Here is a 130,661-nt window from a genome sequence, read left to right as displayed (position 1 = left end):
AGACATTTAGTACATCAATCCAAGACAGGCCGGTGAGGCTTGAGATAAATTAAAGTGAGCAGACTTCAAAAGCTAAACAACATGGGCAAGGACATCTAGCTAAACACAAGTACAGACAGACCTATACAGACATGCATAGAGGCAGACACTAACACTTGCATACTTAGTTATGTGATCCATGGCACAGTTAGGGTGGAATGGTGGTGCAGTAGCTAGCACTGCTGCCTCACACCCTTGGGGATCACGGTTCAATCCTGACCTCATGTGCTGCCCGTATGGAGTTTGCACGTTCTCTCTTTGATGGTGCAGGTTACACTGAGCGCTTTGGTTTTTGCCTGCGTCTCATGGCCTTGGCCCACTGTCATAACATGTATGTAGGCGTTTCAATGAGAATCAGAAGATTGTGCATTCAAGTCGTACTCCAAAGACCTATGCACAAACATCTGGACAGGCGTTCTAGTGCAGTAGTGAGGGATTGCTGCACTCTTCCAGATGTTGTCACTGGATGAAGTGTTAAATGGAGGTAAGACTTGGTCTCTCCTGGCACAATTCTGAGACTCGATAGCAACTCAAGCTAGTGATAACAATACATAAACACAAGATTGACTTTCTTTATCACAAAGACCCGAAATAGTCAGATGCCACCTTAAGTATTGCATGAGTGACAACAGAATGATCAAGTTCAATGTGAACCAGATGTAAAATCAAAAGGCTGAAAAAAATCTGCTGAAGAAATAGATTGGAGATCCCACTTAATGTTTAACAAATTGCCTACTAATATATAATGCTGAATAGCCAGGATAAATGTCTTTTGTACATCAGTGTAGTCTTAAATGGATGAACAAATTTAAGAGAAAATAAAGAGCAAAAGTGAAGTGATTGGAAACAGCAAAGACTTAACAACTGAATGTTTCCTGAAGTATACAGAAAGACATTAAAATTGTGATCAGAAGAGCAATGCAAAATCTGGAAAAAAATAGAAGAGAAAAGAATATTAACATATCCTCTCAGCACCATTAAAAGTGAGAAAAAGAAATCAAAATCCTCACACTGAGAATGAGCACAAAATAGATAATATTCTGAAAGTTTGTACTTTCCTGCTAACAGAGCTAATCCAAGGAGATTGGGTGTCACTCACCTTAGGATTTCCAACTCCTTCTGCAAAAAGTCATCTGAAGCACTTGCTTAAAAGCAATCCATGCAACTTAAATGCTTATGTAATACGTGACACATTCTGGTTTGACAGGATGAGTAAATTTCAAGAACATATTGCAAAATATATTAATAGGGGTCTTAGAATGAGGATATTCATAATTGGGCAGGTATAATTTTAAGTGATAATTATAGTAGAGGAAATGAATTATGATCACAATGCATTTTGCATGTTTTGAGATTGAGATTGAGAGTTAAGCTTTCCACCCTGATATGGCAGCAAGGAATCTCAGGGAAGTGGTGAGACCTGGATGAGTGCCTGACAATTTTCCAAGTGGTCTGTTGAACTCCTGATGTTACAGGGTCAAACTGCAGAACCATATCATCCCACAAATGAGTTTCTTTCCCATTTCTTTATTATTGTGTAAAGAAGGGTGTCCCCAAATGACCAGTTTATAGTACTGTCACCAGAAGGTTGTATGTTCACATCTGCCAAAATTGCTTGCTGCTGACTTCTTGCATGTACATAGCAACGTTCAGAACCATAAAATGACCAAACAGCTTTGTATGTAATGAAGTGTTTTTTGAGATGTAGTCATTGCTTACATTTCTTGCTTCTGGCTGAGGTTTGTGTAAGTTGCTGTGAGAATACTGCTTATTTGAAATCTCTATCAGCCTGATGACTTATTTAATGAGCACCCCTCAAAAGTACATAGAAAAATATATATTAAATTATTATCTTTTAATGTGTCATGTTATTCCTGGTATTGGGCCAATATTTATCTGCCACCTCACTAGAAAAGATTGAAACTATTTCTTATAAAACCACTTCATTACATGGAAAGCTGTTTGGTCATATGGTGACGAAAGTTGGTATATAATTGCAAATTCTTTATTTTATTTTGCATGAAGGTTGCAAATTTTTTTTTGTTGATAGGTGTTTAATTTTGGTGTAGTGTGGAGGAGTAAATTCTCCCATTTTCTCTCCTATCTCTCCATCTCAAACTACTTCATTGACATCACTTGGTTATTATCTTCCATCCACAGGATAGGCACATCAGGGATAACACCACAGTGGTGTACCCTTGGAGCCAACAATTACCCTGAACCATGAGATCTCGTGGCATCCATTCAAACATGGGGTAAGGAATTCTAACTTAGCTTTCTCTTGGCCAAGGAATTATGGCTTCTCCATTTTGAACACTAGCTGAGTGGATGTAGAATAGACCTTGACTAAAGGTTCTCTGTATCCAAGACCAAAAATGGCTTTGTATGCCACTCTGACTAGGCTGACTAATATGTGAAGCACAGCTGCCTGACTGAGCTTCCAGCAGATGTTCAGAGAACCAATATGAGGGAAAAGTCTACTTTGCCCTCATAATTTACCTGTTGCAGATGCACCTGTCCCTAGGACTGACAACTGTAACATTCATTTGGAGGCTAAATCCTATCTTCGCAGAAGAGAACATCCGCCACATTGTGTGGCACCATTGCCTTGCTACATGGTACTAATACAGAACAAATCTAGTAGGTCATCTATGAGCCCAAATGCTCAGGGGCCCACCACCATGGGGAGAGCCAAATTTGAAGCAAAACTTATTAAGGACAGAGAGGCAGTTGGTGCCCACTGGATAATGTGCTGAAGAACCCCTCAGTTGCTGAAGAAATATTTGCTGAATCACAGTGTGAAGTCCATCAGCTAGAGGCACACTGGATATGATCCTTGCCATGTGGAAACTCCATCAGAAATGCGGGGAGCTGTACATGGTCTTTCTGACAAAGGTTCTTCAACCTGAAACATTAATTCTGTTTCTCTTGCCAAAGCTGTTAAGTGCTTCCAGCATTTTAGGTTTTGATTTTAGATTTCCAGCATCTGCAGTTTTTGATTTTGATGCCCAGCTGCAGCTCTTGACTGACTGCATCAAGGAACTGGAACTGGAGCTGGAATTGGATGAATTCAGGATCATCTGGAAGGGTAAGCAACCAGAAGTTGTGTACACTGGTACCAACGGCATAGGTAGAAAAGGGGATGAGGTCCTGTGGAGTTAATATAGGGAATTAGGAAAGAAGTTGTAGGAAAGAATCCTGGAAATTATAGACCAGTGAGTCTCACATCAGTGGTTAGGGAAACTAATGGAGAGGATTCTTAGGTATGGAATTTATGAGCATTTGGAGAAGCATGGTCTAATTAGGGACTGTCAGCACAGTTTTGTGCAGGGAAGGTCATGTCTGATTAATCTGAGTCTTTCGAGGAGGTGACCAGGGCAATAGAGCAGTGGATATATCCATGGATTTTAGCAAAGTACCGTGTGGTAGGGTCATCCAGAAAATTGGGATGCAAGGGATTCACAGTGACTTGGCTGATTGGATCCAAAATTTGCTTGCCCATAGAAGACAGGGTAGTGGTGGATGGGACTTATTCTGGCTGGAGATCTGTGACTAGTGGTGTTCTGCAGGGATCTGTACTGGGAACTCTGCTGTTTGTGATGTGTATAAATAACCTGGATGAAAAGGTAGATGGGTGGGTGAGTAAGTTTGCAGATGATACAAAGATTGGTGGTGTTGTGGATTACATAGAAGATTGCCAAAGGATACAGCAGGATGTAGATCAGTTGTAGATATGGGTGGAGAAGGGGCAGATAGTTTAATCTGGGTAAGTGTAAGGTGCTGCACTTTGGGAGATCTATCATAAAGGAAGAGCACACAGTTAATGACAGTATCCTTAACAGTGTTGATAAACAGAGGGATTTTTGGGTCCAGGAACATGGCTCCCTAAAAGTGGCCGCTCTGGTTGCTAAGGTGGTAAAAGAGGCATATGGCATGCTTGCCTTCATTAGTGTGGGAATGGGAAGTGGAATTAAAATGGCTGGCCACCGGGAGATCCTGGCTGTTGCGGCAGACGGAGTGAAACTGCTCGACGAAGCGGTCACCCAATCTGCATCGGGTCTCACCGATGTAGAGGAAACTGCAGTAGGTGCTGTAAGTGACACTGACAGATTTGCAGGTGAAGCGCCACCTCACCTGGAAGGGCTGTTTGGGGCCCTGAATGGTGGTGAGGGAGGAGGTGTAAGGGTAGATGTGACACGTAGCATGGTTGCAGGGATAAGTGCCGGGAGGGTGATCGGTGGGGAGGGACGAGCGGACAAGGGAGTTGCAGAGAGAGTGATCCCTGTGAGGAGGGGAGGGGAAGATGTGTTTCCTGGTGGGATTCCGTTGGAGATGGAGGAAGTTGCGGAGAATGATATGTTGGATGCGGAGGCTAGAAGGGTGGTAGGTGAGGACAAGGGGAACCCAATTATGTCGGGGGAGGGGGTGATGGGGTGAGGGCAGATGTACGGGAAATAGAGAAGATATGGGTGAGGGCTGCATTGATAGCAGTGGAGGGGAAACCCCATTTTCTGGGGGAAAAAAAGAGGACATCTGTCCTGGAATGGAAAGCCTCATTATGAGAACAGATGCAGCGGAGGCTGAGGAACTGAGAGAAGGGAAGAATGTATCTCACCTGAATCAGTCTGCTTGGCCCACATTGGCACATCAGCCACCCTGGAACCTCCAGAACTGGAGTAGAAGCAAGTCATCCATAATCTTGAGGGACTAAGAAAGAAGACGTGGCATAGTTACAGGAGACATCCACCCGCTTAAAAACTGGACAGCCATGAGGTAGGGTGAGCCATCAATGACAGCAAAATTATATTACAACACAAGCTGTAATCTCACAGCCTGCTATATGTTTCACTTTATAGTGGAAAAATGTGCAAGGGTATGCCAGCAACACCTTAAACGGCAATTTGTTGAACTACAATGTGTTACTATGTTGATGTTTGCCATCAGAAGGGAGAGGCAGAGGGTATCCCATAACTATATGGTCAATTTAAAGCTCTGGACATGTGCCACATTTTGTCAGGAAGGAAATTATTCAAGGGGAATTCAGGGAAATACATGTGAGTCACTTCAATATTGCCAGTGGGTAAGGTGCCGGGAACAAAACTAACAGGCCTTTGAACGGAGAGCCAGCACCAATTTATAAAAGATTTGTCTTGTCTGACCGATCCAATTAACTTGTTTCATATAGTGACAGGCAAGGCTGAAGAAGTGAAGGCAATAGATATCGTCTCTATGGATTTTAAGAAAGCATTTGACAAAATGCCAAAAGCAAGTGAGCAACATTGAGGTTTATGAAACAGGAGGGTTAAGTTCAGTTTGGATAATAAAAAAATTGCTCAATAGTTTTCTCACACTAGGGGATCGTAAATGGTGGTGTTCCTCAATAGTCAGTACTAGGACAACTGTCTGCATTGTGATATGAATAATGGAACACAGAGTAAAACGTCAAAGTTTGCCAATGATGACAAACAGGCGGGGGTCAGGACAGCAGCATTGATTGCAATCAACTACAACAAGACAGATGTTAGCAGAATGGGGGATGGGGAGGCAGCACCAAAAAATGCAACAGCTGGAAGTTAATACAAAGGAGGATGAAATGATGCATTTTGCTGGGCAAGGGTGGGGAATAGTTAAGATGGGCCTGACAGCACTGTTCTGAACAGAGAGACCTGGGGGCTCAATTGCACAGAATTTTGTTGGTGGCAGACATACTGAGAATGCTTATAACGAATGTGACCTTGGGCTTCATAAATAAAGGTAGGGAGTACAAACGTAAAGAAGGTTAGACCACAACTGGCGTATTGTGCTCAGTTTTGGCCACAGTGCTTTGAGAAGAATGTGAACGTTCTTAAAATGGTGCAGAAGAAATTTATCAGAGTGGTTCCAGGGCTGAAGGATTTTACCTACACAGTTAGGTTAGAGAAGCTGGGTTTTTCTCTTTGGAGAAAAGGAGACTAGGGAGAGATTTGACAGGGATGTAGAAGATTTTGAATAATCTAGTTAAGATAGACAAAAGAAATTGTTCCATTACCTAATGGTACAAGGTTGAAAGGGAAAGAGAAATGGGAGATTGCAAGAAAGAAGCTTTTTTACACAGTGAGCAGGAATGACCTGGAATCTGCTGCCTATGAGGAAATTGGATGTGAAGATCAATTCAAAAGAAAGTTGGATAGGAACAAAAGCAATAAGCTTCCATAGCTACAGGAATAGAGTGGGGACTGCTGCTCAGAGAGCTGACATGAATTCAATGGTCTGAATGGCCTTCTGTGGTGTAATGACTTTATGACTGCAACCAAACAATTTACCAATTTACTGAAGGCCAGTCCTCTCCCAAAGAGCAGAAGACCTCCCAGTCCAAAAGACCGAGCTGAAGCTTTCACAACCATCTCCAGCCAGAAGTACAGACTAGTGATCCATCTTTGCCTCCCCCTTAAGTCCCTATTCTCACAGAAACCAGTCTTCAGATAAATTAATTCAGTCCACGTGATATCAAGAATGCACTGGATGCAAAATTGCTATAAATCCCAAAAACATCCTGGTTGAAGACGAGACATTACTAGCTGTGCCAGCCAAGCTTTCCACTACAGCTACACTGTTAATATTTGTCCACAATGTTTCAAAAAAATAGCCACTATATTTTGAAAAAATAACAATATTTCCCATTAGCCCGCACTCAGTTATCAGCAAAGTGAAGAAAGGTCATAGTCATAGAGCCATAGAGCACAGATACTGGCCCTTCGGCCCAACCAATCCATGCCGACCACGGTGCCCACCCATCTAGTCCTAATTTCCTGTGTTCGGCCCATATCCCTCCGAGCCCTGCCCCTTCAGGTACCTATCCAAGTGCTTCTTAAATGATACTATTTTACCGGCCTCAACCATTGCCTCTGGCAGCTCATTCCATCTACTCACCACCCTCTGTGTTGAAAAAGTTGCCCGTCAGGTCTCTTTTAAATCTTTCCCCTCTCATGCTAAACCTATGGCCCCTAGTTTTGGACTCCCCTACCCTGGGGAATAGACGGTTATCATCCACCTTATCTGTGCCTCTCATAAGTTTAAATATTTCTTTTAGGTCACCCTTTTTCTATAAAGTGCCATCAAATGGCACTTCCCCATCAACAACCCACTTGTACATGGTCAGCTTGGTTTCACCAGGAACACTTGGCTCCATTAATCTTCACCAACCATAGAAAGGTGAATTAGAGGTGAGAAGCGAATGGCTGATCAAGCCATCAAGATGGCATTTAACCAAATGTGGCACCAAGAAACCCCAATAAAATTCAAGTCATTGGGGATAATAGAGTTAAGGCCTTTCCTGGTTGTAGTTGCCAAGACTAGTTAAAGCTAAATTGACAAAGCTCTATTCTGCTGCCAGAGGTGGCAAAATCCATGAGATGTCAGAATATTACACAAAAATTAGCTGCAGAAATCAACAACAAAACCCAGATCAAATAAGGCTCGTTCTGTTTTAAAAATGTGAATTGCATTGCCCTTTCACTATTAACTCCAGGGTACCTTTTTTATTTGTCATCTATTTTAGTTGTGCTTGTGATCTTTTAGTCCTCAGTTTCCAACATCCCTATCAGTCAAAATAAATTCTTGATTAATCCTGGTGACCTTTTTAATTCCCACTTACCCTTGCAATGGGAACCTGAATGTTAGGCCAAGCTGAAGTTGAGAAATAGGCTCTGGCAGTGTGAGGCTTTCATACTAACATCATCAGTACATGCAAAGGCCAGACACATGATGCCCTCCTTGTCCATACCTCAGGAACCAACGATGGGCAAGTGGTGCTGGGTTCCATGGAATCAGCTTACAAAATTCATTTGACAGACTCATTAATCCTTGTCAAGGAGCTCTCATTGTGGCTGCAATTGAGTGATGTGTGGATAACTCCCTAGATTATCTGGCCCAATGCCTAATGAAGAAGCAGAGTTCTGGGGACCACAAGTCATAATGTTCTGGCAGTGGTCTAGTGAGTAAATAGTACAGCACATAAATGATGGAAGTGCTGAATTTGACACTTGCACAACATATATCTGTGGTTATTAAATGTACTGAATGTGTGAAAAGCATATATGATGACTGCAGAGGTCTAGCCCATACAACAAATTTAATTAAAAATGCAATCTTTCATTTCTGAGAGGTCTGAAGTTCAGATCAACTGTATTCATTGGATGGAAGGAAAAGATTTGTATCTTTTCAACAGCTAGGAAAAATGTGAGTCAAAGAATAAAGTTGCAACAAGATATTTGAAAACCTCAGTATGCATAACATGCCCAAGTTTAGTTATCAGACCCACAGATGTTACAAACCCCAAGACAAGAACCTGGTCAGCTTGTTGCCAGTTTCCTTAAAGGACTTAGAAATACAGCTGGTAAATGCCAAGAAATGGAAGGAAGATTAGTGGGCCAGCTCATTTGAGGATCAGCATATTCAGACATGCAGAAAGCTTTGTTTGGGATGGAAGCTCATTATAGCTCAGGCTGTGGAAATAGTCAAAACACAGAAAACCGAAAGAAGATGGATAAGGATACTAAGTAATCAAACAGCCAATCCCCTGGTCAGCCTGAGAAAGTAACAAGGGTTGAAATGGACAACAGAAACTAAAGAACAAAGAGCAGACAGAAAGAAAGTTATGTGGGAGCTGTAGACTATCAAAAAAATTGCCCTGTGTATGGATAAACTGCAGATTATGTGGCAAGCTTGACCACTGGAAACACATGTTTAGCAATAGTAAAAACTTAGAGAAAATAGCAAAGGAAAAGGACCAGTAGAAAAGAAACAAAATAAGAGCCACACCAGGGAAGGCAACAGGGAGTTTGATGATTCATTAGATAGTGAACCATAGATTAATACCGCATGGAAACAGGTGCTTCAGCTCAACTTGTCCAGGGGTTTTTTGACCAAGGTGCCAATTGGAGCTAGTCCTATTTACCTGTGTTTGGCCTATGTCCCTCTTAAACATTTCCTGTCCATGCACCTGTCCAAATGTCTTTTAAATGCTTTAATTGTACCCACCTCTACCACTTACTCTGGCAGCTCATTCCACATACTGTATACACCACACTCTGTGGAAAATCTTATCCCTCAGCTCTCCTTTAAATCTTTCCCCTCTCACCTTAAACCTATGCCCTATACTTTTAGAGTTCCCTACACTGGGAAAAAGACTGACCATTCTATGCCTCTCATGATTTTATTAACCTCTGTAAGATCACCCCTCAACCTCCTTTGCTCCAGGGAAAATGGCCCCAACCTATCCAGTTTGTTTCTAATGCAAACCATCCAGTCCCAGCCACATCCTTATGAATCTTTTCTGCACCTTTTCCAGTTTTATGACATCCTTCCTATAGCTAGGTGACCAGAACGTACCAAATGCAATACTTCACACTTATCTGAGTTAAATTCCATCTGTCATTCCTTGGCCCACTTTCGCAGTTGATCTAGATCCTGCTGTAATCTTGGATAAACTTCTTCACTATCCACTATACCAACAATTTTGATGTCATCTGCAAACTTAATACCACACCACTTATGTTCTCATCCAAATTGTTAATATAGATGACAAACAACAGTGGAGCCAGCATGGATCCCTGTGGCACACCGCCGGTCACAGGCCTCCAATCTGACAAACGACCCTCCGCTATCAGCCTCTGGCTCCTACCACCAAGCTAATTTTGTATCCAATTGGCTAGCTCTCCCTGGATCCCATGAAATTGAACATTCTGGACCAGCGTACGATGCAGGACCTTATCAAAGACTTTGCTAAAGTTCATGTAGACGACGTGTATACCATCCTGCCCTTGTCAATCCTTTTGGTCACCTCTTCAAAAAAAACTTAATCAAATTTGTGACACAAGATTTTGTGCGCACACAAAGCCACACTAACTATCTCTAATCAGTCCTTGCCTTTCCAAATGCAGGTAGATCCTGTCTCTCAGAATCCCCTCCAATAGCTTTCCTGCCACTGACGTTAAACTCACCAATCTATAGTTCTCTGGCTTCTCCTTTTGTTAAGTTAAACCACATTCAAGGATGCAAAATAACATCATGTGATTCAGGAAATACTAAATCATATTCCCCAGAAGATGAGTACACAAAGGAAAATGGTTTAAAACACAGCAATGAGCTACTGATGTCATAGGTTGGTGATGAAATTCCACATCTTGGAATGATTCAAGTCAGAGGGCCACATGAGGGGAAAGCTATTAACTGCATGTTCATTGCCAAAGAAGCAGAAGGAACTGCAAACTTGGGTATGAGAAGTTCTGAGGAACCACAGTTAATTTTTATTACATAGCAAGATGGAGGAGAAAATATTGAGAAATTAAGGCAACATTACATTGAAAATCACCCTTAAATAAGAAACAAAACAGACTGAACCCAAGGTACCTTGAATGTTTTGAAATGGTTGAAGGATTTTGAATATCCTATCACAGTTGTTCCCTCAACTGAAGCCAAAGATCCAGTTATCAAGTTGGAGAGGGAGATTGAAAAGCTGTTCTAAGAGATGAAAGTGGATTATCGCTGAGGTTGCTGAACATACCAACTGGTGAACTCTGTGCTTGTGAGAGAGAAAGTAATGGTTAGGATATGCCCAGAGCAAAAGACTTGAATTAGGTGATCAACAGGGGCTGCTAGCTAACTCCCTATTGAGTTGGCAGTGGTGGTAGCAGAGGTGAACGTTTTCAACAAACTTGATGCCAAAATCTGTTACTGGAATGTGAAGATTGATGAGGAATTTTTACTGCCAATGTCATTTAACAAACCAGTTAGTGGAATTCAAATAAAAATGACAGATGCTAGAAATCTGAAATAAAAACAGAAAATGCTGGAAACACACAACAGGCCAGGCAACATCTATGAAAAGAGAAACACAGAGAACTTCAGACAAAGACCCCTTCCCAGCCCTCTATAGAGGTGTTCAACCTGAAACATTCTGTTTCTCTTTCCACAGATGTTAACCGACTTGCTGAGAATTTCTGGCATTTTCTCTCTTCATTTCATTCAGCACACCATTTGGATTGCAAAATCAAACTTTTCCTTAAGTGTAAACAAGGACATGTTTCACTGGAAAGTAGTTAAGACATAGAGGAGACAAGGGAACAGTAGGCATGGTGGATGACAGCAATAGAGTGGATGACAAAGCTAACATGAAGTGATGGGAAGAGCCAGGAAGACTGGCTTCAGCTTACATTCTGTAACATGTATTATAAAGGAAGAAGAATTCCAGTTCTTTGGAATGGTACATGTTGTTGGGCAAAAACCACCAAAAAACAAGAAAGAATTTAGCAGCAGCAATACTCAACATTGAGTAAGATCAGAAGAGAGTGACAAAGATGAGGAGTTACTTTGTTTGTCAGTAAGTACTTTCGGGTAAAACAAATGAAACAAACATAACAGCAATAAGATATTAGCCAATTAGACATGACATCCCACTGGAAGATTGTTTCTACTGGTTGGATCCTGAATTATCATATCCAAAATGAGCAGATTACTACGGGAGATTCATGAATCCACATGAATATAGGGAAATGCAAGCTGACAGCTAGATTGGTTGTGTACTGGATATGCATGTACAAAAGTAAAGACAGAATGGTGTTAATGTGCTAAGAATACAAAAATGCACAACAGAAAGATAACAGCGATTGAGATACTATTAAGGCCATTCCATGGGACCTGATTTGTTCACTGACAACCATGAATAGACCTCAAGATTGATGATGATTCCTCCATGTTCCCATTAATCAGAAGGATGAAAGATCCGAGAGCTGCAACAGCTATTACTAAAGTATGAGTTCTACTTGCAGAACAAAGGGTTCCTGAGAAACTGTGTCTGATGGAGGAACCCAATTTGCCTTTACAGAATTTAAAGAGCTTGCAGAATGATGCAGCTTCAGTGTTTAACCTTCATGAAGACACATGTCCAAATAATAAAGAGGACCCTTATCAAATGCAGGGAAGCAAATGCACTCTGGTCCATACCTCAAGTCCTGAATGGAAATCACTGGCTAAGTTGCTGAATGGTGTTAAGTATATGACAACTTTGGCAAATAAAATATATCCTTCACAAGGCCAAGACAATGACTGATGCACAAGTGAAAGGCAACCAACACTACAACAAACCAAGCTACATCACCACCTGCGTTGTTGAGGGGGTAAAAAGTGCAGGTACAGGATCCAGTTATGAAGACACTAGCCAGGATCCAAGTTATCATGAAGTTGATATGCCAGAGTGGCATTACATCAAGACCACGGCAGGCAGTGGATGCAAAGGGCCAGAACCTATCTCCATCCTACACCAGAACTGATAAAACACAGAACTAGCAGCAACCCAACAACATCATTCGTGAAATGGATAATATCAACTGCAATTCTACAGTAAGAGTAGCTGTCATCACACCACCACAGTACGCCAACTTGTGGCAGAGATCCATGACCACATCCAAGTCCACAAAATGGAGATGCAACATTTTACCAACTGAGCAACATCTTGAACGATGCTTTAAGAAGCATCCTAAGTAATGACAGAATTTGAAAGCCAAAAATACTGTAGATGCTGGAAATCTGAAATAAACACAGAAAATGCTGGAAATACTCAGCAGGTCAGGCAACATCTGCAGGATGATCAACAAAGTTAACATTTCAGGTCAAAGACCTCCATCAGAATTGACATGCTGGATAAAATTTATTGAGTTCTGACAAGAGGTCTTCAACCTAAAGCATTAACTGTTTCTCTGTCCATGTATGCTGACTGACCTGTTGAGTGCTTCCAGCATTTTATCATAAGAATAGTTTGCTTTAAAATAGATCATCCAAGAAAACAGACAAGAAATAAATCTTAGATCTTGTATCATTGAAAGAATGAACAGGGAACTATATTTTTATGGTCTTGTATATATTTGTACCTGCTATACTTCATCACACACTGTGTCATTATATTCTTTGTTGAAATCATATATTGTGTTGGTTGGCAGCATGTAGCCTGAGGACATTAACAATACTAACCACATCTATAACCACACTCCCCACCCCCACCAACATGAGGACTGATCCCTCAACCGTGGTATTCTCTTTCCTTCCTTTAACACAATAATACCACAAATGAACAATGGTGCAAACCACAACATGCAACAATTAGTTGCAGCAAATGGAGTTTATTTCCAAAAATAAACACAAGGATAGTTTATTGAAGTTTCAGGATTATTTTCGTTCTTTAAATTAATTATTCCAGGTTGAGTAAATTTCTTAATTAAGAACAGAAAATGCTCAGCAGTTCGGTCAGTATCTGAGGACAGAGAAACAGAGTTGTCATTTCAGGTCAAATGTCCTTCAGTTCTGCCAAATCTGGTTAAAATTTATTGAGCTCTGATGAAGGGTCTTCGACCTTAAATGTTAACTTGACTTTTATCTCCGCAGATGCTGCCTGACTAGCTGAGTGTTTCCAGCAATTTTAATTTTAATTTCAGATTTGCAGCACCTGCAGTTTTTTGATTTTCTTTTGTAGTTGATTTCTAGATTAGGCTGCAGTGCTTGAAAGTTTTGGAATATCACTGGAAAATAACAAGGAGCTTAACGAGATGAAATAAAAACTTGCAATCTAATTGCATCTTCCTCATCCACTCAGGCAACAGTGGCTACCTGGTATGTGCTGGTCCGCTCAGTGAGTGACAGCAGTTTTGAATTGCCTGACCACACTCTCCCTCCCCCACCAACGCAAGGACTGATCCTTCAACCACAGAATTCTCTTCCCTTTCTTTATCTATGAAGAACTGCTGAGTGATGCCAAGGGTGGATAAATGAGCCTTGAGTGGTGTGGCTTCATACTGTGACAGCTGAATAAAGGACAATTTCATATTTCCATACTACCTTATGATGTAGATTCAGTGAGTTGAATGACCTCCTTCAACACCAGCTCACAGAGCAGTCCTGTTCCCCCAGTAACTTTCCATGTAACCTATTCTTCCCAGATTCCCATCAATTCTCCTCCAATTCCCATCAACTCTCTGCTGATTCTACCATTCACTTACTCACTGGGGGATATTTACAGTGGCCATTTAATGTAACAACCTGCATGTTTTTGGGAGGAAACTGGAGCATCTGTCACAGGGAAAATCACGTGGTCACAGACAGAACTCCCACAGAAGTCACCGCAGATCAGAATTGAACCCAGATCACTGAAGCTGAGGCAGCAACTGTACTAACTGCGCCTCTGTGCTTCCCAATTTGTATTACAGTGATAATGTGCTGTTGGTTGCAACAATGTGGTGATCATGAGCAATGCCTTGTGGTGTGTTGGATGGGCATGAGTACAATTAGCTCAGGATAAAAGATGAACTCAGATGCGATGTGCCCACAGTGAAATAACTCTTCACCATTCACTGCATAGATTTAAGTTACCTAGGGTTGATCCTCATTTGTTGCCAATTCTGCTTAAAATTTATTGCAACAACAGATCCAAAGAAAAACAAGGAAGTTAAATTTAATGACAGAGACCGTCTTTAATTAAAACCTTTTTTTCAAAATGATCATTGAGAGTGATAAATGTCTTTACTTCACATAAAGGGCAGGGCAGTAGAATACCTTATCTCACGAATACGCAAATTAGGGCTTTGGCAGAAGGTTGTTGTCTTTCCACCAACATTATGGAAGAGAATAGTTACCTCTCCATCCAGTAGGAATTCAAGCCTGTGGAACAGGATTTAGTAGCTGCAGGCAGAGTTGTCTGGATGGTTGGGAAGAGCAGACACCTGTTGCTTCTCTGTCTTGTGCATTTTCCAGGATTAATTTCTCTCTTTAAAAAAAGTATTCCAAGTTGAGTTAATTTTTAATTTAACAACAGGAAATGCTGGAAATGTTCAACGGGTTGGGCAGTATCTGAGGACAGAGAAACAGAATTGTCATTTCAGGTCAAATGTCCTTCAGTTCTGCCAATTCTAGTTAAAATTTATTGAGCTCTGATGAAGAATCTTCAATCTTAAATGTTAACTGACTAGCTGAGTGTTTCTAGCAAATTTTGTTTTTATTTCAGGTTTTCAGCACCTGCAGTTTTTATTTTATTTTCCTTTGTGGTTGATTTCTAGATTAGGCTGTGGTGCCTGAGAGTTTTGGAATATCATTGGAAAATAACAAGGAGTTTAAAAAGATGAAATAAAAAACTTGCAGTTTAACTGCATCTTCCCCATCCACTCAGGCAACAGTGGTCGCCTGGTATGTACCAGTAAACTCAGTGAGTGCCAGCCTGCTTTGAATTGCCTGACCACACCCTCCCACCTCCACCAACACAAGGACTGATCCCTCAACCATGGTATTCTCTTCCTTTTCTTTGTGTGTATTTCTTTGTGCTTGAAGAACTGCTGAGTGATTCCAAATGTGAATAAGTGAGCCTTGAGTAGTGTGGCTTCATACTGTGACAGCTGAATTAAAGAACCATTTCATATTTCCATATTTCTTTATGGAGTAGACTCGATGAGTTGAATGACTTCCAATGCCAGCTCACAAAGCAATCCTGTTCCCCAGAAACTTCCCATGTAGCCTATTCTCCCCAGATTCCCACCACCACTCACTTACTCACTGGGGGAAATTTACTGTCGTCATTTAACGTACCAACCTGTATGTCTTTGGGTGGAACCTGGGGTATCTGTCACAGGGAAACTCACATGGTCAGAGAGAAAACACAAGGAAGTTAAATTTAATGATAGGTCCTGTTTACTTTTAACTTTCGAAATAATTATTGGCAGTGAACAATGTCTTGGTTTCAAGTAAAGGGCAGGGCAGTAAAATTCCTTCTGTCACATCAGGGCTTTGCCAGAAGGCTGCTGTCTTTCCACAAGCACTATCTTAGAGAATAGTAGCCACTCCATTTAGTAGGAATTCAAGCCAGTGGAACAGGATTTAGTGGCTGCACGCAGGAATGGGCTGGATGGTTGCGAATAGCAGATACTTGTTGCTTCACTGCCCTGTCCTCTGTTCTTTCTGTGCTGTGGAACCAGCTGATTCACTTTATCAAAAATTGCTTTCAGCATTGATTGTTTTTGCAAATGTATTCCTAACACGTAATGTTACAGTTATACATATCATTGATAAGGCCGCACTTGGAGTATTGTGTACAGTTCTGGTCTCCACACTACAGGAAAGATGTGATTAAGCTCGAGATGGTGCAGAAGAGGTTCACAAGGAATGTTGCCTGGACTGGAGGACCTGAGCTGTAAGGAGAGATTGCGTAGACTGGGATTGTTTTCCTTGGAGTGAGGATGCTAAAGGGTGACATTATTGAGGTTTATAAAATTAGAAGGAGCATAGATAGGACAGATAGTCATTTTTTTGCCCCAGGGTAGGGGAGTCTAACACTAGAGGGCATACAGTAGGTTTAAGGTGGGAGGAGAAAGATTTAAAGGGGATCCGAGGAGCAAGTTTTTCACATGGAGGGTGGTGGGTACATGGAATCAGCTGCCAGAGAAGGTGATAGCGGCAGGTGCAATTATGACGCTTAAAAGACATTTGGATGGGTACGTGTATAGGACAGGTTTAGAGGGAAATGGGCCAAACACATGCAGATAGGATTAGCATGGATAGGCAGCTTGCTCGGCATGAATGAGTTAGGCTATGGGCATGTTTCCATGCTGTATAACTCTACGGAGTTATGAATTGCAAAATTGGTTTGGGCTCTTCTGTTCAGAATCCTTGCCATTGCTTTGAAGGGGTTAGATAGTCTTAGGCGAGGTTTAAAGGTCAGCACAACATTGTGGGCCGAAGTGCCTGTATTATGCTGTACTGTTCTATGTTCTATGTTCTAATATTTCTCAGCATCAATGGTGCACCCGATGACATCACTGTCATGCAACACAAGTTTGAACCTGTCCTGATGTAAATTGAAACACCAATATCCAGAGTCACAAACATCAGAACAACTCAGTAAGTTTCACATTTAGTTGCCATTTGAAGAACCACTCAGCAGGTCACAACTTAACACATCTTTTTGGGTGGAAGCCACACTAGTATAGTTGTGCACTTGTTGTGATGATTTTGGGGAGGGCAAACCCAATTTGGCAATAGTGTTAAACAAAACAATCCTTTGGAGCATCATAAAAGGTGAATTCCACTTTTGGAAGCCACATAAAAGTGAAAGTGAATCACAAATCCTGAATCATAAGCACTGGAAACCTCAACATTATGCTGGTGTGCGCCTTTTATGATCTGTGTCAAGAACTAGGAATCCACTACTCAGCACCATGTAATATCTTGTCAAGAAATCAGATCTCACTTTAACCTAGAATGAACTGCGATTGTTAGTCACTCTCTGTGTAGTTTGGTATTTGCTTTGAAAGTCAGCCTCTAAGCATGTGCAAGTATGGGCATTGTCAATATATTGCAGATCAACTTCTACACCAAGTAGTCCCCGTTCTTAAGGACATTCAGTCCTTAGTCACTAAAACATACGAGAGGATGGGCCTTACACACAAGACCAATGTCCTCTATCAGTCTTTTTTTTATTCCAAAATAAACTTTATTCATAATGAAAGACAAACTATATACAATAATAAAACAGTGCAAACCTTTACATTCTTATACAGATCAATCATTAGTGTTACCTTTTCATATAAAAAAACGCAGCACCAATGCCACTCATGTGGCTCCCTGGGGTGCTACTCCAATCCTGTATTTACAATATTTAAGGGGCTTTCTTGCCTGACCCCACCCCACCCTCTCCAGTGGCAGAAGAACCCTAAACTGTAGTCCTTCCCCACCGAGCCCTTGCGTTGGCTGCACCCAGCTTCAGTGCGTCCCTCAGCACGTACTCCTGCAGCCTGGAATCTGCCAGTCGGCAGCATTCCCCTACGGACATCTCGCAGTGCTGGGAGACTAACAAGTTTCGGGCAGACCAAAGGGCGTCTTTCACCGAGCTGATGACCTTCCAGCAGCAGTTGATGTCCGTCTGTTTGTGTGTCCCCGGGAACAGCTCGTAGATCAGAGAATCCTCTGTTATGCAGCTGCTGGGGATGAACCGTGTCAAGGGCCCTTGCATCTTTCGCCACACCCTCCTTACAAACCCACAGCCCGGGAAGAGGTGGGCGACTGTCTCGTCCCCAGCGCAGTCCTCCTGGGGGCAGCGCGTGCTGGGACTGATGTTCTGACCATGCAGGAAGGATCTGACTGGGAGGGCCCCTCTCACCACCAGCCAAGCGAGGTCTTGGTGCTTGTTGGTGAGTTCTGGTGATGAGGCATTCTGCCAGATGGTCTGGACAGTCTGCTCAGGGAACCACCCCACAGTATCCATCAAGTCCTTCTCCTGCAGTGTCTGCAGGATGTTCCGTGCTGATCACTGCCTGACGGACTTGTGTCAAAGGTGTTGGTCTGGAAGAACTTTTCTACGAAGGACAGGTAGTGCGGCAACGTCCAGCTGACTGAGACGTTGCGCGGCAACGGGGCCAGGCCCATCCTTCCAACACCAGGGACAGGTAGAACCTCGGCACGTAGTGACACTTGGTGCCTACGTACTTTGGTTCCACACACAGCCTGACGCAGCCACAGACGAAGGTGGTCATCAGGATGAGGGCAACATTGGGGATGCTTTTGCCCCCATTGTCCAGGAACTTGTGCATGGCGACCCGTTGGAACCACTCCATCTTGGATCCCTAGATGAACCAGAAGATGGCACAGGTGAATTTTGAGCCAGAGGAGAGAGGAACAGGCCGCACCTGTGCCAAGTATAGCAGCCCTGAGAGCGCCTCACACCTGATGACCAAGTTCTTCCCAGTTATTGAGAGGGAGCGCTGTTCCCACAGTCCCAGTCTCTGCCTCACCTTCCCAATCCGCTCCCACCAATTTTTGTTGCACGCCCCAGCTCCTCCGAACCAGATCCCCAGCACCTTCAGGTAGTCAGGCCTGACGGTGAAGGGGATGTTGGATCGGTAGGGCCAGCTGCCGAAAAGCATGGCCTCTCTCTTCGTGCGGTTAACTCTGGCCCCTGATGCCAACTCAAACTGGTCGCAGATGTTGATCAATCTGCAAACTGACCTTGGGTCCGAGCAGAAGACGGCGACATCATCCATGTACAGGGAGGTTTTCACCTGGGTACTCTCACTGCCTGGCAACGTCACGCCTCTGATGCTCTCGTCCTTCCTGATGGATTCAGCAAAGGGTTTTATGCAGCACACGAACAAGACAGGAGAGAGAGGGCAGCCCTGCCTGACTCCAGACTTGATGGGGAATCTGTCTGTCTCCCACCCATTGATTTGGACTGCACTACAGATGTCTGTGTAGAGCAGTTGGATCCAATTCCTGATTCCCTCCCCAAAGCCCATCTTGGAGAGCACGTCCAACATGTATGTGTGTGATATCCTGTTGAAGGCCATCTCCTGGTCCAAGCTGACCAGGCAGGTGTCCACCCCTCTGTCCTGCACGTAGGCGATGGTGTCCCTTAGCAGCACGAGGCTGTCAAAGATCTTGCTGCCAGGTACACCACAGGTTTGGTCCGGGTGGATCACCTGTCCCAGAGCAGACTTGACCCTGTTGGCGATGGCCTTGGACAGGATCTTATAATCCACATTCAACAGTGAGGTGGGTCTCCAATTTCTGATGTCCGCTCTCACCCCCTTCTGCTTGTAGAGGAGGGTAATGGTGCCCTTCGTCATGGATTCTGACATGCTGCCAGACAGAAGCATAACATTGTACACTTCCAGCAGGTCCAGGCCCATCCAGTCCCACAGAGCTGAGTACAACTCCACTGGTAAGCCGTCGCTTCCGGGAGTTTTATTCGAATCAAAGGAATGGACGGAGCCAGTCAGCTCCTCCAGGGTCAGTGGTTGGTCCAGGCTCTCCCGCTTGCTGTCATCTAAGACCTCCGTGATAGAGGACAGGAAGTTCTGGGAGGTGGTACTATCTGTGGCCTTTTTGTCGTACAGACTGGCATAGAAGGATCTGCAGATCCTTAATATGTCCGTCCTCTTCTTTAAGGCTGTGAATCACAGAGCTCTCACTGTGCACCTTATGGAAGAAGAAACGCGTGCACGTCTCATCCTGCTCCACAGAGCGAACCCTGGATTGGAAGATAATCTTGGAGGATTCAGAGGCGTGGAGCTGAGCTTGCTGGATCTTTGCCTCTTGGAGTTCCTCCCTCATATCCACCCCCCTTGACTGCAGAAGGAGGAGTTGCTGCAGGTCTGTCTGGAGTTGGCGCAGTTCCCTCTGACTCTGTCTTGCTTTCTGGACCCCTCTGTGGGTGAAGAACCTCTTGATGTTCTCCTTTGTCACTTCCCACCAGTGCACAGGGGAGTCAAAGAGGGGTTTCATGGTTCTCCAACCTGCATAATCCCTCTTTAGTTCTTCAATGCTCTCTGGGGTCAGCAGCTTGACGTTCAACTTCCACATCCCCCTGCCTGCCTTCTGGTCCTCTTGTAAGTGACAGGAGGCCTGAAGGAGATGGTGGTCAGAGAAGAACACCGGCGTGACGTTGATGGATCTGACCATGATTGGCTCCGACATGAAAAGGAAGTCGATCCAGGACCAGGCTGAGCCGTCCGATCTCGACTAGGTGGGTTGTGGCTGTGCTCCGCCTGCAAGGGTGCTGAAGGCGTCGCGCAACTTGACATCATTTACCGTTTCCATCAGGAGCCTGGAGGTGCTATCCAGTCTGATGTTGGCATTGCCGGATCGTCCAGCCGCATCAATGATGCAGTTGAAGCCACCGGCCAGAATGACCAGCCGGGACGTCACCAGCAGTGGTGGGAGCTGCTGGAGGACGGCCAGCCGCTCAGTCCACACAGGCGAGGCGTACACATTAATTAACCGGAGCGGAGTGTTCCGGTACATCACATCTGCCATGAGGAGCTGCCCCCACCACAACCTCTCTGACCTCGGTGATTGAGAAGTTGCCTCCCCCCCGCATCAGAATCCCCAGGCCAGAAGCGTGAGAATCATTGCCCCCCAACCACACCGACAGTCCGTGGGACCACCATCGCAACCACCTCCGATAGTTACGGAGGTGCAGCAGACCGCACTCTTGCAAGAAAGTCACATCCGCCTTTACCTTGGTGAGGAACTGCAAGGCGTTAACACATCACGCAGTGCTCTTCACACTGCGCACGTTTAGAGGTGCCAGTTTTATCTCCATGGCTCTTTTGGAGTTTAGTACCACTCACACACTCCATTTTCATTTGTCCTGGGCCCTCATGCCCACAACTTTGGTGAACTGCCTCACCGATTCCAGGCTCAGATCTGGCCCTCTGCACCACACTGCCCTCTCACAATAAAGGTACGGGCTGAGACGCTGAAAAGCTGGGACCACTTCCCATATTTTGGGAGCCACCTCATGGTGAAGGTGGACATTAATGACCAAGTTCGCCATCACTTTCAATGCACCAGCACAGCCTTTGATTGATTGAGGTAAACGGTATTCAAACATCAGGACCTCAGACCTGGCACAAAATTCAATGTCTACTGGGTAACAGTGATGCCTGACTGAGACCTGGTCCACCTACAGCAGGCAATGGAATCATACCAACGATGCATTCTCCACGAAATCCTCCAAATTCACTGTAAGATGAAGGTCACCCAAGGCTTCCGTGGCTCAAGGAGGACCATTCCAGTCATTCATCCACCAATGAATTTCAAGGATGCCTGGTGCAGGATTGGTCAGCTGATAAGGTAGAAAGCACAAAAGATAGAGACATTATTGGAAAGTAATTGTACACTGTGATTGAAATTTTTGTTATTCTTTAGCTAATTGTACTTGAGCCCCTTTTAAGGTTAGAATTTTCTCCTCAGCTAATGCATTTTTGAATTTATTTTTAAGAAGTGCACTATTTGAATGATTCCACAATTCCGTCTGTACACCTTTCTCATACTGTGGCGACTGAGTAAGAGCTAAACATCCCAGCTGAAATTGTGAATTGCCACCAAAGCAATATTAACTTTCAATTGTAATGACAAAATGGCCGTCTCCAAGCAACATCCACTTCAAACAGTGTTGCTCTCAGACCTCCGCTTATATAACATCTGCAATTGTAAAAGAATTATGATTAATTCCAAGTTAAATGTGGTGGATCACACCCAGCTGTGTGACTTTGGACTTCTCCCCCTTTCATGGTCACAAGTGTTCAGTGGTATTTGTAATATTTATTGGATTTACATAAAAATATTATTTTTTATTTTTAAATAACCTCCAAAGATTTGATAAAGGATTTAAAAAAATACCAAAAGGTGCCTATTTTGGAATTAATTTTGATCTATTAATTACAAATCCCAAAGTCCACAATTTCAATTCTTGAGTTTTTCAAGAAAATTCTGTGTGCATGAGGCAAAATTCCCAAAATTTAAAATTGGGTTGTTTCAAATACAAGGAAATTTCAAACTCATTTACTCACATTTCATTTCTGTGGGTTATGGGTTGTTCTAAATGTGAGGAGAGTTTCTGTTTCCATCACCCTTTCAAGCAGTGAATTCTCTCCATCTCCCCACGTTGTTTGAACTAATGTTTTACTCAACTCGCCTCTGAGCCTTCTACTGATCAACTTAACTCCATCTCCCCTGGTTGCTGACTTGTCTGCAAAGGGAAATAGGTCGTTCCTGCTTGCCTTGCAAGGACTTCAGTTAAAAGTCCCCATGAATCCCCTTTGTTCCAGAGACAGCAGCCTAAATCTGAGTTACTGTCCTTACAATTATAATTCTCCAGCCTTTGAACATAAAATTCCTCTTGTGCTTGCTCATTCTTCCTGAGATTTAGTGACCAGAACAGTGCACAGTACAGATTGGTTTATCAAGATTGCAGCCTAATGACAGACCAAAGTGGGATCCTATGAGCTTAAGCTTGTAGAATTGTGGTCACTGCTATCACTTTCTGATCTCAGTCTATAATAGCAACATGCATTTAAAATACCGTCTGGAGTAATGTTCCAACCGGTTTGGAGATGTAAAAGGAAACTGTACTGAAAGCAGAAGGAAGGACAGTATGGAAGGCTTTATGAATCCTCTAAAGAAAGTGAGGAGGGTGGCAAGGTTTGGGAACCCAGGTGCAAGAGGGGTATGGAAGCTAAGATTTCTGTTGCTGAAGGAATAAAGATAAAGTGGGACTGACATGACAGCAGAGTTAGGAGTATAGGTTCTGAACAAGAGCCTAAGAGATGCAATGGAGCAAACCGACCAAAGTACATTAACAAATAAATATAAAAGGGAATAGGGGTCCAATGATCACTGGAGTAAACAAAACTGATAGGAAACTTGACAGTAAGTGGAATAGTTTATTCACTAGTAGAATTGTGCTACCCTAAGTAAAATAACATTGAGTGCTGTTTTCCTGGGGTGACTTTATTTTGCCTTAGTCCCAGAGGGATCAGTTTTCAGCATCCTTTCTGCAGTGCCAGCTGGTCCTGACCCATTCTGAAACTCATTTGTGAAGTTTGCATGGGAGACTTTAGGAATCAGATATAGAAATTCACCTGTAAGCTTGTGGAGAAAGATGCACATTCAGATGCTGCTGGTTACCGTTATCATAGACCAAATAGCTTTATCCAGCTCTTCAAAGTCTCTCTCCTATTGAAACTTCTTGTGGAAATAGTGTTGCCTAAAACCTTTCCTGGTTTCTCCATGCTGAAGCAATGGGTCACCTCCAGACTCCACTGTGCATCTCCATTACCAGTAAGGCTTTGCAAGTTCAGTGAAGCCAGGACTCCAGTGATGCAGCTGATAGCTTCAAACAGACAATCACACAGTTGAAATACCATCAACTTATCCTGCTGATGAAATTTGTGTGGAAACTCAGTAACTCCTGAATAAGCCAATCAGTTCTTCTTGGACAGCAAGTAAAACATTTACTCATATTTTACTGAAATTCCATCTATTTTTTAAGGACCACTAAGTAGTCTGATGTTGTGAAAGGGTGGGGGATGAAATCAAATGCACCGCAAAACAGTAGTTTACAAGGTGAGGAGTAGGAAAGGGGAATGGAGAGAAACAGGGAAAGCAGGGGGCATCAGGTGGAGGCCCAAGGGTGAGAGCGTTGGTGTCCAGAAGCAATCATGGGTCAGTGAGGCTGGGGATGGTACAGAAAAAGATCCAATCAGCTGAAGCTTGATTTAGCTGAAGGTTAAGGAGAGTGGAGGATGATGATAGGTTGGCGTCTAGGTGTGATAAGGGCATGAATAAGGGTGTTTCAGCAGCTGATGGTCAGAAGGGGTGGGCAGGTGGGGTGGTTAGAGGTGGGCTGTGTTAAGAAAGTGAAAGACACCCACTTTCTGAGGGAGGCTATCTTGGGATTGACCAGGAGACTGCAATTAGTCTGGTGTATTTCAAGATGGCAACTGGCAGCCGGAATCAATAGCAAGGATATAGAACTTATCTGTGGTCCAGAGATGATAGCTTCACCTTTCACTGTGTTTAACTGCTGGAAATTGCAGCTGCATTGAAGATTAGTTGGTGGGCAAGCACTCTGATTGCACAAAAATGAAGGAGTAGAGAGAGGTGTTAGGTATCCAAATGAATATCATCAGGACATGTGCAAGCAGGCTGCTGCACTCCATCGTCATTTGTTGTCACTTTTCTGTCCCTTCATCTCTCATCTGTCCCTATCTCTGCAGCCTCCTCCAATCCTGCAGCTCTCAAAGATCTCTGCCTACTCTAGCCTTGCTCAACTGCACATGACAGCAAAGATTTTGGCCATTCAGGACAAAATGGAAGAAAGAAAGACATTCACTCTGGTCTCTAATCTTGATGTCATTTGAAAGAATCTATGTAAATGGGCCAGATAGCAACAAGAAGTACCAGCTGCAATGTATTTGGTTAATCAGATTAACTCCCATTTTTAAAATATTACTTTGTCTCCTTCAGTGGAAATATTGCAATATTTTGTTCAGTTTTCCATCCCCTTTTTAGACTCCTCCGGTCATTTAGCTTCTGCAGTTGAGAGTTTGCAGGTTGAGTGTATTAAGATTTTCCACAATGATCAGGTTAGCCCAAAACAGGACATCCATGAGATGCCATGGTCTGGGAGCTGTAGTAAATTGTGTACTTATGTAATCTGACCCAGTGTAGCCCCCACTCAATCATCATCATCAAGCCAGGTGGCTAATGTTTGGTTCAGTGAGGTGCATAGAAGAATATGCCAGGGGATCAGCCAATACATCACAGGCACATGCCTCCCCATTATTGAAAGTACTGACATGAGGCGCTATCTCAAGAAGGCAACATCTATCATCAAAGATCCCCGCCATCCAGGCCATACCATCTTCTCACAGCAACCATCGGGCAGGAGGTACAGAAGCCTGAAGTCCACACCGCTAGATCCAAGAACAGCAACTTCCCTTCAGCCATTTGGTTCTTGATTCAACCTGCATGACGCTAATCACTACCTCAGTATAGCAACACCATGACCACATTGCTCTAAAATGGACTTTGTGGGGTTTTTTTGTTCTAAGTGTGTTCTTTCTTGTATAATTTTGTATAATTCATGTTTAATTTATGTTTTTCTTGTGTCTCTAATGCTATGTGCCTGTGATACTGCTGCAAGTAAGTTTTCCTGGATATTATCGAGACATGTGACACTATATGATGTCATGGTAATAATATAGAATGGTCTGCTGAAACATGAACACACTTGAGAATTAGGAAAGTGCATAAATGCACAACAGTGTGCACTCTTGCTCTCTGATTCTCCACCAATACATCAGTGGAGAACTCTTGAGACTGGCTATGATTCTAACCCCATTATCACAATCTTCTACCCCATCATCAGATGATAGAGACCTCTTTCGTGTCAGGCTTTAGATGGCATAGATTTTCTTTCACATGTTCATTTTTTGCTTTTTGAACATTGCTGGTAAGACCAGCATTCATTGTCCATCCCTAATTGCTCTTCAGAGTCTGAAGGATCTGTTTATCATTTATTCATTCACACAGACGTACATACAAACACAGTACCTGACAGAAGCTTTGGCTGTGGGATTGTTTACCTTCATTTATAGCACAATGCTTCCACATTGTCACCTCACTATTAGGTGCAGCTTCTTATTGTTTGCTTTTTTCAAAATGGCAGTATTTCCTTCTTGGTCTTATAACTTAACGTATCTATTACAAAAGGGAAGACTATTCGGCCCATCGGACCCATAAGAGCTCTAAGCAGAGCAATCCCATCACTTCCATGCACCCTCTTACTGTGTTATTATGTGTTATTATGGAGTTATAATAAAGAACTACAGTTCCCAGTAGGCAATGCAAGGGGTCACATGGGGGAACAGGAAGTGGCTGTAAAAAAGAGAGGGAAAGCAAGCTGTCTGTTGTCGGTTAATAAAAATGTTCAAATGTTAAACCCACGCAAAGTTTGTCTCTTTTTCATTCTCTGGTTCATCCTCTGACTCTGAAGTTCACTTGGTTTTGATATTCCTCCTTCGCTTGAGTTCTGCCAGGTCCTTCTTTCCTTCCTTTTTAACCAGTTCCTTTTTTGGTTTCTCCATATTTTTCTCCTTTTTCTTCTCTTCCTCTTCCTTCACTTTTTTAGCTCTTGCTGTTTCTTTCGCTTTTCTTCTGCAGCTATCCTCTCCTCATCAGTTTTGTTAACACCATCATTCTCACTTTCATCGCCTGAACGTGGAGGTATCACCATTACTTTGGGTCGTCTTCCTCTGGGTTTCGGGATCTTTACTTCAACTGCTTGTTTCTTTCTCTTGGCACCATGCTTTTCAGGTTCAGATTCAGAACCGACTTCTACTTGTTCAATCTTTTGCTTTCTTCCCCTCTTCTTTGAAGTGTGCACCGCTGCAGTTTTCTTTGCTGAAGTTTCCTCATTACTTTGCTTGTCAAACTCTGGCAAACTACCAATATCATACCCTTCTTTTCCCACGTTTGAACCACTTGTTTCTTTTTTTTTTGTATGGTCATCTTTGGTATGTGAAGCTACAATGAAAAATCTTTTCACTAGGCTGAGCTTTTCACATGCACTCAGACCTAATATTGGCTGTACTCTCTTTTCTACGATTTTAAGAGCTGCCCCTTGTGCTTAAAGGTCACCATACAGCCCCCTTTTACTTCCTCTTGCACAACTCCTTGCATGAACCATGTGCCAAAATCATGATCACGGATTCACACTTGATCCCCAGGCTTCAGGACTGGCAGGCTTTTCGCTGTCTTGTCGTGATTCTGTTTCTTTTTTCTTTCCCTTCCTCTTTAGCCTGTTTGACCTTGTTTGCTCCTTCAGGTGTCAACAGGTTTTCATGTATTGGAAGGTTAGTGCATATGCATTGACCCATCAGCATTTGGGCTGGTGAAAGGCCGTTCTGCAGTGGCGCACTTCTGTAAATCATTAGACTTCTGTGGAAATCCTCTCGTCCATCTTGTGCTTTCTTCATGAGGCCCTTCGCCACCTTAACTGAAATCTCTGCTAGGCCATTAGATTTTGGGTGATGTGGGCTTGAGGTTATATGTTGAAACCCCCAAACATTGGCAAAGGATTCAAATTCACAGCTCGAAAATTGTGGACCATTGTCTGATACTACTTCACATGGAACTCCATGCCTCGCAAACACAGCTTTCAGGAACATGATAACTGCTTTGCTAGATGTTGATTGCAGTGTCGCAACCTCTGGGTAATTGGAAAAGTAGTCTGTTACAACAATATGGCTCTTCCCATTACAGTCAAACAAATCCACTTCAACTTTGAAATACGCCCTGTCTGGTACAGGGTGTGGTGTAAGTGGTTCTGTTTGCTGGTCTGGTCTGTAGGTAAGGCATGTTTCACATGAAGCAGTGGTCCGGCTGATGTCTTGGTTCATTCTTGGCCAGTACATCACTTCACATGCTCTACATTTACCTTTTTCCTCCCCAAGATGCCCTTCGTGTATCTTCTGGAGCATCTCCTTGCGTCGTGACACTGGAATCACAAACCTATTCCCTTTGAAGACCATATCTTTCACTACTGACAGTTCAGCTCTGCATGCCCAATAATCCTGAATACACATTGGACAGTCATCCTTTGCTGCTGGCCATCCTTTCCGTATTGTATCATTGAGTACTTTCGTTGTTTCATCATTTATTATAACTATATAAGAACACATAATAACACACCTACTTCACTGTAGCTCAATCTCTCTCACAAGCCCACCCATTCCCCAAGATTCTTTTTTGTTGCCTATTATACAACAGGTAATTTACAATGGTCAATCAGCCTACCATCACGGTTTTGGAATGTGGGAGGAAGCCAGACACATGGTAATTCTATGTTGTCATGGAGAGAATGTGAAAACTCCACACAGACAGCACCTGAGGCCAGGATTGAACCCAGATACCTAGAGATGTGAGACAGTATTGTTCACTGCTGTGCCATTGCATTAACCTATTACTAGCTGTTTGTTCAAATGTATAAATGGAAGCTGTTTACGGTGACACTTGTCACTGCCCCGGGCTGGTATCTGACTTGCCATACTTGTGACTCCTTCCAGCTGCAGCAGGCCCAAATGCATCTGGACATATTTCAAGCCATGAAAACAGCCTGATCGCCTTGCACCAACCATTTCTCCTCTTCAACTGCAAGGCAATCATGACAATTGACCTTCTGTCTTATTAAGTGTGGCTGGTAGTGGACAACCTTCTCCTTTACCATGATGTACATCTAAGAATGTACAGTAGAAAGCTTAGTGACTGATTGCATCACAGCCCGGTGTGGAAACTCCAATGCACAGACTCAAGGCTACAGACAGTTGTGGATTTAGCCAGCTCCATCACGGGTACAGCTCTCCCCACCATCAAGGACATCTACAACAGGCGATGTCTCAGCAAGGCGACAACTTTCATTAGCGACTCCCACCATCCAGGCTGTGCCCTCTTCCTGATGCTGCCATCAGGCAGGATCCTCAAGACCTGCACCTCAAAGTTCAACAACAGCTTCTTCTCCACTGCCATCATGTTCTTGAACCCACCTGAAAAAGCCTAAGAAACAATTTAAACTGTAAGAAAACTTTTCTTAAAAATAAATGTTGGTGACAAGAGTTTCTCAGGAAATTTCGGGCTACTCCATTTGAGTACACATATGTGGGAGTCCTGAATGTCCACAATTATGTTAGTAAATGCTCACATTTCCATAATGAAACTGCTGGAAGTTCTCAGGAAAATCTAGCAATGGCTTAAAAACTAATTGTTTTGACGAAAAGCAATTGGGCCGGGACTGAGCTTGAATTTTCTATTAATGTTGAACTTGAGAGCAAATCACCTCTTGGACTGTCAACTTAGAACTAAGCTACCCAACAACTAAAGGGCTAAGTCAAAGTGCCACAGTTCTGCCACATCCAACCATAAATAGTGGTGGATAATGAAGGGAACGGTTCCTGAACATCCCAGATTAAGATACAGAATGGCCTGCTGGAACATAGGCACGTTTGAGAATTAGGAAAGTATGCAAATGCACAACTGTGCATTCTTGTTCTGTGATTCTCCACCAATGAATGAACAAAACAGGATGTAGCTGCAAAATAAGGGCCGGTCATTCAAAAGTCAAGTGTGTCGAAATTTCTTCTCTCAGAGGGTAATGGATCTCTGGAATTCTCTGTCCCCGAAGATGGCGGAGGGCAGTTCATTAGATATATTTGCAATAGATATTTGAACGATTGAGGAATTGAGGGTTACGGGAAACTGGCACAGAAGAGGAGTTGAGGTCATCATAAATCAGCCATCATCACAATGAATGGCAGGGTAGGCTTGAGGGGCCGAGTGGCCTACTCCTGCTCCTATTTTCTTGTGTTCTATACAGCAGTGAAGAGCTTCAGACTGGCCATGATTCTATCCACACCTCACCACAATATCCTACCCTATCATCTGGTGACACAGACCTTCTGTGAAAGCTGTCAGAGAGTTTAAGAACTCTAATATTTGCAAACACTAAAAGACATCTAAGAATTAATCACATTATTACGAAGAAAAATTTTAAGGTGTCAGGCTTTACATGGCTTGCTTTTTAAAAATAATTAATTTAGATTCTCAACATATCTTATTACCTCAAATGGTTTTTGTTCCAGTGAATCAATCCCTTCACCTTGCCATTAAGTGACTAGTAAAGATATCACTTTAGACAATTCAGGATACTTCCAACATAATGAGCTTTATTATCTCTCATCCACAATTTTCTTTTAAAACCAAAAGAGTTTCAAAACAAACTGATGTTACATTGGGCTGTGGGGAATGGGGATGAATTCTGCAACAGGCTTGTCATTGTGGGTATTGGAAACTGGCACTTCAAAAGGGAGATCAGGAACTAGCAATTTCATTGGGGGAATTGTGGGATCAGCGGGTGGCATGGTTGAGGGTGTAGACTGGAAACTGGAGAAGGTGGAAGGGGGTCTGGATTGGTCTTCGGAATGACAGTAGCACGGAAGTGGTATCAGGGGTGCAAGGGTGACTCATGTCTGAATCAGATTTCTGGAGTGGCACAGAATAACCCTGGAAATAGCTGTTACTACATCACACTCTGGAAAAAGAGATCAATTTTCAGTTGCATACATTGAAAGAAAACAACACTATGTAATTGAATTTCTAGAAAAGAGACTGTCCCCTGGGCCAGGGTGCTAAACTTGGGTGTAGCTTGGTTAATGAATACTCCAACCCATGCCTTAAAGATCCTGCTAGGGAAATTGACAATTTTAATGAGGTAGACGTTGGCAGTGAGCCTCTTGGGAAATGAGCTTCCATACCGAAGCACGTCAGAAGTTAATGAAATCAGCACACTTAACAATTGAAAAGAAAAATATGGGCTAAATGCCTGAAATAATTGGATTATCAGGCCACAACAGCAATTTTATAATCCAATGCGCTACAAGTATAACTTTGTGCACAGTGCCAGTGGAAACATCTGCTTGGTGTTTAAGAATGCCTTAGTGACCATACAGATAGGGATGATGTAAGACTGCATAGGATACATGCCACAGAAACGGGTGAATCATCCATGTAAGCATATTCCACCATTCTTCAGTGAAGTTTCTTCTGAATTCCCTATTGGATTTCAGTAGCTGCTTTATTTTGATGGCCTCTAGTTATTTTCATCCCACAGGTGACAACATTCTCTCTGTATCCATCTTTCAAACTGTTCAGAATCTTAAAGATAAGTTATAGAGTTGTAGAGTACAGAGACAGGCCCTGTGATCCATGCCAACCTTTTTGCCTGACTACACTAATCTCATTTCCCTGCATTAGGACCATATTCATCCATGTCTGGCCTATTTAGCTGTCTGTCTAAACGCCTCTTATACATAGTAATTATATCTTATTCCACCACCTCCTCAGGCAGCATTTTACAGACATCAACCACTCATGGTGTAAAAAAATAATCTTACTCCTTTAAAACTCCTTCTTCTCACCTTACACCTATGTCCTCTTGTTTTTAATACCCCTAGCATGGGATAAAGACTTTGACAATCTACCCTATCTATGTCTCTCATCTACACTTTTATTAGGTAACCCACCTAGCCACCGCCTCTCCAGGGAAAACAAGCCCAGTCTAACCAATCTCTCCCCATAACAAAATCCTCCAATCCAAGCAGCATCCTGGTGAATCCCCTCTGCACTCTATCCAGTGTAATCACATCCTTCCTACAGTGTGGCAATCAGAACTGCACACAATTCTCCAGTGTTTTGTAAAGTTGCAACATAACATCCTGACTCTTATATTCAATGCCCTGACCTACGAAGGCAGGGGTGACAAATGCCTTCTTCACCACCCTATCAACCTGTGTTGCTGTTTTCAGGGAACTATGGTCTTCAACCCCAAAGTCCCCTTGATCATCAATGTACCTTGGTGCTCTACCATTTACTGCATATGTCTTACCCTTATTTGACATCCCAAAATACATCACCTCGTACTTGTTGGGATTAAATTCCCAGCCATTACTCCTTCCAACTTTCCAACTGATCTATCTCCTGCTGTAGCCTTAGACAACCTTCCTTGCTATTGATAACACCACCAATTTTGCTGTTATCCAAAAACATACTAATCATACCTCCTATATTCACATCCAAGTTGTTAATGTATACTACGAACAGCAAAGGTCCCAGAACTGATCCCTGTGGTACACTACTAGTCACAGACTTCAAGTCAGAAAAATATTTCCGCCACTCCCCTATACTTGCTATCACTAAGCCAGTTTTGGATCCAATTAGCCATCTCTACTTGGATCCATATGTGCTAACCTTCTGGACAAGCCCGCTGTACGAACCCCTTACTACAGTACATATAGACAAAATCTACTTCCCTGCCTTCATCAATCTCCTCTGTTACCTCCTCAAGAAACTCACTCAAGTTAGTAAGACAGGATCTCCCCCTCACAAAACCACGCTCATTATCCCTAATCAGCCCCCGCCTTTCCAAATATACAGTACATAAATCCCGCCCCTTAGAATCTTCTCCAATAATTTCCCTACCACTGACTTAAGGCTCACTGGCCTGGAGTTACTTGGCTTATCCCTGTTGCCTTTAAGTAAAAGAACAACATTAGTTATCCTCCAGTCTTCTGGTACCTTGCCTGTAATGGATCCAAAAGTGTCCTCCCTTATTTCCCATTCTGGGATTGATCTCATCTGACTAGCCTTCTTTCTTCACGATAAAAGAGATCTGATCTATTCATCTTTTCCTCATGTTTCTGGTATCATCCTTGTGTACTCTCCCCACAAGCTCTGAATCTTTCCTGTGATATTACAACCAGAACTCTACGCCGTACTCTAATTGTCCAACCAAGGTTCTATCAAGGCTTAGCAGAACTTTTCTACTTTTCAATTCTGGGTAATCAGAGATATTTGGAAATAAACCCTGGTGCCTCCTTGCTATTATTTTTTGTGGTCTTGAAAATCTGTGGCACAACATTTAGTGTTCGGTGTATTCGTATTCTGAGATGACTTCTTTCCTCTAGCCCAATTAGATTTTCATTTTCCAGGTGATAAGTGGCCTTTCTCATCTTCCTCCCAAAATGCACCACCTTGCATTTATGTGTGAGGAACATTTGCCACTGCCTGCCCTTACTGCAAGTTTACTTGCCCTGTACTTTGTTGTAGGAAGCAAAATCCGAGTGCTAGTTAGAGGCACATGTAGAAGCATGAGGCATTTAATATCCTTCCAAGAAAGTCTATCTCTGGAAACCCATAAGGGAAACTTGTCTGTGAAACTTAGTTTATGTTAAATTGCAAAATAGCTTTGGTCATTCAGAACTTCCTTCTTGTAAGTAGATCTTTCTCTTAACTTTAATTGCTATGCAAATATCTGGCATGCCTCTATAATTCCTATTTTGTGGTATTATGCAAGAACACAATGCGGAAAAAAAGGCAGGTGCTGTCCATGCACCTGGTGCCAGTCTTTGGGCACCTATCCTGGTGCCAGCTTTGCCAGTCAGCAAGATCATGGCTCATGTCTACCTTAACTCCACATTCAAACATACCTACAAACATTTGGTCCATTGAGTCCATGCCAACCCCCAACAGAGCATCCCTATCAGTTCCATTCCCCCTCATCTTAATCCCCTGTCACACTGCACCTTATTCCCATTTATTGGGAATGCCCACCAACATTCCCCTTTTGATTTTTTCACCATTTAGCCACACTAAAGGACAATTTAAATAGCTTGTTAACGCATCAGCATACCATTGAAATGTGAGAGGATCTGAGCAATGGGAGGAAACTGATGCAGTTGTGAGGAGAACAAGAAAAACTCCACATTGACGGCAATCTGCAACAGACAGACGACTTTAATGAGATAGACAGAAGGCAGACACTTGGGAAATGAGCTCCCATATTGAAGCTCAATCCTTTTATCTTCTGAGTGCACAAGAAGTAACAATTTTAATGACCATCGCTTAATGTTTACATACATACATAAGCAGTGAGAAAAAGAAATTGCCCAAATTTCTAAAGTAATTGATGGATCTTCAACCTATTATGAAATACAATGCACTGTAAGGTACATACCCAAGTGTATAGTGATGGTGGAACTAGACTGTGGGGATTAACTTCCAAAGATTCACAGCATTCTGAGCAATGGTTGTAGGATGGTTGAGGAGATAGTGACCAAGAGTTGCCTTTGATGGATAATTGGTGGCAGGAGTTAAGGGGCAATGTCTGAGCACTAGTAATGATGGGTAGTCCATGTGGTGGGACAGAGGGATCAGACACATATGAAGCCACCGGGGCCAAATAATGTAAGGTGAACGAGGGATTTAATAGATAGGGGTCCCAGTTGGCTCTGAGATTGGAAGATCAGAATGTCCTCCGGGTGCCCAATAACCATGATAGTTACTCCCAGAAAAACTGCCCTAACTTCCCTGCAATGCTCCAGAGATTGACATGCCTTGATGTGGAAATCATGTCAGGGACAAAAGGATGACTCCCGTCCATGTAACAGAGCCACGGAATGATAGAGTTATACAGCATGGAAACAGGTCCTTTGTCCCAATTCGATCATGCTGGCCAGGTTGTCTACCAGAGTTAGTCCCATTTGCCTGCGTTTTGCCCATGTGCTTCAAAATCTTCCCTATCCATGTACCTGTCCAAATGTCTCTTAAACTTTGTAATTATACCCACCACTACCACTTCCTCTGGCAGCTCATTCTGTGTACCCACTATCCTCTTTGTGGAAAATGTTGTCCTTCAGGTCCCCTTTAAATCTTTCCCCTCTCACTTTAAATCTATGCCCTCTGGTTTTAGACTCCCCGATCCTGGGAAAAGGACTGTGACCTTATCTGTGCCCCTCATGATTTAATATACCTCTATAAGGTCACTCCTCGGCCTCCTACACTCCAGGGAAAAATCTCCAGCCTATCCCATCTCTCCTTGTAACTCAAGCCCTCCAGTCCCAGTGACATCCTTGTGAATCTTGTGAAAAGTGCCTGGTCAACTTTTAGGACTCACAGGTAATGACTCAGAAGTGTTTGTTACCGTGTTTCACTGTGGAAAACGTTATTTTTCAACTGAATATGGGAGAAAAATAATTCAGCAATAATTGCTATTCAATAACCGGTAAAAAAAACTGTGTCCAGGCCTAGCTGTTTACATATGTGAATGTGCATTTTCACACTAACAAAATGTGGTGACCGGCAATGTGCACAAAGGTTTTCCTGATCACCTGCTGTAACTTTGTTGGAAACCTTGGAGAAAACATGTAAAAGGCTGAAGTTATGGTGGGCAAATTGGAAATCCGCATGGAAATTCTACATGTGTGTTCTAGCATGGAATTTCTCCAAAATCAGCTACGATTCAAGTAGAACCCATAGCTGTGAAGGATGAAGAATCAGTCATTCAGAATCCTCCTTAGTCAAACATACAATGACTGGATCTAACTTGGGCAGAAGCAACAAAGATAATCATAAGCAGCAAAGGGTATTCAGAATATCATTTCACAATCCTCCACCCAGTGAAACTTTGATGCCAAGTACAGTATATATTCAATTAGTAGGCATTGTTTTAATGGGGTTGAAACTTCTCTGAATGGAGGCCTCTTCCTGAGCCTGAAAAGAAGATCCACATTTTATTTTGAAGATCTAATTTTATTATGGCAGATCAGTACAAGCTGGCAAAGTAGTAAGTATCTACACAGTACATCAATGGGAACCTGAAATCATTGCAAAAAAACTAACTGCTGGAGTAATTCAGCAGGCTGGGCAGCAACTCTGGAGGGTTGACATTTTGGGTCGAGACCCTGTAATCTGCAATCATTTGTAATCTGTAAACTTTCTCTTGTGTCTTCAACCTGCGTTCATCTTTTATTTAGAATGCAAAATGGGTGTTGTCATGTTTAGTCAGTATCATTCAACTTGTGCAATACTTACATGATGCATTCCAATAAAACCTTTGTCTTTTCACTCATTATTCTGATATAAGGATACGCTTCAGTTTATTTAAAATTAGGGAACAAAACAAACAAAGAACAATACTGTTCTTGTTGCCTCTGACTTCTCACTCCCCCAATAAATCTTTACTGGTATATTGGAAGCTATTTTTTTTAAAAGGAAATATATGCACCTAATAATTATTTTTCCAGGCTTTAAATTGGTCAGAATAATTTTGTTGGTCCTCTATCATTTCTGAAGAACATTACTACCCTTATTGCAACAAACCAAAACTGCACACAGACTTACACAGCAATAGATTTTACTTAAGTTTGCAGCGGGGTAGATTATAGATCTATAATCTACCCCTCTGCTAATTTAAGTAAAAGTACAATGTGAGTCTTGTCCAGCAGTTGACCCTCTTATATGTGAATCAAAAGGTTACAGATCTAAAGCTTATTCAGGTGCTTGAGTAATAATCCAGATTTGTACCATAGTCCAGCCTTAAGAAATGTTGTAATATTGAAGGTAATGTTATATGAATGGGATGTTCAAAGTACTTGATCTCAGTTGGTTGCAAAAGATTGATGACATTATTTGAATAACAGCAAACTGGTGTCAGCCAATAGTTATCCATTGACTAATATTATTAAAACTGGTTAACTAGTAATATATCTACTTTTTGTTTCTGGGACTTCACTGTGTGAAAATGAGCATGTTTGCAAATATGATAACAGAAAGGATATTTACCTACCTGTGAATCACTTTAGAATACTCTGAAGATGTGAAAGTTTCTATATAAGTTCAGATGGAAAGTCATTGACCAGAAATATTAACTCCATTTTTTCACTGCCTGACCTGCGTGCCTCTGGTATCTTTTGACTTAATTTCAGATTTACTCCATCTGCATTTTTTTGCTTTGCAATTGCATAAATATTAATTCTTATTTATATTTGAACTGTTTCCAATAACCATGCAAATAGTTTTCAGACATTGAGAGATTCATCCAGTTATATTTCCCGATTAGCATGTACTATTGCTTCACTTAATTCATGCTCTTCTTTGTTGTTTCCTTCCGAATTAATAATTTCATAGCTAGTTTAATTAAATTATAATTACCAATTAATTGCCCAGTTAACTAAGTGATCAGCTTATGAAGTGCTTGTATTTCTAACACATATAATCACGAGCTTTAGTATTTGATGGAAAACGTTAATTGCTTGACTGATTAGTGCACTGATAACTGAGTGGTATAGTGATCAGGAGTGCACAGCCTGGCTGATTGTTTACCCCTGTCTAGCTTAGGAGGATGCATCCTCCTAAGGTAGACGGGGGTAAACAATCTGTTTCTTTAGCTGACAGGGGTAAACAATCTGTTTCTATTGACATCATCTTGCTGGTCTACACAACTCAGGGCTCCACAAGGTGTTGTATTTAACCATTAAACCTCTAAAGGACTTTGGCATCCTTTTAAAGAACCTGATCTAAGCTCCATTATAAATATCTGACTGGAGAACTTGACAAGCAATAGGAGAAGCTAACAGTGAAAATATTAACCAAGTATGTGTTCATGATATTCTGTGTTTGACAACAGACTCTGGTTGTTGATACCTGTTATTGCACTGATCACTGATGGCCCTGCAGTGACCTGAGCAAATTCGTAGAAGCTTCATTAGGAATAAAGAAGTCTTTGCTTATTCAGATATTTGTAGGATGGAAACACTGAATATTCAAACTATTGCGCAGCGGTAGAACAGGTGCCCTAGTGGCTCTGGCTCAATCCTGAACCCCTGTATTGTCTCTGTGGAATTCACATCTTCTCCCTGTGTCCATGTGGGTTTCCTTCAGGTTTCTGCCCACATCCCAAGGAATACTGGTTGATAGGTTAATTATCCACTGTCAATTACTAACAGTGTGTAGGTGAGTAGTAGAATCTGGAGAGAGTTGATGGGAATATGGTGAAAATAAAATGGGATTAGCATAGGATTAGTGTAAGTGGGTGCATGGATAGTTGGCATGGATGGTGGGCTGTGTTAGGGAATTGTCAGACATGGTTCATCTTTTAGGGGTTACAGAAAAGAGGTAGCAGGTATTAATACAAACAATAACCAACCAGTCTTCAAAACTAAACCTGTTGAAATGTAAAATAAAAGCAGTAATCAATTTTGAAATTAATATATGTCTACAGAGCACAGGCCGCTGGTCCACAGCAGGGGCTGGCAGCTCAAGATGTGGTTTGTAAAGTGATGTGGCCATGAGACGTTCTTATCTGCATTTGCCAAACATAACACAATGGGCTATGTTAATTGGCCTACAACTAAATTATTTTGCACCCTTCTTCCAGAGATCAAGGAGGGCTGCCAGACCAGACTAAATTTTGTCACAGCATATCAAACATGGTTATAGGCATATTTGCTCTATCAATAACTGGGATACTTGTGTACTCAGAGAGTCAGCCCTCACAACATTATTCTTGGGTGTCAGGTTCTCTGTCCTCAGTAGCTTTTAGACCTTCCGTGTGAATTAGTTTGTCCCAACAAAGGTGTTTGTACCTTCAGAGGTGTCTTATCAGTTATATTGTGCTCCCTCTGTAGATATGTACTTCAATGGAACCAGTTGTCAGACCAAAATATTGAAGTAAACGATGTCATGGTAGTTATTGAAATTGTATTGAATCACCTACTGTTACCATTGCCCTTAACAGTATAAAATCCACCAGTTTCTCCAGTGACTTAGTCACAGTCACAATGGGCTGAAGGTCCTGTTTCAATGCAGTATGGTTCAATGACTCTAAATAGTTAATTAAATCTGTTAGCCATTTCAGTATACTAAAAAAGATTGCTCACAGATATAATAAGGAAGAGGACATTCTTAGAGATGATGAAAGCTTCAACAATTAACCAAATGTCATTCCACGTGCTTCATTCAGTTATTATGTAATGCTAATAGGTGCCATCATCATCCAATCTCTCCCCTCTGTTATTCAGCTCAATGAAACAACTTCCTATTTGTTTTCCAGTGAGAAAAACATCCCTCTACCACTACCCTCTGTCTTCTATAACCAAGCCATTTTTGGATCCAATTCACCATGGAGCACAAATCTTCTGGACCAACCTACCATGAGGGACCATGTCAAATGCTTTACTAAAGTCCATGTAGACAACATCCACTCTCCTACCCTTATTAATCATCTTCATCACTTCCTCAAAAACTCAATAAAATTTGTGAGATAGGACATCCCCTGGACAAAGCCATGTTGACTATTCCTAATAAGCCCATGTTTTTCCACATGTGAGTAAATCCTGTCCCCAAGAATCTTTCCCAATAATTTCCCTACCACTGATGTAAGGCTCACCAGTCTATAACTATCTGGTTTGTCCCTGTTGCCCTTAAACAAAGGAACAACATCGGCTATTCTCCAGTCTTCTGGCACCTCACCAGTTGCTGAAGAGCATACAAAGATCTCTGTCAAGGCCCCAGCAATCTCTTCCCTCTATGGTAACAAATGTAATTTATTCTGGATTAAATTGATTTCAATTGCATTGTGCTGAAAAAAATAATGTTCTAATACTGAGTTTCTAAACAACTGTGCTTTAATCTTGATTGACTGGAGGAGGAAACCAGAAACTATAAGAGAAGGGCTACCTTCATGGGGTGGGTTTTGCCATTAAGAATAAACTGCTCCGGAATGTCATTAGCCCTCCTTTGTGGTGAACTTTTCTTGACCCTCAGCTCATGGTTATGTATGTCATCAGTGCAAATGCCCAACCCTGGAAGCCATGGATTAGGACAGGGAGGAATCCCAGTCTGACCTCAAAGAAACCATGGCCCAAACCCCAGAGGGAGCCAAACAGATCCTCCCAGGACACTTCAATGCCAGAATTAGAAAAGATGCAATCCTCTGGAAAGATGTGCTAGGCAAGGAGGAGAGCCAAATTCAACTGAGTCCTTCTCCTAACAAAATATTTGAGCATTGCCTTGATGTAAACAATATCTGTTTCACAGAGCGATGAGCACAAGACTTCATGACAGCAACCCCAGTCCAGACGCTGGCACCTGTTGGTTGAAGTGAGAGACTACGTAGGTAATTGCTTCATCAGTGCCATGACAAGCAGACTGACCGTTGCCCATCTGCTCTGTTATCTCCCTCAGCGAGGTCCTAAGACTACAGCAGCAACAGAAACACTACCACAAGGAAATCAATGTAAGTCTCAAGGACCTCAGAAAGAAAGTTCTTCTCATATTGCATTTCAGAGGCAACCTCGTGACCTCTAACCATCAAAGCTATAAAGTGTCCACAGCTCTGAACTACTCTGAAGTTCATGATAATTTGCACCTGTGAGGAGACTCTTGGTTTCTCTGACAGGAATGGCCAGTTCAGGTTTAATGAGAATGTTGAGGAGATTCAGGAGCACAAACACAAGGCGTTCTTGGATTGGAAACTCCACCGGGGCTCTGGAGATATTTGAGAGGCAAAATCAAACCAAAAACCTTTGTCTTAAAGTCAGAATGGTGGGTGGAATGTGAGCAGGAAGCCCAGCAATTTGCTGACAGCCTTGACGTGCAGTTTCTACAGTGCTATGGTAATCTCTTGCTTTGACAGCTTGGAATAAAGTATCTGTTTCAAGACGCTGGCATCAGGTGTGCTAATGAAGTGGCCTAGCCAATGTAGCCAAAATGTAATCCAATCTCATTGCTGGGGATGTTTCCCTGGTAGAGGATGCTAACACTACTTTATTTATCCTGCCTGCTGGAGGTTATTCCCCATCTCATAAACATACAGCCGGACAGGGATTGGAAGACTTTGAGCAAGGAGACAGGTTTCAGGTCTTGATCTTCAGATATTCTATTCCTCAGATGCCAAGGGCTGTGCTGACCCACTGAGGGCAATGGTGAATTTCATTAGTGAGATGTGGCCGCTGAGATATGGGACGTGTATTCACTTTTTTTTAAGATCTCAGCATGGGGTTTTATTGTCAGAGATTGGCAGTGGAAGAGATTGGTGGAGGTCCTTAGTGTTTCAGATGGAGACACACGAGACTGCAGATGCTGGAATCTGGAGCAACAAACAATCTGCTGGAGGAACTCTGGTGGGTCAAGCACCATCTGTAGGAGTGAAAGGAATTGCCAGTGTTTCTGGTTGAAATCCTGCATCAGGGCTGTTTTTCAGGCGCAGTGCTGCAATGTTTGGCTCATTCTCTCATATGCTTTCATGAACAAGTCAACAAGTACAACTTCTGGCTGAGGCTAGATTGACCTTGGTTTTGGAGTAGAAGTGACGTAGATTGAAGAGTTTCTCTTTTATCCTGTATAATAGCTTGAATCTAATCACCTTCAACTGATTGTTGAAGGGGAAGTGTAAATGTGCAGCAATTAGGAAGAGTGTTGGGGCAATGATGCATCCTTGCTTGACACCAGCCTGTACTCAGACTGTGTCTGTTGTGGGTGGCTTGATCAACATATTTAACGTGATTAACATCACTGAGTTTAATTTTTGCATTCAACCAAGTATGAGAAGTTCCTCTCGATTGATTGAGTCAGAGACTTGTGTGAGGTGGAAAACATTATATAGTGGTTGATACTGCTCCCTGCATTTGTCTTGAAGCAGATGCACATTGAAGGTTGTGTCTATTGTGCCTATAAATGATGGAATCCACATTGTGATTTGAGAAACAGCTCTTGGCCACTACAGTTTGGGAGGGTGATGATTTTACCTCTGACTGACAGCAGGGAGAATCCTCTCCATTACCACACCAAGATTTGTTTCCTTTCTTGAAGTTGGTCATGATTACTGCGTCACTGAGTTCACCTCACATGTCCTCCTCTTCCCAAAAATGAGAGATGGATCTGTGAACCTGTGTCTGAAGTTCCTCTTAGCTACAGTAGTGCAGCGGTTAGTGTAACGCTATTACAGTGCCAGCGACCTGGGTTCAATTCCGGCTGCTGTCTGTAAGGAGTTTGTATGTTCTTCCCATGTCTGCGTGGGTTTCCTCCGGGTGCTCCGGTTTCCTCCCACATTCCAAAGACGTACAGGTTAGGAAGTTGTGGGCGTGCTATGTTGGCACTGGAAGTGTGGCAACACTTGTGGGCTGCCCCCAGAACACTCTACGCAAAAAGATGCATTTCACTGTATGTTTCGATGTACATGTGACTAATAAAGAAATCTTAAATGTTTTGGAATTTAACAGGGATACCCAAGATCTAGTTACTTCTCTATTTGTCCCATGACTTTCCTGACTTCTTGACAGTCAAGGGCTTAGCAAGGATAGGCCTCAAGTTTCATCGCACAATAACATAGACCCTTCCTCTGTTTTCAACATTCGCCATTCTCTTTTTATTTACATTGCTTTTGTAACCGTTTTAAACAGGGCAGATGAGAATTGTCTCTGTACCACTCTCTTTCTTGTTTCCAGCTTTCAGAACAGGAATTTAGGAATATTAGGAAGTTTATCTGTTGGATTATGCTTCAAAATTTAGCATGTGGAATGGAGGAAGTTTGAGAATGAACCTGGTCTGTTTGCTACACATGGTAATGACAATATTGCTTTTGAGAGATTTTCCTCTTAGTTTCCCTTGCAGAAATATTATTGTTCAAAATGAATATCGTCCACTTTAAACCTTCACTTCATTTACTTATAATACTGGTAAAAAAGAAACATTTAGCATTGAAGATGGCTCTAATTCAGGGCCAATAGAGCAGTACCCCAGAGTACAGGAGTTCTGGAAGTCTTGGCACAGACTTATGTAGGCAAAATGTAGGCACAACAAGCCTCGGCTTCCAGAATCTGACATTGACCCTTTTTGCAGGTGGCCTTCCACAATAGGTCTGTTTTATTGGAAGCATTATTTACAATGAAAATACAATTCTGATAAAGCTGTATTTATTTTTAGCTGTTTACCAAAGAACTAAAAACACAAAGGGTAACCTAGAAACATGACTGAAGAATTAAATAATATTTCCTTGTCTTGGTGGCTTTTTAATCATGAACATTCTTCACTTCCATCTTCCAATGACCCATTAACACACTTTACCAGTTGAACAACATTCTGTTTGCGTACAAATAATAATCTCAATTGAGGTTATTCCATCACATTCTTTCAATTCCTGGCTGAGTCAAGCTGCGTTTAAGATAAAACAACCAAGTACGAACAAGTAACATCAAAACTTCCTGCTGCAGATTTTTCCTTTTAATTGTCTGAAATGGAAAGAGTGAACACTTTTCAAATATTGTAATGGACAACACAGCTACATGCAGATGAATAAAAGTAGCAAATTCTGTCTTAAACAATTGTGATGTAATAGCATTGTGGTTAAATTATTGGAGGGGTAATCCAGAATGGGGGCATGTGTTCAAATCTCAGTATGGCAAGTGAAGTGTTTCAATTTTATCAATTGAAATAATTAGAATTTTAAACTATAATTATAAAAACATCAGTGTTTTAAAATCACTCCCTTCATTCATGTTTTTCCAGGATGGAAATCTGTCATCATTATTCAGACTTGACTGTGTGCAAATCCAGACCCACAACAACATGGCTTGCTCTAAATTGCCCTCTGAAATGGCATGCCAAGCCACTCAGTCATATCAATCTCAGAAAAAAATAGTAAGACTGAATGGATGTTTCTTCACTGGCCTAGACACTGGGCTCAAACATGTAACAGCACAACCCAGTTCTGTTAACCTTTTCTCCTCACAGATATTAGGGTGCTAAATTGGGAGTTCGTAACACTGAGTCCAGATCACATGAATTTTCATGATATCAGATTGGACGTAAGTGAGGAAACCTCCTCTGAAGTGCCACTTACCATTCTCCCTCAGCTGATGAATCAATGCTTCTTTATGTTGAACAATGGTTGGAGGGGATTAGCAAAGGCACAGAATGTACTCTGGGTTGGAGGACCTTCAACAACTGTCACCAACCTGGCTGAAACCTAAAGTTTCAGAGCTGCTAGCCTGGATCAATAACAGCTGGGAGTGAACCAGCCTGAGGAGTAATCTGTTCATCAATCAAACTATAGGTAAATGTGGTCTGTCCATAATAGTATTGGTGGGAGTGATCATAAGCAAGTGCTGATAGAGGCAAAGATCTGTCTTCACGTTGAATGTGCATTCCATCTTGTTGAATGTTGCTACCATTGTGCTAAATGAGATATGTTCAGAACAGTTCAGGCAGCTGGGACTGAGAATTGTTGAGGAATTGTGAGCCATCAACAGCTTTCCACCAAAATCTGTGACCTCGTGGATCAGTATAAGCCTCAGCTTATGCAGGCTATAAAGCCAGGCGATCAACCCTAGTTCAATGAATAACATAAAAGCAACAGCACCAGGCAAAATGATATACCCACCTAGCAAAGCTACAATACAGAACCATATGCATGTTAAACAGTAAAGACAATATTCAATATATTGGAAATAAAGTCAGGGTTTAGACTCAAAACGTCGACAATTCCTTTCCACTCACAGATGCTGCTCAACCCGCTGAGTTCCTCCTGCAGATTGTTTGTTGCTAAAGAACTGCAAATACTGGGAATCTGATTAAAAACAGACAATGATGGAAATACTCACCAGGTCAGACAGCAAGTGTGGAAAGAGAAGAGAATTGAGGTTCCAGGACAAAAACCCTTCATCAGATTCATCAGATTCAATATGTTATTGGGAAATAAGGAAATAGGAGCAAGTATTGGTTTATTATTGTCACTTGTACCGAGGTACAGTGAAAAACTTGTCTTGCATACTGATCGTATGGGTCAATTCATTACACAGTGCAGTTACATTGAGTTAGTACAGAGTGCATTGAGGTAGTACAGGTAAAAACAATAACCATACAGAGTAAAGTGTCACAGCTACAGAGAAAGTGTAGTGCAATAAGGTGAAAGGTACAAGATCGTGAGGTCATAGTCCATCTCATCGTATAAGGGAACCGTTCAATAGTCTTATCACAGTGGGATAGAAGCTGTCCTTAAGCCTGGTGGTACATGCCCTCAGGCTCCTGTATCTTCTACCTGATGGAAGAGGAGAGAAGAGAGAATGACTCGTGTGGGTAGGGTCTTTGATTATGCTGGCTGCTTCACCAAGGCAGTGAGAGGTAAAGACAGAGTCCAAGGAGGGGAAGCTGGTTTCCGTGACTCTATGTTGTGGACACAGAGAAATAACAGAGAAATTAAATGTTTTGTTTCTGGCTTCATGGACAAAGACCCAGAACCTCCTGGAACAGGCCAGTACAAGAGCTCCAGAGTAAACTAGGAGCCTTGGCTGCCACTCTCAAACTCACCCCCATCAAATTAAGCCAAGCCTTGTTCCCAATCTCCCCAACCCTCCCACACACAATCACTCCCAATAGCCACCTGCCAACCCTGCTGCTGATACTCTTGGCAAGAAATTCCAGGGCCCCCATATCTCTGCTGGGACATTTTGACCCTGCTGCAGGTTCCTCAGTCAGAAAGTACCAGCCATCCTGGTCCCATGTCCACGCAATCACTGGGCACCAATGCTCTCCCTCCACCCATCCCAACACATACTGATCCAATCCTTTACATTTTACTCCACTCTGCCTCCAGTCCAACTATTTACCTATCTACCCTGCCTTACAACTAAAACAACAGGCTCCATTGTAGAGAGCAAACTAGGTGACCGCTTTGTTAAGCACCTATGCTCTGTCTGCCTTGGCCATCTGGAGCTCTCAGTTGCTACCCATATCAATTCCCCTCCCCATTCCCATACCAACCTGTCTGTCCTCAACCTCCTCCACTGGCAGGGTGAAACTAAATGCAAACTAAAGGAACAGCACCTCATATTCTGCCTGGGTAGTCTATAACCCAATGGCATAAGCATTGAGTTCTTCAATTTCAGGTAACCCTGTCCCCCTCTGTCTCTTTTCTCTCTCCTTGTGGTCTACCCACTTCCTCCTACATACACACACACACACACACACACACACACACACACACGCGCGCGCGCGCGCGCACACACAGACACACACACACACACGCACACACGCACACGCACACACGCACACACACACACGCACGCACACACACGCACACACAATGCACACACACACGCACACACACACGCACGCACACACACGCACACACATGCACACATGCGCGCGCACACACACACTCACACACACACACACATGCACCCACACACACGCGCGCACACACACACACGCACGCACGCACACACGCATGCACACACACACGCACGCGCACACACACACACACGCACGCACGCACACACACACACACACACACACACACACACACAACCCCCATCCCAGCCCCAGAACACTCTGTTTCTCTACCCTCCACCACCCAGTCCACCTGCCCATCACTCACACACTCCTCCCACTGGGTCCCCCATTGTTCCCACCTGCCCTCCCCGCCTCCTTCATCTGATTCCATGCTCCAGCTTCCTCTCCCATCAGATTGCATCATCTGCAGCCTTCTGTTGCCTCCACCTGTCACCTCCCAGCCTCTGTCACTATTTCCACTCTTTCTCCATCTGCCTGTCACCTCTCCTCAGCTTGATCCAGCTATCGCTCACCAGTTCTTGCTCCACACCTTCCCCTCAGCACTTTATACTGGCTATCTCCCCTCTACTCTTTCATTCCAGAGGAAAGGTCTTGATCCGAAACATTGACTGTCCACTTTCCTCCATAACTGCCTGACCCACTGAGTTCCTCCAGCAGTTTGTTTGTTGCTCCAGATTCAAGCATCTGCAGTCTCTTGTGTTTCCAGGTTCCATTCGACTCTCTCCCACCCCAAAACCTGCCAACTACACAGGAAGACTACAACTGCCAGAGTACAGGCAATGCCTCTGCACCTGACTAATTTCCACCAAAGCCACATTTCCACCTTCCACTCCATTGAACATAGAACAGTACAGCACAGGAACAAACCTTTTGAACACGATGCCAAATTAAACTAAATCTCTTCTGCCTGCACAAGATCCATGCCTCTTCATTTTCCATATATTCATGTGCCTATCTAAAAGTCTCTCAAATGCCACTATCATATCTACTTCCACCACTACCCCTGGCAGCCCGTTCCAGGCACCTACCACTCTCTGTGTAAAAACCTTGCCCTGCACATCTCCTTTAAACTTTTCCCTCTCATGTTTAATGCATGTCCTCTAGTACTTGAGATTTATAAAAGATTCTGACTGTCTACCCTATCTATGCCTCTCATAATTTTATAAACTTCTATCAGGTCTCTCCTCAGCCTCTGACGCTCCAGAGAAAACAATCCAAGTTTGTCCAACCTCTCCTTATAGCTCATACCCTCTAATCCAGGCAGCATCCTGGTAAACCTCTTCTGTACCTTTCCAGAGCCTCCACATCCATCCTGTAATGTGATGACCAGAAATGCACACAATACTCCAAGTGTGGTCTAACCACAGTTTCATATAGCTGAAACATGACTTCCTGACTCTTATACTCAATGCCCTGACCAATGATGGCAAGCATGCATATGCCTTCTTTAGCCAATCTACTAACATGGCCACTTCCAGACACAAGGCCTGAGGCTGACTTTCCGAGACCGGCCTTGGAGATAAGGAACAAGTGGCACATATTTAAATATCTCAATATGCAAAAACCAGTTGTGTATGAACTTTGGTATGGGGAGAATTCTTTGTTCCCTCCCATTCCTTTTGCTGCACTGAAACCTCCTGTCATTTATTTCTAAGCTTTTTTTTCAATTTTACCCTGCCCCTTACCAGGAATCCCTCAACGGTGATGCGTGCAACTTTCTTGGAACCGATCTAGTTTTGTTGCCCCTGACTTAAGAAACTTGACATTCAATAGAAGGATAAAGTGAATGAAAAGTCAACTGACATGTTAATCATTACAGAATATTTGTTAAAGGAACCTTGTGCAAGTAATAAATTCTTTTCCTCTGTACTCACCATTCTGAAACAGTCAAAGTCTCAAAATGTATAATTAATGTCAGTCACTACACCATCCAATGTACACAGGTTCACCAGTACTGAGGTACCTCTTACTGCATGCTTGTCTATTCATATGCCCTGTCCTTCAGTTTGATGGCTTGCTGTACAACACTGTTTATATATTAACTGACCGGGCTCCTAAATCTGTCCACACTAACTGCTGACCTTTCAAGGTTATAGTTTTTAAACGTTTCTAAATGTCAGAAGTACTTGGAGCACACCAAGTTTTTGACATTTTTGACAGCCAGTTAAATCAGTTGATGTGGTTGAGTTATCCCTCAGTGTCTCTTCAGCTATTTTGTGAGCGGGTTTGTTTTGCCTTGTGATCCCATTACTCTGAAGAAGGACCACCTCTACACAGTGTCTTGCAGTGATGGAGGGAGCTGTCTGTGAGCCTCAGTTCCCATTGGGAGAACCAAGCATCTAAATTGGTGCATTTTTCATTGGTCAGTAGTGAGAGTGGATGAATAGCCACTGGTTACATGCATTGATTCAACACACAACATATGCAAAGTATTTTAGGTTATTCAAGGATGTGTAGACTGCCAGTACTTAAGTATAAATGAGAAAAGGAAATGACCATTTTCATAAAAATGAGACAATAAATGAGTTTTGGAGACATGATTCTTCAATTCTAATTTCATATGGTTAAACTTTCATTACATTCCATGCCAATGCTATCCATAAGTTGCGGTAAGATCACATTTTTCCTTTACAATCCTGACAGAGCAGGACAGATGCATTTTATTTGAAACACTGCATTACCATGCAATTAGTAAGCTGCTGAAGATATGTAGTGCCACGCCACGCAGCCATGTTCTGAGGGTTCAGATCTAAAAGGGATCCATGTTACACACACCCTTCACTGCTGCAACTTGCAAAACTTGTTCTGCAGGGAATCTGATCGTGAGAGAGACAAAGGAAGGCTGGGGGAATGTTTTGAGATTCTCTGATAGGGACCTGGAAATAACAGGGGAGGAGACAGCTCCTCCATGCCAACAAATACCGAGACTATCCACAGTCGAGTGAATCTGAAAGGAAGTAGTGCTACAGCTAACCACCTGGCATTACACATCAAGAGACACATGGCAGTGTAGGACAAAATTAGCACAAACTCACACAATATGTGAAGGTGAGAGCACTTAGACAAGACATAGGAGCAGAATTAGGCCATTTGGCCCATCGAGTCTGCTCCGTCATTCGATCATGGGTGATTTATTTTTCCCTTTCAACCCCATTCTCCTGCCTTCTCCCCGTAACCTTTGTCACCTTTACTAATCAAGAACCTATCAACCTCCGCTTTAAATATACCCAATGACTTGGCCTCCATAGTCGTCTGTGGCAATGAATTCCACAGATTCATTACCGTCTGGCTAAAGAAATTCCTCCTCCTCTCTGTTCTAAAGGGACATCCTTTTATTCTGAGGCTGTGTCCTCTAGTCCTGGACTCTCCCGCTACTGGAAACATCCTCTCCACATCCACTCTATCCTGGCCTTTCAATATTTAATAGGTTTCAATGAGATCCCCCCTCATCCTTCTAAACTCCAGCGAGTACAGGTCCAGACCCATCAAATGTTCCTCATGTGTTAACCCTTTCATCCCCAGGATCATTCTTGTAAATCTCCTCTGGACCCTCTCGAACGCCAGCACATCCTTCCTTAGACATGGGGCCCAAAACTGCTCACAGAACTCCAAATGTGGTGTAACCAATGCCTTATAAAGCCTCAGCAATACATCCTTGCTTTTATATTCTAGTCCTCTCAAAATGAATGCTCACGTTGCATTTGCCTTCCTTACTACTGACTCAACCTGCAAGTTTTCCTTTAGGGAATCCTGCACTAGGGCTCCTAAGTCCCTTTGCACCTCTGATTCCTGAATTAACTCTCCCCATTTAGAAAAAAGTCTACATTTTATTCCTTCTACCAAAGTGCATGACCATACATTTCCCTACGCCGTATTCCATCTGTCACTTCTTTGCCCATTCTCCCAACCTGTCCAAGTCCTTCTGCAGACTCCCTGCCCCTCCAGCTACCTTTGTATCATCCATAAACCTGGCCACAAAGCCATCAATTCTGTCATCCAGATCATTAACATATAACGTGAAAAGTAACAGACCCAACACCGACCCCTGAGGAACACCACTAGTCACTGGCAGCCAACCAGAAAAAGCCCCTTTTATTCCCAGACCTTGCCTTCTGCCAGTCAGCCAATTTTCTATCCATGCTAGTACCTTTCCTGTAATACCATGGGCTCCTATCTTGTTTAGCAGCCTCATGTGCGGCACCTTGTCAAATGCCACATTTGCCACCAACACTATATCCATTGAACCACTCACCCACACTCAGTCATTAGCACTCATGGTAACACTTACTCCCTTGCTTCCCATTCCCCTGCACTCAGTCAGACGTGCTGACAGTCATGCCCTGATTTCCCCATTCCCTTCACAATTAGTCACTCACACACAATGACAGATTATTTACTAACTGGTCCACAATTGCTTGGTTTCCCTCTCTCAACCTCCTTAAATGTTGGAGTGACCTGCACTATTTTATAACTTAAATATATGTTATCAAGGGAGAATTAGGAGATTACATTTGGGGCATATGCAATATTCCCATCTAATCAGTGGAGTATCATTCTTTTTTCTTAATGTTTTATTTGCTGATGTGGTTGTGGAGGGAGAGGTGCTGGATCAGTGTTCTCTCTTAAGACTGCAATGATAGAGCCAAATCAAAGACCATGGTGATGGCAAGTGGATGACTATAGAACATAGAACATTACAGTACAGTACAGGCCCTTCGGCCCACGATGTTGTGCCAACCTTTTAGCCTACTCTAAGATCAATCTAAGCATTCCCTCCCACATACCCCTCCATTTTTCTATCATCCATGTGCCTATCTAAGAGTCTCTTAAATGTCCCTAGTGTATCTGCCTCTACCAGCACCCCTGGTAGCGCATTCCATGCACCCACCACACTGTGCAAAAAACTTACCTCTGATATCCCCCCTGAACTTTGCTCCAATCACCTTAAAATTATGGCTCCTTGTGTTAGCCATTTCTGCCCTGGGTAAAAGTCTCTGGGTGTCCTCTCGATCTATGCTTCATCATCTCATACACCTCTATCAGGTAACTTCTCATCCTCCTTCGCTTCAAAGAGAAAAGCCCTAGCTCGCTCAACCTATCCTTATAAGACATGCTTTCCAATCCAGGCAGCATCCTGCTAAATCTCCTCTGCACCCTTTCTAAAGCTTCCACATTCTTCCTATAGTGAGGTGACCAGAACTGAACACAATATTCTAAGTGTGGTCTAATCAGGGTTTTATAGAGCTGCAACATTACCTTGCGGCTCTTGAACTCAATCCTCTGTCTAATGAAGGCCAACACACCATACGCCTTCTTAACAACCCTATCAACTTGCGTGGCAACTTTAAGGGATCTATGGACTTGGACCCCAAGACCCCTCTGTTCCTCCACACTGTTAAGTTGAGAGGAATGCTGAGCAGGCCTGCCGAAATGCATTGATGGACCATGCACTGCTGTGAGGGGAGGAGGCATGTCAGTGGTTCTGTAGATATTTGCACACTTTCTATAACTGTCACATCCTTGATGCCAGCAGAGGTGACAGTTGGTGCCAACCAAATATCCTTGAGGAAGAGAACACTCTGTAGGAGGATGATTGGAGAAATAGATGCCATAGAGTTATAGACTCCCCAAGTCATACTGCACAGAAACCGGGCCCTTTTGTTTCACCTCGTTGATGCCAACCATGCTGGTAATTCCATTTGCCCCTATTAGCCTGTAAACTTCTATGCCTTTCCTTTCCATCAAAATGGCTTTTCAACATTGCCTCCATTATCTCCTCTGGCAGCTCATTTCAGATATTCACCAACCTCAGCTTTTCATTAGATCTCTCCCCTCTTACTTCTAGTTCTACACAATTCTGCCCTGGGAAAAAGATTCTGACTCTCTATCCTATCTATATCCCTTATAAGTTTATAAACCTCCATAAGGTCATCCCTCAACCTCTTAAATTCCAGTAAAGATAAACCCAGCCTTTCTAATCTCTCATGTTACTATGACCCTCCATTACAGGCAACATCCTGGTGAATCTTTTTTGCACTCTCTCTCTATTGCTACTACATCCTTCCTGTAGTGTGGTGATCAGAAATGTACACAGTACCCTAACCAATGTCTTGTTCAACTACAACTCTTAGTGCCTCAGCTTATGAAGACAAGCAAGTGCCTTTTCCACTATCCCATCCAACTTTGTCACCATTTTCAGGAAGCTAAGGTCTCTTTGTATATCAACACTCCTAAGGCCCCTGCTATTTACTATATATCTCCTACCAAAATTTAACCTCCCCATAGTGCATTACCTCACACTTACCTGGATTAAATTCCATCTGTCACTGCTCAGCCCAACTTTCCAGCTGGTCTAAGCCCCACTGTAAAGCTGCCTGTGTATGTGTCGGTCTTTGATATAAGTAAGTACTGCAGCAGTGCCAGCTTCAAGGCTGCACATGTGCTCTATATTTTTAAGATCAAAGTATCCTGAAAAGCTGATTTGGTCATTGACTTTCTTCCTGCACTCCTCCCAGGCATAGCTGAAATATCTACTGTCGCCAGTTTATTTCTGATCAGTGGCCCTCTTCACGCCCCAGCTCCAGCTTTCAACCTGATATACAAGAGTATGATGGTTCCTGTCTATGAAGTAAAAGCTACTGCCCTCCCTTTCACTGTCCACATTCTCACTCTCCAACTGTCCTCATCTCATGCTTTAGTTTCCATTTTTTCTCTCTTTAAATGACCCCAGTAACTCACTGAAATACAACCTGTAAAGCAACATCCCCACTACAACCCTGGCCTTACCCTATAAGAGACATCCCCTCTGTCCCACTCCCTGAAACCATTTGGATCACTCAATCCTGTTTACATCTATTTCCATAATTATTAAATGCCTTACAACTACCATAGTACACTTCCCAAACCTTTCTCATTCCCTTAATCTATACATTAACTCTCACATGAACCTTATCCCAAATCTGCACCTCCATTTGAGTTGTGCCTGAGGTCTGGAGCAAATTGTCCATTTATCCCCCCCCGCCAACCTTCCACAAGTCTCCCTTATGCTTCAAAGTGCCTTGAACTCACAGTCCACCTCAAATGGCAAGATGAATTTGAGATGAAGATGTGAATTGATGATGATGTACTTCCACACACAGCAATCCAGACACAAAGCCTTGTTTGTTTTATCTTATTTCACAGTATTTCTATTTAGCTTGAAGCCCATTCTTCCTCCATTGTACTAAATTACACCGCTGTATTCTCCTCACATTTTACACTCTGTTTCACAATACACCCTACTTAATGCAACACACTGTGAGGCCACATTAAATATCAATCTTGTTAGGTTGAATGCATATCTACCCTCAATGTCACAAGGAAGTCAAGAAACAGCAATTGCAATTAACCCATTGGACCTTGACGGTGAGCTCAAATTATTATTTTACTTCCTTTAAACAGGTAAACCTGACCACATCTTATGAATTCATCTTTAATGAAAACTGCATGCAAGGTGAATCCAGCATGGAATTATGTGTGTTATCAAATATCAGATGGATTAAGACTTTTCCTCTAAGACTTTCTATATTCATGGACATCTGCAGGAAGGAGTGCTTGAGGAATATGTGTATATTATCTCCATAAACAAATATAAGTGAATGAAGAAACAGCAAGCAATTGAAAACATTTTCTCCAGTTTGGGAAATCTTTTGACTTGTTTCCACATTACCTATTAATAGTAATAGCATAAAGGGATAGCTAATCAGAGATTTATGATAAAAATTGATTTGTGATTTGTACTTCTTCTTAGGCAGTCCTTTAATGACTCAAAATGATCTTGGTTCTGGAGAGGGTCAATGGAATTTGTACATTCTATGTCCTTCACTCCAATGGGAAACTTGAAGGAGGTACCGCATTTTGCAAAGTAAATTGGGTGCAGGGTTGGAGCAATGACAGAGCTTGTAATGCTTGTATTGGGATTGTGTGAATTTGTTGGTTAGAATCACAGCTTCCGTGTCATTATGTCACAGTTGTAGAATGGAGATCAATTTATGAGTGCAACCAAATATGATGATTAATAACATCTCCTCCTCACTGACAATCAACACAGGCACACCTCAAGGATGCATGCTCAGCCCACTGCTTTACTCTGTCTACACTCATGACTGTGTGGCTAAGCACAGCTCAAACGCCATCTATAAACTCGCCAATGACACCACTGTTGGTGGCAGAATCTCAGATAGCGATGAGGAGGCGTACAGGAGTGATATAGATGGGCTGGTTGAGTGGTGTCGCAACAACAACCTCGCACTCAACATCGGCAAGACCAAGGAATTGATTGTGGAGTTCAGGAAGGGGAAATTGGGAGAAAACACACCAGTCCTTTCCATGGTAGAAAGGGTGATCAGCTTCAAGTTCCTGGGCATCAACATCTCAGAGGATCTATCTTGGGCCCGACACATTGATGCAATCATGAAGAAGGCACACCAGTGGCTCTACTTCATTAGGAGTTTGATGAGATTTGGTATGTCACCAAAGACTCTTGCAAATTTCTACAGATGTACAGTCTGACTGGTTTTACATCACTGCCTGCTATGGAGGCTCCAAACTGCAGGATCGCAAGAGGATGCATAGGGTTGTAGACTCAGCTAGCTCCATCACAGGCACCATCCTCCCCACCATCGAGGACATCTTCAAGAGGCAGTGCCTCAAGAAGGCAGCATTCATCATTAAGGACCCTCACTATCTGGGACATAACCTCTTCACGTTACTACCATCGTGGAGGAGGTACAGGAGCCTGAAGACTCACACTCAACATTTTAGGAACAGCTTCTTCCGTCCACCATCAGATTTCTGAACGGTCCATGAACACTACCTTGTTATTCCTTTTTTGCACTATTTGTTTTTGTAAATTATAGTAATTTTTATGTCTTGCACTGTACTGCTGCCGCAAAACAACAAATTTTACGACATATGTCAGTGACAATAAACCTGATTCTGATTCTGATTCAGATGACAGAGTTTGAGGCTTTTGTGAGGTTGCAATAGGCCTTCTAGTACCTCCTGATGGCTGTGCTCTTTTAAGGACTATTACCTTGGCGGACAGCAACTTTGCCTCTTTGTACATATCCAGTTGGATTTGTCCCCTATCTTGAGGATGATCGTGATCTCTGAGGCCAGCTAGCAGGTACATGCAATCACTAAATCAGCGTTTATTATAAATTTCCAAGTTAGGGAGATGAGCCTGTGAATTCATGCTCTTAACCATCTGCTCCAAATTTGTACAGGATTGTACAGGCTGAGATTAATGAGCCTGAGAATTGTACTACTCTGGCGTCTCATGGCTGATAATAGATGCATGATATGCCTTCAATTAAAATTGCAGAGAAATTTAAGTTAAATTTGCAGAATAACATCAAAATGTACTAGCTGAGCTAATGGGAGTCAGTTTTGGTTCTGAATCAGAAGTTGTGAGATTCAAGTCTAACATTAGGATCTCAGTAACCTGGTTTGGGACACCACTGAGCAACTGCTATTATGAATGGGACAATCCAGTCTTTCAAATGGAATATGGAGTTTAAACTGTCTTTTGATCAGAACATATTCTATTCCATTATGTGAAAACCTGGATTATGTGAAACCATAAAACCATTATGCAAATACCTGCTGTCTTGTTGCTATCTCTGCTTCTCTCTCAAATGCTACATGACCTACTGACTATTTCCAGCAGTCTCCGTTTTCAAATCAGATTTCCAGTAAGTGCAGTATTTTGGCTTTTGTGTAAATAAAAACCTTTAATTTGTTTTAAAATGCATTGGGGCATCTTTTGTTTTCTCAGTCTATCTATAGCCCTGAGATAAAGCAAACAGAAACAAATGTTAGACATAAAGCAAGAAAGAGCAAATGCTAAGTAGGAATGAAACTGTTACAAATTCCTGTAGAGTGCAACGTAATGGCCTGGAAACTTTATTGTGCAGCACAGAGGTGGAATGCCTCATCGCTAGAACTCACCAACAAGCACCGAGACCTCGCTTGGTTGACCCTTCCTGTATGGTCGGAACATCAGTCCTAGCGCGTGCTGCCCCCAGGAGGACTGCACTGTGGATGAGACGGTCACCCACCTCTTTGCGGACTGTGGGTTTGCGAGGAGAGTGTGGCGAAAGATGCAAGGGTCTTTGTCACAGTTCATCCCCAGCAGCTGCGTAACAGAGGATTCTCTGATCTACGGGCTGTTCCCGGGGACACACACAGAGATGGACATCAACTGCTGCTGGAAGGTCATCAACTTGGTGAAAGATGCCCTTTGGGCTGCTCGAAACTTGTTGGTCTCCCAGCACTGTGAGATGTCCATAGGGGAATGCTGCCGACTGGCAGATTCTGGGCTGCAGGAGTACGTGCTGAGCGACGCACTGAAGCTGGGTGCAGCCAATGCAAGGGCTCGGTGGGGAAGGACAACAGTTTAGGGTTCTTCTGCCACAGGAGAGGGAGGGGCGGGGTCAGGCGAGGAAGCCCCTTAAAGATTGTAAATATGGGATTGGGGTATCACCCCAGGGAGCCACATGAGTGGCATCGGTGCTGTGGTTTGTGTTAAAAGTAACACTAATAATTGATCTGTACACGAATGTAAAGGTTTGCACTGTTTTATTATTGCTTTATTATTGTATATAGTTTGTCTTTTATTATGAACAAAGTTTATTTTGGACCAACTGCTATTCATTTGTACAGCTTTATCCAGATTTTTGTCCAGTGTCCTCTGTGCATGTAATCCGCATAAGATAATATGTTTATTAGTCACATGTACTTCAAAACACACAGTGAATTGCATCTTTTGCAAAGTGTTCTGGGGGTAGCCCGCAAGTGTCACCACGCTTCCGGCGCCAACATAGCATGCCCACAACTTCCTAACCCGTACATCTTTTTGGAATATGGGAGGAAACCAGGGCACCCGGAGGAAACCCATGCAGTCACGGGGAGAACGTACAAACTCCTTACAGACAGCGGCCAGAATAGAACCCGGGTCACTGGTGCTGTAATAGCGTTACGCTAACCACTACACTACCGTGCCTGCCCCTGCATAAACAAGAAGCCCACCAGGTAACCACACGTACATTAAATAACATTCTACACTTGTCCTGATGCCACTTGCTCGAAACTGACCCATGCTTATGAAGTCTTTGAATGGCCCCGGGCTTATAGAATGAAGGAGCTGCTAAAGGGTAGAGTGTTATTCAGCATTATCTAAGGGAGATCCAACTTTACATGGCTCACTGCTGGCAGGTTTTTTTTCATATTTTTCATTGTTAGTGCTCCCACCTGACTATTTTGCAATTGATGTCTCCAATCATTTCCACTGCCAATGCGCCCCCAGAACCACTAAATATCCTACTGACTTCCCCATTGATCCTTCCACCCCATCCCTGCAATGGAATCCACACCAAATTTCCTCATCCACCCCAATTATTTCCCAAAACAAGCACTCATACCAATGCCACCCTTCCTTGCAGTCAATCAGTTGCATGCAACATGGTTTGAAAATAAATCTTTTGGTAATTTTAGACTTATTGCTTTGAAACAAATTAAATAAACCACACATTATTCAATATAGCAAATAATTGCATGCGTCAAAAGTGATCTGATTGGAAACACCTTTTTCTTGGTAGCAGAAGGAGAGAATGCTTTTCATAATCAGTGTTGTCATTACCATGACTAAAAGCATTGACTCAGCTGAAACCTGTGAAAATTACAATATTCTAACAACTAATTGTTCTTTTCATCCCACTTCCTCCTCATCTTACAGTCTCTTTTCACGATTAAGAACCCCCCCATCCCTCTCCCTCTCTCTACAACCCTATCCTTAAGGCTCTCTGTTAGGGATTCAGGAGTTATGGAATTATGCAAAATATACCAGGCATTAATTCAAACAAAAACCAGCCTTCAATTCTTAATGTAAATTACAAGCTGTAATTAGTATGAAATTAAAGGACAGCTTTGTAAACAAAAGGTATTGTCTACAGAGCACAGGCTACTGGCCCACAGCAGGGGCCCACAGCATATTTCAAGAGATACAGTTTGCAAAGTTGAGTATATTGTCATATGCACATGTACATGTATACACAGGTGCAATGAGAATTTTACTTGCAGCAGCATCGCACACGCATATCAGATAAGCAGCATTCACAAGAAAAAATATAAATCAACCATAAATAAAAACAATTTTTACAAGAAAGAACACAATTAGAACAAAAAAACAAAATCCATTTTAGTGCAGTGATCAAAATTTGAACGGTCCATGAACCCACTACCTCGTTATTCCTCTTTTGCACGATTTATTTATTTTTGTAACTAATGTGGCAACTCACCGTTTAGTCGGGCGAACCGGCTCGGCAGTCGGGTCGCGCGGCGTCGGAGCGACGAGGCCCAAGATGGCGGCGGGCCTCGTCTTTCCGAGCGACGGGGAGAACCCGCGCGCGGGAAAGTCTTGATGACGTAGGACTTACGTCATTGCCGGTTGTTTTGGGCAGGAACATTCTCCCTTAAAGGGCCCGTGCAAGGCGGGAAAATAAACCAGTTCTTGTTTGGCAACCCTCCGACTAGTGTCTTGTTTTATTCCGCGGTAGCAACCGCTACACTAACAGTAATTTTTATGTCTTGCACTGTACTGCTGCCACAAAACAACAAATTTCACAACATATGTCAGTGATAATAAACCTGATTCTGATTCTAGTGATTAGGGTTGTGCCATTTGGTTCAAGAACCAAATGGTTGAAGTGAAGTCCCACACCACCAGGTTCTTGAATGTTGCCAGCTTGAGGCAATGCGTTCCGTAGATACTACCGATGGTGGGCAGGGATGTTCCCATGATGTATTGGGCAGAGTCCACTACTTTCTGCATTTTCTCACATTCCTGCTCATTTGAATTGTACCAGGCCATGATGCAATCAGTCAGGATACTTTCGACAGTACATGTGTGGAAGTTTATTAGAGTGTTCGGTGAAAAGCCAAACCTCCTTAGCCTCCTAGGAAAATAAAGATGCTGGCGCACTTTCCTTGTGATTGCATCCATGTGCTGGGCCCAGGAGAGGTCATCAGATATGTTAACGCCCAGGAATTTAAAGCTGCTGACTCTCTCCACCGCCGATCCCCCAATGTAGACTGGCACATATTAGTCCGCCTTTCCCTTCCTGAAGTCAATAATCAGCTCTTTAGTTTTACTGTGATTGAGTGAGAGGTTGTTGTTGCAGCACCACTCAACCAGGTGTCCTATCTTGCTCTGGTAAACTGACTCATCACCACCTGTAATTCATTCAACAACACTGGTTTCATCGGTGAATTTGTATATTGGCATTGTAGCTGTGCTTAGCCACACAGTCATGTGTGTATAGAGAGTAGAGCAGGGGGCTAAGCATGCAGCCTTGAGGTGCACCTGTGTTGATGGTCAGCAAGGAGGAGATGTTGTTACCAATCCTGAAATAATAAGTCATATACCTGCTACTCAAATCCTGTTTCAATAAGCAGTATACTTTCACTCCTAATCATACATTGAGAGGTTGTACACCTCTAATTTTGATCTTTTAATGAGAGTTAATAACTTGGCGCCTCTGATTTTGTAATGGCTGGTCTTGTAATGTCAGTTTGTACATGTATCTACATTCACTTTTGATCTTACAAAGATCGTTCAGATATCCTCATTCCTGCTGCTGTGATAAAAAAGTATGCTTATTACCCAAACTCATCCTCATCCAGTAATGTTGCATGTCTGTATTCAGTTTTGATCTTGTGATAATAGTTCAAATGCCCTATCTCTTGACTTTGTAAGGAAAAGTTATGAAAAACTTCATTTGCTTACTAGCTTGTAGATTTACATGGTATTTTCAGCATTTTAGTTTCTTCCATTTACCTTTGCTCCATCTAATGTTAGTCTGCACTGATCCTTTGGCATGGGACCATAGAACTAACTGTACCAGGTACAGAGTCTGTAACTTCCTGACAAAGGGCTGAGTCATAGAGTCATTTAGCTCAGAAAAGGCCCTTTGATCCAATGTGTCTGTGCTGGCCATCAAACACCCATTAGCACTAATCCTAATTTATTCTCCCTACATTCCCATCAGCTTCCCCCGATTCTACCACTCACCTACATACTAGGGGAAATTTACAGTAGCCAATTAACCTACTAACTTGCACATCCTTGAGATGTAGGAAGAGACAAGAGCACCCAGGGGAAACCCATGCAACCACAGGGAAAATATGCAAATTCACACAATCTGGATCTGTGATCAGAATTGTACCCAGGTCGCTGAAACTGTGAGGTAGCAGCTCTCCTAGCCATGGTCCTGTGCTGTCCCAGATAGAGCTACCAACAAAGTATCCTTTATCGAAGGTATCAGCTCTCAACTAACAGCAGCGACTGGTAGAACAACCTATCAAAAGCCATCCACATGGTGCACTTAGTTCTCATATCTACTGCACCAGACAAGGCAGAAGTAATTGCATGGATTCAGCAAAGTATGCTGTCTCCTTTTGGTAGTTCAGGTGAACTGCCATTGAAGAGTCATCTATGATTCCCATAGAACTGCATTGTCTCAGTGTGTTATCAGTTTGCCTGTAACGTAGATAAAATAGGTACACTCATTCATATTTACTGTATATTCTATTCCGTTTTTCCTTTAAACTAAGTAATGCAAACCATTGCCTATCTACTGTCTATCTATCAAAATATGCCAGCAATTAACTATATACATATATGAAATTAGGCAATAAACTGATTTTTTACAGAATTTAAATAGTTATAATTTTAACTGAACATTAATTTACTCAGTATTCTCTCTGTCCACCCTGATGTACTGCAGATATTGGACCTTTTCCTCTTCCTTACTGTCTCTTCTGAATTCATGGTACACCTTCTCCGACTGTTCAACCTTCTGATTGTTTTCAATGCTCCACATGGCTGTTCTCAGCTTTTCTCGTTACACTGTGGGAACACTACATGGGACTGCCATCAGTAAGTCCATGCTCACCATGATATCTTGCATAAGATTGTTGGAAAATTTGAACTGCAATGCATAATGCAGACCTTGGGGACACAACCTGGAGCAATGACCAATCTGCTGGATGAACTCAGCGGGTCGAGCAGCATCAGTGGGAGGAAAGGAATTGTCGACCTTTCAGGGCAGACCTTTCTTTAAGCATCCAATTCAAGTGAGTTCTGCGGGTCTCTGACCTGAAATATTAATTCTGCTTCTCTTTCCAGAGATGCCGCCTGCCCTGCTGAATGTTTCCAACATTTCCTGTTTTTATATGAGTTGCAGCATCTGCAGATTTTTGATTTTCAATTTAGTTCTGTGCCTGATTCAGCCCATTTATCAACAGTGTGAACACAACAGCCTTGTAATGACAGCTTGAGCATCCTCTATCTTAACTTTGTAATGAAAAGTCATGAACAGCTTTTTTTTCTTAAAAGTAGATAAATGCTTTGAGCTTCTCACCAAAACTCATATAATCTCATCTTCTACAGCAGTATTGTCTGCGGCAGATTCAACTGAAGTTACCACATCCAGAACCTCATGGTGAGCTCTTTGCTTTCCATTTTATCAGTAGATTCTTGCAACAGCATCCTGAAACTCTGGTGAATTGGCTTGCATGCTAACATTTTATGAACTCTTCTGGTCCAAACCTATTGCAGACTCTTCCCATGAACTGCTCACTATTAATGATTGTGAATATTCCCATTGCTCTGAAAATACAAGTCACTGTCCAAATTATATTCTGTGCTCAGATTGCTGTGGCATAGATTTATTGGAACCTTTCAAGCCTACCTGACCAGTGGTCTGTATGGGTGGGAACCACAGTACCTGGAGGCATAGTTCTAGGAAGAATGTGGCTAAAGTTCTGATGTTAATTGTCATGGCAGAGTGTAAAGGCAGTTTGTGACTCATGTATACAGAAAATGACCAAGATTTAAATATACCAGTCTGCCATGAGAGAAATAAGGGTTCTATGAATATAGAAACTGTGAGAAGAGACACAAGGAGAGATGTGCATTTGCCAAGTGTTGCCATGTTTTTTGTTCCCTGGCCACTATTGACAATCCACAAGTCCATATTATTCACAATACAATAATCAGCAAGGCTCAAGATATTGGGGTCTGGTACCCTTTATCTCTGGAAATGCTTGTAGCCAGAAGCTCTTGAGTTAATTACCATGAGAAAAGCACTTCAGCTGTCAAACAACAAGAATGTACTGCAATGGAAACTGCTGAGTATCACGAAATTATTCTTTATATAAAGCATTGCATGCCAATACACAGCAAGTTAATTTCAAAGTAACATACATGCTGGGAGCTTGTATTTTCTTGCTTAAATATACCTCCTGGAAAAAATATTGCAATTCTATTGAACCTGACTTTCCACTTCTACAGCTCCACTGTAATTATAACTCCACTGTAACTATTAATGTTCTGTTTGACCACATGGAATGTAATCCAAAATTATGACTCAGTAATACATTATAATTATGTTAAATAACTAACACAAAGCAAGGTGTGGGGGGGGGGGGTGGGGGTAGGGCTGACTTCTTGTTTTCTCAAGCCAGGGAAGGTGGGGAGTGCAAAATGTATCATTAGCTCAAAGGAGGAACTGCACCTACAGCCTTTGAAAATGCCTGTAACCAGAGGTTGAGGAGTTAATTACCATGAGAAAAGCACTTCAGCCATTGAAATGACAAGGATGTACTACAATGGAAATACTGCTAGGTATCAAGAAATTATTGTTTATATAAGGCATTTTATGTCAAAATGCGGTGAACTCATTTCGACAAAGGAACACACATAGTTCATAGGTTTTACCTTGCCACAAGGACACAAGGGTCAGGGAAGAGTGACTTGGTCATTCACCAGCAGTTATGAATATTTGGATCATGAGGACATAAGTTGCAGTCAGGGAAGGGTGATATAGCCGGTCACTAGAAGTCTTGCCTCATTGGATCATCAGTGGTTGATCATAGGGCTCAGTCTGGAGCAGGTCAGGCAGAGATAAAAGGAAGAGTATCATACTTTCAGTGGTTACATTAAGCGTAATGAAATTTCTGATCCTTTAGTAAAAGTAAGTCACCACAGAATTACTCTTCTTTCACTTATTATTCCCTGAGTTTGACTTTTGCACAGCTGGCAATAATTCATTGCCATTCCATTGAAAACATAGGGAGATGAGGTGCAGACACCAGTCTGACACACCTGAAGCATGATTGACTCTTGGATCTCTTCAATATCCAATGCTATAATCCTCTCAAGCACATAGTCCTTCAATCTAATATCTGCCCATGATTGCTTGTACTTGCTCCTTGCTCATTACTATATAGTACTATATAGAACTGGACTAGTCTGTCTCCTCTGGCAACCCAATGTTTATCTTCCTCATAGCTCAGCTGATCCGTCCTGCAGAGGAACACAATATCATTTGCTCTGTCTCAGCAGAAATGGCTGATGTGCTTCTGGCACACATCCTGACTGACTTCCTGCATTATGGTCATGCTGTTCTGTTGTGCCCTCAACAATACTATTCACCCTCAGAGAGATTTCCACAAGTTTCCTTTAAAGGGCAAATGGTTGAGACCAGTTGTATTTCTAAAGTTTGCTGACATGCAATCTTTACCACTTCAACCAGAGAACACTGTTCACTATTGGCCTTGCACATGATTATTGCCCTGCCGCTCCCTCAAGCAGCCTTACTTCCAAGAGATGCAAGAGACTGCAGATGCTGGAAATCTGGAACAACAAACAATCTACTGAAAGAACTTAGTGGGTTGAGCAGCATCTGTGGGGGAAAAGGAATTGTCGATGTTTCAGACTGAGAGTGGAGAGGAAAGATAGCCAGTATAGAAGGGAGAGGGGGAGTGGTAAGACAGGAGCCAGTAGGTGATTGGTGAATGCGGAGGTTAGTAGGTTGAAAGGTGAGGACTAGGGTAACTCTAGCTCTCCTTAAGAAAAACAATATGGTAATCTTGAAACTTCATTATTACTTATTTGCTATAAAACTTACAAAACAAAATTAATCAGATTGGCATAATCAGTTTTGCACGGTATTATTCCTGATCAGATCTCATGTTTATCCTAAACAGAGGGAGGTGCAGTGGAGCATTATTTCCAAAGTCAACACCTCTCTAATGCCCGTAGGTTCTTTGGTGTGGCTGTTTACAAAGTCAAAAGACTGAGGTAGAACTATCAAAATATTATTTCCTGAATGTAATCAGCTCCCAACTAATGGCAGTAGCTAGTACAATATTATATCAAAAGTAACAACAAATGGTCTGAAAGGTAAACTCACAGTCATATATAGTTCATTGGACTTGTGTGTAAGAACAATGCTGAAGTTGCCACATGGATTCAGCAGTGTATGCTGCCTTCTCTTGGCAGTCCAGATGCCCATAGAGCTGCACTGTCACAATGTGCTCTCAGCTAACTGTTAGCATTGTTAAAAGGAACAAATAAGAAGCAAACAATGACTTCCTCTTATTGGATAGTTGGCAGTTGGCAAATAAAACTGTTTTGAAATCTGTAGTACAGTTAGAATAATTGGTAGATGTACTTCAAGTTAACCAATTTAAAACAGGCACTGAAGCTTCTACTCAGTTAATTTAACTAAATACTTGAGTACCATTCAGTACTGAAAATATGAAAATCTGATTACAAGGGAAACAAATTAAGAACATAAAGAAAAATAAAGTGGTAAGCTTGAAATTTCATTATTGTTTATTTGCTGTAAAGCTTACAAAATAAAATTAATCAGATTAGCATAACCATTTTTGATCCTGATCAGTTAGTCCTCATCAGATCTCATGTTTTTGCCTGTGGTTCCCAAATCTTAAATTCCCATGATATGTGATACAATTAGGTTGAAATGGTGAGATGCTCTGCAGTCTGGAAGCAATAAGAGCCATTGGTGTCCCATCTGTCTGCTACACTGTATGTTCGCTATCAGTAACATATTTCTACATTATATTTCATCTGCCAGTTCTTGACCATTCAATTAGCTTGTCTATATACTCCTGAAAATCTCTTTATGTCCTCCATCCTAATCACAACCTCCCTAGTTCTGTATCACCAGCAAACTTGAAAATATACTTGGTTCTCTCGGTCTAATTGTTGTAGATTTTGCAGGGATTGGGTCCACGGACCAGTCCCTGAAGTGCCTCATGAGCCAACGTGAGAATAGGCTTGAATATGGTGTTCAAGTAATTGACATACACATCAACTAATATTTCCAACTCCCCCAGGTGAAGAATTCAGAGGAGAGCCCTGAGATGCAAGCTTCCCTGTCAAAGTACTTTTAATACAGATAGAATTTCCTCACAGTGCAGTCAAATATCATTGTATGGTTTTATTCAGATAAATGAATAAAAGCAAAGATGATAATCTTAAATAGGATTTATCCACAAAAACATTTGATTAGAATAAACCTACATCAAGCGAGTTTTTAATTAAGGGTTTCACATCAGTTAATAAAGAATGGTTAGGTTGGTTTGTGTTATCTTCCCCACAAAAGGGAGCATAGACTCACAAGACATGGCATTTATACAGAGCCTTGCGGAATAGTTCTTTTCCCATTGCTGGGCTGCCATCATAATTGCATGTACCTGTCCCTCTCATCCCAAAAGCTTTGATTCTTCCCAGTTTTGAATAGGAGTCAATGTGTCGAAATGAGGAATCCTGACATTTGATTTCTCAGACCTCATGGCCTAAAGGGTCGGACAGATCACTGAATCATCATTAATGACCCAAATAAATATTTCTTTTAACTGTCTCCTTCTGTTATATTTCTGCAGCCAGTGACTCAATGCAGTTTCTTGCTTTCTCTTGAAGCCACTATTTTGAACCTTAGCCCAGGGAATTGGGGAATATCATTGAGAAGTGTATGTGTAAACAATGCACAGAGTGTACACTTGTGCTATAAGTTGAATTGAAGATTTCTGCCATTTACTCAAAGGCACCTTGGGAAAGTGTTTGTAGAAAAGGTTTGGAAATACCAAAAAGATATCAAGTGGGATATTACGTTCATTGGTAGTGTTGACACTGCCTGAAACAGTTATATGCTCAGAATGACATATTGAAAAGGTTAGAGGTAGACTAGTCATTTATTAAATTCCTTTCACATGTTGTTTGATCATTATTGTTTTCACCTGATCTAAATTAAAGGTGGTAAGGGATGCAATGCAGCACGGGCAGACGCGAAGCACAAATTTATTTCAAGAAAATAATGTTTGCCTTCATCATTTATAGGATGTCAATGGAATCTCTCACAGCCTGTCAATCAGTTAGCCTATGCCATGTCGTATCCATCAGCTCAACCTTTCCTGTAAGTTGGACTTTAGAGGTACTTCACTCATTTAGATTTCACCTCTTGGTAATGTATTGATTAAAATTATTTACCAAAAAATCTGTGCCTGGATCTTCCCTTCCATATTTCAACTGTAACTTCATTTCTGTGGGTAAGCTTATATGAAGACGGAGATTTGTAAGTTAGATATGGTGAGGCTTTATCCTACACTGCTCTGAGGAAGGTCAATGGAAGCTTGAGCAATCACTTGGTGATGGACTACATAACCGGCAAAGTTCTCCACACCCCTGGAGATTACTTCCCTCCTCCACCGCACTCCCAAGCCAAGCTTGCATTTCCCTTTATGGGTTCCTCTGCAATTTGCTATAAATACAACTCTTTTACTCCCATGTTTTTTTCCTGAATATTTGTCTCATTTGTCCGTTTTTCATTACATTATTATCCTCTCTCATTTAAACTCTCATGCTTACTACCTATTGCAGAACAGTTAAAAGTTCAGTGATCTGAAAGGTTAAAAGTTTCTCTCTTCACTGTTCCTATCTGAGTTGCTGAGGGTCCAGTATCCAAGGTGTTTTGGTTCTGTTTAATTGCTTGAACTGGAGGGAGATAAATCCACTAGAGTCTGACACTGGGTGAGAATGCAGTAATCTTTATTGTGTATCTTTGAGAATTTTCATACAGTTGAATTTTCACAGGAAACTACATTTCATAAGGACAGTTCTAACAACCTGTTTCCAGCCCAGTAATTTCATGGACTAGTTAATAGACCAGATTTTTAAGTGATTCCGTTGTTCAGAAGGTTGCAAGTGCCAAAGTTACAGAATGTGTCTAATCAGCAAACATCAACCAACAACAATTATTTTCACATTAGTAATTTGTCTCAATTGGTATGGTTAGGAGACAAATTAGGTGTGCGACTTCAAACAACTTTGGTCATGAATTGAGCACAGGAGAGCAGGTTCTAAAGAAAGTCCATCAATATAACACTAATTCTGTTTCTCTGTGTGAATGATGCCTGAACTGCTGAGCAGTGACAAAATTTTCTGTTTTTGTTACAAACAGGAGTTCCTCACCAGTAACACTGAACAGTAACCTGGAGCCATTGGGTCCCACACCATGTGAGGTAAGATCTGCGCCCAGTGATGCTAACCTTCTGAAGGGTTAATGGCAAGTTTGGATTTTGTAAATCCCCTAAAGGTTTCAAGCTATGTGTGGTCCTGAAGAGGAATTTTGATTGACCGAAATTTGTCACGTTTTCTGTCGTGAAGCTGGGGTTACAGCTGAAAATTCATCAAAATGGAGAGTTATAAAATAACACAGATTCATAGCCCAATGAAGGTAACAATCTCAAACAAGAGGTAGAGTCCAAACCTCTTGAAATTACTACTTGTCCATAATGTTGAGTTACAGATGAAATAATAATTGAAGCTGGCAGTGCTCTGGATACAGAGAGCAACTAGAGTAACTCATATCCTTATCGACATTAAATCACCAGAAGGAAGTTACTGCCAATATTACTCTTAACCATTCAGATGCCACACATGAAAAGCACATCAATCCGGTTACTTTCTGGTCTTATTCCTCACATTTCTGTTCTCTACTATATAGTAATGTAGCAAAAACAAATGTGACAATGACATGTATTTAGGATTCAGTAGACCAAATAGAGATCAACCCAAGGTTGTTTTCACTGATCGGAGGGTTAACTTCACTAGGAAGTGTTTGCAGATAGTGAAGACATTTCTGAAGACAATTTCATTTTTAGCTTTTCTGTCAATTTTTCCATGCAGCCAACAGACTGGGGGTTTATATCTCATTAGTTTTATGTCTAGGGCTTATAACACAGAATCAGCTGTTCCTTCATCTAACCAGGGCAGTCTAAACTGGTTAGCTACATGATAAAAAATACTTCTCATTATTTAAAAAGTTCTGTGATTTTTAAAAATCTGATCCACATTATTGCATTTTATTTTATGAGTAAATGTAGATAAGAGAGAAGCTTTGCCCAGAGGTGTAATTTTAAATAAGAATCGCAAAAAATATTATTAGAATTATATAAACAAAAAGTGAAAAGCTAGGTTTTTCCGAACAGCACTTTTTTAATCCATTGGAAGTACCACTGGCATTAAAAAACAAAGCACGCAAAAAATCTAGACAACATTACAAAATTACTTAATAAAACGTGGACTTATCAAATGTCCTAGCAAAGTAGATGCCTTACCTATGCCATTGCAGTTATCTTTTATCTCTAACCAAACTTTGTCTCCATGATTCAGGGTAATTATTAAGCTAGCAGATGCAATTTCATAATAGGAATTAAAAGATTGGAAGGTGCTCCACACAGTAACATCATTTACTCTGAAAACAACGTATGCATTCAATGTATTTATTTGGAAGATATATGTAAAGCGATACACACCAGGTATCCTACAAAGGAAAGTGCCTGAGCTAGTCTGAAAGTCCCCATCTCCATTGTAGATTGTTCTCTGCCATATAATTGGTGAGCCAGTTGAAGGATTACTACCGCTAAGTGCAACTGAAAATGCAGATGTTGGTGCAACAGCATTAGATCCAGCCATTCCTATCGGACCAGGATCACCTTTTTCTCCCCTGGGTCCCTGAGGCCCCATTGCCCCCATACCTCCTCTCATTCCTGTTGCTCTGCAATCTTCTTTGCTTCCTGGCTGGCCATTGTGTCCATTAGTACCTCTTTGACCCGGCAAACCCATTGGACCCTGTTGGCTGGGCCTTCCAGGCATGCCAGCTGGTCCAGGGGTACCCACTGTACCTGACGTTCCTGGTATTCCATTGTGACCTCTCTGGCCAGGTTGTCCAGGTTGTCCATTATCACCTTTAGCACCATGCATTCCATCGGGTCCTTGTGTGCCCTTGGGACCTCTTGGTCCAATATACACAGCTGGAAAAACAATTGAGATTCACAGTCTCAATTGACTACTTACATAAGGTTGGTTTCCTCACCAATGATATATCAAATGAACCCTTTAACTATCTACAGATGATGCACTGAGTTTTAATTGTGGTAATTCTCATCACTTTCCCCACTGTAATCATGGGTTGACAGATACGTTCCACATGGCCCACTTAGGTGTTGAAGGAAAGCCAATAGCACTTTGAAAGAATTAACAATCAACATGTCAAATACCATGCTCCCTGAACCTGGAAACTCCCCTCTCCAACACACATGCTCCCATTGTACATTGTTCCTGGTATCTCCTCCCATCAATTAGTAACTTTTGATGATGGATGCTGGATCCACCAGGAGTGCAAACCCAGAAAAGTTTCCAACCACCCCACCCATCCAAACCAGCAGCGAAACTGTTTCACTGATGGGTTTTGCCTGTACCGGAATATCCTGCTGCTCCTTTTAAATTAAGGACCAGATATTGCTGGACCAATCATCTACTTGAAATTATTGCCATTGTCCTCTGTACATACACGGCCTGCATGTGGAGGGTCTATCTTGCAGACCCAAAGTTTCCCAGACCCCAGCACTGTGGTCTGAATGGTGGCAGGACCAACTATGGTGCCAACAGCTGGCAAAGGTCACCCACAGCTTTGGCTGCAAAAGCTGTCATTCAGTAGATTTCATGTGTGGCATACATGAATAGCCACCAAAATTGAAATTAATAAGATTACATCTTTAAAATATTAAAAGTAATAGTTAAATAAAAACATGTAAAACATGTAAATAATTAAACAAATTAAGCCAAATCAAATTCATGGAAATAAAAGGAACTTACCTTCCCTCTACTTTATATCTGCTGCCCTACAGTCCCTTTTGTAATCAGTGGGTTGTGGATCTTGCCTGGGATCTGAAAGGCTGGGGAATCTCAGCAAGTCTGTGCTGCACCACTGGACTACACGTGGAGTCCAGCAGAACCAACTGAAGGAATTGGCATTCTGAACCTGTCTGTAAATCTGAGGTTTCGGCATTTGACAGCATAGTTGGGGTCATGGTTCCATTTACCAGCAAGATCTGGGCTATTATCTGGAGAGCATAGCATAGTTTGAGTGGTCCTAACCAATTGAAAAGAAAAAGGAGTGATATCAGTGGCATGTGATTGTACTGTTGCATATCCACTGATACATGAGCATGCTTTCAAAGAGATGTAATTGAATTAGGTAGAATGTGGTGGACAATACTTCAACACACCTATTTTTCATATGTTTTCATTATTGTTATTGCCTCCTTGAGAAATGAAAGATGCAGCACTGCTGCTCATTGGCACCCCATCTCAGAATGAGAAGTTTTACGAATATCCAGTCACTGGCTTCAGCCTGGTGAATCTGATTGTTCTTCCCAATGAGCCATTCTGTGAACTTAGCATAGACTTGATCCAACTTGGAAGCTGTCTAATAGGAAACCAATTAGAGTATTTAATCTTTTATAAACTGTTTCATTCTCCTCCATGAATTTAAAATAAAAAAGGTTGTTAGACTAAGATTTAACAATTCATTTCCTGGAGCATTCATGGTTTCAGCCCTTAAATTAAAGTTCTTACCAACACAGTAGGGTGCTGGAAACTGCCAGCGGCCGTTTAGCATGCAGATTGATCTTGCTTTGCCAATAATAGAAAATCCACAATTACAGGTGTAGTAGACTGTCCTTCCAATAATCCTGCATGATCCATGTTTCAGAACAGCAGGCTGACCACAGGGGATACCTGGGAAAATTTGTAAACAAAAACACTTGAGTATTAAGGTCATCTTGAGGAATCAGAATGTGGAGTCACAAACTGTGATTCCTTCATTGGCACTGAAAATCATATTCTGAATGGATTAATTATTAAAGTAAAACTATATACTTTGGCACTGGAGGAATGTATTTGCTGTTACCTCTCAAATCCACAACCTCCACATCTGTGAGGAATATATCAGCAGAGGATAATATCACCAGTCACACACCGTCTTTACTTAGACAAAAATCGCTGTTCCTTCATTATCACTGGATCAATGCTGTGAAACTTCTTTCCCAATAGCACTGCAGGAGCTTTAAGCTCTCTTAAAAATTGCTCCAGGACAATCCAAAAATCAAATGCTTTTCTTTGTGAGACAAAAACATCATGTTCCCTGAGAATGCAATTCCAATTTTCCATCAGGCAAAGAGGAATATTATTAAACCAAACACTTCCCAGGTATGAAATATATTTTCGGTGATGGTCCCTCTTCTTCCAACATCCTGTAGAAAACCTTATCCTCTAAGACTGCTGTTTAGTTGTTCGTTGCAGCAGCCAGATAGAAAATAGGATAAGAAAACTCTAATGCAGTGAGTACACAGGAGGGATGAAATCCCAATGTTGCAAACTTGACTGAGTCAGTTTGAACTATTCTGTGCCTTGTGGTGGCTTTGCAGATCCTCAGGAATTACTGGTGTATACAACCACATGATTATAGATTATAACGAGTCTGATGTGGTAGTGGAGTGTGTTGGGCAAAAGAAGGTCGGATAGCAGTCTGTTCCCAAACAGGAATTGAATGGGTGAAATATCTGGAGGGTATCTATAGATGACTGACATCTTCAGATGGCTAGAAAATCAAGATGTATAAAATTGCAGTGATAAATGGTACAGAATGTGGCCAGCCTGGGCTACAAGGGGATAGGGCAAATCAGATAATTAGAGCCTCAAAAAAGGTGGAAAATATGAAGATTCAGGGTCAAGGAGTATCAAAGAGCTGGTGAGAATATTGTACGCATTGGTGGCTATGGCTGTCAGTGCTACTGGTTTAAACTCCATTCATGTCCAGGAAGAAACAGAATAATCTCACCAGAGTTAGTAAGGTGTGAAATCTGCACCATCTTTCTTTTATTTATTTACTACACAAAGAAGTCAGAGATGAACCCCTCAGTAAGTTCAGTGGTGATGGGTGAGTGAATGTTGATGCAAGAAATAATATGGCTGAGATTTTGGTGTCAAAATCATTGATAGAGAATGCTGAAACTATGAAAGAAATTCAACATAGGGATGAGTGTTTCAAATTGAAATGGTTGGGGGTGCTGTGAGCCAATTTTACTTCCAATTACCATCTGCACCCCAACCCTGACCCCAACTACTCAGTCCCACAGTGGAAAGCCTATAAAACTCAAACATAATGGCATGTGTGAAAAAGGTAATGAAGAGGCCCCTCAGCAAGCTCAGTGGTGATGGGTGATAGGGTCTTGATGCAAGGAAGAATATAGTTTTGTATAATAAGAGCTTACTGAAAATGGGGATAGGACACCATCAAGGAAATAGTGGAAATAATGGATCCTGGAAGTGAAAAGTCATGACCAAAAATTTCAGCGGCGCATGGGCTGAAAGAGAAGAGAGGTGGGACAAAGCACAGTGGCGGTAATTGGTGACCAGTGCCTTGCAGAGGATAAAATTCAGCTTAAAGGGAAATAGGGAGCAAAAATTGGAAAGAACCTTTTTCAATGTTATAAAACATAAGATGTATGAAATAATATGTGCCATATATTCAAATGGATGTAAAGAATGATCATAGAGAAGCCTTATTCTACGAAACCCCATCATTGCAGAATTGTTACTCGATAGTGGCAGGAAATCTTGTTTAAAATAATTGAAGTATCTATAAAGCACACCATGCAAGGATTATTCAATAAAGTTAATTTATTAACATTTAATCCAATGCGATCAGTCATACGTTCCTCTCATGCTCAATTGTAATTAAAGCTGTTACTCAACTCATGGTGATGTTGCCTTTGAAAACACTTTTGGTTGGCGTTAGACTCTAGTAGATCAGAACTGGTAAAATAGAAGGAGCTGAAATTAAACTAAGTGGTTCAGAAAATATTTTTGGTAATACTTAGCAGGTCCATTGTTCAGGTTTGGATGTGACCAAAATGGAAGGAATGTGGCCTCAGTATACCATACTTCCTCATGCTGAATTCATAACGAACAGTGGAATATTTTGTCATCTGAGCACAACTTTTCACTTTTATTCTATTATCCAAACCAAACACAAACTCTTCCAGCTGAGGCACATCCAGCAATAACAAACTCCTTCAATTATTCACATACTTTCAGTCCGTCTACATCTCTAAACTAATACAGTTTCTGGATTCAAGGTGGGTTCGCTGCAATCACTGGGAATATTGAATGAAATGAAAATAGAAATAAGAGGAGAACACAGGTGAACAGAAATAATCACAGGAAAATTTGTTCCTTTTGGACCACAAACACAAGTAGTTTCAAAATTGATTACCCATTAATTTTTAAATAATTTGGTTAATATTCATTAATTTAAAAATAATTACTGTTACTTAGGGGGTGCAGTAACAGAACACTGGGAAACATTGATGGGATTGGATAAATCAGCATGGGTTTTATGAAAGGGAAATCATCCTTAACAAATCTACTGGATTTTTTGAGGACGTAACTAGTAGAGTAGATAGGGAAGACCCAGTGATGTGCTGTAATGGACTTTCAGAATCCTTTTAATAAGAGGGTTATATGAGAACCTCTTTCATTCTTCAGTACTTCAGTGAGTATTATTGGTCTCTCCACCCAATCTCCCTTTTCCGTCAATTGTGCTCTCCCACCATGAAACTAATTCATTTTTTATTTGTTCACGGGATGTGGATGTCACTAGCAAGACCAGCAATTATTGTTTAAAATGCTCATTGGAGAGAATGGCTTGCTGGGCCATTTGAAAGAACAGTTAAATGAAACTGTGAATGTACTCATTGTACAGGCAGCTCCAGTATCAGAGCAGATTATTGAAGGAAGTACCTACTAGTCATTGTTCTGCAGGAGTGCCCTCCCCATCAGCTCAATGTTTTCATCAGAACCTAAAGAGAGATCAGAAGTACCGTGGGTTAGACAAGAGTCATTCTTGCATGATAAGAGTGCTTCTATTTCAGCATCTGGACCTATGGAAGGTGGTTAAGAATTAATATTTCATTCAATTTAATCAATAATAAGGGATTAAATAATACTAAATAAAAAAAGGAAAAATAACTCATATAGATAAAACTCTCAGCTCTATCATTTTCCATTATTGATTCCAGAAACTTAATCCAACATATTTTCTGAAAGCTTTCTTTCCATAGTTACTGTCCCATAATGTGTCGTAACCCCAGAATATCACTACTTTGCAATTAGAAAATAGTCTACCTTCCCAACAATTGCAATCATACAGAGAAGGTAAATATTCTCTTGGTTTTGTAAAAGACCCATTTAAAATTTACAATGTGGTTGTACAAAGTTTGTCTTTTATAAAATCAAAATATTTTTTGATAACAGACCTCACTGCACAAATGGTCACCAGGTCTGATGAAGCAGTGGTAGCTCATTGATGGCCTGTCTATGTAGACCCATTCCACTACTCTTCTAAATCCTTCTTACTAATCAATGTTTTAAATCATTTCATTTCATATGAAATATTGTGTATTTCATTTCCTTCACTGTTTTGACACTCTCTGCATAAAATCTACCTCCTAGCCTCTCCTTTTGTTTTATACTTAAAACCTGTGCCTGCTATTACTGATTCACCAATGAATGGAAATAATTTCTCGTTATTTACTTTTTTCAAAATTTTTCATTATTTTGTAGAGCATTATCATGTACCTTCGAAACTCTGCTCCAGTGAAGCATGATTCAGCTTCCAAAGTCTTTCCACACAAAAATCTTTTTCATCTTCATATTTCATTATATTTAATTATATATAAATGAATATAATGAAGAAAAATAAGATGCATTGATCGTGTGGGTAGTCAGAGGCTTTTTCCCAGGGCTGAAATGGTTGCCACAAGAGGACACAGGTTTAAGGTGCTGGGGAGTAGATACAGAGGAGATGTCAGAGGTAAGTTTTTTACTCAGAGAATGGTGAGAGCGTGGAATGGGCTGCCGGCAACGGTGGTGGAGGCGGATACAATAGGGTCTTTTAAGAGACTTTTGGATAGGTACATGGAGCTTAGAAAAATAGACAGCTATGGGTAAGCCTAGTAATTTCTAAGGTAGGGACATGTTCGGCAAAACTTGGTGGGCCGAAGGGTCTGTATTGTGCTGTAGGCTTTCTATGTTTCTATAAACAGGTTCCTCTGCATTTATGTATCAGAAGTCCTATGACTTCAGCTTTTCCCCAACTATTGTCCTGAACATCTATGTAAATTGGTAATTTGGTTTATTATTGGTATTATTATTGTGCCACACAGACGAATGTTTCCAGTTGGAAACAATTGCTCGGTGTCTCACTGCTGTTCTAGGCAGTTTCTCTATGTTACTTTTTGTTTTGACCATCGTTTTGCAATCTTTCAGTAGCAACAATGTTGTATCACTTTGAAGTCACTCAGCGTGGTTCAAAACCCAATCACATCCAGTCTCCAGTACTACACCAAGATCTGTCTGTTTTCTACATAAAAGTTACAACATGGAAACAGTCTGCCCAGTTCAAGCAATCAATGTTGGCATCACTATCTATATCAGCAAATAATTTTAATCTTAATCTCCACCCTCTTCATATTTTTCTTCAAGCATACATTTTTAACGCACCTACTCAATGTAATATTAAACTACTTATGGACCATCAATTAACTTCAGGAGAGAACGTAGTAGCTGAACTGTCAAAGAATTTCTCCTTCCCCTCATTCTATGTCTTTTGTATCTGTCCTCTTCATTCATGATTATTTAACTATAGAAACAGACTTCTGACTTCTCTTTGTTTTATATTCATTCGCAGGAGGTGGATGTTGTCGACAGGTGCCATTTGTGCTTTCCATGTTGTTCTGGTGAAAAGAATTCTGTTGTTGAATTTCAATGTACTTTTTATAATGTAATATTAAGAAGCAAATATCATGTCTTTGTTTAATATCTTATTTTATAACTGCACCTACTTTGAGAACATTTGATTCTTGTACCAATATGAAGCGTAGTGCTATGTAAATAGCAAAGGTGACACGTACAGAGATTAAGGTTAATGGTCATATGATGGTTTTTACTCAGAAGTCTGCCAGTTAAGGGTCTCTGAAGTGAGACCACCAATAAAGTTTCTGATTAATTAGTATCAAGTGAAGCCATCAAGCCATCAAATCCCAAAGAATAAGCTAAATCCATGCCCTCTGTGACTGCTCCAGATCTTACGGTTAAATCAGATATGCCCAGAAATGGCAAACTACATGGGCCTAATGAGACAGCCACCTTACATAGCCACAATTTAACACAGTGGGACTATGCTGACACTGAAGGACACTGTCCTAAGGAACGCTCATGAGGCTGTGCATACAGGAATCTCCTACACCTCTTACTTAATTAGTCGTTTATATTTGTAACAAAGTTTTGTTACTGTGTCAATACATATTTCTGTTCCCTTCCTCTTTGAGACAGAATGAGACAGACCAGAAGAGTTGGGCTCTGTTTCTTACCTGCTAAAGATCCATGGAACTGACACAGGGAAAACCCCATGAGGAGCATGCCCGGCACCCAAATAGGCGTCATTCTGAAAAAAATCAAATAAATTCCGTACATGAGTCAGGCTGAAAGTTTGAAAAATGGGGCTGAAAAATAATGGGAATTTAGCTGATTTTGGAATTAAGGAAATCGCAAAAAAAAGACTCTTCATTTCTACTTCTGTGTCCTATTCTACCTTTAAAACCAAACCCAAGTATGAAAATAGACTTAAGTTCTTCAAATCCTCAGCAGAATTGTCAGTTGTCACTCTAATTTTCAGTGTCGGTATATGAAGGGGCTGAAGGTTTCAATGAGTGACCTGCACAGTCCCCAGACTGGGAGACAGACTGTCACTCACCTTGGGCTCTCAGAATCTCTCTGAACATGTTTCAGAATCTCAGCCTTTTAAATAGATTAGCCTCTCCCACAATGTGCACATTGTGTATCTTTCTGACTTGTCACTTTATGCAGTGAGTTATATGGGTCTATTCAATGCCAGGCAATGGACGAAATCAATCACACGCTGTCACCAAACTTATAAAGATTTTTCTTCTAATTAAAACCCCAGGTTATTTAATTGGAAGAAATTTCATCTAAAGGACTCTCTTTTGAGTAAAATGTTAAATTTTGGACTGCTGACTAGCATCTTGGCAGTTACTTGCAGATTTCTTGAATTCTTGCATGGTTTTAGTGAAGTATTTGATCTTTGAAAAAGAAATTGGGGGTGGGGATTTTTGAGGTGTAGTGTGGTTATTTTACATAATTGCTCATAAACTGTATGATAAAAGTATTTAGTTTGGTCTAAACAATTAATTAGATTGGGTCTCTGAATACAGAAGTGAAGTAAGTGCTGAAGTTAAGGACTATGTTATTTTGTGTATGGGTTTGCTGTACAGTCAAATAGTTTAAATCATAGATGCAGAGTATAACAAAATACTTCATAACAGGAACAGTCTGTGGTACTTAATGAGATATCACTTTAGTTTTTCTTAACACAAACTACTTAATCTTACCTCATGTTCATGCTTACTTCTCACTACTTAATATGCCTCTTTCCCAACTAACTATTGGTAATGATCTTTGAGTCCTCGTTGTCCACGGGGATGGTGCCGGAGGATTGGAGGGTTGCGAATGTTGTCCCCTTGTTCAAAAAAGGTAATAGGGTTAGGCCAGGGAATTATAGACCGGTGAGTCTCACGTCTGTGGTGGGTAAGCTGTTAGAAAGGATTCTAAGGGATAGGATTTATGAACACCTAGAGAATCATGGACTAATTAGGGACAGCCAGCATGGCTTTGTGAAGGGAAGATCTTGCCTCACAAACCTGATAAGAGTTCTTTGAGGAGGTGACCAGGAAGATTGATGAGGGCAGTGCGGTGGATGTGGTTTACATGGATTTTAGTAAGGCGTTTGATAAGGTTCCTCATGGTAGGCTTCTTCAGAAGGTCAGAGGCCAAGGGATCCAAGGAAGCTTGGCTGTGTGGATTAGGAATTGGCTTGCATGTAGAAAGCAGAGGGTTGTGGTGGAAGGAGTGCCCTCGGATTGGAAGGCAGTGACTAGTGGTGTCCCGCAGGGATTGGTTCTGGGACCTCTACTTTTTGTGATATTTATAGATGACTTAGATGAGGGGGTGGAGGGCTGGGTTAGTAAGTTTGCGGACGACACTAAGATAGGCAGTGTTGTGGATAGTGTGGAGGGCTGTCGGAGCTTACAGAGGGATATTGATAGGATGCAGAGCTGGGCTGACAAGTGGCAGAAGTAGTTCAATCCGGAGAGGTGTGAGGTGGTACACTTTGGAAGGACAAACTCCAGGGCAGAGTACTGGGTGAATGGCAAGGTACTTGGCAGTGTGGAGGAGCAGAGAGATCTGGGGGTTCATATTCACAGTTCATTGAAAGTTGCCTCACAGGTGGATAGAGCAGTTAAGAAGGCCAATGGGATGTTGGCTTTCATAAATCACGGGATTGAGTTTAAGAGCCGTGAGGTGATGATGCAGCTTTACAAAACTCTAGTTAGGCCACACTTAGAGTACTGTGTTCAGTTCTGGTTGCCTCATTATAGGAAGGATGTGGAGGCGTTGGAGAGGGTGCAGAGGAGATTTACCAGGATGCTGCCTGGATTAGAGAGTATTGAATATGAGGAGAGGCTTAAGGTGCTAGGGCTTTATTCACTGGAAAGGAGGAGGATGAGAGGAGACATGATAGAGGTATATAAAATACTGAGCGGAATAGATAGAGTAGACAGTCAGCGCCTCCTTCCCAGGGCACCAATGCTCAAGACGAGAGGGCATGGCTTTAAGTTATGGGTGAGAGGTTCAGGGGAGATGTCAGGGGGAGGTTTTTCACCCAGAGAGTGGTTGGTGTGTGGAATGCACTGCCTGGGGTGGTGGTGGAGGCAGATACGTTGGACAGGTTCAAGAGCTTGTTGGATAGGCATATGGAGTGTGGGATGGGGGGATATGCAGGAGGAAGGGGTTAGGTAGTGTGAGGGTGGTTTGATGGATAGCACAACATGGTGGGCCGAAGGTCCTGTTTTGTGCTGTATGGTTCTATGGTTCTATGGAAGTACCAAAGCATTGAGCACAATCCTGGCCGTATTCCATTCCCAACAAAATTTCTCTCTCTCCATGGCACTTGTCTGAATCTGAACCAAATCATTCACAACCTTGGCCTCATATTTGCTCTAAAATGGGCTCCCAACCAGATGGCTATATCTTTGTCATTTTCACTGCCTATTTCCACCACTGTAACATCACCTGACTCAGCTCTTGCCTCAATTCATCTGATGTTGAATCCTCACACGTGATATTCCATTTGGTTTTGACCATTCCTCTCCACCACAATTTTGCTGCCCACTTCCCATGAACTAACTCACACCACCCTGTTTTGCCATCACCCCAATGCTCACTCTCAGTTAAACAGCACTTTGAATTTAAAATCATATTCTTTGTTTATAAATACCTCTCTGGCCTCACCCCTTCCTTTTGCTCTAATCTCTCCCAACTCTAAGTGCACTCCTCTAACTTATGTCCCCTTAAGCATCCCAGTCTTAATCACACTACCACTGATGATCATGACTTCGAGTGCCTAGACCAGAAAATCAAAAATTCCCTCCTTGAGTCACTTTGCTTTTTTATCTATTTTTCTTCCTGTAGGATGATCCAGAAAATCCATTTCTTTGGCCAAAATTTCAGGCGTCTGCCCAGACAGTGCCTTGAGTTGAGGCCATGTTGTGGAAGTAATTATAGAGTCTAAGATTGTGTCAGCCCCTCCTAGAACATAGGTCAGTACAGCACAGGAATAGGCCCTTCAGGCCACCATGTCTGCTCTGACCATGATGCCAGTCTAACTAATCTCATCTACCTGCATGTTGTCCATATCCCTCTATTCACTACTTGTTCACATAGCTGTCTAAATCCTCCTAAACTTTGCTATTGTATCTGCTACTACCACCTCCCCAGGCAGTGCGTGCCAGGCACCTGTGGAAAAAAAACCTCGCAAATCTCCTTTAAACTTTCCTCCTTTCACCTTAACGCTATGCCTGTTAGTATTTGACATTTCCACCCTGGGAAAAAGACTCTGATTGTCTACCATATCTATTCCTCTCATAATTTTATATACTTCTATCAGGTTGCCCCTCAGCCTCCGACACTCCAGAGAAAACAATCCAAGTTTGTCCAACCTCTCCTTAAAACTAAAACGTTGCAATCCAAGCAACATCCTAGCGGACCCCTTCCGCACTCTCTCCAAAGCCTCCACATCCTTCCTAAAGTGTGCTGACACTCTCCAAACACTCAGCATTCCAAATGTAGCCTAACCAAAGCTTTATACGGCTGCAATATGACTTGCCAACTTTTATACTCAGTGCCCCAACCTATGAAGGCAAGCATGCCGAATGCCTTCTTTACCACCCTATCTATTGTGTTGCCACTTTCAGGAAAATATGAACTTGCACCACATGTCAATGCTCCTAAAGGTCCTGCCATTTACTGTACACTTTCTTCTTACATTCGAGCTCCCAAAACGCATCACCTCACTTGTCCTGATTAAGCTCCATCTGCTATTTCTCCACCCAGATTTCCAGCTGATCTATATACCTTTCTGCATCCTTTGACAACCTTCCTCACTATTTACAAATCCACCAGTTTTCATGTCATCTGAAACTTACTTATTAGACCACCTACATTTTCAGCCAAATCATATATACGTACAGAGGTCTCAGCATTGATCCTTGCAGACCACCACTGACCACAGCAGACCTTCAGTCAGAATAACACTCCTACGACCAAGACAATTTTGTATCCAATTTACCAACTCACCATGTATCCCATGTGACTTAATCTTCTGGACCAGGCTCACCAGCCTATAATTTGCTTGTTTATCCCTGTTGTCCTTTTTAAACAAAAGAACACCATTATCTATTCTCCAGTCTTCTGGAACCTTGCCTGTGGCTAAGGAGGATAGAAAGATCTCTCTCAGGGACCCAGCAATTTCCCTCCCATCTTGTCCCCTCAGTATCATGAGATAGATTCTATCAGGCCCTAGTGACTCATCCACCTTAATGTCTTTCAAAATACTCAACACTTCCTCCTTCTTTAGGGAACCTTGGCTGACGAGAGATATTTAGGCTCTGGTCAAGATAAAGAAGGAAACATTCAGTGGGTTTAGGAGGTCAGGGATGAGTGAATCCCTTGATGAATTAAAAAAGATTATGAATACTTTTAAAAGGGACATCAGGGCAAAGGGAGAGTATGAGATGGATCTGGCAAGTAAGGTTAAGGAAAATCCCAAGAGGCTTTATGGCTATATTAAGAGTAAAAGGGTGGCTTGGGAGAGAGAAGGTCCCCGTAGAGATGAGAAGGGCCACCTATGCCTTAGCTGCAGGAGATGGTGGGATTTTTAATGGATATTTCTCCTCGGCGTTTACTGAGGAGAAAATTGTGATTACTCAAGAGATAGGGGAAACAAATGGAGATGTTTTGGAGAATATTCATATTACCAGGCAGGAGGTATTTGCAGCCTTACAACACATTATGGTGGATAAATCCCCAGGGCCTGACCAAGTGCATCCTCAAATTTTTGGGAGGCGAGAGGAGAAATTATGGAGGCCCTTGCGAAGATATTTGCTTCATTGTCAGCCACTGGTGAAGTTCCTGAAAACTGGAAGATGGCTAATGTTGTTCTGTTGTTTAAGAAGGTTAGCAAGGACAAGCCAGGGAAGTACGGGCCAGTCAGCCTGACATCAGTAGTGGGAGAGTTACTGGAGGGAATTCTGAGGGACAGGATCTACCAGCATTTGGATAGACAGAGTCTGATTAGGAGAAGTGGTGCTTGGCGAACCTTTTAGAGATTTTTGAAGAGGTAACCAAAATGGTCATCATTAGATGAAAAACACAATGATGCTGGAAGAACTCAGCAAGTCAGGCAGCATCCGTGGAGAAAAGCAGGTGGTCAACGTTTCAGGTCAGGACCCTTCCTCAGGACTGAAGATAGGAAAATGGGAAGCCCAATATATAGGAGGGAAAAACAGAGCAGTGATAGGTGGACAAAATAGGGGAGGTGGGGTGGGCACAAGGTGGTGATAGGTAGGTGCAGGTAAGAGATAGTGATAGGCAGTTGTGGGGAGGTGGGGAGAGCAGATCTACCAGGGGATGGGGCAAAGGTAAGGAAAAGAAAAAAAAAGAGGTAGGCTAGGAAAGGGAAGAAGCATGGTTGGGGGGGGGTTGTGGGGAAGGGGTGTAGGGATTATTTAAAGTGGGAGAATTCAATGTTCATGCCATTGGGCTGCAAGATTCCAAGATGGAAAATGAGGTGCTGTTCCTCCAGTTTGCACCTGGAATTCTTCTGGCAGTGGAGGAGGCCGAGGACTGACATATCAGAGATAGTGTGGGAGGGGGAGTTGAAGTGACTGGCAATGGGGAGATGCAGATTGTGGTTACGGACAGAGCGCAGGTGTTCTGCAAAGTGGTCACCTAGTCTGCATTTGAACTCACCAATGTAAAGGAGGCCACACTTGGAGCACCCAATGCAGTAGACGATATTCAGGGAGATGCAGGTAAATCTCTGTCTCACCTGAAAGGACTGTTTGGATCCCTAGATGGAGATGGTGTAGGGGCAGGTGTTGCACCTGTGGCAGGGGCAGTGGAAAGTTCCTGGGGTGGGAGCAGGATGGGTGGGGGGAGAGGAGGACATATCAGTGATACCCGCTCTCTCTGTGACTCCCTAGTTCACTCCTCCCCCCCCAACCCATCCCGCTCCCACAAACATCCAAAGACATGGTCTAACTTCTTTGAGAGATGCAAAATTTGCATCAAGAGTGACATTGAACACAATGTACCATCTTCCAGAAAGGATTCAATAACTGAAAGCAACCATTGTTGTAATAAATGTGAAACTGCCAGCATCCACTGCTATACTATATGTGAAATTGACAGGACCAATGATGTAATATACATGGAACTGACAGCATATTGTGATGCCATTTAAGTGCAGTTGATAGCACCCACTGTTGTATACACACACAACTTTCACAGGCAGCATCACTGCCCTTCTTATTCATGAACTACTTTTGCAGAAGCTTAACTGATCATGTTTACACCAGTGACAAGAAAACACAAGATTTCACAGTAGGACAACCAGTGAGAAATGACCTGATCCTGATCTAACCGATCAATCATTGAATCAGATTATGAGTTTAGATGGAGAGTTTTGGGGAGGAAAAGTTTGCATTTTGTGCTCCACCAGTGACTGCATTCAAAACCATGATGACTTTCAGCTGGTTATCATGCCCTCAATCAAACAGAGATGTAGCAGATTGGATTCTGAATCCCGTGAATCATTGTGCTGTATCTTCCAACCACAACTGGTTCACTGGGCTTTATTAATAGTACAGATTGTGACTTGGAGAGATATTTGTTACCATAAAAGCACTTTGATGCCAGTTCTGTTGGCATTATGCTGGGTTTTACTCACTCAAACATAGCAGTGATAGTGTAGATTAAAATCCACCAGTAACATTGCATGCTGATTTATTACAAGATTAAATGCTGCAGCCAGTAAAAAACTGGAGGCAAAAAAATTACCCACAGGATGCAGTCACTTTCCCAGGATGTGCAGTGAGCCTCTTCAGCCACAAGAGAACATGACTTATAGTTCTCTGCTGTTTTTTGGAAGATTTACTTGTCTGCAGCAGAGTAGACTTCTCCTTGATTGTAGGGGATGAAACCCACAAAATAATGTCTTGATCTTCCTGATGGAGCATTTCATCATTTCATCTGTTTCCATCTTAATAAGCATTGGCTCTCCCCAGAATACTCTAATACCTTCGATGCTTATTTCCTTACTCAGGGGACTGAGAAAGAACCTTATTATAGGATTTATTAGAGCATTTATTAGTACTTATTAGAACATTTATGAGATCTTTCGCTGTCTACAAAGCCACAGGATGGCACAGGCATCACTGCGTCCACTGACACACCTATTTTTCCTTGGCTTTCTGGATGATTTACTGGGCTGGAGCACAGAATCACCCTACCTGGAATTTCCTGTCACTCTGTCATTCCATCTTGTACGTCAGTGTTTGTGTTGGGGAAAGGGAGAGGGGATTTCAATTCAAATGAAGCTGCTGGGCTAGATTGAGACTCAACCACAGGAAGCTGGAGGATCAAACAGAACCAAGGCATTAGAGTGATTGTGCCGGCTGTTGTAAGACATTTCATTTAAGAGGCTGTCAATGAAAATCAACACTAACCTTCCAATTTATCGCTGTCACTGGATTATCCCTGGGAAAAAGCAAAATGTTCACTACCATAGTGTGCAAAATATGATGGTGCAGCAATTAGTGATGCTGCCTCACAGCTCCAGGGACCCAGGTTAACTCCTGACCTTGGTGGCTGTCTGTGCGGATTTTGCATATTCTCGGGTACTCCAGTTTACCCCTGCATCCCAAAAGAATGTACCAGTAAGTTAATTGACTAATATAAGTTATCCTGTAGTATGGGTAATTGGCAAAAGAATTAAAGAGGAGTAGATGAGCATGTGAGAGAGAAGGATAAGTAAACTACAGGGAAAATAAGGAGGAGGGATGGGACTGATGGGCTGAATGGCCTCCTTTTGTGTTGTAGTAAGTAATTTATAAACTGTCACAAGGGAATGCATTTGGGTTAACAAAAATAAACTAAGTATAGGTATTACTAACAAATTTATTTGAAGCAGAAAGTATTCTTGAGGTGTTGCAGAATAAATCTTCATTAGTTAAAAATAATGGAATTTAAGCCGGTTGAGTCAATGCAGTGACCGATGTTGAATAATGTGCAAGGGGCCACTGCATTCTGCAAAAAGAAGGGAGAATTTTGGCAGGTACCAAGTGTGCAAGTTCCAAAAGACATTTGGTATGTAAAGGGGGTAATTTGCCCTGTTTTGTTTCTGCAGTTGTGTAGATTTGGAAATGCTTTGGGAGAATGGGCCTGTGAGAGCTTGTTCCATGGTTTTATCTACATGTAAAATCAAGAATTTCTTCTGGGTCCTTCCCTTCATTTTGATTGGGTGCTGGCAGCTGTGTGTTTGCTCTGCCATTCTAGATCATGAGTGATCCTAAACCTCATCCATTTCCCTGGATGGTTCTGATAACTTGCTTTTCCTTTAGTGTCCAAAAACCTCAGCCTTGAATGTATTCAAAGACTATACACCTATAGCTCTCTGGCACAGGGAACTCCAATGATATAGAGTAAAGAAAGTTCTCATCTTCACCCTAAATTGCTGACCACTTATCCTGAAATTCTCCCTGATTCCAGATTCTCTGATGCAAACAGCCACTCAACATCCATCATCAATCCCTATCAGACTTTTGAATGGCTCAAACCCCACCTTCTTCTAAACTCCAGAAAATATAGGCAAATCTTACTCGGGTTCTCTTCACAGTCCAAGCTCCTTATCCCAGGAATGCAGGAAAGTGCATTCACTCCATGGCAATTATATTCTTCCCTTGGACAGAAAACAAAATTGTATTTAGTGGGACTAGTTCAGATAGGCAACTTGGTTGGCATGGATGAGCTAGGCTAAGGGGCCTATTTCTGTGCTGTATAACTTTATGGCTATGTATACAACACTCCAGATGTAGAGTTCGATCTTCTTACGTTATACTCCGTGTGCTGACTTCTTGTTCAGGTGCCTAATGTATCACAATCTAATCCAGTATAATTGTAGTGGAAACCACCAATACAGCTGCAAAATGTATTTTGATATAATTAAGTCACCATGACAAGCAGAGCAGCTCTGAGGAATTTCTTGTTAATTTATTAGACTATATCATCGTGAAAAAATGAAAATCCACTAAAAGTGGTGACAATGGTTGAATGGGAGAAGAAGTGAGACAAAGGGCAGGCATTAAAAGTACTTATTTTGATTGTTTGCCAGACATTTACCTTTTATAGTTTAGGGTTACTAATACTAATCCTTATTACATCACATTGTGGTCCTGTTCAGTGAAGGAAGGATTGACTCGGCCTCATCTATGAGGAACTGGTATGCAAACTGCACTGTGGAATTCTGAAAGACATACAGGAAGGAAGCAGGCCCTTCAGCCAGACACAGGTTGGAGGAGCAACACCTCATATTCCGCCTTGGTCGTCTCCTACCTGACGACGTTAATATCCATTTCTCTAACTTCTGGTAACCACTCCCTTCTCTTCCCCCCCCCCCCCTTTATTCCCCACCTTCCTCCCCCCCCTTTGTTTTCCCTCATCCCTGTGGCCCCCTCACCCCTTCTCTTTCCCCTCCCCCGCCCTCATGACCTGCCCACAACCTCCCTCCTATTCCCCAGCTCCTTTCCTTTATTCCATGGTCTACTGTCCACTCCTACTGGATTCCTTCTTCTTCAGCCCCTTGTCTCTTCCACCCATCACCTCTCAGCTTCGGGCATCATTCACTTTCATCTCTCCCTCCTCCCCCACCTACCTTCCTCCTCTCACCTGGACTCACCTGTCACCTGCCAGCTCATGCTCCTCCCCCTCCCCCGACCTTCTTGTTCTGGCTTCTGCCCTCTTCCTTTCTAGTCCTGATGAAGGGTCTTGACCTAAAAGGTCAACTGCTTATTTCCCTCCATAGATGCTGCCTGAACTGCTGAATTCCTTCAGCCCATCAACTACGTGCCAACCCTCAACAACCCAATCATACTAATCCTACATTAATCCCATTTTTTTATTCTCCCTACGTTCTCATCAACTCCCTCAGATTCTATCACTCTCCTTTACACTAAAGGCAATTTATAGTGGCCAGTTAACCTACTGACCAGCATACCTTTGGAATGTGGGAGGAAACCAGAACACCGGGAGAAAATCGATTTGGTCACCCACATGGTCACAGGAAGAACATGCAGACTCCTCACAGGATGCACCCGAGGTCAGGACTGAACACAGGTCTACTGCAATGTGAGGCAGTGACTCTACTAACTCCTCACATATTCCTCACAGACTGATAATTTAACCTTATAAGTAGCATGTACATTGTATCTGCATAGTACGTACTTAGCATGTAAATTAAATTCATTCTAGTTTAAATCAGTGCAACAACGTTCAGTTTCTTGCTATGTGAATCTGTACAAAGAGGAACAAATGGATGCTTTGCAGGAAAGTTTTTGCCAGGTTTATTGGATTATCGCAATGTAAAGATTATTGCATTTACTCTTGTGAACATTATTATAAAATACCAAACTACTCCATAATTTTGCAGGCACAAATGTAGCTAATTAAGCAAATGATTGTTCTTTGGCAGCTGGTTTGAAGTCACAATGTGTACAAGCAACAGTGCCCAGTGAACTAGCTGCATTTGGGAGACTTGCCAGAATGCTTCAGTGGAATCAAAATGTAATCTGCTACATCTCTGTCTGATTGAGGGCAAGATAACCACCAGGCAGCTAACCTAAAGTACAGCCAAGTAATCTGAAGGACATAAAATACTGACAGAAAATGTTTATGTAAACTTGTCATATTCTGTTTGAATGATTGATTGATTATTACTGGATTAGTTCAGTTTGTCACTGTCTGTGTTGTTATATCTGGGCTATGAGCCACAAAGTGTTTTGTGCTTGCTTTCCACCAGTGTAAACTTCATTAGTTAAGCTTCTGTTTTTTCAGAAAAGAGCAAATTGTTGTTGTTGTGTGATTGTTCCATGTGGCATAGGATTTTGTTAGATCCATTAGATCCAGTGTGTTAACTCACTAAGATGTAAGTTACATGTTCCTAACATCATTGGCTATACAGTTCCAGGCACATTACGGCACTGCATACAGTCAGTTCCACACATTACGGCGCTGCAAACAGTCAGCTCCACACATTACGGCGCTGCACACAGTCAGCTCCACATATTTTTCCACCATCGGATGTTGTTAGTTCCAAGTATGTTAAACCATTCTGGGGCTGCTATTTCTGTGTATTGTGCAGCCTTGCATTAGATACTGTCAATTATATGCCTTATCTTTGCAAACTATTTGGTGCATTTGTTGATCTTGCAGTCTTTGTTACAAGATTTTTAGCCAATTCCAGTAGTCTTTGAATGATTAAAACTGCTTGAGATAATTTTCATCTCTGGCAGAAAACTGGCTGACTCGTTTGCATTCCCTTTACAGAAAGCAGCCATATGCAGCTAAATGCACAGGCAGCAAAATTGAAAATAACCTCCCTTTACTCAAATGTGAGACATTGCCTTTGGCTGCAGATCATTGCACAACCTTTTACTTGTGCTTCTAATCCTTGGCAATCTTTGGGTTAGTTTTTCAAGATTTTATCCATCCAGTCTTGATGAACAAAGATGTGCATAACATTTCTACTGACATCATCGTTCATAATCGACAGATGTTCTTATTAGGAAGTAATGACTAACTGAGGAATTACTCTTATTGTAGCCGTGGAGGGAACTGATTATGTATGATAATGGATTTTGACCATTGAATATAATTTGTTAGGTCTCTTCAACACTACCATGATTGAAAAGCCATTACTGACAGTGGAATCAAAATTTATGGAAAATATCCTTCAATTATGGTTCAATATTCACATGGTAGAGCCAACAGAATCTAACTGCTGTGATTTTTAGAGAATCAGATGGTCCAAGATCATCTCTTGGGGGAAAATATTGTTGAGAGGTTGAAATGATCAAACCATTATTCTTCAATGTTCCATCTCTTGAAAATTGTGACTGAGGTTTCCACTGCTGCTTTTACCAAAATGGGAATTTCCATCACTTTATTTCAACAAATGGAAAAACGCTGGTTGATGAACACGGGAGTTGAGAGCCTGTCTCGCTGACGCTTGCTAGATAATGAAAAATAAATTGCTTGAACCAACAATCCTTCAATACCCATCTTATTGCTACACCTTCAGATCAAAAGCATCTAAAGGCTGCTGGCCATTAGCAGATCCAATTATTCTGTGTCCAATCTTATACATCATAGGCATTTCAAATCTCACAAGGTTAATTTGATCACTTCTTTTATGAAGGAGTATTAACAAATGCAGACTTGGTAACAACAGTAGACGACTGCAATAACCTCCTGCACACTTTTGTCTAATCATTCTAATATAAATGTAGAACCCTTTACCAGCACTGTTGCAAACTGTTCAGTGTATTCGTTGGTGTTGCCACCTTTCATATAATATTTTTAACCAACTCCAGTCGTCTTTTTATAGTCAAAGCTGATTAAATGAGAGCATAGCAAAAGGTAGTTTCAATAATATATCCTTCAGATGATTAACTTCTGAAAATGATTCAGAACTCTAAAATAATTCCTTCTCAGTCAATGAATCCCCAACGAACATGAGTCAGTTGTAGCTTTAAAATGTCAGCTGAAGCATTCTGTTAATTTTGGTAATTGTCCTGTGGATTGGAGAGTTACAAATGTGACCCCACTATTTAAAAAAGGAAGGTGAGAAAAAAACCACACCAAACTGTTGGCTTGACGCCAGAGTAGGAAAAATGCTGGAACCTATAATGAACACAAAAACATAAGAAAATAGGAGAGGAGTCAACCCCTCAAGCCTGCCCTTTCATTCAATATGATCATGGCTGATCTGTGCTGGCTCCAACTCTTCTGTATCAACTTCCCTTAACCCTCAATTTCTCGATCTTTCAAATATTTATCTATCTTCACCTTAAATATATCTAATGATCTGGCCTCCACTACCCTCAGGAGCAGACAATTCCAGCGATTCACTACCCACTGAAAGAAGAAATTCCTGTGCATCTCTATTTTAAATGCCCAGCTCCTTATTTCATAGCTTTGTCCCCTTGTAGATGGTGGAAACATCTCAACATCTGCCCTGTCAAGGCCCTGTGAAGTATGAGGAGTGAATAAAGTCAGCCTTCATACATTTAAACTTCAAAGAATGTAAGTCTAAACTGCCAGCCTCTTTCGATAGAACAACTCATTCATCCCAGGAATTAGCCTGGTGAATCTCCTTTGGACTGCCTCCAATGTTACAATGTCCCTTTTTAGGAAGGATGTACTGGCAGCACACCTTGAAAAGAACAAAACTGGATTGAGCCAATATGGATTTATGAATGGAAAGTCATATTTAATTAATCTACTAGAATTCTTTGAGGATATGACTAGCAAAATAAACGGATGTGTTTTTATTTTGAATTTTCAGAAACCATTTGAAAAGGCCTCATTAAAGAAGTTGGTCAATGAAGTTTGAGCACACAGAACATAGAACAGTACAGCACAGTATGGGCCCTTTGGCCCATGATGTTGTGCCGAGCTATATAACTACTTATTCCTTGGTCAATCTAACCCTTTCCTCCTACACATCCCATAACCCCCCATTTTTCTTACATCCATGTGCCTATCTAAGAGTCATTTAAAATGCCCCTATTGTATCAGCCTCTACCACCACCCCCAGCAGAGCGTTCCAGACACCCGCCATTCTCTATGTAAAGAAACCTACCTCTGACATCTCCCTTAAACTTTCCTCCTCTGACCCTAAACTGATGTCCTCTGGTATTGGCCATTGCCACCCCGGGAAAAAGGTGCAGACCATCCAATTTATCTATGCTTCTCATAATCCTATACACCTCTATCAAGTCGCCTCTCATCCCACGTTGCTCCAAAGAGAAAAGCCCTAGCTCACTCAACCTTTCCTCATAAGACATGTTCTCTAATCCAGGCATCCTGGTAATATCTCCTCTGCACCCTCTCTAAAGCTTCCACATCCTTCCTATAATCAGGCAACCAGAACTCAACACAGTAGTGTGGCCTAACCAGAGTTTTATAGAACTGCAACATTACCTCATGGCTCTTGAACTCAATCCCCAACTAATGAAGGCCAATGCACCATACGCCTTCTTAACCACCCTATCAACTTGCGCTGCAGCTTTGAGGGATCTATGAACTTGGGACACTAGATCCTTCTGTTCCTCCACACTCTAAGAATCCTGCTATTAACCTTGTACTCCGCCTTCAAATTCATTCTTCCAAAGTGTATCACTTCACACTTTTCTGGATTGAACTCCATCTGCCATTTCTCCACCCAACTCGAAATCCTGTCTATATCCTGTTGTAACCTACAACAACCTTCTACACTATGCACAACACCTCCAACCTTCATGTCATCTGAAAACTTACTAACCTATCCCTCCACTTCCTCTTCCAAGTCATTTATAAAAATCACAAAGAGCAGGGATCCTAGAACAGATCCCTGAGGAACATCACTAGTCACCGACCTCCAGGCGGAATACGCTCCATCTACAACCACCCTCTGCCTTCTGTGGGCAGCCAATTCCAAATCCACGCAGCCAAGTCTCCATGGATCTCATGCCTCATGACTTTCTGAATGAGCCTACCATGGAGAACCTTGTCAAGCACCTTACTAAAGTCCATAAACACCACATCCACTGCTCTACCTTCATCTATTTGCTTTGTCACCTCCTCAACAAACTCAATTAGGCTTGTGAGGCACAACGTGCCCCTCACAAAGCCATGCTGACTATCCCTAATGCTTCTCCAAATGCTTGTATATCCTGACCCCAAGAATTAATATATTATCCCCCAGGGTTGGGGATAATATACTAACATGGATTAAGACAGAAAGCTAAGAAGGGGAGTAAACATATCTGACGTGATGTGTTGGTTACAAGAGGAATTGGTGCTTGGACCCCAGCTATTCACAATCTATACCAGCAATCTGGCTAATGGGACCAAATGTCATATTTACACATTTGTTGAGGATATAAAATGAAGTGGGGTTGTGAGGAGGGGTGAGGATGTACTGAAGATATAAATAGACAAGTTCAGTAAATGGAAAAGAATGTTGCAGATGGAATGTAATATTGAAAAAAAATTAGGTTATCCATTTTGGTGCACATAGCAGAAGAGGCAAGTAGTTTTTACGTGGTGGTGTTGATGCTCAAAGGTAGCCAGGTGTGTTTGTAACTCATCACTGAAAGCTAAAATTCCACTGCAGCAAGCAATTGAAAAGGCAAATGGTACATTGGCTTTGATTGCAGTCTACAATGTGAAAGGCCATTTAGGGCTAAGATGAGGAGAAATTTCTGCATGCAGATGGTGGTAAATCTTTGGAATTCTCTACCCTGGAGGGCTGGAGAGGTTTAGTCATTGTGTTCATTCATAATAGAGATTGGAAATTTCTGGATATTAAGGAAATCAAGGGATATGGGAATAGTGCAGGGTAGTGGTGTTTGGTTAGAAGATCAATCATGAATGATGGAGCAAGCTCAAAGGCCCAAATGACTTACTCCAGCTCCTATTTTTTTTATCTTCTTTTGTGTGCAGGGAGCAGTTCTCTGTAACCTTTACTTCTCTATATTGAAACATGTAAGAATGCAGGCACTTCGATTGTGTAAATGTCATTTCAAAAGTGAATGCATTACCTTTGTTGTTTGATTCCTTTGGGTATTATGCTATTTATGTTCAGAATCATAGAATAATGCTGCTAGCAGAGATGTCATCTCGCAGCTCCTGAGACATGAGTTTAATCCTGACCTCATGCGTTGTCCATATGGAGTTTGCACGTTCTCCCTAAACCTTGTGGGTTTCCTCTGGTGCTCCAGCTTCTTCCTACATCCTAAAGATTGCTGGGTTAATTGGCTACTGTAAATCTCCGTCAGTGTGTTGGAAAGTGGGAGAATTTTGGTGGGGGGGGGGAGGGGGAGGTGGAGAGTTGTTGGGAATGTGGGGAGAATAAAAATTGGGATTAGTGCAAGATCCGTATAAATGGGAGCTGATGGTCAGTGTTAACATGGTGGGCCGAAGGGCCTGCTTCAGTGCTGTATCGTTCCATGATCTCTGTGACTCTAGAAGGCAGTCATTCAACCTGTTAAGCTTTTATCAGCCACATCCAAAGACCAATTAACTTGGTCTCTCTCCCCTGTTCTTTCCCCATATTCCCTTCATTTTAAATTTAGTTTGTTTTGGAAGGTTACTACTGAATTTGTACCTTCCATTCCATTAAACAGTACATTTCAATCCTAACCACGTTAATACACAAAAAAAAACTTTCCTCATGTTGCTCAATTCTTTTCTCTGATCACCAACCATTCAGACATGGAAATTGTCCACAGAACTTCTAATTTCCACCTTCTTTGGATACTTGCTAAAAGGTGGCATTGCTCATTTTCTAGGTAACTGATCTGATGCATCTGAACCCACTTTAATTGACTGCTATGATTACTTGTGAAAGGTGGCATTTAAGTTTCCCAGAAGCAGTTACACTTCAAAGGGAATACACATTAAACAGCACAGCTGCCACCTGTTTTTGAAGTTCCCCTTTATCTGTGTTGATATATGTGTGAGGACTAAGGCACAACATGGATACATTATAGTTCTGAGCATAATTTTTTGTACTTTATTACTTTTAAAAAGACCTTGTGTCAGTGTTTACAACCTAGCTGAAATACACTGTTTGTTTTCCTCTTGTTTCTTATCTCTCAACATCTTCATTCTGCATTTTCATTCCTGTTTTCTTTCTCTAAGGGTGGGAGAAGGGTGGTTCCTGAGACCCAGTACCAGCAGCAAAGTATACTTTGGCGGCATGATAGCGTAGCGGTTAGCGCGACGCTATTACAGCACTAGCGATCGGGATTCGATTCCCGTCGCTGTCTGTAAGGAGTTTGTACGTTCTCCCGTGTCTGCGTGGGTTTTCTCCGGGTGCTCCGGTTTCCTCCCACATTGCAAAGACGTACAGGTAGGTTAATTTGGGTTTAAAATGGGCGGTGCAGACTCGTTGGGCCAGAAGGGCCGGTTACCATGCTGTAAGTAAAACTAAAAATAAATTTAATGATGAAAGATTTTATTACCTCCTAATTAGACAACATCTCAATTTTAAAATTCTCATCTGTTTTCCTATCCCTCCATGATCTACTTCTCCATATCTCCATAGCATTCCCCACTACTACAATCCCTCTGTGATAGCTCCACTTCTCCTGGCCTTTTAGTCATCACCAATGTTAATTGATCCACCTGAAATTGTATGTTCAGCAGCCCAGTCCATTAAGTTATGAAATTCGTCCTAAGCACCCCCACTCACATCCACCTCCCCCCCACCCCACTATACAACGCTCTATGTTTTCCTACTTCTCTTTTCTCCTTTAAAATGTTCCATAAAACTTACCTTACCGGTGCTAATATCTCTTTGTGCAATAAACCAGAAAAGAATGGAGATAGTCAGCAGGTCAGGCAGCATCTATGGGGTGAGAAACAGAGTAAACGTTTCAGGACAATGCTCCATACATAATAAAGCACTCGACTTGCCGTATACTAGGATATGGAGAAGAGTACAAAATAATGCATTGATTAGGTTAACTACATCAACAGATTCATCATGTTGTTCCTTTCAATGTGTGAAGAACTCTCATACAAGTTGCCCTCTAGTGGCATCTTTGAAGCAGTAAGGCTTGCAATAGACATTTAAATGAGATTTTAATGCCAGATAATCAAACCTTGTTGCCCCCCCCCCCCATTTATGTACACTTTTTGCACAGAAACTATTTTTTATATTTCTTTATGACAGAGATTGGTATTTCAGCCCATCAAATCTGTGCTGGCTATTACCCACTAATTTTTCCTATATCCTATTCTCTCCACATTCCCATTAATTCCCACCAGATTCTTCCACTCATCTACACCCTTGGGCAACTTGAATTGATCAATTACCTCACCAACCCTCATGTTTTTGAGATGTGGGAGGAAACAAGAGCACCCAGGGGAAACTCAAGTAGACACAGGAACAGGACACAGGATTCAAGCTCCACATAGACAGCACCCAAGGTCAGGATTAAACTTGGGTGTTGGAGCTGTGAGGTAGCAGCTCTACCAGCCACACCACTTTGTGCACTGTACTGTATATTGTGCTGTTGATCATTTCTGGGCTAATTGGCAGCAAGTGAAACATTGGCATGGCCACTTGCTGGTACAATGCACCTTTGTCATCTGCTGTTTGCCCAGTGTCAGGCATGCATCTACTGATGATCATCCAATGAGCAGAAATCACTTTCATGTTTACTAACAGAAATTGGGTGATAAAGGTATGACCTGCAATTTTCACTCACAGTAAAACAAGGAGAAAACCCCATCACAAGTCAGCAAGAAGACACAAATCAAAGGGAAGTTAAGTCTATGACCTCTGCCAGACTCATGCTCCACTTGTGTCTACAAGTATCACTGAAAACGGTTGCAGCTCCTCAGTGCAAGGAGCTGCCGTCACCGGCCCCTGGCTGTAATTCGCAATAGTTTTGGGGCCACTAGTTTTGCAGGGGCGGATTGGACTACATCATCACATGTAGTCTGCCCAGCCACAAAAGAGAGCACTGCTTCTCTCCCTCCTTACCACCCCACCCCATCTCTACTTTCCCACATATCCATGGTGAAATTTTACGTTGCTGTACCAGATCCTTTAAGAACTGATTCATTTCCCAGTGGTCAGCATGTTGATGTTGCGGCAGATACAAAACCTGCAGGCCACTGCCATTAGGATTGGCACAGATAAAGTTTTACTGCAGGATTCAGGATGAAAACCATCTTAGTGAATGTTACAGCAGGTTCTCATCAATTTCCCAGTTTAATGCAGCTTATTGCACAAAAACTGGTAACTTCCAGGCATAAATTAATATATTTATTATTAATGTCATGGCACACTCATATTATTTTTGATTTGTATTATCTGGAGCTACATTTAATTAGATAGTGTGGTTTTTTTAAGTGAATGGTCCTTTAAAGCTAATGACAGTGAGTGATTGATTCTGCTCAGTGCCTGGCATTGTATAGACTCATATAACTCACCGTGCAAAGTGACACGCCAGAGAGGGACACATTATGCACATTGTGGGAAGGGCTAATCTATTTAAAAGGCTGAGATCCTGAAACATGTTCAGAGAGATTCTGAGAGCCTGAGGTGAGTGACAGTCTGTCTCCCAGTCTGGGGGCTGCATGGGTCACTTGCTGACAACCTACAGGCCTTTCACATGTCAGCATTAGAATTCAGGGTGACAGCTGGGATAAGGGCAATGGAAACAAGAATTCTGATATTTAGAAAGTAATATTGGATTGGGATAGGGGAAGGACAATCTGAAAATTACAAGATTGAGATTAATGATTTGGAAGGATTATCTTAATATAAAATTGCTGGTCCCTGAGAGTTGTCAGAGTTTGGCTTTATCTGCTAGCCTCAATAAATAGTTTATTTAGTTCCATTCTATAGCATAGTTGAATGCTTGGTAATTCTCAGTCTTAGAACTGTCAGCCCTAATTCATGTACTGAATATGTTTCTTTCAGAATGGTGCCTTTGTGGCCCTTGGGTGTGTGCCTCGGTGGGCTTCACCTTCCTCAGACCTATGGAGTTCCAGCAGGTAAGAGATTGATCAAAATTCCCCAGTTCTAGTGAAATCTCACGGAGCGGAAGAATCCATAACTAACTTCCCAGAAATGGAATTGCTTGGAATTGGACAGACCAAGTGAGACCCCATTAAGATTTCTTACAAATCAGATGTTCTGAAATATGTGGCAACTATAATCTGAATGTAAATGATCATCAGCACAATAGCTACATTTCTTTGAAAGAAGGGATACTGACAAAATGTTTATTACAATAAAGGTTATTACAAATAAAGGTTATTACAATATAAGAGTATCTGAACCATATCATGTTAATCACAATTAGAGCTCAGGAAATTGGGATGCATGCCACTTCAGAAATGGTTACAATTATGGGGTGGGCTTCTGCAATGAAGCTGAATAGCAGCAGCATGTCATGTCCTAGAGCAACCCACACTTGGAGTTGTATTTTAGGAAGCTAGCAGCAAATGTGCATCCACTGCCTGAATAAGCTACCTCGCTGATGGTGGGACGTTGCACTTCAAGTGGCTGTCTGTCAGTAACCTGTAAGTTCTACTTTGCCATCTTATGGATCTCAGTGCCATCTAAGCTCCACCACCTTAATCTGAATATGGGACTTATGTTGGAGGTTAAGCATTCAATTTTTATTTTCATAGCAAATAAATATCATGCAGGGTAAGTCTGTCTGTTTTGATATCACTCTTCATTATGCATAACTTGCTTTGCATGGATTTCATTCACAGACCGACGTGGAATGGACTGGTATATTAATGAGGAAAGTCACACAATCGTGAATTTGTGTTAGTAACAAACTGGAAGTCAGGCATCACAGGAAGCAGGGTTGTCAGGGTCACTGAGGGAACAGCCCTTGGAGATTGCACAGTCACTGAGGCAGAGATGAATAGATAAGGAAGCATAACCAATGAGGTCTGAGCCCACAGTAAGTGAACTTCTGAAAGAATTCAAAGGTTGTCCTGTTAATTACATAAGAGCTTATGAAAATAACTATGACAATCTGCAAGTTCTGGTAGCATAGCAGGTTAATTGCTGGAGTAGTAACTAGAGCCTGGCGATGTAAGATTGAATCTCAATGTGGCATCAGGGAAATGTTAATTAATTATAGAATTCAAAAATAACTTCATTAATGGTGACCATGAAACTATAGAATTGTTGTAAAAGCTTATCTTATTTAGTGTAATACCCTTTAGTGAAGGAAACCTGCCGTTCTTCGCCAGTCCAGTCTGAATGTAACTACAGGCAATCACTATGGTTGACTCCTAAATGGATGCTTCATTCAGGACCAGTTAGGAATAGTCAAACTAGCAATACCCAATCCGATGAAGGAAATAAATTTTAAAAATGACCCACTTGTTACATCCAGTGCAATATTTGAGATACTTAAGAAAATGAGGAATGATCTTCATGTTACTAACACAAATTCATGATTGTGTGACTTTCCTCATTAATATACCAGTCCATTCCACAACGGTCTGTGAATGAAATCCATGCAAAGCAAGTTATGCATAATGAAGAGTGATATCAAAACAGACAGACTTACCCTGCATGATATTTATTTGCTATGAAAATAAAAATTGAATGCTTAACCTCCAACATAAGTCCCATATTCAGATTAAGGTGGTGGAGCTTAGACGGCACTGAGATCCATAAGGTGGCAAAGTAGAATTTAGACTAGGACCTGACATGGCAGGGTAAGTGACTCATTGCTATGCAGGAACAGTTTTGGTTTGCTTTCTTTACCTGAGATCACTTATACTTACCACAGAGCAGAGCTTGTGTGTCTTTGTAGATTTTTGCCACTGTGTTGAACTATGCTGTGTTCCCACAAACAAAGTGAAACCACATAATGCTCACAGAGTGCTGGAGGGACTCAGCAGGTCAGGCAGCATCTATGGAGAGAAATAAACAGTTGTTATTTTGGGTTGAGACCCTTCATCAGGACTAGAAAGGAAGAGGGCAGAAGCCAGAATAAGAAGGTCAGGGGAGGGGGAGGAGGACATGCAGGCAGGGGATAGGTGAATCCAAGCGAGAGGGGGAAGGTAGAGGGTTGGAGGTGGGGGTGAGGGTGGGGGAAGGGGTAGATATGGGAAGCTGAGAGGTGATAGGTAGAAGAGGTGAAGGGTTAAAGAAGAAGGAATCTGGTAGGAGTGGGCAGTGGACCATGGAATAAAGGGAAGGAGGTGGGGAATAGGAGGGAGGTTGTGGGCAGGTCATGAGGGCAGGGGAGGGGAAAGAGAAGGGGGAGGGGGCCACAGGAATGAGGGAAGACCGAGGGGAAAAAAAGAGTGGGGGGGAGATGAGGGGAGGGGTTATTGGAAGTTAGAGAAATCGAGATTGATGGCCGTCAGATGGGAGACTGCCTGCCCATCCCTTCCCCTGCCCTCATGACCTGCCCATCTATTCCCCACCTCCTTCCCTTTGGTCCACAACCCTCTCCTACCGGATTCCTTCTTCTTCAGCCACTTGCCTCTTTTACCTATCACCTATCAGCTTCTTACATCTCCCCCCCCTCCCCACCCCCATCCTCCTACCTACCCCCTCTCACCTGGACTCACCTCTCACCTGGACTCACCTATCCCCTGCCTGCATGTACTCCTCCCCCTCCCCTGACCTTCTTATTCTGGCTTCTGCCCTCTTCCTTTCCAGTCCTGATGAAGGGTCTTGGCCCAAAATGTCTTCTGTTTTTTTCCTCTCCATAGATGCTGCCTGACCTGCTGAGTTCCTCCAGCATTTTGTGCGTGTTGCTCCAGATTGCATCATCTGCAGAATCTCTTGTGCGACCACACAATACTGTAGCCTACTTAGGCTACTTTTTTTTTGCTTACAATGAACAACCACTCTGTCCAATTGCATGTGTTCTATGAAACCACTGATAAGTAGACCAGGTGAAACATGCTTCTGTGGTTGGAATACTGAATACGAACACATGCTCCACAGCTGAATTCTATTTTCAACTATTTAAGTCCTGAACAATGAGAAAATTATTGATCAGAGATACAAACTATGGCACTGGTATAAGCTGTATCTCTGTTGCAATTGTAGATTCTGAAGCTGCCCTGGCAGATATTATTATAGAGGATCCCAGTGGTCTAGTGGAAAGAGACTACCTCTATGGTGACAGGTAGGTATTTCTCTCTGTTACCTTGTATTCACATTAGCCTGTTCGTAAATGGAGGCACTCACAGTAATAAAATTAGATTCAAACTGTGACTGCAGTACCCAAGGATATCAAAATCACTGATATACAATGGACAGACTCAAAAAAGCACATGAATCTTCCCTGCTGAAGTGTTCTCTCCTCTTCCATCAAGTGGACTTGCATCCAGTAAACTCATCAGTAAAGTCATCAAGAGTGACTCAAAGCTAATGCTGGAATTCAAAACCTACAGAGCTAACATGACTAATCCACTGGCAAATTAGGATCATTAGAGTTTTACAGCCATTTTGGTGCTGCAAGCAAATCTAGGATTAGATTAAATAGAATCGATGTATACGGTTTAAAAGGAACTGATTTTGCAACAGGTATGTTCTGTTTGATGCCTTTGCAATACTATGAAACAAATGTATTTTGCTTTAGTTGAGAATATACTACAATTTTATGTCATAGTTCAGATTAACTCTCATTATTTTGCCATGTAGCCACGTCAAATAGAGATATGGTCTTTGTTGCACCCCCTTGGTCATAGGTCTGAGCCCATCACAATCATCTATAGGGCAAAATTACAGTATATGAGAACAAGTTTGGTGATATTATTTATAAAAGAATGTGAAACTCAACAACCAATTATTCAAAACTTTTCTGTGTTTGTCTCCATTACACAATGATTAAATTAATTTAACATTTGATCTACAGATATTATTGAGCAAATAATAATATTGATTTCCTGGAAAATGCAATACATCTGCGTTATTATTCATGTATTTATATGCTTATAACATCTGATACTTGCTATGGCACTTTAATTGCAGCTGTAAATAGTTGACATTACTAAATTGATACTTTCTAATTCAAAAATAAAAGCACAAGGGGGAGAGAGAGATACTGTATGAAGGAGGAGTGAGTGAATGGGCCAATCTAGATATAAAATTACAAAGGATCAAGTATGAAGAACAAGGGAAGTTTTGTTAGGGTCTGAAAATCTTGTACAGTTGATAAGAGGGCATGAGAGGAGTTGGGGTGATGGGTTGGCATTGAGCTGGTTGGGACACAATGGGTTTAACTTTGTGGGACAGAGGGGAAGTGAATTGTACCCTAACAGAATCAGAAAGGGAATGCATCAGCTGGCATGTTTTGGTCATTTTTTGTTCCATTGGGTCATGTGCTACAGTTATATAACTCGCTACTTTAACCTTAAGTGCCTACTAAGATGCTGAGACAGGCAGCCTCTGTGGGATTCCTTGCAAAAGTTCCACTGATGTAGTTCACTGGAATGATCTGGGAGCAGACTATTTCTGATAGACATATGCAGGCTGTACAAATACAGAAATCAACAAATAGAGAAATTGGCAATTAAAAATTTTGAAAGTGGGTCATTCCTGCATCTGGGTTGAATGATACATCTTGCCAGCGACCCACACTGGAGCAGAAAGGTGCAGATGGAGGGAAAAGGGGGATGGACAGAAATGGAATAGAGGATGATGGGGAGGTAGAAGAAAAAATGGTGAGAGATGAGAGATGAGGGCAAAGAAGAAGATAGGGAACAGAAAGGTGAACTTGGAAAGCAGATAGCATGGGAAAAGGAGCACAAAGGGTTGGAGGAGAGAAGGTATGGAGACAGCATATTCAAGGGTCAGGTGTTGATAGGGTTCTATTGTCAGTCCAGATTTTTCTGTTGTTAAATTGAGATTTTTACTTCATTTAGAAAGTGAATTTAAGTGAACTTAGCAAGTGAATTTGCTAAGTTGTCAAAAGTCAGTAAAAACTAATCTTGCATGTCAAGAGTTCTTCTACAATGACATTCCAATTGTAAGGTCACTTCATCCAGTCCCTTCTTTATCCTTCTAGCTCTGGAATCCAACATTCTGAGGATCTTGACAGCAATGATGATGATCTCCAAAAGAGTGCCCGTGAGTTTAAAAAGAACATTAGCCAAAACCAAGAATTTGTGAGGGGAAAGAGGAAGAAAGTAAAAGGGAATGTCTAAGCCCATTACTGAGATAACCAACAATGCCCAAACAGTGTATGTTAAATAAGTGATCCCACCTCCAACGGTGCATGTTGCTAGCTCCACCTGAAGCAGATTGGAACTTGTGGGGCTATGTCCCATAAGCCAGATGGCGACACCTTTATTGTACTATAGTCATTGGAATAATCTGCTTTCAGTATTCTAGGTAAAAACATGACAATTAATCAACTCTGCAAAAGATCAAATAAAAACTCAGTATCATTAACTATGCAACAGTTTTACAAATCTTGGCACAATTTTTATTTCCTTGCTTTATGCTCATCTGCAAGGGCAAAATATGAAAATTTCAAGAGGAGAGAAAAATAATTAAACAAAAAATATTTTGTTTAATATTCATCGAGGTATGGCATACAGAGAGTTTAATATTTACAGGAACAAAGACTTGGAGAGTTTAATATTCAAAAGAAATGGGGATACAGAGTTTAAGATTATTTAAGTATGTGTGTTTGAATCTAACTTTGTCTTTGATTTTAGTTAAAAAGTGTGGCACTGTTCCCATGGTTGCACATGGATCCTCCAAGGTATTGCAGAGAAAAGCCACTTACACTTGTAAAGAGGGATATGCACTACTGGGAAATGAATCAATCATCTGTGATGCAGAGGGTCAATGGAGCCAAGCACCACTGTGTCTACGTAAGTACATTAATGTTAAATCTTCACAGGACCTAGTATGTAACCTTCCCGTTGAATATAATGCATTGCTAATTGTAACTTAACATCTCTGGCAGGATTCATTAAATGTTCCAGTATCAAACAAACCATCCGCTAAGTCTGCCAGTACTTTCTCCACATGAATTGTGATAGAAATACCTACCAAAGGGCAGGATGGAGTTAGGAGAATTTGCATCTGGAAAGCTGGTATTTCGGAAGGAAATCCAAATCCACTGGGTTTCCATCTGGATGCTGGAAAGCCGCATCTTCAACTTGGGAACCCCAAAAGGAAAGGAAGAAGAGATTTTCCTTGCCCAGCAAAATTGTCTCCAAGTCAGAATGGTGGAACCTATTTGCATCCCTACACAGCAGACTGAAGTTGTGCTGACATTGGCATCCTGCTTTTGTTGCTTTTTTATACTTATAGAATCATAGAATTGTACAGCATGGAAACAGACCATTCGACCCAATTCTTTGATGCTGACCAGTGGGCACCCTACCATATTAATCCCATTGCCCAGCACTGGGTTCATAGCTCTCTATGCCTAACAGATTCAAATGCTCATCTAGATACCTCTTAAATGCTGTCAGCGACCCAGCTTCAACCACTCTCTCAGGCAATGCATTCCAGGTACTTACCACTCTCTGGGTGAAGAAGGTCCCCCTCATATCCCCTCTAAATCTCTTCCCCTTACCCTCAGTGATTGTGTAATAAAGTTAGAGTTTTCTTTAAATTCTTTCTCCTACCAACTTTTAAAGTTTATTCAACTTTACTCAGGCACACCTGCAAATCAGCTGCCATTTACTATGTCCCACACACCAACAGATGCACATTTCCTCTTTACATCAAGAGCTGAACGGTGATCTCACAGTAGCATAGCGGTTAGCGTAACGCTATTACAGTGCCAGCGACCTGCTGCAGCATTACCATTTCACAATTACTGCTCAAACAAATTTTCTCATTGACTGGAACAGAATGGATACTTAGGCTTTGACAGTTAACGTTCACTGTCACAGCTATCCAGAACGACACAATCACAATGTTATCAGAAAAGATGTTAGACTAAAATCTTATTTGTTCAGGTGAATGAAAAAAGGCAATCAAAGCCAAAATTCAATGAAGAATAGTCTGATATCCTGATGAAGAGTCCTCTCCAAACCCCCAAACTAATAGTTTAAAGGCATCTTTTTTTTCCAGTCTAACACCAAATATTGTTCATGATTCAGGATTGGGGTATTTTTTCTTTCCTAGTTTTCACTCTCCTCGCATGCAATTTTTGAAGGATCCGCCTGGGCATGGGTATACAGCTATTACTTGAAGCGTGATCTGGCATGTTGCACTTTCCAGGCACTTCCTAGATGCATGTCCTATCGGGGATGGGTATAACTAGCCAATTATGAAGATTGTACTAATTGACCAGGGTAAGCAAAACAATGCCTCCATTTTCCTTCCCATTTGTTCCGAGTTTTAAGACTGACCACTGAGTTATAATCACAAATTATTGTTAAGCTTTCTTTGGAAGAGAACATAGGCTTCCAGAAGAACAGCTGAAATGAGTCCCACACAGAGTAATTAGAAAAGGCAACAATTTTCTGTCCTTTTTATTTACAACTGACATCACAGAGGGTGCCTTTTCCCTCTATGGCAGGATGCCGGGCAAGTTCCTGCTTCAGTTTGGTTCATTCAAGCTGGTGGAGTTAGGGTTGTGATCCATATTTAAAGTTTTCTAAGGCTGTATGTATGTAAGTGTGGCTGGTTGGGATCTTTAGTGCAGACACTTGGTCTTGCAACTGTTGAGCTAACAATAAGGTTACTTTTGATCCAGCAGTCTCCATCATACCACTCCACTAATGCTCTAACTGGACTGGCAGCGAAATCTGTCCTGAATTGTCTGTCAGAGACTGGTAAGTATTCTTAACAAATAGATGATAACTTGACTCAAAAATACTGAAGGCTAAAAGTATAATTTTTAAAAAGTTGCATAACATCTCTGTTAAAATACTGTTACGCACCAGCAACAAAAGAAACACACCGAGTCATGTATTTGTTAAAAAACTATTTTATTAATAACTACTTATGATAGTAAGAAAAATAAAAGTAAAAATGTTAGAATGTTAGAATTAAAAATGTTAGATCTTAAGCATTAACCCCAAAAACTAAACTCGAAGTGTGTGTGTGGCAAATTCCCAAACTCCAAGTCCAGGAATAGTTCTCAAAGTTTAGTTCAGCAAGCCGTAAGGTGAAACATGATCAAAGGCTTCTGCAAAACCACTGTTGACTGAAGAGGAAATGTAGAGAGAAAATAGAGAGTAATTATGAAATCCAAATGTTCCACTTTGGAACTCTTATGACACCTCAATCACTGATGATCTCCATTCCTTTGTTCCGAAGTATCTGCCACCCCAAAAGGCATCCGAGACGTGGCCATCCACAAAAAAACCTGTTTTCTTCTACAGGATTATTCCAAAAATCCATACGTGGATTGTAGTGACAGACACAGTTATTGTTCTTCATCCATTGATACAGAGACCAGCAGGCTAGTCTCTCTCTCTCTCTCTCTCTCTCTTCACTTCTTTGACCGACTGCTCCAAACAACGTCATCACGTCCTTATCTCCTGTTGTCATCGTCACGCCCCCCACACACACACACTACTGTGCTATGTCTTAAAGGGACATTCACCAATAGTAACTTAATCCGTAACAATACAACATTGTAAAATTTCATGCAAAAAGTTGCCATATATATATAATTGCATAATTACATGCCAGGAATTATTGGCTTGCAAGAATCTGAATTTGCACTCATAGAAGAAAATATATTGCATTATTAAATAAAAACTGTCAGTTTTTAACTAAACTTTGAATTTTGTTTCTAGCAACACCAAAGTTCTTTCCAGGACCAAAAGTTGAACCTGGTGATCCTGGACTAATGGGAGCAAAAGGTGAACCAGGTGATGCTGGAGCAATGGGACCAATTGGACCTCCTGGTATTGCTGGAAGAAAGGGTGTAAGGGGTGCAAGAGGGCCCAGTGGGATTCCAGGAACAAGAGGAGGCACAGGTCCTCCTGGACTACCAGGACCAGGAGGTGCAAATGGCAGGAAAGGCCTTAATGGTGCAAAAGGTATCGATGGTGATCCTGGAGCAACTGGACCACCTGGACCTCAAGGCAGCCAAGGAGAACCAGGATACAAGGGAGAGCCAGGTGATCCTGGAGATCCAGGTGCTCCAGGACTCTCCATTACATGGAGTAGGTCTGCTTTTTGTGTCAAACTTGGCACTGGCAGTGTTGTCAATAACCAAGCAATAGGCTTCCAGGAGATTCTGTATAATGAAGAAAGTGACTATAACATTGCGAACAGCATATTTGTTTGTCGCGTTGCAGGTGTCTACGCATTTCATGCGTATTTTGAAGTGAATACAAGAAATGCACAAATTGCAATAATGGTAAATGACCAACGTATTTACCACAATTACCAGTCGTATTCTTCATATCCTGAATTGTCAACAGTTGGAACTATTGTGAGACTGAAAGTAGGTGACAAAGTTTGGATACAACCTATCGATTCTGATACTGGTATTTGCCGTAACAGTTATTTCATGGGGTACTTGATTTATGACAGTAAATAGAAATGCAATATTTGCAGACATAAATTCATATTTCATGGTTATCAAATTCCACTGTTGATCTTAGCTACCACCTATATTCACCATTTTCACCAGCCCATGTCTTATGTTTTCATACTATACCCATTAAATAATCTCAGCACAATAAAATGTGCTTAACTCAGTTTTATAGATGTAAGAGTCTGGAATATCTTATTTATTTGTGGGCTGAGGGATTGTTTTGTCTACATGGAAGGAATACCTATGTTTGCTTCAAAATTGCCAGTTTTAGACAAATCTCCAAGCTTCCCTTTATCTTCCACAGGCTCCACTGATAAACCAGCCCCAAACTCTTCTTATGTGGAAAAAAAATCACACCTCAGACTTTAAGCATTGATCAGCAATTTGATCTATACAGTATACATGTCACACTGTGCAAGCAGGCAGGTCAGAAAGCAAAGTGACCCCTATATAAGATTCCATTTGGCTATTTTAAAAATGCATCATTGAATTATTCAAGAGATTGTAATTTCAGTGAATGCAATTGGCAAGCAATAAGTAAGATCATATTGTGCCTTTAAGCAGTGATTGTGATTCTAAGAACTTAGATGTGTCCCATCCCAAATGTGAATGTGAGGAATACCAGCAGCAGATAACTTGAGATGAACTGAGACCTTAATGTTGATAATGATGCAATAGCCAGTTATTGTACCTGATGTAACCATACACTCTGCCTCCATAGAACTTGGCTTTAACAATACATTGTCAAACATTCTGAGCAACTAATGAATCTGATGGCTTTAACACACTCGGGTCTTTTAGCATTAGAACTATATTTTGTTGAATTGTGTATGAGTGTATCCATGTATATGAGCTGTAATTGTAACTGACTGACGTTGCGTTAAACCAATTTACACATCTCAGCCAAAGAGAACTCTCCTTTGTTAATGGATGGACAGAGAGAGCCTAGTTGACGCTTGACAAATATGTTATCAATATGTGAACAGCGTCTACAACCTAAATCATTGTCTACAGATGGCTGTGGGTCCTGACCCTCATTGTCCGAGAGCCCAATATTTGCAAGTTGCTGCTTAACATTACCGGAAACAAACTGTGGAGGGAAAAGGTACTGAAGATAGTGTCTCTGCTTTGTATTAATTTCATGTCCCAATTTATCTGATTTAGAACATCTCACTTGAGCTACCACTCACAATTTTGATTGGCACCAATTTTAACAGTAATTGTTAAATTACAAAATAAATATGTAATTCACTCTCTGAATGTTCTAAATAACCTATTCGTAGTAACCAGCAGCTGGATCAGCTGCATAATAAAGTAGGTTAGTAGGGCTGAAATTGGATCACTTTCATTCTTTCCAAATGCAATCCTCTGTGAAATCTTAATCGTATTGATATCTTCAAAGGTACACAATAAACTAAATCCTGCTTTCACACGTGCGGAGGTTTCAAATGGAATTTGCACATTTCATATTGTTGCCAGTTTAGTCTTATCTTTGATATCCATTTAGATAAAAGAGAGTGACCTACTCATTAGCACTTAACTTTAGGGGTTGGCCTCACTGCCCAAAGGGTATTATGACTGCACAATGCACACACCCAACCTGTTCTGAACCGCACCCCGACCTGTTCTGAACCGCACCCCGACCTGTTCTGAACCGCACCCCGACCTGCACTGAACCGCACCCCAACCTGTTCTGAACCACACCCCAACCTGTACTAGATCAAATCCCCAACTCCCAATCCTCACTCCCATCTCCAGCCCGACGCTGACACTGCAAATGACTGAGTCTGAAATCCAGAACACCTTATGTGAGGTACCAAACCCCATGATCTACTTCCTCTCCCTAACCCCATTGAAACTACCAGTCCTGATCCAAACTATTGGTCTTCGGATTTTCCACATGCTCCTTCCAAGCTGCTTGTCTCACAATTGTTCCCCTAATTCTCATGAGAGGGGACCTCATAGCGACATTTAAAATATTGATAGGAAAGGACAGAGTAAATGTGGCTAGGCTGTTTCCCTTGGTGGGTGAGTCCAGGACCAGAGGGCACAATCTTAGAATTAGAGGGTATAGTTTCAAAACAGAGATGAGGAAAAATTTCTTTAGCCAGAGGGTGGTGAATTTGTGGAACTCCTTGCCACGTACAGCAGTGGAAGCCAGATCAGTGGGGGCGTTCAGGGAGGAGATAGATAGATATCTAAATAGTCAGGATATCAAGGGATATGGGGATAAGGCCGGTAATTGGGATTAGAATAGTTTTTTTTTCTTCTTCTTCTTCCCCCATTCCCCATTTCTCATTTCTATTTCCCTTTCCTTCGAGCAGACTCGATGGGCCGAATGGCCTGCTTCTGCTCCCTTGTCTTGTGATCTTGTGATTACAGTTGGTTACTTTTCACATCCTGTACTCAATTAATAGCAAACTGATGGAAAGCTTTGTCAATAATGCCATGAGGTACCATTTGTTGTTAACCTGATTATTGCCAATCAATCGGGTTCTGATGACATCTTTTGATTTACTGCCTTGGCCCAAGGATGGATAAAAGAGCTGAATGCAGAATTAATGTGAGAGTGGTTGCTCTTGATATCAAATTAGCATTTTGCTGGATGTGGTATCAAGGAATGTGGAAAAACAGAAATCAGTGAGCATCAGAGGCAAGCTCTCCATTGGGTGGAGTCATGCTGAGGATAGAGGAAGATGGTCGTCATTGTTGGAGGGCAATTAACTGCTTCAATTCAGTGACACTGAGTCAAAGTCAACTCTACTACATGGACTAAGGTACTTCAGGAGGACAGCTCATCACTGCCTTCACAAGGGCAGTTGTTGTTCTACAGTGAATGTTGGCCTTGTCCATGCATACAAAGGGAACATGATCCAACCCTTCAAGTCCCAATTCACCCTTCAATGACAATCCAGTTCTCCCCTACACATCCCTGAGCCCCTTTCATTGCAGTCAGATAACAATAATATCAAGGCAGTATTTGACCAAGTATGGTATCAAAATACCCTGGTAAAAGTGATCGCAATGGACATCAAGAGAAAAATATTCCAATGGCTAGAATTATCTTTTGCACAAAGAAAGATGATTATTGTTACTGAACAGCAATTATCTCAATCCCAGGTCAATGATGCAGGAGTTCCTCAGGGCCCAAAATCCTTCAAATGCTTCAGCAGTGATTCCCATTCCATCATAAGGCCAGAAGCAGGGATGTTGAAACTATCCTGACTGGTTGTATCATGGCCTAGAACAGCAATTCCAAAGCACAGGAACTCAAGAGGCTGCAGAGAGTAGTCAACACAGTCAGATCCATCACAGGCACAGCCCTCCTCACCTTTGAAAGCACCTACCTGAGATGCTGCCTCAAAAAGGCGACATCTATCATCAAGGATCTCCCTCATCCGGGTCATGACCTTTTCTCACTGTTACCATCGAGCAGGAGGTACAGAAGCCTGAAGTCCTACACCACCAGGTTTATGAATATCTACTTTCCTAACGAGCGAGTTTTTTTTTCTCTTTCTAGCATTCGGGACAGCGGCGAGTGACTGCGCAGGCGCGTGACGTCACTCTGAAGCACGCGGGCGATTTAAAAGTCGGAGGTTCGCCTTCAGTTTTCTTTCCAGCGACGAGAGAGCGGAGAGTGCCAGAAAATAACAAGCGAGTTTTTTTTTCTCTTTCTAGCGTTCGGGACAGCGGCGAGTGACTGCGCAGGCACGTGACGTCACTCGGAAGCGCGCGGGTGATTTAAAAAGCAGACGAGCATATCCAGCAGGCAGCGTCGGAGCGGGCAGCTGAGTGAGAGGGAGCAGAGTGGGTTAGGCTTTGGCTCAACGGGCTTTGGCGAGATCGGGAAAGAGGCGAGATTATAGAGAGGGGGTAAGTTATTAGTTTAGTTTAGTTGTTGAGCTCAGTGATATTCAGCAGTATGCATCTGGGATTAGTGTTGTGTTTGGAATGTCAGATGTGGGGCCCCTGGGAGACGACCAGACTCCCTGATAACTACATCTGCGCAAAGTGCACCGAGATGCGGCTTCTCAAGGAACGGATTGAGAGTCTGGAGCAGCAGCTGGATGACCTTCGGTTGGTTAGGGAGAGCGAGCAGGAGATAGACAGGAGTTATAAAGAATATGTAGACAGCACCTCAGTGGCGGTCCCCCTCAAAAACCGATATCTCATTTTAGATTCGGTTGGAGGGGATGACTTCATAGAGGAAGACCTCAGCAGCCAGGACCTTGGCACCGTGTCTGGTACTGTGGTCCAGCAGAGGAAGCGAAATGCAGTGGTTATTGGGGATTCGATAGTAAGGGGTACGGATAGCAGATTCGGCGATACCGACAATGAGTCTCGGATGGTGTGTTGCCTCCCTGGTGCCAGGGTACGGGATATCACGGACCGTGTCGAGAATATTCTGAGAGGGCAGGGTGAGCAGCCAGAAGTCTTGGTACATGTAGGTACCAATGATGTAGGTAGAAAAAGAGAAGAGGTCCTGAAGGAGGAATACAAGGCATTAGGGAGAAAGTTGAGAAGTAGGACCTCAAGGGTAGTAATCTCAGGACTACTACCCATGCCACGTGTCAATGACAGGAAGAATAGAAAGCTCTGGCAGTTGAATGCGTGGCTGAGTGACTGGTGCAAGGGGCAGGGCTTCAGATTCTTGGATACCTGGGACCTTTTTTGGGGGAGGCAAGACCTATTTGCTAAGGATGGGTTGCACCTAAACTCCAAAGGGTCCAATATCCTGGCGGGAATGTTTAATTTAGTTGTAGGGGAGGGTTTAAACTGATCTGGCAGGGGGATGGTAACCAGGATGCTAGGTTACAAGATGCTAAGGTGAGGGAGGAAGTGTATAGAAACGAATCCAATGAGGATGGCAAGAAGGACAGGCAGGTGATAAGTCAGGATAATTTACTGAATAATAGAAGTACAACAAATCAGGATGTTAGGATACAGAATGTTAGGATCGGGGATGAGGATGTTAGGATACCGAATGTTAGGATAGGGGATAAGGTCTACAGGAACATGTCTAAGATAGTAGGTAGCGAAGATAGTAAGAAGGATGGACAGGTAGAAAGTCAGGATAATCTGCTGAACAATAGAAGTACAATAAAATCAATAGCAGATACCAGTCTAAACGTACCATATTTAAATGCACGTAGCATCAGGAATAAAGTAGATGACCTAGTGGCACAACTACAGGTTAATAAATATGACATCGTTGCAATCACTGAGTCGTGGCTTCGTGATGGATGTGATTGGGAACTGAATGTCAAGGGGTACACAGTGTATAGGAAGGACAGGCGGGTAGGCAGAGGGGGAGGTGTGGCCATGATGGTTAGTAGTGATATAAAATCAATAGAAAGGAAGGATATTGGGTCAGAGGAGGTGGAATCCTTATGGGTGGAGCTAAGAAATAGCAAGGATAAAAGGACAATAGTAGCGGTCATATATAGGCCCCCTAACAGCAGTCAGGAAGTGGACCATAAGTTGCAGATTGAGATAGAAAAAGCGTGCCAGGGTGACAATGTGAAGATAATTATGGGGGATTTTAACATGAAGGTGGACTGGGAAATCCAGCAAGGCAGTAGAACTCAGGAGAGTGAGTTTGTGGAATGTCTAAGGGATGTTTTTCTGGAGCAACTTATTGAGGAGCCCACCAGGGGATCGGCTGTTTTGGATTGGGTGCTGTGTAGTGAACCCGAGGTGATTAGGGAACTAAAGGTAAAGGAACCACTGGGAACAAGTGATCACAATATGATTGAGTTTAGTTTCAAGTTTGAGAAGGAGAAACTGATAACTGGTGTATCGATATTTCAGTGGAATAAGGGAAATTACAAAGGTATGAGAGAAGAGTTGGCCCAAATTGATTGGAGGAGTAAGTTAGCTGGAGGGACGGCGGAGGAGAAATGGAAGAAATTTCTACAGGAAATAAGGAAAATGCAGGATAGATATATTCCAAGAAAAAAGAAGGTTTTGAATGGAAAAAAGGCACAGATGTGGATAACGAGGGAGGTGAAGGATAAAATAAAAGCAAAAGGGGCAGCGTACAAAGTAGCAAAAATTAGTGGGAAAACAGAAGATTGGAAAGTTTTTAAAAATCTGCAGAGAGAAACTAAGAAGGTCATTAGGAAAGCAAAGATGAGTTATGAAAGGAAGCTCGCGGACAACATTCAGAAGGATTCTAAGAGCTTTTTTAAATACATAAGGAATAAAAGAGAGACACGGGTTAACATAGGACCAATTGATAACGGTGCAGGAGGTATTATAATGGACGATAGTGAGATGGCAAGGGAATTGAATGAATATTTTGCATCGGTCTTCACCATGGAGGACATAAGCAATGTGCCAGTTAGTCAGGAGTCTCACAAATTGGAACTGAGTTCATTTGAGATTACTAGGGAGAAGGTGCTAGGAAAACTAAAGGGGCTTAAGACTGATAAGTCTCCCGGACCAGATGAGGTGCATCCCCGGGTTCTCAAGGAGGTGGCTGTCGAGATAGCGGAGGCATTGGCGATTAATTTCCAGGAATCGATAGATTCTGGCATGGTTCTGGAGGACTGGAGGGTAGCGAATGTAGTTCCGTTGTATAAGAAAGGTGGGAGGCAGCACAAAGGAAATTACAGACCAATTAGTCTGACGTCAGTGGTGGGAAAATTATTGGAATCTATCCTCAAGGAGGAGGTTACCGAATACCTAGAGGCGCAAGGCAAGATTGGACCTAGTCAACATGGTTTTGTGAAGGGGAGGTCCTGTCTGACCAACCTATTGGAGTTTTTTGAAGAAATCACAGGTAGGGTGGATAAGGGAGAGGCGGTAGACGTTGTGTATTTAGACTTTCAAAAGGCTTTCGATAAGGTGCCTCACAAGAGACTGATTAATAAGATGAGAGGTCATGGAATTATGGGTAGGATAGCAGAATGGGGTGGAGCATTGGCTGGTTGGCAGGAAGCAAAGGGTGGAAATAAAAGGATCTCGTTCTGGTTGGTTACCGGTTACTAGTGGTGTGCCGCAGGGGTCGGTGTTGGGGCCGCTCCTTTTTACCTTCTACATCAATGATTTGGATGATGGAATAAATGGTTGTGTGGCTAAGTTTGCGGATGACACCAAGATAAGTGGAGGAGTAGGGAGCATAGAGGAAATAGAAAGGATGCAGAGGGACCTAGACAGTTTAGGAGAATGGGCAAGAAATGGCAGATGAGAGTCAATGTTGAGAAATGTGCAGTTGTACACTTTGGAAGCAGAAATAAGCGGGTAGATTATTATCTAGAAGGAGAGAGGATTGAAAGTATGGTAGTACAAAGGGACTTGGGGGTACTCGTACAAGATACCTTAAAAGTTAACCACCAGGTTGGATCGGTGGTTAAGAAAGCGAATGCTATGTTGGCATTCATCTTGAGAGGTATAGTGTATAAAAGTAAGGAAGTGTTGATGAGGCTGTACGGGGCACTAGTGAGGCCTCATTTGGAATACTGTGCGCAGTTTTGGGCCCCACATCTTAGGAAGGATGTGCTGACGTTGGAGAGGGTTCAGAGGAGATTTACGAGAATGATTCCGGGAATGAAAGGGCTTACGTATGATGAGCGTTTGTTGGCTCTTGGACTGTACTCACTGGAGTACAGAAGGATGAGAGGGGACCTCGTAGCGACATTTAAAATGTTGACAGGAAAGGATAGAGTAGATGTGGCTAGGCTGTTTCCCTTGGTGGGTGAGTCCAGGACCAGAGGGCACAATCTTAGAATTAGAGGGTACAGTTTCAAGACAGAGATGAGGAGAAATTTCTTTACCCAGAGGGTGGTGAAATTGTGGAACTCCTTGCCACGCACAGCAGTGGAGGCCAGATCAGTGGGGGTGTTCAAGGAGGAGATAGACAGATATCTAAATAGTCAGGGTATCAAGGGATATGGGGATAAGGCTGGAAAATGGGATTAGAATAGTTTTTTTTTCCCACCCCATTTCTTTTTCCCTTTTCCTTGGAGCAGACTTGATGGGCCGAATGGCCTGCTTCTGCTCCCTTGTCTTGTGATCTTGTGATCAGGTTCTTGAACCAACCTGCACAACCCTAATCTTACCTCAGCAATAACAGACTACAACCACCTTATGCACTACCATGGACTTGTCTCTGTGTAATGGTTTGCACTAATGTCTTGTTTTGAATTGTCTTCCTTTCTACTGTCTTGTATAACTTATGTATAACTTACGTTCTGTGTGTTGTTGTCTGAATCTACATGCCTGTGATGCTGCTGCACCAAGTTTATCATTCTACCTGTACCTGACCATACTTGTGCATATGACAATAAACACGACTTGACTTGCTTGCTGGTAAGTTCCCAAAGTTCATTTCCATTCAGAACTCCTCGAAAATGAAGCAGCACATGCCTGCATGCAGCAAATCCTGGCCAATATTCCCGTATGGATGGCAAGTAATATTTGCTCCATGCCATTCAAGTTCCAGGCAATGACCACCTCCAAAAAGAGAGAGGCTAACCACATTTTCTTGATGTTTAATGGCACTGAGTCCACTGCCTTCAACATGCTGGGGGACACCACTTACCAGAGATTCAAGCAGACTAGTGAGGTAAATACTGTGGCTTTAAGAGCCAATCAGAGGCTGGTATCCTGTAGCATCTGATCCACCTTCTGCACCTCAAGGTCTTCCCACCATCTACCGGTAACAAGTCAGGACTGTTAGTGTGATGGAATATGCTCCACTTGCAGAATGAGTGCAGAGCTAACAAGACTCAGAAATCTCAACTGCTTCCAGAAGAAATCAACCATTGCATTAACCACCCTAAATGTTCAATTTCACAGCCACCATCAGACGAGATCTTCATGCAACATCTACAAAGTGCAGTGTGTTTTCTGTCCTGGGTCATTTGAATATCCCAGGGGAACCTATTGATATCAATGTCCTCTAGTGGTTGAGTGGTAGAAAAAAATGCCTAGAGCTCTGCAGATTTTAACTGCCAACTCATGTGTTAGTTTTACTAGATGCTTTATTATATTAAAAGGTGCCATTGTGATAATTGGTGTTGAGAATGAAAGAATAACCAGGCTGTTTTCAGAACTGACTGTTGCATGTCTTTTGTGAGAATTTGTGTTCTTTCTGCAGGGTTGTGGAACAACATGGTTTACTGAGGCTGAGTTGAACTTGGATAATTCTGTTTTTTGTGCCTGTGTCGACTACTCTCTGCAGCGTCTTGTGTTCCTGTGCGTTGGAATTGCTGTACCCCAATGGATTATGTAGACTTCACATTAAGTCAACACTCTACTGTATCTTTCTACACATTAGTCTGCATTGAAAGAAAAGGAGTGACAGTGGAATTCGGCACTGGTGCTGAAGTATCAGTGTTGTGTGATCAGGAATTGAAGTGACATTGACACGAAGATATAGAGTAGTTCAAGATGTCATCCACTCTCCTTCGTATCAACACTAGTGAAAGGATCAAGGTGATGGGGATATGTAATTAGGGTGAGAAATAGTGAAAGTGAAGCAAGGTTCCTGATCTTCCAGGTCCAGGATCCAATATTTTGGGCTAGATTGGGCATAGACACGTATAGCTGGTTTGGAAAGAAATCAAGAGCATGAAAAAAACTGACTGTTTCAGCTGTGCTTAAGAACAGGTGCGGTAGCCAAGGTTCACCTGACGGAGGGTGCAATGCTTCGTTTCTTCAAAGAACTATCTGCACCTTACAGTCTGAGGAAAAGATTGGGGAAGAGTTGAAGAGCCAACAGTAGGCAGCAATCATTGAATTAGTTGAGCTTTCAGACTGGCCTGCCCAATTGCTTCTGCAATGAAGGCAGATTGCACCATTAGGATCTGTGGAGATTACAAAATAACAATCCACAGAGATATAATCTTAGACAGAAACCTCTGATCAATGATTTGTTTTCTCAGCTAGGAGGGGGACAGGTCTTCACAATGCTTGACAGGTCAAATACTTGACAGCAAATCAAGTCAAACAAAGGTTCAGTGAAGTTCTTAACAGTAAATTATCATCCTGTACATATCCAATACAGCAGATTTCCTTATGGCTTGCATCAGCTCTGTCATTTTCTATTGGAAGATGGATAATTTGATCCATGATCTGCTAGGCATCATGTGCTACCTGGATGATATCTTGCTGTCTAGAAGGAGGATTTAGAATGTGTACTCGGATGATTCTGAGAGGAAAGACAAGTGTGTATATTTGTTGCCTCTTAAGTAGTCTCTCTGGGCTATGAATAGATGTGAAAGACTATCCAGTTGAAGATGAGTGAGAGCAGCGTAGAATGCACCCATCAGAGTTGAAGTCTTATTTTGGGCTCTTCAACTAACTCCTGACAGATTAAGCGAAGTGTCAGAAGACAACATGGAAATGGTCAAGGAAGTAAAAACCTTCATTTCAAAAATCAGAGTAGTTGTTAATGAGTTCACGGGTACTTGTTCATTATAATACAGCAAAGCCATTGCCCTTCCCTGTGATGTATCATCATACAGGGTTGGTGGAGTTTTGTCACATCTGATAGAGATGACAGAGCAAATTGTTTTGCACCAAGTTGCCTTTTCAAAGTAGAGAAACAATGTTCACAACTAGACCTGGAAGGTTTACCAGTGTCAACAGAGTGACAAAGTTCCTAGGGAACTTTTATGGCAAGAACTTTATGATTTTCATAGTCAAGAAGCCCCTGCAGAGTTGTAGATAAGAACATGAGTAATAAAAGCAAGAGAAAGTCATTTAGCCCCAAGTGCCAGCTCCACCATTCAACAAGATCATGGCTGATCTTATACCTCAGTGCCACCTTCCTGCACTAAGCCCTTATGCCTTGAATCCATTAGTATCCAAAAAGCTCTCAATTTCTTTCTTGAATGTACTCAGCACAGTTCCTCTTGGGTATAGAATTCCAAGATTCTTCTTCTCACCTCTGTCCTGAATGGCTGACACCTTTTTTGAAATTTTGATCCCTGTTCTATGCACTTGAGCCAGGGCAAACATCTTCACTGCGTCTACCCTGTCAAGCTGCAGAAGAACTTTTTATGTCTGGGTGAGGTTCTCTCTCATTTTTCTAAGCTCTAGAAAATACAGAGCCAGTCTGCAGAATCTCTCTGCAGAGGACAAACAATCTAGTCCAGGAATCAATCTGGTGAACTTTCCTAGTACGATCACAAATAGAATTTGGGAACAAGGTAGAGAGACCCAACAATATTTCAGGTGTTGTCTCGCCAGGGCCCGATATAATTGCAGTTACACTTGCACCCACATAATCTTTGCAGTAAAGGCTAACTTACCATTTGCCTTCCTAACTGTTGGTTGTGCCAGACATTAACATTCATTTATTCATGTACAAGAGCATCAATTCCCTTTAAGTATCAACACCATTCTTTGTCTTACCATTAAAAAATACATTTTTATGAAAATTTATCTATTAAGAAAAATGCATTCTGCAAGGGACTTGCAGATGAACTCTAGAACTTTTATTCTTCCAATCTAGCTCGCCATGGCCCCTGCACTTTATTTATCTACCTACACAGCACTTTCTCTGTAACTGCTTTCTGCATTCTGCTTTCTTTTTACTACATCAATTCAATTATGATTGGCATGATCTGTCTTAGATGGCAAGCAAATCAAAAGCTTTCACTCAGTACTTGTGACAATAATGAACCAATACCAAATCCAGAAATAATAATATGTTTTCATTCGGTTGTAAAATTCTGGGCAGCATTGAAAAAGCCAATGTTAATGTCCTGTCACTAACTGCTTTTAGGAAGGTAATTGTGAGCTACCTTCTTGAAATCAGAGTGATGTGTGACGTGGAGGGTGTCCTGGAGGTGGTGGTGCGCCCATACAACTGCTGCCCCTGTCCTCCCTGGCGGTTGAGGCCATGGGTTTGGGAAGGACTGTCAGAGTAGCCCAGCTGAGTAACTGCACTATATTTTTGAATGGTACACACTTCGGAAACTGTGCACTGTGGCTTATGGGGAGTGACATAGGGATTTTGTGTCCTACATGATGTAGACTTCCTGACTCATTGAACATAGTTGGTGATGCACACATGCAGGCTAGAGGAGTGTATCCCATTAAGTTCCTTATGTACCTTGTTAATGGTAGGAATGGCTTTGGGGAATCAAGAGGGAGTCACACACTGCAGGATATCCAACCTCTAACCTTTTCTTATAGCCATAGTATTTATGTTGCTGCTCCAGTTGAGTTGCTGACCTATGGATGGTGATGGTAGAGAATTCAGTGATGGCAATGTCGTTGGATATCAAGGGTGGATGGTTAGATTCTGTCTTGGAGGTAGTCATTCTCTCTTCTCTCCTCTCCCATCAGGTAGAAGATAGAGGAACCTGAGGGCACATACCACCAGGCTCAAGGACAGCTTCTATCCCACGGTGATAAGACTATTGAACGGTTCCCTCATATGATGAGATGGACTCTTGACCTCACAATCTACTTTGTTTGACCTTGCACCTTATTATCTACCTGCAATGCACTTCCCTGTAGCTGTGGCAGTTTACTCTGTATTCTGTTATTGTTTTTACCCTGTACTATCTTAATGCACTCTGTACTACCTCAATGCACTGTGTAATGAATTGATCTGTACGAACAGTATGCAAGACAAGTTTTTCACTATACCTTGGTACAAGTGACAATAATAAACCAATACCAATACAATTTAACGTGGTGCAATCATGAGAGAAAATTCTTATTTCTGACCTTATGACAGAAGGAAGGTCATTGATGAAGCAGCTGAAGATGGTCGGGCAGAGGATACAGCATTGAGGGACTCCTGCAGTGATATCCTAAGGCTGGGTTGATTGACCTCCAACAACCATAACAATCATTTTATGTGCAAAATAAGACTCTGACCACTGAAGTGTTTTACCTTTGATGCACCTGGGCATCTTGATGCCACACTCAGCCATATGCTACTTTGATATCAAAGGCAGTCACTTTCACCACACTTCTGAAATTCAGCTCTTAGGTCCATGCTTGGACTAAGGCTGTGATGAGGTCTACACCCGTGTGGTCCTGGAAAAACTCAAACCGGACTTGAGTGAGCAAGTTATTCATCATAAGTGGCACTCAATTGTACTGTCAGTGACAGCTTCCATCGCTCTGCTGATGATTGAGAATAGACTGGGTTCTGACAAGTTCAGACAAAGGGTTTCTAGCATGAAATGTTGACTCTGTCTTTCCTTCTAAGGATGCTGTCTAACCTGCCAGGAGTTCCCAGCGTTTACTGTTTTTGTCCCATAATTTGGTTCCTCGCTATGAGTGACTATTTTCCCTTGCACCGCATCACGATACTCCATTCCTACCATAGTTCATCTGCTGCTAAAACCAGCATTCACTTCTCAATGGGCTTCTGTGGGCACTCTTGGTCTCATGCCCTCAACCGTCCAGTCAGCCCTTCCATCAGACAATGATCATCTTGCTTGCTGCAATCCATGAAACATATACTTTTATTAGTGGGTTCCTCCGGTCTACATTTTTCTGCAGATAAGCAACTCCGATTTGTGTAAGTGATGGAATTGCCAATCTGTCTGTACTATGGTTTTGGACACCTGCTACCCAGGACAAGTAGCCTTTGCTCTTGTGTTAGTGCCTCCTTTCTACAGGGAAAGCAATAGAAATATTTCCTGTGGCAAACAAGCCCTATGTCACTGATTTGATATGTTGCTCTACCGAAGCCCGACTGATTTGGCAAGAGCTCTTGAGGCTGCCTTGGAAGTACAAACATAACATTGCAGTCACCTTTACTGCCATTGGCTGAACTGCCCAGTCGTAGAAATTGCCTGGACAGCACAGTTGACCAGATTGTGGCGACATGCGATTATTTAATTCATGAACAAAACTCAATGAAGATGTCTTCTGACTAATCAGGCAGGTATGAGCATGCAGTTTCTGTGTTGAATGGAACAGTAAATTGGAAGATGTCAAAGTTTTAATGCAAGTGATAAAACAAGAAATGAAGGGAAAAGATTTTTCGTTGAGTAAATTGCCTTTAATAGGTGATAAAATAAAACAAATGTCTTTAAATGCAATAAAGTATGTTTGAAGTCCAATTTCTGTTTTAATGAAGGAAATATTACCATAAATATTCCTACAGTATACGACTCTTCTTGTTAGCAAGAGTACAGCTGAGTAATGCCTTCTTTTGACAATTGTGCTTGGAAAGAGTGAGCTTCATCTCAAACTACACTGTAGGATAAGCATTGTTTACTGATATAACAAGTGTTATTTATCCCCCAGATTCACAATAGGGTTTCCATGTTGTAAATATTACTAGGGTGCTCTAGTGGAGTGAACAGTCATCAAAAGCACCTCTGCTAAAATAACAGCTGTACTGCAAAATATACAGTATGTATGACTTGCAAGTGACAGGTTGAACTCTTTTTGGCTTTTGAAGACAAATGATGATCTCTAGATGTGTCTTCTGAGCTTCCCACACCACACCCTGAGGGATACAGTGAGTGAGAAGGGTATATCTTTCGGGTGAGGAACTGACATGCATTTGGAGTCAGGTCTCATTGATTCCAATAAGGTTGGGATGCATTTTAGAGTAGGAGAAGACTGTTGGTCCATGTGACATATTTTGCAAGCTCCTTATCTCCTTCCTTACCCTGATTTGACAATAATAGCTCTGCATCAACTACCCTAGTATCATGTTTCTAAGTCTTGACAAAGCATTGTGGAAATCTTTTCTACAATTCAAGTTAGTCCTTATTAATATTCTATTTTTTCACACATTTAAATTTAAGTCATATCACCAGTAGTCAACATGTTCACTCAAAAGAACTTTCCTAGATTCAACCTATAACAATTGTGAAAATTATCCAGTCATCTTCCTTCACTCCAGAATCTGAAGAATAGAAAACAATTCCTGACAACTCAATACATAAATTTGGGCATCAGCATTAGAGCTCGCGCTGGAATTCTTCCAATAATCATATGTCATCCTTAAATTATGAAAACTAATATTAGAAATAGTACTATAGATTCAGGAATAAAAGCAGAACATTCTGGAAACATGATAGATTCAGGAGTAGATTTCAACTATCATATGGATGATCAAAGACCTTGTTTGGAGATGATCAGACCAATGTCTGCTGTAAATGACTCACAAATAAATGCCCTAAAATAAATCAAACTGTTTGCTAGGTCCCTAAAAGCTCCAGCACACTTGTTATCTGATTCATATAAAACATGAAAATATTTTGGTTTTTAAACAATGTAATGACACTCCAACAGTGGTTCTTGTTACCCGTGTGAGCAAGTTTTGTAGATGAAAGATCTCAGGTTGAAGAACAGCTGAATCCATTGATCTCTGACACTTACTGCAGTGGTGTTGATGTACATGGTCACCATGACTGGGTTCAATTGGGTAAATTTCAGCTGGAGCTTCCACTCCTGATGTGCTAGCATGACCTAGCAGGTTGGTTTGATTAAGGATTGAGTTTCATTGCAATGCTCTTCCTGACTGTGATCCACTTAACCTATTGCATTACATTATTATCAGGCAATACCACCATGTTGAGAAGATAAAACCACACCGAAGAAAATAGAATAAAATTCTTCAAATGGGAAATCCTTGGAACTTTAGCTTAAGTGGAATATCATATCTCTTAACTTAATGCCATCCTGAGATAATTTTAAAGTGGACAAATATTTGCTCAGTTGTATATTGGGTCAGACCATATGTTTGCTTTTATCATTTTATGAGCCATAAAAATGTGAACAATGTTCTACTTGTTAAACATTCTGATGAGGTGTAGCCTAGTACAAATTCTCCTAGCTCCTGTAACACGATAAGCGTCCAAGTGGGAATAATTCCTCATGTTGCGAAACTACAGCATACTTTGCTGTTGCTGGCTCTCAGAGAACTCAGCTGGCTCATGTGAGCTTTCAAACAAGTTAATGTAATAGTGTTAACGTCACAGGTATCTGCAATCAATGCCATCACAGATCTATCTGATGGAGAACATGATAACCAGCACATGAACAATACATTCCCCACAAACTGCCCACTGTATCAGATAAAAGCTCCGTCCAAGTCACACACTGCACACTCAAGGGTTATGAGAGACGTAGCTTTGGTTGGGTGACCCTGCACAATGTCTCAGCAGATTCAGATCTAATCTGCCACATCTATCTGACTGAGGACATGATAACAAGCTGGAAATCAATATTGTGACTGGTGGAGCAAAAACATAGGCATCCCTGCCAGAAACTGTCCATGTAAACTTCTCATAGTCTGACTGATTAATAACCTGATCCATTGATAATCACTATTTGGTTGGTTACACCTGAGGTATAGTATACTTTATTGTGGTATGTCATAATTCTTCAGTTTAATAATTAATAATTGCTGCAGCTTTGCCTTGAAATTGAATGAAAGGTGAATCTCCGGGTTCTTGTAAAAGTTAAAAGCTTTTCTTAGTAATTTTGAGTAGTGCAGAGGCACAGCCAATAGAGCCACTGCCTCACAGCTCCAGTGACCTAGGTTCAATCCCTGGTGCTGTCTGTGTGGAGCTTGCATGTTGTCCTTGTGACTGCACGAGTTTTCCCTGACTTGCTCCAGTTTCCTCCCTCATGGAAAATACATGCTGGTTGGTAACGTGGGGGTTAACAATCCCTGGTGAATGTGGGGGTGAGCAGATGGGAATGTGGGGAGAATTAAATTGGATTAGTGTGAATGGGTTGTTGATGGTTGGCATAGACTCAGTAGATGGAAGGGCCTGTTTCCATGATATATGATTTCATGAAACTACTCAAGAAGTTAAAAATTGGGATGATTAATGTTTTCAAGTTTAAATGATAAATAGTGATAGATTGCTTTCACTGGTCAATGATATGTTAATGACAAAACATACTTAAAAGCTTAACAATGAAATCTGGAGTAGAAGTTCTTAAGGTTATAGATGTTAGTGAGAATATACAATTGTCTGCCACAGATTGCTAGAGCTGCATTCAATGATTACTTTCAAAGGAATAATTTGTTATCAAAATGAAAATGTTAAAAAGTGTTAGGGCTCGGGAAAGGAAAAGGGTTAGACTGATGTGGAGCAAAACACCTGATGTACTGAAAGCCTATTTCTGTGGTGCAACTCACTGTGGAGTTTCTCCCTCTGCCTTTAGAGTTCCATAGGTTTCAATAAGTTAAGAATACACCTCCAAAGATAGATTTATTGTTGTTAATGTTGTTTAAAAAAGGCAAGAAGGAAAATGGTGCAGCACTAGAAGGAACTTTCAGTAAGTCAGTAACACAGGAGACATTCTGGGACCTGAAATAATAGAGTGCAACCTGGTGGCTAAAGACCCATTCACCTCTTCCACAATTCAGAAATATAAGATGGGAAAATATTGACTAGACTGGCTGGGAGATCCAAGCTGGAAATCTTCCAGTTCATAGTACACATGGCCAGGAATCATAGTCCCATAGTCACACAGGTACATTTAGAACTGATCACAAACTTTGGAATGGATGTGAACTAAAAGTGTCAAAAACTTACAAGGGTGAACTTGTTGGGGTATGAATCTAAATTGATTATCACCAGAGATTAATACAAGCATATGCAAGGTGTTGTTGATTGAAATGCTGAAAAGGAAGGCACTTGGACTTTGTGGGCACCATAAATGTAGCTAAGGGGAAAGTTTATAGAAGGTCATTGTGTTAATTATTTGTTCAGAACATGCAATTCGTGTAATGGAGCAACACACTGCTCAAGCACTTGTCAAAGGAGATAATTAACTCATGGTTGGATATGCAAATATATTTTCCATCCTCTAAAGTCTTTTAAAATTCCTTTAGTTTCTATTTATCTCTTTAACTTCTACAGTCACAATCCAGTCTATAATTTGCTTAATTAACATTTCTCACCTCCTGTCAGAAGAATTTAGCCAGTTTTATGAAATCACTCCAACCAGGGGCAGAGTCACAAAGGACTGCAGATGCTGGAATCTAGATGAAAAAAACAAGATGCTGGAGGAACTCAGCAGGCCAGGCAACATCCGTGGAGAATAGCATATGGTCAACCTTTCAGGTCAGGACCCTTCTTCAGGACTGAAGATAGGAAAAGGGGAAGCCCAATATATAGGGGGAAAAACAGAGCAGTGATAGGTGGACAAAACAGAAGAGTCAGGGTGGGCACAAAGTGGTGATAGATAGATGCAAGTAAGAGATAGTGATAGGCAGGTGTGGGGGAGGAGGGGAGAGCAGATCCACTGGGGGATGGGTCAAAGGTATGGAGACAGGCACCCCATGGGGGGAGGGGAAAATTGAGCAATCAGATCTTCAGACATACTCCTCTATTTTGGCTTAACCAGAGAAAATTACAAATTGTCTGGACTAATGTGGTTAGTGTGCTTCATCTCACCAACCTAAAGATGTTGAAGCCAACAGGGTTTTGAGAATTCACTGAATTACAAACAATTAAGACTAATCTCATGAGTGTAAACTGCCACTCCATTTCTTCCATGAAGACACATAGAAGTTGATCAGATTCTATAACTTAGTTGAATATTCTACATTTAGCTTTCATTGAAATGTTATCTTTCATGATGGACACGATTGAACATATAATCTGGTGGGAACCATGGGGACTTGGTTTACTTTTTACCTGATTTAACTCATCTGATCTGATTTAATTTATTTTTATTTATTATAATGCCACCTAAAAGTTGTGGTGGCTTGCTCCTTTATGGAAGTTAATCGCATGTATCACAACTGGGGTCAAACTTCCACTTAAATCCAAAATTCCACTAGCCAACTTAAAAAAATGAAAAAGGATCTATTCTTGCCTCTCCAAAACTTCTATGCTGTGTTCCAAGGTTGGATCTCTAAATTCCATCAACTATGGCCAAGTAAAATTGATTAACTCTCCCTGCTTTCCTTGAACTTTGTGAATGAGGATGTTGAATATGAGGATACTAAAAAGAAAATCAAGCTTTCCGTTCAGTTTTACACAAGAAACTAAAGCTTTCCCAAAAGGAAACAGGGGAAAAAACTGTCCATATGCTTACTGGAACACCATGGAGGAGCACATTCAGAGCACTCCACCCATTGCATCAATAGCCCTTGGAGTCTCTACTGCAGAACACTGCTCAGCCTCACAGCTCTCCATTTCCCAAAGAAAGATCATAGATGTGCATTGAGATGCTGCCATTCAGACCCCTTAAGTCTACTCTAACTGAATGGCTCTGGGTGTGCCCTTCAATTCAGCATGGTTTGCAAGATGCAACAAATTATAGGCAATACCAACTTCCCCATTCACAAAGACATAAGAAAACTTTCATAAATAAGGAAATAAAAATCACACCAGCCAGTTTGCAATATGGCAACCAACACCATTGGCCCATTATGCACCCTGAAGGAACTGAAGATGCATCCAATGCACTGAGCATAAAGTCGAGGTCCCTAGATTTGACTGTCCCCAAAGTCAGTAGACAGCAGGCATATTTGGCCATCTGTTCCACAAATGGGAAGACCCTCACTTCAACTGTGGCCATGAGTCCCAGTCCGTGAAACACATCACGTCTAGCTGCCCGTTAATATCTGTTGCAGGAAGCTCCTCTATTCTCTGGCATTGCAGGAGGCCATTGAGTGAATCTACAGACTAGATATTTGAGTGTCAGGCTTTTGAAATCACATGAGAGAGCATAAACAGATTTTATTTAATGGACGTGATCCTAAAGAACTCTGGATAGAACCTCGTCCTCAGTTAAAATAGAAACACAAATGCATTGCATGCTGCTACCAGATTCAACTCCATTGTCCTTACAGGAAGTAAATATCAGAGGCAGACTTTGATGCATATATATCTCTACATTGTGGCTTTAGAAATTGCACTCTGAGTCATTGTCCTCAACGGGAAGACAGAAACTCAACAAACATGAAAAGACATGAATTGGTTAACCAATACCAAATTTGTTGTACTACATAGTAAAATTCAATATCGTGCGTCTTACAAGAATAAATTTTTAATCTCCCTCTGGGGCACTAATATCATTCATTACTTTTAATGCTGCTGCCATATATTTTCCGTCATCCAAGTTCTTTGCTGTACATCAAATGAGCATGACTTTTGGAATCAAGAATTTGGAAAAGCACAGTGACCCTACTACACCTACCTGGTCACGACAGACGTAGGGCCCAGGATATTATTGAGTTACAGAGCAGCACCGTCAAGAAACAGACTTCATTACATTCATTATCTTATGTAACCATTTGGACTGGAAACAGATTAACCAACCTTGATTCACAAACATGGACAGATTTTCCTGAGCTTCTCAAAATGACTAATCATGTATTTGAAAACTAAACAGTCAACCCAGCCCAGTCACTGAATGCTTCTCCTAGTCACGTTGAAGAAGAATTCAAGCTTCCAGCTATTTTTTCAACCTTGCAATAAAGTAATTTATTGGTGTTTCTTTTTGTATTGCTGAACACAGTCGGATAATTGTTTGTTTTATCTTCCGTCAATAACTATAATTCCATTAAAACTAACATGGAAAGGAAGGCCAAAATCTCCTAGATCATTCCAAGTAGGCACAAGAATCTGGAATGAAATGCAGAACCATCAGGTTTCCAGCTTAGGTAATCACTGAATGGATAAATTTTTGATCTACTACCTCAGCTTCAAGCAGATCCTGAAGGTATTTGCAAGTCTCCTTCGGGATTTTGCCCATTGTATCATCTGACTAACCCAAAGGAAACCTTGCCTGCTCTCATCAGGTATAGAAGTCGTAATGAGCCTTACATCAACTACAAATAAAACATCAATCACAGAGGGATTGATTACTTTCTCACAGCTGTTTCATTGCTCTTGGGGGAGGAGGAATTGGTGGGTGGACGTGGCCTAAAGATGGGGCCAGTCTCAGCTGCCTTCTGTTGAAACGTGTTGAAGCAATAGGATTTCTCATGAAGCCCCGTACTCCATTGGACTCGGTGTCTTTGATGTACTTCTACTAGGTAGCTCTTGCATTTCAATGATTAGAGGTGGGCACAATATCCATAGTGGTGTGCAGCTGGAACTCTGGCACTGTGAATCTGGAGGCATAGTGACAGTGCAGGTGCTCATAGCTACAGTAGCTCGGAGTCAATCCTGACCTCCAGTACTGTATGTGGTTCCCTCAGATGCCCTGTTTTCACCCACATCCCACAGACATGTTGGTTAGTAATTTGATTGGTAAAGGGTGGTAGGAGAAGCTATGAGGTGTGAGGGAATGTTATAGAGAACTAAATGTTAGAATGTCAGGTGAGTTGTGTAATGCACATGGAATGTGTGGAAAATTGTGCTTGTTAGACTCATGCTTGTGAGAAGAGGGAGAGTAAAAGAGAGAGAGAGAAAGAGAGAGGCAGAGAGAGAGAAAGTAGGAGAGGGAGAGAGGGAGAGGGGGAGAGAGGGATAGATAGATAAAGGAAGACTGATGGACCTGGAAAGTAAATACACTGGAGACTCAAATGGCTGATCTAAGAAACAGATGACAAATATATACCTTTATTCAGTGGTAACAGTGAGGAAACCATCCCTGTAGTTGTGTAGTGTTCTACATTAAATGTTAGGTGCATTGTAATTTTCAGATACAGGCTTTAAATGGGTTTTTTAACTGTTAGCACAGCCATACCAATGTCCTTGGCTGGTTAAGTGAATTGGAAGCATCCCTCACACTCTTGCTTGCCTGCGTTCTTGGAATGATGGCTGAGAAGCCAGTCTGAAACCTAAGCTTTCCTTAGTTGCAAGAATGGCCAGATGTTCAGTGAAGTTAATAGTCTACCTACTGAAGCCAACTTTGTAGAGTTCAAAGTTTATTTCAAGATGAGAAATGTCAGCTGATGTCTAACCTCTCTCTGCTGAGGCAAAAAGGTGAGCAATTCACCACTATACAGTCTAAAACAGAAAGTGACGTTAGAATGGGTAGCATCAGAAGTACAAACTGTTACAATAGAGAAATCTAGCATCTCAGATTTATGACCTAGAAATATAAACACAGTCTTCATAAAAATTTGGAACGAGGAATGAAACGAGATGAACAAACTTTCAAACATCCACCAGCATTTTCCAGTATGAGAATTGTTGTCTGAACAGAAGAATGACCCTTTAAGGTTGGTGATCAAACACCATGTGATTGATTCTACTCAGTGCCTGGCACTGTATAGACCCATATAACTCACTGAAGTGACAAGCCAGAGAGGGACACAAAATTGTAGGAGGGACTAATCCATTTAAAAGGCTGAGGTTCTGAAACATGTTCAGAAAGGTTCTGAGAGCCTGAGGTGAGTGACAGTCTGTCTCCCAGTCTGGGGGCTGCATAGGTCACTCACTGAAAACCCGCAGGCCCTTCATATGTGTTAGTATTCAGGGTGACAGCTCAAATAATGACAATGGAAACAAGGATAGATGTAATATCAGGATTGGGATAGTGGAGAAAGAGTGTAGTTAGCACTTGGAAGCAGCAAACTTCACTTTCAGAGCTGAGATTTGTTTACTGATTTTGACTAAGGATTAACTTAATATAAAGTTGCCAGTCACTGTGAGGCATCAGAGTATAACTCTGGTTATTGGTTTCATTAAATTATTTACTTATTTCCATTCCATTTTATGGTTGAGGTTTGGATTTCTTTGTTGGTCACAGCACTGTTGCCCCTGACTCACGTAGTGAATATGTTTCTTTCAGAATGGTGCTCTTGTGGTGGTTGGGCGTGTGCCTCACCGGGCTTTTCCTCCCTCAGACTTTTGGAGTTCTGGCAGATAAGAGACTGCATACAGATCCTCAGAGTGATATCACAGTTTAGAACAGTCTAACACTTTAAGACTACCACTGAAGTATTCTGAATAATTGCTCTGCCAAGTTAAGTCATCTTGTGTTCAGAAAAAGTCAACTGGAAAAGAAAAAGGCTGCCTGTTTAGTTTGGAGGAAGTAGACAAGGTAAAAGGTGAATTGTTATGATTACACATTTTATAGGTGGTCCAGCGGTGCAGCAGTCAGTACTGCTGCCACACAAATCCAGTGACCAGAATTTGAACCTAGCCTTTCTGTGAGAAGGTAATATGTTGTCTCCACAATAGTGTGAGTTTCCTCAGAGAACCGTAGTTTCCTCTCACATCCCAAAGATGTGCTACAATTGGCAACTGTATATTACTTCTTAGTGTGGGTTAATGGCAAAAATAAGCAAAGGGGAGTTGATGGATCTGTATAAGAGAGAATAAGTTGCAGGAGTACAAGGAAATGATGAGAGGGGGAATGGGACTAACGGGACCATCTCAATTTTAATTCTACTACTATTCTGGTTCCAATGAGAACGCATTAAAATCACCCAGGATAAGCTGCATAAAACATAAACATAGCATTAAAGCAGCAAGATGCTGATACTCATCCAAATCAAACACAAAGCTATCTGGATAAGTACATGGATAGGAGAGGTTTAGAGGGCTATGGGCCAAACGTAGGCAGATGGGACCAGCTCACTGGGCAACACAGTCAGCATGGACAAGTTAGGCTGAAGGGCCTGTTCCCATGCTGTATGACTCTATACCAAAAATGTGCTCCAATTAGGGGCACTAGTTAACAACACTCTAAACCACTGGGACATCATGCTGTAAGAATGTTTCCAGCTCCCTCCTCAACTCACTAACACCAATCCAGACTGGTAAAATCTTTATTTTTTTGATTTGGCTTTGTTGCTGCAGAATGTTTCACAGATGCTCCTTAACAAACTGAATGAGAAATGTCAATCTATTAATCCATTTTTACAGGGTTGGATATAACAGGGTAGTGCCAAATGTGCTTTACCAATATTACATTCTATTTTACAGATGTGTGATTTTTAATAAGATTACCTTTGCCAGGAATATCATACCCAGATTTCTGAGTCATGAATGGCAAAGTGAATATATCTGTGTTTGGGTTTTCTGAAGTTTGGTTAGCCTAGTTACATTAAACATTGCTTACTGCTGTCATATTCCTTTAAAGTACTTTAATACTAATTAATATATAATTGTGCTTTCCACAATATAAATAATTCACATAATAATGTCCCACAAACATAATATATTCATCTGGAATGTGCTGTTTCTGGCTCTTACTATCATAGAAGGCACCCTACCGATATGATAACTTGGCCAGCTCATTATCTGAGCAATGGCAGAGGGATCCATTGTAGTGCTCTTGTAATATTTCAGTAGTGGTATTCTAAAGCATAAAAGTAAGCAATAGAGCCCAGAGCTCAAAATATTTGATTGGTTCTTTCAATCAACTGTTCAAATAGTCGTACTCCCTCCCCCTTTCCCAACAGCACTACATTTTTCATTTCTCTTTCCACATTTACCCATTTCCCTTGTTCCCATCATTGCTCATCCCTCATGGCGATCCCTTTGCTCTGCAGATCCTTGCTGTCAGCTGGCTCAATGTCAGAGATGACTGGCATCACTCACTAATTTGAAAACTACCCCGTAAGCACAGATCGAGTGCACACAGCTCACAGAGTCCAGCTACAAAAATGGTTCAGGCCTCTTTCTGCCTTGATTTAATCAGCATCATGACTACAAAAAAGCAGCAAGTCAAAACCTCTTCTCCCGAAATAAATTATTTCAAATACCGAATGTTAATAATATTGTGTATGACCTTCCCTCCTTTAAAGTGCAACCCCTAACAATTCACTGTTTTACCAATTTACTCAGAGTTGAGAGGTTACTGTTATTTTTCAGTTCTTAAACCTGACAGCCATATTACAATGAGTTGAACTAACTACATCTCCATGATACTAACACTGACAGATTAAATGTTCAGATGAGAGTTTA

General features: G+C 41.8%; 2 protein-coding genes across 2 annotated transcripts in view; both read right to left on the bottom strand.

Moving 5' to 3' along the window:
- The window catches only part of LOC127581349 (eosinophil peroxidase-like), a 32,195-nt gene extending 31,035 nt beyond the window's left edge, over positions 1–1,160 (bottom strand). Inside the window, exon 1 of the mRNA XM_052035682.1 lies at positions 1,139–1,160. The gene's annotated coding sequence lies outside the window, so the exon portion shown is untranslated. The remainder of the gene's footprint in view (positions 1–1,138) is intronic.
- A 20,441-nt stretch (positions 1,161–21,601) lies between these two features.
- On the bottom strand, positions 21,602–76,582 carry LOC127581351 (collagen alpha-1(XXV) chain-like). Its single transcript, XM_052035683.1, has 5 exons — positions 76,540–76,582; positions 73,914–73,968; positions 70,682–70,843; positions 68,947–69,075; positions 21,602–21,673 (listed from the first exon to the last, which is right to left on the bottom strand). Exons 2-5 carry the CDS (start codon positions 73,918–73,920, stop codon positions 21,645–21,647), a joined length of 327 nt encoding a protein of 108 aa, XP_051891643.1. The 5' UTR covers positions 73,921–73,968; positions 76,540–76,582; the 3' UTR covers positions 21,602–21,644.
- Positions 76,583–130,661: the final 54,079 nt, after the last annotated feature.

The sequence above is a fragment of the Pristis pectinata genome, chromosome 21, assembly GCF_009764475.1.
Source record: "Pristis pectinata isolate sPriPec2 chromosome 21, sPriPec2.1.pri, whole genome shotgun sequence".
Lineage (NCBI taxonomy): Eukaryota > Metazoa > Chordata > Chondrichthyes > Rhinopristiformes > Pristidae > Pristis > Pristis pectinata.
This window is presented reverse-complemented; position numbering and strand designations above follow the sequence as displayed.

Bases quoted from the DNA above. Each gene is read 5' to 3' on its own strand.
- LOC127581351 (XM_052035683.1), bottom strand. The intron at 69,076-70,681 runs GTAAGAACTTTA...TTGTTTTTCCAG, and splicing joins TCCAGCACCCTACTGTGTTG to CTGTGTATATTGGACCAAGA. The intron at 21,674-68,946 runs GTACAGTGGGTA...CTACCTTATCAG, and splicing joins TGGAATACCAGGAACGTCAG to CTGACCAATCCTGCACCAGG.